We start from the raw sequence: 143,433 nt of genomic DNA, 5'->3' as shown, positions 1-143,433 counted from the left end.
GGTCTGCGCCTCGACGAGGGAATCGAGAGACGAGAGGAGCGGGGCGGCGATGGATTGGAGCTTGGAATTGGAATCGGAGAGAGAGGATTTGAGAGAGTCGACATCTGAGAGAAGAGACTTGAGATCGTCAACGGCGTGGATGAAGTCTTGGTAGTGAGCTTTGCAGACTTCTTCGATCTCTGATTCTTTGGATCGAGCGAACAACTTGAGATGGTGGAGGAGAGTCTCTGGTTTCCCCGTCCCGAACGTTTTCCGCACAAACGGTCCTAAATCCTCGCCGTTGCAGATCGCCGAGGATATCAGGAGTTCGTCCAGCTTCTCCCCCGAGTCCGCTCCCGCGGTTGTGGGACCCGGTTTGCGCCGTGGTGGTTTCGGTGAATGCATTATTGCGTGCGTACAGCGAAGGAGGAGGAGGAGGAGGAGGAGTTTTGGATTTGGACAACGAATTGATTTGGTGTGTGGAATGTGGTTTGACTAAAATGGCATCGCTCTAGAAGCGGCGCGACTCATGAACACGAGGGTTGTTTCGTCCTTTCAATCTCGGAGTGGTTTCTCTGACTTTCGGCTGAATATTTGTCTAAGAGTTTACGCGTCTTTTATGTGCGTGATATCACGCGGTCAAGATTGTAAACTATGTCATTAATAAATAACTAGATTTTGATCCGCGCACCCGCGCGGATGTATGTTTTCCGTAATTTTTTTTTTTTTTATTTGTTGTAAAATTAATGATGTTTTTTATAGGTTTGTAAGTTCTGACATTGGTGTTTGGTGTTCATTTTGTTTTGTGTTTATTTTTAGATTATAACGTTGTCTTGTGTTTTTTTTGTATGTGTTTTTGCAGTGAAATTGGTTTTAAAAATATTATATCTTAAAATATTAGAGTGTTTAGTGTAGATTTTGGCAGTTTAATAAAACTATACAAACATTTTTTTGATTACTAACTCAATATTTTTTAATTATTTTTAACATATTTCAAGAAAACAATATTGTCAGGAAAAAATAAAATTGGTAAAATAACCCAACCCACATTTTTTAGATTAGATAACTCTAGCAATTCTAATATTTAACCCAAATTAAAGTGGACTTTAAACAGTAATCAAAGCCCATTTATACTTTTTCCGGGGAAAAAGACATGTGTTTTTGACGTACAGTAATCAAAACCCAAATTAGAGTGTACTTTGTGTGTTAATCTTTTAACGTATTATGATCTTTAAAGAGCATATTATGGGCATATACCAAAATATAACAAATTGATAAACAATAAAAAATATTTGACTTTGCAAACCAAAATCTAAACCATAAAACAACCAAACCGTACCTTTATTATAAAATTAAATATACTAAATTTTAGTATGCAAAGTCATAAAGAATATTATTCTCTGTTTATATCATGCATATGTAGTAGAAAATATGAATATAATGGTGTAGTTACGTTTTGATAGGAACAGGTTTGCAACGGTTTAATCGAATGGTTTGCAACGGGTTAGCATATTTTGAAAAATTTCATTATTGATTTTCTGTGTTCAGTTGGTAAAGCAATATACTAACACATTTGTAAATATTGAAGAAAATATCAAATAAACCATAAGATAACATTGCTCTGGGCCATTTACGATTTGTAAGCCCAAAACAAAATGGGTGTGTAAAAAAGAAAGTAATATTAAGTGTAATGTATTATCAACGAAATTGAAAAAAAAAACAAAGTTAAACGACATAGTTAGATGACAGTGGCAAAGGGATGTAATTTTTGTGCAATTATAAGGAGTAATTACTATTTGTACTTCTGCCTTAATAGTTTAGATAACTAATTTACCAAAAAAAAAACAAAAATTCTGTAGGATAAAACTAAATTTTTTTTTTGTCACAAATGTAAACTTTGAAAATAAAAATGACCAAAAATAAACTTAAATGTTTTATCAAAAGAATTAAATATAAATTTATACTCCTAATGTTAATTAATCTAGACATTAGGGTTTAGAGTTAAAGAGTGAGTTTAGAATTGAAGAATATGGTTTAGGGTTTAGGGTTTAAGGTTTAGGGTTTAGGATTTAGGGTTTAGGGTTTATAACTAGGGTTTATGGTTTAGAGTTGAGGAGTGGGATTTCGGGGATAGGATGTCAAATTTAAAAAAATAAAATAAATTTAAAATTTTCAAAATAAAAAATGTTATTTTGGTCATTTTAATTTTTGAAAACTATTTTTGTGACAAAAACTTAAAAAAGACTATTTGAAAAAATTGCCAAAAAATGAAGATAAATTAACATACACTATAGCTTGACATTTACCTAATTTTCGCTAGTCAAACAATATCGAAGATAAATTGTTTGTCACGTGTTGATTAAGTAAGGTTTTTATTATATTATGTGGTAATTAAACTGTATTACATGGTAATTGAATGAGAAAAAAAATCATGTAGGTCAAACAATTTCTTTCTTGTGTACTTCATTAGTTAGATTTTCTCTTTAATTTTTTTCTTCAACTTTTTCGACAAAAAAAAACTAACATCGAGAAAACAAAAAAAGACAAAATTGAGCAGAGAGAAAAGAGAATGTCTTCGATAAGCTAAACATTCTCGTTTCTCTTTGCCAATTCTTACCTACTACGGTTTAATTATTACATAATACAATAAAAACTTTACTTAATCAACATGTGACAAACAATTTATTATCGGTATTATTTGACTAGTGAAAATTAGGTAAATCTATTTTATTAAATTTAAGTACTAAATAAAACTAACATTATTTTCAACAGATTTATTATATCTTTTCTTTTTTATTTTCACTCAACTTAACTACTTTATTAATTGCATTTTTTCAAATAATTTGACAGCATGTCTTATAGAAATATAAAACATAACATCCAGTGTTTTATTATATATTTTACATTCTTTTTTCATACTTTTTAACTACTTCATTAATTATATTTGTCATAATAATTCGACAACGTTTATTTTACGTGGTAACCATAATAATTCCATATGTTTGAATGAATTTTCTCCATCTGCGACAAGAATTCAAACCAGTTAACAAAAAAACTTTTTATTTCTTAACATAATCAGTTATATATATGGATATCAGGTATACGGTTGGGTATGGATTGGTTCTTTCGGACATCGAGTTTTTTTTTTGGGTTTTAAAATTATGCTTTGTGCGGATATTATAAATTTTCGGGTGGAATTTGAATATGATCTTTCCAGATTCGGGTGGGTTCGGTATGTGTAGGAACAAAAAAAATGAACAAAAAATTATATATTTAAAAATGTTATTAAATAATTTATAAAAAAATTAACAACAAATATCCACACAGACGCGCATGTCAAGCTTTAGTGTATGTTAAAACTATATTTCGAAAGTTCATGTATTGAATTTAAATTTTGTATTAGTTGATGTATGTTTTTGCACAGGTAAAGTGTTTATGTATTTGATCCAAACCAGTGGTCCATGTTGATGTACGAATTAGCCGATTTTCTGTTATTAGTTAACGATAACTCAATGTTTGACTAACGAAAATTAAGTCAACGTATGATAAAACCAAATTTTAGAAGTTCAAGTATGAAAATTAAATTTTGTATTAGTTGATGTATGTTTTCACAGAGACAACATGTTTATATACTGATCGAGACCGTTGGCCTTTGTTTATGTAAGAATTTGCCGATTTCCCGTAAAACGTCATATAGACTAATATATTGTGTTAAAAAAAATGACTTGTACCTATATTCTAGATAAATATTATTACTGTAGGTCCAGTGTGTGTATTTAATATTTTATATATCCAACTCGAAAAACAGAAACATCATAGCAAGTGAGATCATTAAAATATTATATATATATATATATCCATGTTATGGTCGATTGAATTTTCAAATTTAATCTAATAAGTCGAGACTCAGAGTATATGACAGTTAAAAAGATGATTAGTAATATTTTATAAGCATATTTGTTTTTCTATAATATGAATTTAATTTTGGGATAAAAGTTATAACTTTTACCATTTTTTTTAAAGGCTTTCATATTAACTTTTTTTTGGATTTTTTTTAAAACATACAACAGCTGGAAATTAAGAAAGCTAAAAAAAAAAAGCTAAAAAGAAAAATAGAACCAACCCAACGCAACAACCGGTTTACCAAAACCGGAACAGACCACGAAACCCTAAAATGCTGCGAGAAGAGCAAAAGAGATGACGGCCGCCACCGAATTGAATCCGCCGAAACCTTCCTCCGAAGAGGCGCCACGTCAACCGCGATTCATCGCCTAAAGCCGGAGCATCGGAGCCGAACAAGCCGAGAGATGAAGCACTTCCGTGAGTAAGGAAACCAGCAAAGCATAGGGTGATAGATATCACCGGACACAACAGAGAGACTCGTCTTTGGAGAGAACCTGAAAAGAAAACAGAGAGCACTAAAGGGAAAAGGAAACCACCGAAGCTGGAAGGTATCGCCGGTACGGAGCAGCCGCTTGAATTGGTCTAGACCGCACCCCGCAAACCACTCGCCTCCACCGCCTCCACCGCCTCCAGCTTTCCTCCTTCTCAGCAGAGCCTGCCGTCCTCATAGCAGGCAAACAAACTGATAGTTAGTCAACCGGAGTTCCAGATCCAGATAGACACCAGCCCTTACGCGTCAAGCCACCCCGAAACGAAGCCCTAACCGCCACGCCTCTTCACCGGAGAACACTCCACTGCCGTGGGAGAGGATGAGAGAACCAGGGAGAGCTTGGGGTCCACGCGCTTAATCCGACCCTCAGATCTACCGCATGAAGCTAGAGCCCCGGCCAAACCTCCCCACCACCGAGCAAACACACAACCGCCTTGAAAGCTCCACTCTCACAACGCTAGCTTAGATTTATTTTACCATTTGTTTTCTTCGTTATTCATCAATAATGGAAAAACGTTTTTAAGTTACAAGAAAATAATGGAAAAACTGTAACAGAGACGCAGGAAAAGGAGAATAAAAACATGAATCCAAAGTTTTCTTTTTGTTTGCTCTTTATAGACATCGTGTTTTGTTTTTGGAGGGTCATAGTGCATGTGAACTCATTACAGGAGCGCACATGGCAAGTGCGACATTCCCATCCTTCTCGTTACTATTCAGCGCTACTCTTCGTATTTTTTTTTTCTATCATCAGTTGGATTAATATTGAAATAATCATACCTTACACAGAGCCGGTAAAAGAACAAAGCTTTTCTGAAACTATAAGCCGACGAGGTAAAATAACGCCCCTCGGTGCCAAGAGTAAAACAATAGCAAAAAACATAACGTATGCTAAAACAAGGAAGGGATAGATCACTAAAACAGAAGAGAACACCACCTTGCACTCAAGGACGGGCATATCTAACGAGAACACATCCACAAATAACACCAGAGGAGAAGATCATCGAGGTAGACCGGACGCACATGAGCATCATTAACGCATAAACAGATTCGAGAAAGGTTAGAATTCTTAACCGTGCTGTACACACCTTTCAATCCCAACTAAGACTTGCCATTGGACTTTGATTGTGCTCTCCACGTGCTTCATACGCCCAACACCCTGTGGCGAAGCCTATAAAAGCTTCCCGAACACGTCTTATTCATACAGCCGGTAGCTGGATAAAAACACCACTACAAATCCAGGACAATCACGAACAAATCGGAGGCAAACGACCAACAATGGAGCATTGTCTCCTAAAAACATATATCTCCCTCAAATTCTCTTCAAAACTAAAATTGAGCTCGTAAAAGGCTCTGACCCTCAAAGATCAAGAACCACAAGAGTTGACTTCAAAGAACAGAGGCAGCACACCAAGCCCAACCTCTCCAAGCAGTCTAAAACCAACCAAGTTTCATAAACAGAACAAACGGAAAATTGGGATTCCAAACCCTAAGTCTAAAAGCCGACCCCCCACCTAACCTCCATAACTCCTATCGTCTTGCTGCTTCACCAGAGAGGAAGAACGAGGCCCAAAATAAAGATCTACTTGACCAGATCTGAGCGACACAGTCGTCTTCCATCACCAAGGTCGCGAGCTCATCGACGAAAGACAGAGGAGATGGCAGGAGGCAGAAAGAAACAGAGACGAACGGAGCCGAAGCAGGCGCACGCGCCGGAACAGATCTAGGGCGTCGATGTCTTCAAGAGTCGCCTTCTTTTGGATTTAAAACTCTCTTGACAGATCTAGGGCGTCATGCGCTACTCTTCGTACTTAGGGGTGTCAAAATGTATCGTTCATGAGCTACCTCAACCCAGTTCGTTTTTTCATGAACATGTTCACTATATTTTAGGTTCATTTAATAAATGAATTTAATGATCGAACTTAAATTAGATCACAAATTATATGGGTGATTTATAATGAACATAAACTGGCTTATGAGTTTGTTCATTTTTATACTTACAATTATATATATATTTGGATAACTTCTAATTTCTTATGTAAACAAAAAGATAATTTTTATATTTATTATATTTATCTTCTAAAACTTAAATGTAAAACCAAATCTTCTTAATTATTAATTTTTATATTAATCATATTTTCTATCTCAAATTATTTATTAATATTATACTTTAAGTATGTATAAATGCTTTATTTTACTTTTATGATTTGAACAGATGAAGACTTTGAAGATGTTGTCTCAAAACTATTAAGAGGAATAGGGATTTTGGATAATTGATTTAGCATTAATTTAATTTATTTAGGTGTTGGTTTCATTTAGTATTTAATATTAAGTGTTTTGGATTTTTTAATGTTTAATTTCGAATAATAATATAAAGTTATTTTAATATTTTATTTTATAATTATTATTTTTATAGTAGATGCAAGTTAGCTCATTTAACTCATGATCTACATGATATGAGTTTGAGTTTACATATTGAAGTTCATATAATAAATGAGTTGAGCTGAGCTAGCTCATGAAAAATCCGAGCTTGCTATGAGCTAAGCTGAGTTGAGCGAGCTAACTCATTTTGACACCCCTACTCGTACCTATATATAGCTTATTATACATTTAGATATATATATTTGATAATCCGCGTGCATGCGCGAAGTGAGTTTTTTATACTAATGTTTATTTATTAAAAGGTTTTAACATTTTGCAATGCTCCAATCTTTATCGATTGTAAAACGACGAATACAAATGTTGGTCTTTTAAATATATTATCTTTGTTAAAAAGTTAACGTATACATCTCATTTTAATTATTTTTAAGACTTCATATGCACAAAAGAAAATTAAATTTTGCGGCTGACACAAATCACCAAAACCAGATAGGCAAACATCGATTGTAAAATGACGAAAGTGGATTAGGTTTCTTGCTCTCGATTTGTTTGCTATTCACCTTCCATAAGTGATTTCATTTTATACATCTATAAAATTGTGCTTTCGTTCGCGTTTCTGTTTCACTGATATGATTTTTGTTTTCTTTTTTATTTAAAATTTTATGTGAATTATATAAGTGTCTATTTAAAAAGATGGACGTCTGTACAAAAATTAGTTTTACTCCACATACATATCTAAGAATAAAAAATTTGAAGAAAATCACCAGCAAACTCTATTCACAGGTTAATATTCAAATCTAATATATCAAACTGTTATAAAATATAAGTTTAAACCCAAAATATAAATGTATGTCTAGTATATATTCACCAGTTCTGTTTAAAAATCATCTAATTCTAGAAGAAAAAAAATATTATTTTATTAACCTATACTTTTGAGGTTTAGTTACTTAAAAGTATACCGATAAACAATATATATAATACTTTACCATTCTAGCATATGTATAAACTAAGAACTGTTTAATTTATTAAATGACAAACCAATTTTCTTTTATAATAAATAGTTCAAATCTCTTATTTTTACAATTATAATAGCTAGACATGGTATTATGGAGAAAACAAATATTAGAAGAATGATCAAATCATTCTTCGAACAAATTTAAAAAGAGGTGATTGGGATATTGTCATGATATTTCATTAAAAGCTTTTTAGAATAAAAAATCAAGACTATAATATTTAATCTTAATGAAATAATATATATAGTTCTTGCAATTTAAAAATTATTTCGATTTGAAGAAGTGTATTTATGAGATTGTGAGGATCAAATGACATATTAGAAACCACTTATTTAAAAACTAATTTGTATACATAAAAGTATCTATATTATTAAAACTCAAGTAGAAAATTGGAGTATTTGGAAACTTGAATAGGACTATTAAAAAAAATTGGAGTGTTTGGAAACATGGATTGTAGTCTTTTAAAAAAAAGTTAGAGTGTTTGGAAACATGGATTGTAGTCTTTAAAAAAAAACTAATTTTGTTTGGAAACAAGGATAGTAATATTAAGAAAAAAAGTAATGGACTTATGTTATTAAAAAAAAAATTGAAAGTCCATCATATTATAAGAAACTATCTATTTGGACCACTTTTAAAATATACGAAAATAAGTCAATCTAATTGCCTAAAACTTTTTTTTCTAAACTAAACATAAAACAAAATTTAAACTTTATATACATATTTCAAATCAAAATAATAATTCAAAGTTGATTTATATCAAAAATTGATTTAAAAATATACACATATTCAAAAATGGATTTTTACTAAACTATTTTTCAATAATCATTATAAAAAAATGTTGTCAATATATATAAGAAAAATACAATACAAAGCCCAATTTGAAATACCAACTCAAATTATGGTTTTTATATTTCATATTAAGTTTTTAAAATATAATATATTTAATTATTTATATGATGGTACGTATAAAATACTATTAATTATATGATTACTTATATGATTATATGTATAAAATATGATTAATTATATGATGACAATATACACTTTATAATAATGACTAGGGATGGGCTTTCGGGTACCCATACGGGTTTGGTTCTGATCGGTTTGTGTTTCGAGTTTTCGGGGTTAAAGATTTCAGTCCTATTAGGATGTTTCTAAATTTTGGTTTGAGTTCGATTTGCGGGTTTGGTTCGGGTTTGGATAACCCATTTAAATTATTTTAAAAGTTTTAAATCATTATATATTTTAATTTTCTCAAAATCTATAAATAAAATAATATATTACCTATAAATCTGATTAATATATATCACAATAACTAAGCTTAACATATCAATTGACTTGATTTAAAATTTTGGATACGGAATCAATAATTATTTAAAGTATTTTTGGTGATTTGAGTATACTTTAACTATTTTAGATATTTACTTTTGACTATCTATATATATTTTCAAGTATTTAAACCAATTTAAAAGTATCATTCTTGATGTTTTATATACGTTAAATCTAAAAGTAATTAATATATATAAGTACATAAATCTATTTTTAGATAAATTCGGGTACCCGAATACTTCAGTTCGGATCAGATTCGGTTCTCTAAATAACAAAATTTTGAATAATTCGAATATTTAATCAATTTATATTCGGGTTTGGTACTATATTTTCGGATCGGTATCGGTTCTGTTCCTCGGATTCATTTTGCGAAACCCTATAATTACATGAAAAACAAATATCAACATATTTTCAAAATATACACCCGCGCAGGCGCACGAGTCAAAGTCTAGTATACATTAGAGTAATCACATAAATCAAGATCAATACCTTTTGTTTATTTACAATTATTTTTTGGTAAATAAATTTAAAAAAAATTGTTTATTTACTTTATATGGTAAATAATTAAACTTTAGTGATATTGCCATATATATATATATAGCATATTTTAATATAAATATTTATTATTGACACTTCCTACTCATATGATTTATTAACATTTGTATATTTTATGTAACAAAAATTTTAACTGTTAATCAAAATTTTTTTAATGTGATATTTTCCAATAGAAATTTCAAAATTAAAATATCAAGATCGCAATAATTTTTCAATGCAAACTTTGAAATTACCATATTTATATATTTTATTTATATAGTAGATAATTTAACTTAAATGATGTATATATATAATGTGAATATCTATTAATGAAATTTCATGTTCATATGATTTATGATCATTTGTATCTTGCTTAAACAAAAAATAAATAAACCATTGATCACAATGTTTTTAATGTGAGATTTTTACTATTTTAGTAATTTATAGTCGTTTTAAAAAATTCAGATATAACATATAAAAAAATCTATTTTTATTATATGCTTAATGTAATTTTTTTAATTTCTTTTAATAATATAAAATTAAACAAAAAAGAGGATACCAAAATTGTTATCAAATATGTATTATTCTTAATCATTAATTGTTATATATATGTTAATTATATTAGGTAATTCCGTGGTTTTTATTTAAGAAAATAAATGAGAATATTCTTTTGTATACTACTAATAAATTTTATAGTTAGTTTAATAAAATAAACCATTGGAAAATATGTACTTTCATATTTTGATTTCTTTTTTAAAATGAATCTTACTATTAGAGATGCTATTATATAAAAAAAACACACTGCAAAAGTAAATACAATGAGTTATCTTTGAGTATCATCCCTAAAACCCTCTTAGTAAAATAGTTTATTCTGATTTTGGCCAAAAACTATTTCATAAAAGTCTTTTCTCTCTATTGTCTCAAGGGCTGGGCACAAAGCGATTACTCGCTATTTTGCGTGTACTTGTGACTTGACTTGTCTTATACGAGTATTAAAAAATTTGACTTGTTAAAAATGAGTACTTGCTATTTCGAGTACTTGATAAAAAATAAATTATTTGCAAGTTCCTTGCTCCGCTCTGTTATTTACTATTTACGAGTACTTATGAACTATTTACGAGTTTTTCTGAGTATTTAAGAACTACTCACTAAATAATCATCTATTAGAAATAGACATGAAAGTTTGTTTTATTTATTCTACTTAATAAGCATCTTAATTACTTAAAACGAAATATTTGTTCATATTATAAAAAAGACAAATAAAAAGTATATGAATATATTGATATATAAACATTGTATAATTTTTATGATGACAAAAATGTCTTCTCTAAACAAGTAACATGTAATAACAAGTCATATAGTTAAATTTTTAATACTTGTTACTATATAATACTTAACTAGATGACGACGAATATTTAAAAATCAAGACAAATACAAAAAAAGTAATAAGTATAAGAGGAGTAATGAGTATTTGTGTCCAATCCTAAATGCAAGAAAAAGTAAAGACAGATATTAACAAATATTTAATAGATCATGTAACAAATAGTAAGTAATGGGCAAGTAACGGGCGTAACGACTCAAGTACTAAAAATAATAATGATACTTGACTTGGTCTTGCAAATAATGAAAATTGTCGACTTGTTATTTGACAACACCACCGAATACTTGAATTTTCAAAATGGATACAAGTCACTTAACGAGTTTAAGGCGAGTACCACTAATGATGCCCTAATTGTTTCTACTACATTTTTTTTTCTTCTCACAATGCAAGACTTTCAGTTCTAATTTTTACCATATGGGAAACACAAAAAGAGTAGTCAAGAACTTTTTACTTTGCCACAGCAGAGAGGAGAGAGGAGAGAGACAGACATACCTTTCTTCCCCTATAAACAGCAGAGATACTTCCTCTGTTTCCCACAAAGCAGCTTCTGCAATCTGTTCGCCCATTGGTTCATAGAAACTCTTCTCTCTCTCAGAGAAAATGGCTTTCCTTGGCTTTTCATCTGCCTCATATACCTTCAGAGTCATCATTTTCCTCTCTCTCTTCTTCTTCCTCTGCAATGGCTTCTCTTACCCTGACTCTTCTCTTTTCTACACCCACCACCATCGTCACAACTTGGCCAAGCACAACTACAAAGACGCTCTCACCAAATCCATCCTCTTCTTTGAAGGCCAAAGGTCTGGGAAGCTACCTCCCAACCAGAGAATGACTTGGAGAAGAGACTCTGGTCTCTCTGATGGATCTGCTCTTCATGTAAATCACCTCAACTTTCCTCAAGGTTTTCAGTTTAGTATGGAAAAGTACGAACTGGGTTTGCTTGTTTACTGACAGATCTCAGCAATGTAGGTTAGATTTTGTACTAATATCATCAAAAGATTAAACCCTTCTTCATGAGTTTAGTGTGAACAGAACAGAGGATGATATTAGGGTTTTTTCTCTTTCCCTTTTCTATAAACCCTAAATTTTATTTACCTGGGTAGAGATAGATCTAGACAGTGTAAGTTAATTTCTGTTTTAATATCTTCAAATATCCAATACTTTTCATTTTTTTTTTATATTTCATATTTAGGTGGACTTGGTTGGAGGGTACTATGATGCAGGAGACAATATCAAGTTCGGATTCCCAATGGCATTCACAACAACAATGCTCTCATGGAGTGTGATTGAGTTCGGTGGTCTCATGAAATCTGAGTTAGGAAATGCTAAAGTAGCCATTCGTTGGGCCACAGATTATCTCCTCAAAGCAACTTCACGTCCTGACACCATTTATGTTCAAGTTGGTGATGCTAACAAAGACCATTCTTGTTGGGAAAGACCAGAAGACATGGATACACAAAGAAGTGTGTTTAAAGTAGACAAGAACACTCCTGGCTCTGATGTTGCCGCTGAAACAGCCGCCGCTCTTGCCGCTGCTGCTATTGTTTTCAGGAAATCTGATCCTTCTTACTCCAAGATCCTCCTCAGACGAGCCATTAGGGTAAGTAAAACTTTTTAAAAACCAAACTTTTTAAGACAGACCTGATTGATCTTTTTTTTTTCTTTTTTTTTTTTTGACCTGATTGATCTTTTGTTTTGTTGAATACAAGGTTTTTGCATTTGCGGACAGATACAGAGGAACATACAGTGCAGGATTGAAACCAGATGTTTGTCCATTTTATTGCTCTTTCTCTGGTTATCAGGTAAATGGGTTTCTTTAGTTTCTACACAAGTAAAGATTTTGGAGAAAATGAAATGAAATGAATGCATTTTGATTCTTGATTTTGTAGGATGAGTTGTTGTGGGGAGCTGCTTGGTTACAAAAAGCTACAAGGAGTCTAAAATATTTGAATTACATTAAAGTCAATGGACAAATCCTTGGAGCTGCTGAGTATGACAACACTTTTGGTTGGGATAACAAGCACGCTGGAGCCCGAATCCTTCTTTCAAAGGTTAAAAAAATATTTTATAGTTTAAAAATAAGAATTTGAGTATAGTCAAGTGTGTGATTTTTATTTGTTGTTGTTGTTGTTGTGAAGACGTTTCTGGTTCAGAAAATGAAGACACTTAGTGAATACAAAGGCCATGCTGATAATTTCATTTGCTCTGTTATTCCTGGTGCTCCTTTCTATATTTCTCAGTATACTCCAGGTTCTTACATCTTTACCCCTCACTTTTCACTAATTTACATCTTTGCCCCTCCACTTAAGAAAATTACAGATATTTATGGTAATTATTTTCTTATGTTACACGTTCTGGAAACAATATGATTTTTTCCGTTTTTCTGTAATCATTTTAAACTCTTATTTCTTTTCCATTTTGGGTTGACATTTTTGTTAATTTTTGTTGATAAATATGATATTTATAAAACAATGCTAAGCAGAATATAAGTAAAATGGTATGATATTATTTGACTGAATAAATATTAAACATTGTTACAACTTACACATATATCATGTAGGTGGATTGTTATTTAAAATGGCAGACGAGAACATGCAGTACGTGACGTCAACATCGTTCCTGCTCTTAACCTATGCCAAATACTTAACCTCCGCAAGAACTGTCGTCCATTGCGGTGGCTCCGTCTACACTCCTGGCCGCCTCCGCTCAATCGCCAAGAAACAGGTTTAGTTCATATAAAAAACTATTATTTTCTGAAAGCTAGTTACAAAAAAATACTATTATTTTCTCAAGTTTTGTTAGAAAATCTAGTATAGTTTCAATAATTCTCCCGTGAATAATTAATAGGTGGATTATCTACTTGGAGACAACCCATTAAGGATGTCTTACATGGTTGGTTACGGTCCGAAATTCCCACGGCGAATCCACCACCGTGGTTCCTCCTTACCTTGCGTTGCAAGTCATCCGGCCAAGATCCAATGTCACCAAGGCTTCTCCATTATGCACTCTCAATCTCCAAACCCTAATTTCCTAGTCGGTGCAGTCGTTGGTGGTCCGGACAAGCATGATCGCTTTCCGGACGTACGATCTGACTACGAGCAGTCAGAGCCAGCTACTTACATCAATGCACCACTCGTCGGAGCTCTTGCCTACTTCGCTCATTCTTTTGGTCAACTCTAGTTGTAACCGTTGACTTCAATCTAGTAACGAATGTATTAGTTAAGCTAAAAAGTAAAACTGAAGGAAGTTAAGCTTTATTTTTATTTTTGGCTTTTAGTACTAGTATATATATTGATCGAAAATAGGATCACATATTCACATGAAGACATTGGTCCAAGGGATGGATTTATTTTGTTCGTTGTTATATAACGTCAAAGTGTAATCTTATCGGTGATTATTAATGTTTATCCCTTATCCTTTTAAATTATTACATCCATGTTGTTATGTTTTGTATGTTTGTGTTTAATATTTTTGGGGGACTGGGTAGAATCTCCAGCTGTTTTGCGCTATACATATAATACTAGATGAGATTCTGATTTCTTGATTGGCTCCTAACTTCTTGGGGGCGTCGGATATACTTCTTTAGTTTCTGAATAAGTGTTACTATTACATTTTTCACAAAAGTTGCTAAAATATATGTAAGACAGATTAAAAAAATTGATAAAATATATATAAATTGTTATTAATTAAACATTTTTGATTAATACTTCCTCTGTTCTTTAATATTACATATTCTAGAAAAAAATTTGTTTTAAAAAGATCTATTTTTTATATTTTCAAGACATGTTTTATTAACTAATTGCAAATTTTAAAAAACTTAATTGTATTTACTGAATTTTTATTGGCTTAAAAGAACAAAGAAAAACACAAAAATATGCAAATTTAATGTGTTTTATTAAAATATGTGAAAAAGCTAGAATATGAACATTAAGAAACAGAGAGAGTAGTATTTAAGATAAATAAAATTATTTATATAATTAATACAATTTGCAATTAATTTTTAGCTGAAAATAAGTATAGTTTGAATTGGAATTGTCTTTTTTTTTTTTTTTTTTTTGTCATCGACTTTTACAGACTCATACTGACTCTGTAGAATTGGAATTGTCAAGTGACACTTTTTGTATAACAAAAAAATGTTAGAATGACATTTATTATGAAACGAGGGAATATAGAGAAAAAGAAAAAAAAAACAATCAAAAAAGAACGTAAAGGCATCTCCAATGGAACTCTATTTTTTCCTCTATAATTTACACAAAAATAGAGTAACTCTATTATAATGTAACTTTTGCCCCAATGGTGTTACTCTATAATAGAGTTTATAGAATGGAATATAGAGGAATGTCATATTTTACTCTATATTTGGAGTGAAAAAGTGACATTCCTCTATATTTCACTCTATAATAGAATAACTCTATTATAGAGTAACACCATTAGACAATTTCCAATGGCTTAGACCATCTCCAATGGTTCACTCTATTTTTTACTCTAAAATAGAGTAACTCTATAATAGAGTTTGAGTTTGCTCCAATGGTACTCTATTTTAGAATAGAAAATAGAGTGATGAACAAAAAAAAAACAAATTACTCTATATTTGGAGTAAACCTATTTTTTACTCTATTATAGAATGGGAAATATAGTACCATTGGAGCATTCTTTACTCTAAACTCTATTTTAGAGTGAAAAATAGAGTGAGGTTGGAGATGCTCTTACTCTATTTTACTCTAAAATAGAGTAACTCTATAATAGAGTTTGAGTTTACTCCAATGGTATTCTATTTTAGAGTAGAAAATAGAGTGATGAACAAAAAAAACAAATTATTCTATATTTGGAGTAAACCTATTTTTCACTGTATTATAGATGGAGAAATATAGTACCATTGGAATATTTTTTACTCTAAACTCTATTTTAGAGTGAAAAATAGAGTGGGGTTGGAGATGCTCTTAGAGCAAAAGTTACAATATAATAGAATTACTCTATTTTTGTGTAAATTACAAAGGAAAAAATAGAGTTCTCTTGGAGATGGTCTAAGAATCAGTAACATTACCTATAATTTTGTACAGTTTCATGATTAATTTAGTGTTTTTTGTTTTATGTTCGGTAATAATTAGTTAAAGCAAACGAAAAGTTGGACGATTCACATAAAAATTAGCAAAAATTTGCTTTTAGCGTGGAGGGACAGATTGGCAATAATTTAATTTAACAGCTCAACGAAATTTCGAGTTCCGGGATTTATTGGTCTTGTTAAACAATTTCACATGTACTAGTTGAGAGACCGAGATTCCAAAAATAAAAGTTAAAAAATGTGACTGTGTGAGTGAATAAAAAAGGTTTCAGCTAAACATATTTAAATAAAAAATAAAAAATATTTGTCTAAATAGGCATATGAGATTTTTATTTTCATATTTATTATTTTTCTCTAAATTAGTTTTCAATTAGACATTCGAAGTGTTACAAATGAATGGACGGACTAATAAAATGGTATCTAGAATTAAACACACATCAGACTATATCCAATAATACTAGGCCTAGCCTTTATCCCAAACCAGAATTCCAACGTTAACCCGAACCAAAATTAAAAACCCGCATCCAAACCAATATATAATAAAATATATGAAAATAACTTAAGAGCTTGATATTTTGGAGTTGGAGTACAACCCGAACCAAACCAAACCAAAATCTGAATTAGGATCCGAATATCTGAAATAAGTTAATATGTTAATATTTTATATATACTAGGTGGTTGCCTGCGATTTCACGGGTATAAATATTTCATGAAAATTATATATTATGCTTATAATTTTATACTTTTGAATAATAATCATAACTATTAAAAATAACCATTTTATTTAAAATAATTTATCAAAATTTTTGGTATTGTATAATCTTAGAAGATTATTGAAATTTTTTGTTAATTCTAATAATTTTATTATAAGTTTCGAAAAAGTCTTTTTTCTGACATATTTTTTGATTAATAAAAAAAATAGAGATTAATGAACAAAAGGTTATTTTATAGGTCAATTCTCATAAATAGACTATTTTTAATTTTTGGTCACAAAAATAGATCACAAAGAGGAAAATGACCAAAATGTTTTATTTAATAGGTAAAAGAACACTAATACCCTAGATATATAAAAAATAAAATTTAATAAAATAAAAATAAAAACATAATAAAAAAATAATTTTTTATAGTTTTAGATTATATGTTTTCGAATTTGAAGTTTTTTTATAAATATTTCTTTTTGAATCTTTTTTTTTCGAATTTTATTTTATTTTTTTCAGATTTTCTTTTTGTAATTCGAAAATACTTTTTGAAACTATTTTAAAATTTTATTTTCAAAATTTTAATATTTATTTACTATTTTGTGTCATGAATTAATATGGTTCAACCGAATTTAATATGGTTCGATTAAGTTTAAACTTAAAACAAGACCTATAAATAAATATATGCTTTATTATTTGTCTTCTGTAAATTTTATATGAACTTAGTTGAATTTAGTTATTGACATTTATAGTATAGATATCATGAAACAAAATTTAAATATATATACCAAACAAAAAATATAAACTAACCATCTTAACATTAAGGGTGTGACTGGTAGATTTTAGAGTAACTGGAAGATATGAAAATGGAGTAACTAACGTTTCGAATGTTTACAACCGCCCCGCCCCGTACCGCAGTTAACAGTACCAAAAATCTCTACATATACTATATATCTATATATTTTTATAACTGTTAAAATCACACCGCAGTTGAACCGCTTGTCCCGCACCGCTCAAACCGCAGTTACAGAGGAAAAGTAGGAGAGTAAAACAAAAATAAAATAAAATAAAATCAGGTACAAATTAATTTCCACTTCAGAAACTGTGAGGTAATAAAATATTATATATACCACCAGTTAAACAGTGGTGAGAGTAAGCGAGATGGAAATTAATTTTACCTGATTGGCTAACATAAAAATTGAACGGAGAGTAAAAATATTATCGCTAAAAATATTTGGCAGGAAGTGCTTTCCAGCTAGACACTAAAGATATGTAGTTATGAATTGTAAAGATTTCAAAAAATAAATATAATAAAAATGTCAAAATTTTATTTGTGGTATTGTTATTTTCTATTTTTTATTAGTATAATAGTTCCAAAGAAATTATGAAGAAGAAATAATTAACAAATTTGATTTATATGATTGATTACAAACAAATCTAGTTTAATTTGGTTTGACCGGTCCGGTCCGATCCGATTTTAAAAACAGTGGTATTGACTATAATTGTCTATGGTGATTTTCATATTCATCATATATATTATTATTTATCTGAAGATAATGTATTTTCTGTTAAGCATAAATGAGTGAAGTATATAAAAAAGAATGATGATTGATGTTTAATGCATAGGGAGAATCATTTTCCAGTACACGAGAAGCGAGTAATTGACCAGAGAGACAGTGTCCCCTTTCGTTGGTCATTAAAGCTGCTTTTGTCACTCTTTTCTTCTGTCAATTTGTTTTCTGTCTTCAATATCTTTTTTTTATTACTATATATACTCACGAATCAATTGTGTATCTCGATATGTACCAATAATTTTTTTTAATAATTGATGACCCATAGTGTACGAGCACCTTCGTAAATGAATTTAACAGAATATTTCAATATACATGTATATATATTAAATTATTAAAATCATATCATATTTAAATATTATTTTACTTTTATCAGTTATTAGATATTTTATTAAGATCTTTCAATCAAGAAAATATTTCTTTATATTTTCAATTTAATATTTAAAAGATTATAATTTATTTCTGTTAAAATATCTTCAATCCACTTCTATTTGTTTTACTCTACAAAAAAAAAGAAATTCGAAAATAGAAGATAGTTTTACGTACCAATTTGTTTTTCTATAATATAAAATGTTATATTCTCTTTTATTTATAAAGAAAGGATACTACATATTTTGTTGAAAATAGTGTTTCTTTATAATAAAGAAAAGTACCACATTTTCTATTGTAAAATATACCAGAGAAAAACTCATTTTATTTTAGAATTTCTAATTATAGAAGAAGAAGAAGAAGAAATAGATTAGAAATGCTCTAGGTTCAAGTTATCGAGTAACTTGCATTGATAAACATTCAGAAAAATAATAGAAATTTAGAGAAATCGAATTTTTAATTATCATCTAAAACGTCTACAATGGTTGAAATCGATCTAGTTATATTTTGAAACGACAAAGATGTGAAATGAAATTTTCCATCGAAGACTTATTTGTTCTAAGCTATAAACTTCACGTGACTTTGTTTTTCAACATGTCAGTCGCACACAAAAGTACCATGAACACTAATAAGTTTGTAATAACTCCATCCAACAAAGTCATCCTTTCTTACAACACTACATTTATTCGTCATTGTTTTAAGTTAAACCGGATCATCCTTTTTTTTGATCAAAAAAAGTTAAACCGGATCAATCAGTTTTCGGGAATCAAACGAAAAGTTTTCACCTGGAATTACAAAACCAAGTTAAAGAGAACAAATCATATATCTTGAACGAGAGTTTTTTTTTGCCAAAGCATAGCTTTCCTAGATATTACTGATGTAAAATCTGACTTTATCATTTTATGAATATTAACCATAGCAAAAAAAAGAAGAAGAAAAAAGAGCGATCAAACTTACTCCATCCGTTTCATAATGATCTATGATCTATGACAAATTACAAATTTTAAAGATATTAATTGTATTTACTGAACTTTGATTGGTTAAAAATCATAGGAAATAGCTAAACACAGAAAAAATGTATTTATTGTTAAAAGTTTATGTATTTTCTTAATAATTGTGAAAACTGTAGAATATATATTACTTTGAATCGGATGGAGTACATTAGAAGGAATCAAACCAAAACAAGCCACTTTCATATATAATCGATCATTAACAAGGCTAATAGCATTATACAGTAAAACCTCTATAAATTAATAATGTTGGGAGTTTGAAATTTTATTAATTTATAGAGATATTAATTTACAAAAAAAAATTTTTTTTTTAGATGTTTTATATTTTTAAATATTTTTATTTATAAAATAAAATATATTTGATTTTACCATATATGCATTAATATTTTTTAAAAAATTTGACTTTCATATTGTTTTATTATATTACTTGGTTTATATATTATTGTTTCATATAACTTCTATGTCGTTTTCGATATAATTTTTACTAAATATTATCAAAATAAATTGAAATGTCTAGAAAACCAACAATATAATGTTTAGTTTGTACTTATATGAAATGTATATATAGATATATTATTAATTTATGATTTTAGTGGGACTATATATTTACATAGGATTTTCTAAAAAAATATTATTTTATTATTTTATCAATTTGTGTCATATTTTGAATTAATCCAACTCAAAAACGAGAAAATTTATTAATTTATAAAGATTATTAATTTATCGTATTAATTTATTAAAGTTCTACTGTAGTTAATCCAACTCTAAATCAAACAAACTAAAACTGAATGCACATTACCTGTGCAAAAACAACTTTTGTGTCGGCCATGTAGCGGTACAGCTCACCATTTCGAGCGCCGTTTGTCATGAGTTGCTATCCAACGAAACTGTCCCTCAAGCTTTATAAGCCCATGCATCTTCTATATAGATCCCTGAGATTTCTTCTCTAGGCTTTGTGGAGTTTGCTCACATCAATGTTACAAAAAAATGTTACCAGCTGTTACAACCATATTCACCAGCTCTCTTAGCTTTGTGTTCTCACCGTACATGTCAGGTACCTATATAGATCCATGCATCTTCTATATAGATCCCTGAGATTTCTTCTCTAGACTTTGTGGAGTTGCTCACATCAATGTTACAAAAAAATGTTACCAGCTGTTACAACCAAATTCACCAGCTCCCTTAGCTTTGTGTTCTTACCGTACATGTCAGGTACCTAGGTGTTCTTCACTTTGTTCTTCCTCGCCATAGAGAAGAGTACTGGCTTTCAACCTATCGCTCACTTAATGTACGTACCCAGTGCTGTCCCAAATATTACTGAGGCTTAAATCATGTTACAATAATGGCCCTTACATTTATATCTAAGGGCTTATTGGCTTAATAGCCATATTTCAGAGGAAAATCAAGAGAATAAACATGATTTTGACATAATGTAATAACTGTCTTTTTGCCATCATTCCAGCCGGTTATACCTTTGTTGGTAACAGGTACCCGGTTCCTTCACATAAAGAAAACGACATGGTCATTTTGTGAACCATAGTAACACCTTTTATAATACTGGAGGTATGTATTTGTGGTTTTTTGAAAGAAGAAAAAGCCATCCACGTATAACTTTAATGATCACATACATAAACATCAAGATTTATATTCTATATCATCTAAGTTTTATTCCATATCAGATAAAAACTAAACCCTAAAATCTAATCACTAAACCCTAACCCAAATATAAACCCTAAACTCATATATCAAAATCTAAAAAATACATAATGGTATGTAATATTAAACTAAATTATGTTATATTAAATTATATTATGTAATATACCAATTCTATATCACCAAAATTAAAATACATGGTATGAAAGTTCAGAAGTGTTCTATTCCATATCCAAACATAATAGAAACAAGTAATGCTTTTCCAATGGTGAACCCATATTCCAGAAACTAAACCCTATCCAATCATCATGAAACTCTACACGAAAATATAAGCCCTAAATATAAACCCTTCTAAATACTAAACCCTAAACTCAAATCACTAAACCATAACCCAAATATAAACCCTAAACCCAAATATAAATATTAAACCCAAATAGAATAGAACAAAATAAATAACATAGTACATATTAGTGAAATTATGAAATGTATACGATTGCATGTAAGAAATGTCTATGATTTCATGGAAAAAGTTGATGTTGACCCCAACCATACCCCTTCATCTTCTAAATACTAAACCCTAAACCATATTCACTAAACCCTACACCCTATTCTCTAGACCCTAAACCCAAATATAAACTATAAACCCAAATAGAATGGAACAAAATAATAGTATGTTATATATTGGTGAAATTATGAAATATCTATGATTTCATGGAAGAAATTAAAGTTAATGCTTACCCCAACCAAAACCCCTCACCTTCTAAATACTAAACCCTAAATATGATTCACTAAACCCTAAACTCAAAAATAAACTCTAAACCCAAATAAAATGGAACAAAATAAATAGCATGGTATATTGGTGAAATAATGAAATGTCTATGATTTCATCGAAGAAGTTAATGCTGACCCCAACCATATCCCCTCACCTTCTAAATACTAAACCCTAAACTATATTCACTAAACCCTAAACCCAAATATAAACACTAAACCTAAATATAAACCCTAAACTCAAATATCAAAGTCTAAAAAATAACATATATTATGTAAATTAAATTATATTATGTAATATTAAACTACACAATCTAGATATAAGCCCTTCTAAATACTAAACCCTAAACTCTAATCACTAAACCATAACCCAAATATAAACTCTAAACCCAAATATAAATATTAAACCCAAATAGAATGGAACAAAATAAATAACATAGTACATATTAGTGAAATTATGAAATGTATACGATTGCATGTAAGAAATGTCTATGATTTCATGAAAAAAGTTGATGTTGACCCCAACCATACCCCTTCATCTTCTAAATACTAAACCCTAAACCATATTCACTAAACCCTACACCCTATTCACTAGACCCTAAACCCAAATATAAACTATAAACCCAAATATAATGGAACATAATAATAGTATGTTATATATTGGTGAAATTATGAAATATCTATGATTTCATGGAAGAAATTAAAGTTAATGCTTACCCCAACCAAAACCCCTCACCTTCTAAATACTAAACCCTAAATATGATTCACTAAACCCTAAACCCAAAAATAAACTCTAAACCCAAATGTAATGGAACAAAATAAATAGCATGGTATATATTGGTGAAATAATGAAATGTCTATGATTTCATCGAAGAAGTTAATGCTGACCCCAACAATATCCCCTCACCTTCTAAATACTAAACCCTAGACTATATTCACTAAACCCTAAACCCAAATATAAACACTAAACCTAAATATAAACCCTAAACTCAAATATCAAAGTCTAAAAAATAACATATATTATGTAAATTAAATTATATCATGTAATATTAAACTACCCAATCTAGATCATAGTACGATATTTACTTGTTCAAAAACTATATTTCTAAACAAAATAAAACACTCTTTAGTAATCATCAAATGGAATGGAACATAATAAAATAGAAAAGTAGCATAATATATTGCATTTCATAACAGGAATAGAACAAACATAATACATTTCTATTCCATATGCGAATAGAATAGAACAAAATAAACAGAAACTGTTCATCTTCTCCGATCAACTTAGGTCATCCACGGCGACAAAATATAAGTGTATCTTGCGACATTAGTGGATATAATACATATAACCACATCAAAGAGACGGATTTTGTTGTTGATACAGTAAATAGAAGAGAAGAACATACAGTGGTGACGCGATGATGGTGTCGTTCGTATAGATGGAGGTGATCACCACTACACAAATCTTTTAGGCAAGGGTCAGCGCAAATTGGGATGTGAATACGAATTGGGAGGGATTGTAATCAGAGAAAACGCGGTGGAGACAATCTGGAGTGAAACTATTTAAAAGAGTGTGAATCTGGAAGGGACACGACATATTTTTGCAAAATAGTAATTATAATTTCATTTTTTTTCCTAGCAGGTTTCTCCGGTTTCAAGCAGGGGCAATACAACAATATTATATAAAAAACAAGGGAAACAGTGAAAAATTAGGGTGATTGACTACTCAATTAATTATGCCTTTTTTCATGTATATAGGCTCCAATTTCCCTATATTTAATACTGCCCCAAAAGAATTATATGAAAGAGAGATTTGTAGCATAGCTCGAACCTAATCAAAGGAGGACACTAACTTCTCTTCTTTAACCATTTGAGTTATACTTAGGCTTTGAATGGTGACCAAGGAACGAAAGAGAACATTGAATTCTTTATCATTCCCAAAAAAAAATCACCATTCACAAAGAATAATTTTTCTTTCTTGTTCCTCTCCATTCCTTTATCTGTAGAGAAATATAGAACAAAAGCATTCCTTGTTAAATTTGATAAGGAACAAGCATTCATTTTCATTCCTACAATTTTATTCCTATACATTTCTTTCCTATTCGTTCCTCGTGTTTCCGAAAAAATCACTAGTCGGAATCTTAATATTATTAAATATGGTCCACATTTTGTTTTTATATTATGTGGTCTAAAGCTATCGCTTTACCTGCTTTAAAGCAGGGATACCACAAAGCAATCCATCTAAAATCAAATGGTTTTGACAAAAAAAAATTTATGATGAGTTCTCAAACTAAAATAAAACGAATTAATGTTAATACTTACACATGTTCATCAGTTTACTGATCAGGGCCTTTGAACATTCTTTATATGGAATCACGTAAAGCTGTAAGCCTCTTATAGGGAAATAATAGACTAAATTGAGACTAATGTAACATTCTGGTTTGTAGTATATGACAAAGACTTAAAAGAATTGATTTTGCTATCTATGTTACTAACGTGCACTTATTTTTTTCCGTCACATATCCGTTTAAAACTCTAGGGTTAAGCGTGCTTGAGCTCGAGTAATAAAATGATGAGTGACCTATTGGTAAGTGATTCACGATACCATGTGAGTAATGCCAAATCATGGAGAAATGTCATATCATGATTGCAGGATCAGTAAGAAAGTCTTTCGAGCCTTTCAAAAATTAACGCACCATCCGTCGCATGGAATGGATCCATGAACCGAGTGAGCGGGCATGGGAGGCCCATTAGACCATCTCCAATGTATTTCTCTATTTTTACCTCTAAAATAGAGGAACTCTGTAATAGAGGTGGGTTTTACTCCAATGTATTTCTCTAAAATAGAGATCTCTACATATAGAGTAAAAAATAGAGGAATGCTATTTCTTCCTCTATAAATAGAGGAAAATATAGAGATCTCTATTATAGATGAAGAAATAGAGATGAGTTAGAGCAATTTCACCTCTAAATGCTATTATAGAGGTGATAATAGCAATGGCTTGGAGATGCTCTTAGCCGTTGACGGTTGGGCCGTTACAAGTGGTATCAGAGACGAACCCAGACGAGTGTGGAGTCAGTGAGGTCTCACACTAACATGGATAACAATTTTGGGGCGCAACATGGATGTTGTGTTCTTTGAGAAAGGGTGAATTGTAATATTCCGGTTTGTGGTATAATGAGAAAGGCATAAGAGAATTAATTTGGCTACCTATTTCACTAAAGTACACTTACTTTTTCTGTCATACATCCGTTTAGAACTCCAGGGTTAAACATACTTGAGCTGGAGTAATGGATCATGAGTGATATAACGGGAAGTGATTCGTGATACCATATGAATGAGGCCAAAGCATGAAAAATGTCATATAATGATTGCAAGGTCAATAAACAAACTTTTCATCGAGCTTTTCAAAAATTAATGCATCTTCCGTCGCATGGAATGATATCCACACCGAAAGAGCGTGCATGGGAAACCCATTAACTGTAGGTGGGTGGAGCATTTTACTGGTCGGAGCATTTTACTGGTCAGAGCTTTTAAACATTCCTTATATAGAACCATTTCTTAAGAAAAAGGGAAATGAATAGTCATATGAGCTCTGGGTGAGACTCAGTTGAATATTGAATCAAACGTATCGGTCCATGAAATTCTCTCTCTTCTCCACTCGACTGGAATATCTGATCTTTGAAGATGAACTGACTGAGTATTCTATGTCACGGATCATATGTGCCATTGGTTTAGTTATTTGAATTCCAAGATTATATGTATATAAATTTCTTTCTTTCTATTATTGCAAAAACATAAAATTACTGATAAGGATGTAATGTAACAGACATATCCTTTATCTTGCTTAATAATGAACTAATTGTATTATTTAAATAAACTATTTTGCATTTTTTGTGAAAACACGATTTTACAGTTTTTAATAATTTTTTTTTTTGTGATTTTGACAAAAGCATAAAATTTACAGTTTTCGCGGAAAATAGTTTAACGGAAAACATGTTTTCTAGTTTGGCAGAAAAACGCATTTCCAATTTTGTTGGAAAAATGTAATTTTTCAGTTTTGGAGGGAAAATGTGTTTTTCAGTTTTGGCGGGAAAATGTGTTTTTCAGTTTTGGCGGAAAAATGCGATTTTCAATTTTTTCAGTTTTGGTGGAACGTGATTTTCTGGAATTGACGGAAAAACGCATTTTTCCGATTTTGGCAAGAAGACATGTTTTCCGGTTTTGAAAAAAAAAACAGGTTTTCTGGTTTTGGCAGAAAAAACATTTTTCTAACTTTATGAGAAAACACATTTTCGGTTTTGGCACGAAACACGCGTTTTTGAGTTTTTGCGGAAAAATACATTTTTGGGGGTTTGGCAAAAAATCAGTTTTTCGATACAGTTTTTGCGGTTCTGGCGGGAAATTGCAATTATAAGATTTTGGCGTTTTTCTGATTAAATTTACTATATAATAGTTATACAACTAATTTAATCAATTTTATATTTGTATTAAGGGTATTTAAGTCTTTCTAATTTTGAGATGCAAATGTTAGCATCCAAACTCTACTTTTTTTGCAACTCAAATATCTAGATACTAGGTAATAACGTTCGCGAAAGAAATACTTTTAAAATATTAATGTTATATAAATGATTTTTTTTTTATTTTTTTAGTTTTAAATTATGTATTTTCTGTTAATAAGTATAATTATTTTGGTTTATAACAAACTTTTATTGTATTGTAAACTAAATTAGTGGTTACACGTATATTGAAACTAGAATATTTATTGTTTTTGTATAGTATATAATTTTATTTAAAAATATTAAAAATATATATAATTTTCAATTTAATAATTATTAAATAAGACTTCTTATTCATATGATTTAATAGTCATTTGTATATTTTTATTAGAAAAATTTAAATCATTGGTCACAAAATTTTCTATATGAGATTTTAATAGTTTTAAAAATTTCAAAATATAACATATAGAGAAAAATCTAAAGTTTTTTTATTTAATTAAGGGGGTTTTTTTATTTAAATAAAATCGAAAGTTTTTATTTAATCTGAAGTTTTCCTTTGTAAATTTGCAATTGCAAAAATGACATAAACGGAAGACTTCCTAGAGGTCTTCTGCTGGAAGACTTTCGTGAAGTCTTCAAGTTGAAGACTTTCGTGAAGTCTTCAAGTTGAAGACTTTCGTGGAAGTCTTCTAGGTCAAAAATTAATAACCTTTCATTTTTTCTAAAATTGTAAAGACTTTTTCATATTTTTTTGCTAATTCTTATATATTTGTCAATATTGGGACTACTTAGTGAAACTGATAACTTATGGTGATAATTATAAGGTTACCGACATTCATGTTTATTATTGTTTCTAGCTATTGAGAGAAGTCTTCTATCATAATTATGAGGTTACTGACATTCATGTTTATTAGTGTTTCTAGCTAATGAGAGAAGTCTTCCTTCTTTGTATCTTTATTAAACTTGTATTTTCAACTTCAAATTATGGTTTTGAACTTTCAAAAGTGTTAAATAACTTTATGAATATCAAGTAATGTGGTTTGATTTGTCTTTTTAGATCATAAGATATACTTTTTAACTATTTTGAGATTTAGAATTTCAATTTTGATATAGTTTTCCCACTTAAATTTTTTGATTTATATTTAAGTTTTCCGCTTAAAATTTAAGTCTTACAAGAAGTCTTCCGAGAAGACTTCCTGTAAGTTTTCTGTAGACTTTCCAGAAGACTTCTAGTGAAAATGTTATATGTTTGTACTTATGTAATGTTTGATTTCTTGTGAATTTGACTAAGTTTTTTTAGAAGTCGTCTCCCTTATTTTTAGTAAATTTGACTAAATTTTTGTGTTATTGTGTTTTGCTATTGAATTTGTATCAATTACTTTATTAAACTCAAGTACTTTCACAAGATAATATTGTATACATGAACATATTTACTAAAAATGTTTTTATTAATAATTCTTAAAATTTACAAAAGAATTCACAACTAAAAGAGTACACATATAAATCATAAAACATATCATAAACAAAACTATTACACATGGAGTTAGAGATTATTAATCCATAAATATAAGGTTGGACTCTACTTGACATGAGAGAAAATTCTGTCAGAAGACTTCCGGAAAATTCTTGTAGGACATTATGTTCTTAGAAGACTTCGTCAGAAGTGGAAGTCTTCTAGGGCATTATATTTTAGAAGACTTCTAAAATATGACTCAGATCTAAAAAACATGCATAACCAAAAACATTCAAATGACTTCAAAACAGAAAAAAATAGTGGAAGATTAGATAGATATACCTATATGGAACACACAAAATAGATATCTAAAATTTATAAATCTATTTTCAAAGGAGTGGAAGATAAGAACCATGTGACAAAAAACCTACAAAAATAAGATAAATTAGTGAAAAAGACATGTGACAAAAAAATGAGAAATTGATATAAAGTTTGGTGTTTTCAAATTCAAAGAGATTAGAGAAAGGTTGGAGAGTTTTACTTTGGAAAAAGTAAGAATTTTATGCATCAAAAGCTTACCAATTGAAGAAAAATCAGTAATGGAAACTTGCTAAAACGCTCAGATTTGTTATGAAAGAGGTGACATGCTCACAAGATTTCCAGGAAGTATTCCATGAAGTCTTCTAACGCATTATATTTTAGAATATTTCCTAGAAGTCTTCTAAAGCCTGACCCAAATCTAAAAACCAAAGATATCCAAACTCAGATCTGAAAAACCTGCATATTCAAAAACGTTCAAATGACTTCAAAACAAAAAAAAATGAGTGAAAGATTAGATAGATCTACCTTTATAGAATACACAAAAATACACATCCAAATTTTATAGATCTACCTCTAAATGAGTGGAAGATGAGAACCATGTGATAAATAACGTGCAAAAACAAGATAAATTACTGAGAATGACATGAGATAAGAGATAGGTTGGATAGTTTTAGTTTGAGAAAAAAAATAAGAACTTTATGCAACAACAGCTTATCAAAATAAGAAAAATCAGACATGAAAACTTGCTAACGCTCAGATCTGTTATCAAAGAGGAGACATAAGAGAAAACTCCGTCAGAAGATTTCCAGAAAGTCTTCTTGCGCTTTATATATTATAAGACTTATGGGAAGTGACTTACGAGAAGACTTTCCAAAAGTCTTCCAGAATTGAATCTTAGCAATATCTGAAAAATCTGCATATACAAACCGAGATCTGGAAATCATTCATATCCAAAAACGTTCAAATGACTTCAAAACAGAGAAAATAAGTGGAAGTTTAGAAAGATTTACCTTTATAGAACACACTAAAATATAAATCTAAAATTTATAGATCTACCTTTAAAGGAGTGGAGTTGAGAACCATGCAATAAAAATTCTCAAAACAAGATAAATTTGTGAGAAATACATGAGCCAAAAAATGAGAAATTGATAGAAATTTTTGTATTTTCAATTTCAAAAACATTAGAGTGAGTTTGAAGAGTTTAAGAGTGAGAAACATAACATTTTTGTTGCAGCCATTTGAGAAGAAAAAAATGTGTAATTTTTTTTTTATGTATGGAAACAAAAATTTCTATTTAGGTTAAATATTTTCGATTCAGAAGTCTTCCATGGAAGTCTTCTTACTCCTAAATATACTACTTGGCCAGGAGACTTCTTCTAGCCCTTAAATATAAACTCTAAAGTCAAATAACTAACTAACTAAATAAAAACAAACACTTCATTAAACTTAAAATAAATTTTAAGTGTTTAATATACACAAAAGTAAGTACATATATGCCAAATTGTTTTTTTTTTTAATGTTAAGCTTCCAAAATCTAACCTTAAAAATACAAACAATACTACAATTTATTTTACCAAAACCTAATCCAAAGAATACAATGACACACTACATTCACTCATATGTGTTGAAAGATTTTCAATTTTACTATATCTTAATTTATATCAATTACAAATGTTTATAATTACATGGTTTCAATTTTTCCCCTATCGAAATATTTTTTTCTAAAATTTATAAATTATTTTTAAGATCTACAATATGAGGAAGTCTTCTCACATAAGACTTAAGAAATCCCTAGAAGACTTCGAGGGGTTATTTTCGTAAAAGTAAATTATGTTTTTTTGTTTGGTTATAAGGGGATACTTGTAATTTCACTAGCATTTTGGGTTAGTTTTGCATTTGATTCAAGTTGGGATATACCTTTGTGTTTAAAATCAAGTTATGGGTCATATTTTGCAATTTCCCGTTTAATTAATGTAATTGTTTAATTTATTTTAATAATATACAATTAAACAAAATGATAAATGATACACAAATTTTTATTAAATCTCTATTACTCAAAATTATTAATTTTCATATATACTTTAGTCATATTAAGTAATTATGTAGTTTTTATTTGTAGAAATAATGAAGAACTTTTAATAATTTATTTTATGGCTAGTTTAATAAAAAATAGTATATATTTAGATGGATTCACATATTTTTTTAGGAATTTTGAAAAATATTTTAGTGAATGTTACGTGTTATAGATAAAATATTGTAATGATTCTCACATAATAAATAAGATATTATAGATATTGTATGTTGATGTAATAGTGTCCAAACAAACAACATCTGAATACTACCATCCGGATGCAGCCTCTGGATACATAAACGAACATGTTTTAGTAGAGATGCTTAGTAGAGAAATGCATTACAACATATCTAATGGATTCTTGAGAAACACCCAAGGGACCGAACATGCATAACTTTAAGAAGAAATTTCAAAAACTGTAGCATAAAAGTCCATTATCATCATAATGATTTAGTCTTGTTTATATATTTATTTTGAGGTTGAATTTTTCCAGTGATGACATAATAAAAACCTTCTTAAGTTTACAACATTATATGATTCAAAAAAAAAGTATAGTTTTAGTTAACCAAGAGAAAAAAAACTACTTGTAGAAAACTTAAATAGATTTAAATGTTTTGACTGAAAACTTAAACAGATAATTTGTAATAACATATGATATCTCTATAATATTATTTGGGAAGTCTAATACGAAGTGTCAGAAAATAACCGTTTTTCGTCGTTCACGTGGATGCAAAGTTACCGATTTGGTTTATAGAGTCAGTATGAGTCAGTATACGTTGATGACAAAAACAATTACTTAAGAAGTCATTTTTATACGTAGCATGCTCACGTTAATTCTTATGATGGTTATTTACATAAGTACGTTAATGAATTAAAATATTTAATTTAAATACTATGATTTATTTTTTATTTTTTTCCTTTTATATTTTTCCAAATAACATATATAATAAAAAGGAAAGATTTATAAGTTTTAAAAACGAATTGAAAAACAAAAATATATTTTTATATAATATGATTTTATTAAAAAGAAAATTTCACAAAATAGCAATATTCCGTTTAAAACATATTCTTACTTAAAAAAATATTGTCAAAGTAATAAAAATACTTTCTTTATATCTATATTTTTATTAGATGAAAAAAAAATATATTTTTATATAATATGATTTCATAAAAAGGTTCACAAAGATAAACTTGATATTAAAAAATAAATATTATTCCTTTGAAACATACTTTATACAATATAAAATAATTATATTTTTAGAGTAATAGATATATTTTTCTATCTATTTTCTTAGATGATTACAAAAAGAATTAAATAATCTAAACCCCATTATGTTTAATTGACTAAAATAGTTTATAATTATTATTATTCATATGTTTTTTCATAATCTTTAGCTGACTATACTATTTTACAACTACAGCAAAAAATACCCATAAATTATATTCTAATTATATAGTATGATTTCACAAAAACAATCACAATTTTAGTGCTGATTTTGAGATATTAAAAATGGAACCTAAATTTTTTTTTTTATGATAAGCATATTTTGATCAAATAGCTACAAAATATTTTTATATAGCATATACATCTAATGAGGTATATATATTATATTTTATCATTAATAATTTTTTTTTAATATTTAGTTTCTTTTTAATTTTATATTTTCTTTATGTTTGTAGAACTTAATATACCCATAATCAAAATACCCAAAAAATCTGATCTCCTTTTTAAGATTATTTTTAGTTTACCTTTCAATAAATCTAAGGCGTACAATTATTTAGAAATTATAAAATATTTAATTATTTTAAATATTGATATTCGTTCATGAGCTTACAAAAATTTATCATACTGACTTTATGAACCACAACGGGATATCTCGATCCATGTGAACGACTAAAGACGGTTGCTTCCTGATACTTCATGTTAGACTATCATCCTTTGTATTTTGCGTCTTTGGTACATAGATGATCTCTGATCGGAAGAAACTTTCTTTCAGGATCTTAATATCTTCCAAATAACTTGCAAAGGCTGGCAATTCTTCTGTTCCGAAACCATCTTCACCAATTGAGAGCAATCCGTTTCAAACGTAACATGAAATTGACGTAAGTTTCTTATACATTCCATTGCCCATAGCAAAGCTTCCATCTCCGCATGAAGAGAAGATAGACTAGCCCGAACATTCTTCGCCCCTATCAGCCCATCAAATCCTTCTAAAATACTGAGCCAACCCTGACCAGAGAAAATATCATTGTCTTTCCAGGACCCATATGTGAAACACCATCTTGCTAGAATTGATGGTAGAGTCGTAACCTCAACGTGTGGTACCGTTCTCTGTTCGTTCAATATATGTGCCTCGGCCTAGAGTGTTGATTTTGTTTCTGCCAATTTATGCGCATCCCTATGATCAATATCCAGATTACTAAAAACTTAATTATTCCTTCTTTTCCAAATGTATCATAGTATCCATGCAAACTGATGATCCTCCATCTGCGGGAAAACTCTCCAGCAGATATGATCCATGTTTGTGAAGAGAGAGTTTGTTGAGAAAATAGCTGGATTTTGTGGTATCTTTGAGAGAGCTCAAAATTAACATTCAAAAAACACATGGTTGATCAATTCCTCATCGGCTCCGCATCTTGCACATCATATATCCCCTTGTATCCTTCGCACTTGCAAATTCTTCCTTACTGCTAAATATCTTGTCACCAATTGCCATAGAAAATGTTTATATTTGGTGAGCACCGTATTTTCCAACATAATGCCTTCAATACATCAATTGTAGGCCCAAACATTAATGATGGTCTTTCCCTATCTCGGTAAACTCTTTCGACATGATATTTTGATTTAATCGTATATTTTTCATTGTTTGTGAAATGTCATCCATCCCTATCTACCGTCTGGGTTCTGCTCAGTGATATGCTTTATATGATTTTCATATCCTGTTGGTCTACCAAAGCCCGGAGTGCCTACGAGTTCCAAATTCACGTAGTAGAATCAATGAGAGAATCCAGTGTGATCATCTTTATATATATATATATATATTAATTTCCCATTGATTATCTTTTGATTTTCTAATATTTTTAAAAATCAACATATAATTTTGATAAATATTACGAAAATACATGCACATTTAAGCGAGAGATAAACTAATTTGATTTGATTTAATTAGATTAAAAATAATTATACTTGAAATTGAATTTGTAAGAATATATGTAACTCAATATGCTCACAACATGAGTGATTCGACTAAGCCAACTTATATCCAAAATCAAGATCTAACTACAATAAGAAGCTATAATTTTATAATAAAAATCTATTTATTTTTATAAATTTGAATTGCATGTTGACTCAAAACATATTAATAATTAAAAATAAAATATTAACAAATTGTTACAATATAACTTTATATATATGCATGAGATTTCAGAATATTTACGTTATATTCATTTATGTAATTTTGAATCAAACACTTTTATTTTATATTTTTTAGTTCTAAACACAAAATATATTATATTATACATAATCTTACTAAAATATATTTACATATCAAAGAAAATAACCAACATAACTGCAAATAAAAATTAATCAAAATTAACTATATTTGGGAATTTGGAAAAATAGATGTCATCCAATATATATCCAAGTGATACACAAATCGATTGTTGACCCAAAAATAACTAAACCAACTAAAAATAACATATCCAAAATTATATGTCTAATTTAAATATTATAATATTATTAATATAAATTATACATATAAATTATATTATAAATTGATTTAAAACAATAAGTAAATATCAATTAATTATAATATATTAACTTTATAATGATTTATATCGGTACATGTGCAGTGGAGAATCACCTACTATTAAATATAAATACACATATACATATCCTATAAGTTATACATGTAACGAATGCTTACATATTTTATAACAGAAAACAATATAAAACTTCACCACATTTTATAATATTCCAAAGCCGGTTTCACGATACATTAAACCGTCTATGGAATTGGTAATCCCACACACTATTTTATGCTTATCACGTCGGAACAGTGACACTGTAAGTCGTGCATACACGTTCATATTCCAAGTTGCTCATTATGTTATTACTCAAACCATTAAATATATTTAGAAAAGTAACCTTCTTTGTCAACGCGATTAACCTATATAAACACATGAAACTAGTTTTCAAAACTTCACTTGCTTTTTCTGAAATCTAACACATAAGCAAAGCAAGCCAAAAGAAAATAAAATGGCTTTCTCACGCCTTTCCTTTGCTGCTTCTCTCGTTGTCTTCTCATCCTTAATCATATCCTCAGTTGCTAATTACGGCAACGAAGTCAACCCCGAGACCGGAAAATTTATTCCTGTCGCCGTTGAAGGTGTCATCATGTGCAAGTCCGGTGACAAATCATACCCAATTCAAGGTATATATATTAATTCTTTAATTTGTAACCAAGACGAATTGTTCTAGTGGTAGAAGACTACTGCGAGACGTCTTTTTATCATGTGCAAGTGAAGGTGGTCGAAGGTCCTAAATTCTTTTTTTCTAAACAGATATAAATTAGATTCTAAAACTTTAATTTTTAAATATTTCTAAGTTTAGGATTTATAATTTCAGAAATATATATATGAATGAAGCTATCTATCTTATTAAAAGTGAAGTACACAATAATATTTACCAAATTTAACTGTTTTTTTTTACAGATTTCCATTTTTTTTTACCTAATTCTAACCATCTTATTTATTGTCTTTTCTAATTAATTCGACTGCATCTTTTAACTTACCTATTTTAAATGTTTATTACATATTTACATTCATATTTCACTTTAAATAACTATTTCAATATTTTTCTTTCTCGTAATAATTTGTCAACATTTATTTTACATGTTAACCATAATAATTCGACATGTTTGAATGAAATTTTTTTATTTATGACAAAATTCAATATGGTTATCAAAGAATTTTTTTTTATTTGTTCACAAAGTTAGTTTGGCATGAGTATTCGGATACCCATTTGGGTACAAATCATTTCTTTCGATATTGTTTTTTAGGTTTTTAAATAAAGCTTTGTCTGAGTATTATAAAAATTTTGGATAGATTTCGAGTCGGATCCTTTCTGATCTAGATAAATTCGGTTCTCATATGTAGAAACCTAAAAATATCCAAATAATATATATGTTTACAAATATCATTAATTAATTTATTAAAAATGTAAAAACCAAAACCCACACGTCCGACGTGCAGGTGAACCTCTAGTTAACTTTTAAAACGATATCATCATTGTTTAAATATATGGTTAATATTTACATGAGTTTAAAATAATTTGAAACGGCACTGAATATTGTAACATCACAAAGTCATCATACCATTCACGTAGCTCTCTACCATAGGATTAGAGTTGTGAGGAAAATAAATAGTATAATAAATCGTCTGCTTACCACAGGTGCTACGGCAAGAATTGCATGTGTGAAGACAGACGCATATGGCAAAGAAATAGTTCCAATCTCAATAATGAGCAGCAAAACTGATGCTAAAGGTTACTTCTTCGCCACGTTATTCCCTTCACAGCTTCGTGCAGGAAGGACGGTGACCAAGTGCAAAGTTTTCCTTTACCAGTCTCCAATCGCTGATTGCGATTTCCCGACCGATGTGAACAAGGGTGTGAGAGGAATGTCATTGAACAAATACCGTGTTCTTGAAGACAAGAGCTTCAAGCTTTACTGGGCTGGTCCTTTCTTCTACACCTCTGAACCTACTTACTACTAAACAAAGCTTCTTTTGATTGACGTGAAATGTAACTTTGAGAGTCCTTTTGTTTGTTTGATTCGTTGTCTGAAAATGAGCCGAGACTTTTTATGTTTTTTATATTGTCTTTCTTGGAAACTTTTTAACATATATATAAACCGTGTTGTGAAGTACATCCATTTTTACTCTTATGTGCAAGTATAAGGTTTTACAGGAGCGTATCTACATATTACATGTGTTGTTCACATCCCACTCTATGGTCTTTATATACAATGACCTGGATTTATTGAACACAAAAACATCTAAAAAGAATTTGACTGGTTTTGTTTTCAAAACAAAATGATATATATAATTATATTTATAAGAGCTCTCTACCTCTACTTTGAGCAACCATTACCAGACTCTTTCTCTTGTCAAGTTTGATTATCTTTTCCAGAGAACATGACAAAACTTCATGGCCAAGAACATGAGTGCTTTAGCTTTAACACTCAAGAAATTGAGCATTACCTGTTGATCTTGGCCAGCTGCAGCCACTGGACCATCCCAGCACACCCAAGATAAGATCCACCTTTGCGCATACAGTAACCTAGAAGTTACAGATACATATAAAAACTGGTTGGGTTTACTGATCCAAAACCTAAAAAAGGACTGAAAAGAAAGTTTTAGAACGTTGGGACGTGTATATATTACCAAACTTTCAATGTTTGCTTCTATTTGAAACAACATAACTGCTAATCCTCTTCCTCTGTCAATCTCGGCCTGCAAAGAAAGCATGACATTTGTCAGTTGAGTCGTTAGACACTACAAAGTAAGATTTTACAGTTAAGCACGCACCACGCAAGAACATACTGCGATGCCTTCAGCTGCAAGGACTGTTGTAACCTCTGCTATTATGCCTGTGATAATATAACCAACAGTTTTGATTTGACTACTTCGACAAAGAGAGATAAAGAGAGGTGGTTTTGGATTCATAACCATAAAGCAAGTGAAGAAGATACCTTTACGATCCATGGATACAACACATAACCAGTCGATAGAGTGACCTTCGAGATGATGCCATGAGTCGATTTTACTGGCTCTCCAACTCTCTAAACCGGGCAACACTTCTTTATAAGGAGGGATGTTAGCAGGAAAAATCTTGGCAATTCCATCTCCAGGTAAAAAGAACTCTGGATTCTCCAAACTCGAGTTTTTGATGGCTTTGTTGTGTTTCCCATTCACCTTTGGGGCCCAAACGCTGCCGTTTTGAGAAACGGGTGTTAGGTTTCTGCTTTTGTCTTGCGACTGAAACTGCTTCACATTAACGAGAATCTTCTCCCACCACTGTAGGCTCTTTCTTGAATCTTCTGTGAGATCTTCCACGTCACTTTCAGAGTCCGCCACAAAGTCATTCACTCGATCTTGGGTTATTTCTGCAGCACACTGCGCAGCTTGCTCCCTTAGGAACTGGAAGAAGTTCAAGGAGGCATCAATCAGTAATAGTGAGCTAAATAAGCATAAAGTAAAAGCAAATAAAAATAAAAATAACATACCCTCATAATCTTGTGTCTTGCACTCCTTGTTTTCGCATGTTGCAACCACTGTTTATGTCTCTGGAAAGCAGATTTGCTTGAAAGGGCCTGTGATGTGCAAAAAAATAAAACATGAGAGAGCTCACAGAACCTACGTAGTAACTAGAGTATGATAAAGCCAATTAAAATTTCCCTAAGCAAGAACAAAGAAAATGAGAAATGACAAACACGTGCAAGATAGAAAAGCTACACACGTTATAGGTGAGTATCTCCACGACCTCGGCATTCTCCAGAACGTGCGTTGGAGAGACGAGATTACCATTCACCTACATTTTCAAGCAATGAATTATCCTTAACCTCTTATACAGTTGTTGTCCGTAATCAAAGATGATAGATAGATAGAGAATTCAAATGGAGCATGGAAAGAATGACAGGAAAGTGGAAAACACCTTCGCTGCTACCATCTTGTTTCCGATTTCCGTGTGAATCAGATAAGCGTAGTCAACAACAGTGGCCCCTTTAGGAAGGTTCTTTATCTGCAAGTAGAGAATACTTCAGCATCTAAGCAAAGACGTGAAAATTTAAAAATGGAAGTTTCAGGGCTTAAGTCGTTTTACCTCTCCTTTAGGTGTGAATACAAACACACGACTACCTAAAAGATCTCTCGTAATGGTATCCACAAATTCTCTAGAGCTCATGTTACCCACAAACTCCTCTTGCCATTCCCTAATTGCATTTAGCCACCCGATCTGGAAAATGAAACTGTCACGACATAAATATCACTGCCTACTACTGGAACGCATCTCTGCATTTTTTTTTTACTTGAATGTGTGGTAAGAAAATACCCTGAGTGCAAAATCTGCATTGTTCAGACAACCCGTCTTCCCCCTTGAATTTCTACCTACATGAATCTGACTTCCAGCTAATCCAGCAGAAAGAGCCCTTCCATTATAGTAAACAGCAATCCCCCTTTCAGCTATCAAGTCCATCTCCTCGGTTCTGATCTGCAGAGAGAAATGTAGTTTTAATACCCAATCAAACCAGCCTTTAAAAATTAAATCTAACCCAAAATGTTAATTGTATTTGGCGTTTTCCTAAGAACTGTGGTTAAACAATATCATCAAATACCTGAACCTCCAGCCGGAACATGCTCTCATACAAGAACGGAATCACAGTGGTATGGAGGCTCTGGTAGCCATTAGGCTTCGGTGTCGCAATGTAATCTTTTACCTGTAACAAAACGTAAGACATATGCTCTGATGTAATGTAGTGAAAATATATCCTGAACGAACAGAAAGTCAGATACATACAGTTCGGGGAATAGGTTTCCAGATCTCATGAACTAGCCCAAGAACATGATAGCATATCTGCGTTAATGACAGAGTGAGGAAGTTAAGTGGCAAACCAGAACGTATCGGAACAAAAGATACCCATACCCATATCCTTATCATTGGGGTTTCACCTGTTGTGGACTGCATAAAGGCCCGACCCCAACAGAAGGTTTTGGCTTTACAACAATCCTTAACTGCTAAAATAAACAATTTTAGAGAAGTAATATTAACAATCATGTTAGGATGGCAAATGGAAGTTCTGTATTCGAAACCTTTGATACAACTTGGAGATGAGTGTACAACACAAACCTGAGCAATCTGGTTGTAATCATTAATTGATCCTTTTGATTTGAGCGCAGCTTTATATATGCTGCATGCAAAAAATAAGAGTCTTCAGATGCTGAAGAAAATGGTATGTTACAGACTATAATAAAGAAGTAACTTGACGGATTTTCACCTGTAAGTTTCCTTGCAAACAGATCGAACATCAGTATTCACAGTAACAAGGTCCAAAAACTCATCATCTTCAATCTTTTTCACCAAAATTCTGTTTGCCTAAGATACACAGTAGACTCTGTGAACACATATGGATTAAATAGACGACCAGATGATTTCACAGTTCGAAAAGTCAAAGAGGTTGTAGGTTGATATGAACATCCTTCTCTAATTTTCTTTGCCGTTTCAATCAACGTTTTGGCAATTTAACCTAAGAGCCAATAATAAGTTGAAGTTACCTCACTTAGTTCTTTCTCATGCGCTTTGTAGAGGTTAGCGATCCTGCTTGTGACTCTCTCATAATCTTCAGCACTTACGTACATGAAAGATAGATTTTCCAGTTCAGACTGCAAGATTAGAACCACAAAACTCAGAACGCCGAGGGGCACAACAGTGAGATAACTAGCTTTCACACACACTAAAATGCATTTAAACCGAATTGACTCATGGCATAATATTTGTTTTAAGAATAAAAGGAAGCAAAAACAATAAGTAAGGGTTATACCTTTATTGAATACATTCCAAGCAATTTCGCTAAAGGAGCAAAGACCTGCAAAGTCTCCGCTGCAATGCTGGACTGAACAAAATTTCACAATATCAGTAGTTATCACAAATGAAACATAAGAGATGAGAGCGGTATGGGAACAAATCTCAACTACTTAATCACCTGCTTATGGGGAGGCATGTGGCAGAGAGTTCGCATATTATGCAACCGGTCAGCTAGCTTGACAATAATGACGCGGACCTGGAACGAAGCAGTTAGTCTGCTGATGAGTAACAAAACCACACTAGCTGAAACACAATCTTATAAAACTGAAACCTCGTCCGTCATCGCCAGAAACATCTGCCGCAAATCATCTGCTTTAACATCTTGTATTGATTCACTTTCGGTTTTACACTTCAATTTTCCCAGTTTTGACACCTAATAGAGAAACTTCTTTTTTATGAATATAGATGGAAGTTCATGTCAAAATATTGTAGCAAACACAACTATGCAGACCTTAGTCTCCCCTTCTACAATGTGGCGTACAGTTGAACCAAACTCTTCTTCTATCTTCTCAAAAGTAATAAAATTTGTATCCTCGACCGTGTCATGAAGTAATCCAGCAACAATAGACTCCCAATCCAATTCCTAAACAAGAACAAAAACAACTGAACAAGCTTTTTCCAACAAATTCTCAAGTGAAGCATATTAATAATGTATGACGCAACTCACAAGTTCCCCAAGGATACGAGCAACTGCAACTGGATGTATAATGAATGGCTCCCCACTACGTCTCTTTTGACCATGATGTGCCTCAAACGCTAACTGCGCAGACCTTTCTTAATGAATTAAGAGATGAATAACAGAAAACTGAAATATACTCCAATAAAATAACACGTCAAAGAGGCCTTTTGAATATTAAGAAACATATATCATTATACCTTGAGGCCCTTTCGAACATACTCTAATTCTTTACATGATAAGTAAGATATCGATGGGAAAAGGTCCTGCAGAGATAACCACCACCCCATCAACGTGATTTGAGTATTAATAAGTGCCATTAAAAAAGAAGAGGGCAGGGTCAACTACCTCCCATAATGAGTCCGCAGTAACATCCTCAGAAGCCCCAGAAGATTGAGATGAAGATAAGCAATACAGTTCACATCGTTTATGACCACCACAACTCAATATTCTATTCACGTTTCCAAAGTGTTGAACAGATAGGATTCTAGTGTTTGTGCGACAGAGATAGAGAGGTGGATGAGCAGTGGTAGCGAGAAAGGCAGTAAAGGCTCGAGGAGCTTTCCAAGCACTGCAATCACTTCTTTCATTCAGATTACATATGTTCACACATTCCACAGACACTGCAATTAATTCAACCCAAACGATTTTAGATTTAGTTGGGAGGCAGATGAAGAATCGAATTCACTAGTCTACAACCTAATCATTGCTTCAAGCTGAGAGAATCAACATTTGGCTAGACGGGAACTCAAATCAGAGAGGAAGCAAGCACGCACCGGACATGGAGGAAGAAGCCATTGCTAATGAAGCAAAGCAATCGTACTGAATCGATTCAACATTTGATCAAACAGTCATTCAATTCCCCAGATTCCGAAACCCCAGAGGCGGAGGAGATTGACAACTCTTAAGCGATTGAGATTTCGAAAGGATAGACGCGCACAGTGATGTGAAGAAGAGACAGATAATCAACTCGCTCAGAGGTAGACTCTGAGTCCTGAACCACACAAATGTCGTCCTTTTTAAATTATGACTAAATCTACAATACACAGATATTTTTTTCCCTTTCTAGTAAATGTTAAATATATTTTTTTGTCAACATTTTTTTGTGTTTATATATTTTATTGGAGAATTACCACTAATACCACTTTTCTAATAGAAAAAAAGATGGGGAAATTACAAGTAACATTCAAATTCAAAGCACCAAACCAAGTTTTTGTTTTCAAAGTAACATTCAAATTCAAAGTTCAAAGTCACAAAAATAGGTTTCATTAAAAAAATAAATATACAATTATATCAATTGGGTTAATTAATCCAACATTAGGGTTTAGAGTTAAGGGGGTGGGGTTTTGGAATTAGGGTTTAAAATTTTATAAAAAATAAATACTAAAATAAAAAATAAATATTTTAAAAACAGTTTCAAAAAGTATTTTTAAATTATAAAAAAAAAATTTGAAAAAAAAAATTTGAAAAAAAAATTTGAAAAAAAAAATTTCAAAAAAAAAATTTCAAAAAAAAAATTCAAAAAAAAATTATAAAAATCAACGATGCACTTAAGAGAATCCACCAGAAAAATCAACGATGCACTTAAATTATCATAAGTAGCAACGTTTAACAGATATATTGACTTAGGCCATGTTCGTGTGGTGGTCGCCAGCGTCAGCGACCAGAGTCGACGACTAGCGGCTGCGACTTGATGCCGCTGGTAGTTGTTCGTTTTCAGGTCGCGCGTTTGATCGCAGCGGTTGTCGCTGAGTTGTTCGTTTCCATGTCGCGCGGTTGATCGCAGCGGTTTACTAATATGTCTTGTGATAGTATATATAATATGCATCATGTGTCCATGCAACATGCATGGTCATAAATGCAATTGTGTAAGAAGAAAAACACACACTTTTTCATCTAGTAGAGAAAAAACTAAGAATAACTTTATTATTTCATTTAAGATTTTTTACTATCAAAAAAACAAATTATCCTACCTATCACCCTTTGCTAACAATGTTTCATTTGAACTCTTAAATTTTTATAAGCGTAACTACATACAATTTTTCTTCTTCACCATTTTAATAAAGCATGAAATATTACAATGTGATACTTATGACTATTTATAGTTTTCAAAGATCTATACGAATAATCACAACTTTTCTAATTGAGTTACTTATTTTTAGATAGTACATTTACAATATGAGAACATCTTTAAAACTGATATAACTTTTATAATGAAAAGACATGACTTTTTAAAATTAATATATTTAAAAAAAAATATGCATTATTAATCTTAAAATGATGAGAGTTAAATATTTTCAGTCTTTTAAAATTCATGATAACTTTAACATGAATTTTTTTAAGTCATTTAAAATTAATGCAATTTTAACATGAAAAACATTTTTTGGATGAAAGATAACATTTTAATGATGAAAAAGACACATCTTAACATTTTCACAATCTTTTCCAATAGTTACATGTTGAAAATACATATAATTAGGTAAAACTAATTTCATATCCTATATATTATAGAATCACACGTTATTTCATAATCTGATAACTTTTAAAACTAATTTTTTTATATAGTTAAGAAACACAATAGTTTATAATGAAAACATAGCTTTTGACATTATAAAAAAATACACAAAAGGATAGATATACACATCATTTTACAATTTGAAAACTTTTTAAAATTAAGCTCATTTTTATAATGAAAAGACACAATCTTTGACATTAATTGAGATTTTTATTATTAATAGATAAAGTTATATTAGATGGAAAAATGCACATCTATTGTATGTACTATATACTCCAGTATGCTCATTCAAAAAAATTCCAAAACAAGTATATCACATATCATTAGCTTACCTCGGACCAATTTATAGATTTTTTTTCTAAAAGCAGTTTATAGAAAATTATGACAAACAAATACAAAGTAATTAATTAGTCGTAACAATAAACTTATGGAGTTAAAATAGTGTTGATGAGAAGAGCGTCCTTGCAAAGCTTCAAGAAGTTAGTGTTCCTACGAGCAAGCTCAGCGTCATTACCAGCACGTTCACTCAAAGCGTCTTCACAAGCCTCTCCGTCGCTAATCGCCGTATTAAGCCAAATATCAACATCGATGTACGCATTTGCCAGCAAAGCGGCGAGAGAATCGTCTAGCTGCGCGACTGCGTCTAAATAATTCTTAGAACAATCATCTAACGTGTCTTCCAACGCGGGCTCGAGGTTCTTCTGTTTTAATTTTGATTTGATGTAGAGAGACGTGTCTGAAGCGTTTGTAGACGCTACACTTAACGCAATCACGCCTAGTTTTGGTGCGGTTGCGGTTTCTGCTTCGTGACGCGAGGTTAGGCTCGAAACGCAAAACGCTTTGTCTTCAGATTTTTCGCATAGTTTTTCTGCCAAGGCTTTGCCAGTCTCGGTGAATGTTGGTGGTGGAGCTTTTCCGGCGATGACAACCGTGACGACGATGGAGAGGAAAAGGAGAAAGATCCTTTCGACCATTTTCATCTTTTGTTGAGATGTTTTTCTTATTTTCTCTCTTTTCGTAAGTATTAACAAGAACAATCAAAACAGATTCTGGATATTTAAAGAGCTTGTAAAGGTATTTTGGATTATTCTATATTTAAGAGGTTTTTTGCTTCCTTTAGTCTATTTTTAGGTTTTTACCATGCAACCATCTAATCTATTAAAACTAAAGTACAAATAGAAATTGACCCTAACTTTTCCTAAAACATTACAATAGAATGTCATTAACATTTTAAACAATAGCAGTTCCTATATTTAAGCAAACACACTAATTACTACAATATCAATATTTAAAATAAAAAGAATCTGCATTTGCCTAATTTATAAAATATTATTTCTATATATACTATCAAATAAATGAGTAATGTGTCAATTTAATCATAATGTAAATTGCATTTAAAGCCAATATTTCTCATACCTATTTATACGGAACTAATCAATTTTCTGGAAACGAACTGTTTGCTTATCAAATTTGACTTACACTATTTATATTAATTATGTTGGCTAATGTTTGTTATTATTATATCATAATTACCTATTTAGATTACTTTTATGATCTGGTGGCTTTAGTACAATGGATTAATATAAACCCCCAAATTAAAATGTATATATAATTTAAAATATAAAGTAATTGACCTATTTTATCTAATATAGTTTAAAATATATCATATTGCACAAAGTACTTATTTTAAAGAATATATATAATAAATGTGTATAATTTTATAAAAAAAAATTATCATCTAATAAGACCTATATTTATCTAATCCATTAAGAACTAAAATGTATATTCAACATAAAAATGAATTATTATAATATTGGTAAGTGGTAAAAATAATAGAATCAATCATATATGAATTTTTTTGAAAAACCGCTTTAAAATATACCCGCACGGGCGTGCGGATCAGAATCTAGTGTTTCTTATTTTGGGTTCGGATACAAGAAAGAAGGTCAATGGACGTTTGAAATCAAATTTTGGAAAGGGATTAAAAATGTACAGTAGATTTACTTTTTATGTTCTTACTTCTTAAATTACTTTTGATCTTATTAGAGGATGTATTTGTAGAATTACTTAACTTTATTCATCAAAATACAGAGTATTTATACATAAGCCTTAACCGACTTCTTGGTTAGGATAATCTTACCAACTAATTACATCATTATCTCGTAACCTTATACATATCTCTAAATATTCACATCATTATCTCCAATATCCCTCCTCAAGTTGGGAATATGGAAGTTTCTTACTCACAACTTGAACAATAAAGTTTCAAATTGCACTTTCCAAGCGCCTTTGTCAAGACATCTACCAATTGCTCATTTGTTCGAACATGAACAGTTTCCAGCATTTTTTCTTGAATCACTTTCCGCACTTGATGACAATAAGATTCTATGTGCTTGGTCCATTCATGGAACACTAGATTAGCAGCTATGTGTATCGCAAACTTACTATCAAAGAACAACTCAACCAGTTTTGTTGTGGAGCTCCCAAGTTAAGTAACAGTCTTCGAAGCCACATTATCTCTCTTTCAGTTTGTGCCATGGACCTGTATTCAGACTCCGTTGACGAGTGAGATACAACTTTTTGCTTCTTGGTCTTCTAGGAAACCAGCGAATCACCAACAAGTGCCACATACACACTCAACGATCTTCTAGTAGTAGGACATGCTGGCCAGTTTGCGTCACAGGAGACTGATAAGCTCATATCAACTTGAGATCCCAACATCATACCTTGTCCAGTCGTTCCTTTCAGATATCTTACAGCCCTTAAAGCAGTTTTCCACTGCACCTCTCGTGGTATTTACATAAATTGTGATAAGATATGCACCAAATAAGATTTATTCTGTCGCGTAATTGACAAGTAAATCAAGCGACCAACCAATCTCCTGTATTTCACAGTGTCATGTAAAAACGGACTCAAATCTAAAGAGCACCTAATATCAAGTAAACCAACATCTGAAATAATATCCAATGTATACTTATGTTGCGTAAGCATGAAACCTTCCACTCTACGTCGAACCTCTATACCTAGGAAGTATTTTGGTTTTCCTATGTCTTTCATATGAAAGCATTTCCCCAGGTGCTCTTTAAATTTGGTCAAAACATTCATGGCATTCCCACATGAGAAAATCATCCACATATATGAGTACGATGAGTTCCACGTTTTCTTTTGAGAAGAGAAACAACAAGTAATCTGCATATGAATGCTGGAAACGAAAACGTTGAAGTGCATCTGTGAGCTTAACGAACCAGCACCTAGGTGCATGCCGTAACCTTATATACCCTTATGGAATCTACATACTTGTTCGGATCTGAGTGTTGAAAACCTTGTGGAAGCCTCATATAGACCTCTTCTCGAAGATGTTCATGCAAGAAGGTATTGTGTACATCCATCTTATGCACGGTCCAGCCTCTCCCTGCTATTTTCTCAATAAACAACGAATTTTGTCATTTTGGTGACATGATCAAAAATTTTCTTAAAATTCTGCCTTGAACATGTTTGTTAGCCAATGCCACAAGTTGTAATTTAGGTATTTCCATTGTCCCATCTGCGTTATACTTGATTTTGTAAACTCACATATTCCCAATGGCTTTCTTTCCAAGAGGCAAATCCACTATACTGAAAGTCTTGTTGATTTCAAACGCACTAATCTCCTTTTTCATTGAATTTCGCCACACCTCTAGATGTATACTTTAACATAAATCTACATCTTTCATCTAGTTCCAGTATGTAAGAACTGGTTTTTCTTAACCAATTTTGGTTTAATTAATATTATATAAAATTAATACCAAATCACTATTTTTCCTAACTTAAACGTGTGCACATATATAAAAATATTTATCTCCTTCTTAAACGTAAAAAATTAAGGCACCATCTGCATTTTCCATCTCTCATTTTCTCTCCCTAAGATCTTTTTTCCCAAAATATCGTTCTTCTCACAATCCATGTAAGGTTTCTCGAAGACATTAGTTGTTGCCTTCATCAGCGACAACTACCATAAACGTCTGCAACAACCAGAGCTATCTTGAACCATCTTGTTGTTCTTCATACGGAAGGGTATTTTTCATCCATAGAGCTTCCTTGTTATTCTCGATCGTGTTACGTCACAAAAACAAGAGAAGAAACAGTTTTGTTTTTTGCAAGAATTATGAGGTTTTAATTTTTTTATCAGTAGTTCAAAAAAAAAAAAATTTGGTTATATCTGAAATACCTGAATTTGAATTAAAAATACCTAAACCCGATCCGACCCAAAGTTTAGAAATATCCAAACATCTGAAATATCCGATTCAAACCCGAACGGGTATTCAAGCGTCTACCCCGACATCTTTCATATGTACAAACGAATAAGGGCTTAACTAATTGTGGAAGCACCGTAGCCTACTGGTTAAGGTTTAAAGGCTTCTACACCCAGGTCTGGGGCTCGAAGAATCCCAGACTATGCAATTTATTATAGATTATAGGAAATCCAGATTTCAAGTTTCGGAGAGCAATTTATTAAACAATTATGCCAGATTACGGAAGAAAGGCTTACAAGGGATCTTCAACATGGTGCAAGTAAATCTGGCCAGACGTGGATCTTCATAGGACGGTTCAGCTGATGCAGTCAGGCGTAGGCCTTCATAAGGCAGATAGTATTGTCGGTTGTCGAATCGTCTATGTAATCTTTCTCATATCATAATTGTAAGATCATAATAAATCAGCTTTAAAAAAAAATTAATTGCGGATGATGGAATAACCTTTATCCCCAAAAATACACATTGATAGAAACGAGTTCGTAACGTGTAGGCCCATCAGGCCCGTTTCTAAGGGTGTGCTGATGGAGCATTTGCACAGGGCCCAACAAAAATTTAAGAAATTTTAAGCATAATTTAGGGCCTTTTTTTAATAATCTAGGGCCCTTTTTCAGATAATTGTTTTTTTATTCATATGCAATATATGCACAGGGTCCATAAAACACTGAGACGGGCCTGAGGCCCATAATAGTATTTTGGAGTCAAATAAGCATATATTATATGAGAAAAGTGCCAATTTCGACCCCAACAATTTCAGTCGTGCCAAATACGACCCGAACAATTGATCAGTGCCAAATACGACCTCAACTCAATTATAATTTAAAAAAAACTACCTGAACTTCTTAAAACGTGCATAAATCTACATTGACTCTAACAGAAGTTAGTCAACCGTTAACGAGATAAAACGACATCGTTTTGATATACGAGGAAAGTGCCAATTTTGACCTCAACACTCTCAGCCGTGCCAAATAGGACCCGAACAAATGGCCAGTGCCAAAAACGACCTCAACTCAATTATAATTTAAGAAAAATTACCCAAATTTTTTAAAACGTGCCTAAATCTACATTGACTCTAACAGAAGTTAGTCAACCGTTAACAAGATAAGACAACATCGTTTTGATATATATATATATATATATATATATATTTTAAATATGTTCATATCGGGACTCAAACCCGTGCCGAGATATCATTTTAAAAGGGCACACTAACAACTAGACTAAAATAATATTTTGAAATATTATTACCAGTTGAAATTTCCCATTATATAAACTACTATTCTTCTTCATCTTATCCAATTTAAAATTTTAGTGATTGCTTTATATATTTTAGTTATTGTTTAATATGTCTAATATTTTGTACAATATATTTTAGTGAAAGAATGGTAAAATGTGTCTTGACATTTTTGAAAAAAATATCAAAATATATAATATTAACTTTGAAAAAAAAAATTCCACTTAAGTTTAAAAATTAAAAATAATTTATATAAGAAAATTGTATAAATAAATTCAAAGTTTTAAGCATATTTAAGATCGTATAATAATAAATATTATATTATTTATATTTTAGTAAGATATAAGTTTATTAAAGATATGATAAATAAAAAACATGTAAATGTTTTTATATAAATCAGAATTAATTGGCACCAAAATTATAAATTGGATAAGATGAAGAATAATAGTAGTTTATATAATTTCAAAATTGTAATAGTATTTAAAAATATTACTTTTATCTAGGTGTTGGTGTGCCCATTTAAAAGGGTGTCACAACACGGTTTGAGTTCCGGAATGAACATACTTAAAAAAAAAAAAATATATATATATATATATATATATATATAATATCAAAACGACGTCGACTTATCTTGTTAACGGTTGACTAACAGTCAACTTCTGTTAGAGTCAATGTAGATTTATGCACGTTTTAAGAAGTTCATGTAGTTTTTTTTAAATTATAATTAAGGTGAGGTCGGTTTTGGCACTGATCATTTGTGATCGGGTCCTATTTGGCACGACTGAGAGTGTTGGGGTCGAAATTAGCACTTTTCCTCATATATCAAAACGACGTCGTTTTATCTTGTTAACGATTGACTAACTTCTGTTAGAGTCAATGTAGATTTAAGCACGTTTTAAGAAGTTCAGGTAGTTTTTTTTTAATTATAATTTAGTTGAGGTCGTATTTGGCACTGATCAATTGTTCGGGTCGTATTTGGCACGACCTAAATTGTTGGGATCGAAATTGGCACTTTTTCCTATATTATATATATAAAAAGGGCAATAAAATGATATAAACCCATTAAGGTTTCTGAATTGGTTGCAGATAAAAGAATAACCTCAGCCACGAAGAGAACAATCCTCTGCCCGGATAACCTTATCCCTAAAAGCTCACCTATCTCTCTCTCTCTCTCCTCTGTAAGCGACGATCTCTGCTGTGTAGCTAAATCAAAATATCTCGATTACGCGTCTGCCAAGTTATTAAATTTTCGAATTTAATTTGTGATTCTCTTGGCACAGGCGCCGAAATGAGCACGCCTGGTGAAAGCGATAACGAGCGACTAAGAACGGTGTGGACGCCAGAGATGGATCAGTACTTCATCGAGCTTATGCTGGAGCAGGTGAAGAGAGGGAACCGATTCGACGATCACTTGTTCAGCAAACGCGCTTGGAAGCTCATGTCTTCTGCCTTCACCGCGAGGTTCAAGTTTCCTTACGGGAAAGACGTTTTGAAAAACAGGCACAAGACGTTGAGGAACTTGTTTAGATCTGTGAAGAGTCTCTTGAGAGAAGATGGGTTTAGCTGGGATGAAAGGACGCAGATGGTGGTTGCTGATCATTGCGTTTGGGATGTCTTTCTCAAGGTGCGTTTTGCGTTTGCTGATAATAGCGTTTGTTCTTTTCACACCCAACTTTGACAGGACTTGTTTTTTCTTCAAGGGTCATCCTCATTCAAGATCTTTTCGAATAAAGTCGATTCCTTTTTATAAAGATCTGTGTTTGATTTACTCTGATGGAATGTCTGAGCAGAAAGGTACAAACTTTAACTGTATATGCTTGAGGCCTGTTGGATTCTTAGTCTTCTATGTGTGTTTCAGCTCCAGAGAATATTACTGAGGGAGATGACAACAGACTATGTGAATCAGCAAAAGGAAGCGGCATCTCACGGTGCAGGACTACATGGCATCCTCCAATGGACCGCTATTTCATCGGTCTCATGTTGGAGCAAGCGAGAAGTGGAAACCAGATTGAAGGTGCTTTTAGGAAACAAGCCTGGACTGAGATGGTTAAACTCTTCAACGCCAAGTTCGACTCTAGCTTTACTGTGGATGTCTTGAAGAACCGGTACAAGACTCTGAGAAGGCAGTATAATGCGATCAAGAGTCTTCTTCGATCAGATGGGTTTGGTTGGGATGATGAGCGTCATATGGTTACAGCTGATGATAATGTCTGGCAAGACTATATAAAGGTGGTGCTCTTGATTGCTCTCATCTAAAACTTTACTGTTTTGTTTCTCTTTCTCAAAGTGTGTGTGTTCTTGTCTGAAAACAACTACAGGCTCATAGAGATGCAAGGCAATTCATGACTCGACCCATTCCATACTACAAAGATTTGTGTGTGGTCTGTGGAGATTCCGAGGAAAGTGACGACTGCTTTGTAGCTACGGACTGGTTTGATCCCGAAGCCGAGTTCCACGAGGGTACAACCGATTTGTCTAGTTCCGGTGAGGAACAAGACATCAACTCTCTTTTCTGTGAACCCAAGAACAAAAGAGATCATCAAAATGGTACAAGCCCTGTAAAGCTGAAGAAGCCTCGAGTTGATGAAACCAAAGCCATGGGAATAGAAAACGCGGTTGAGGCTATCCAAGCGTTACCAGACATGGATGAGGAGCTTATATTAGATGCTTGTGATCTGCTTGAAGATGACCTCAAGGCCAAGACTTTCTTGGCACTAAATGTGAAATTACGCAAGAAGTGGTTGTTAAGGAAACTCCGGCCTCATGTAACTTAAACACCATTATTAGCTGAAAAAAATGCAGAAGTTTTGAAAGATAAACAGAGCTTCATTTTCTTATATTATAATAGACTACTCTAGCGTACTTTCTATAGAGTTTCATAAATAAATACTCGACTGAGCAGTGAAGATTCAAAAAATGTATTACACTTTTCTTGTTCTAAGTCAAAAAATGTTGCTGTAGACAAGGTGACACAATCACGCAAGGCAAGAAGAATCAAGAGAACATGACAAGTTGCCTACTTTTCTGTGGAATCCTTGATAAGGCTATATTGCCTTGCGTGTTTGCTCTACTTGATAAATGAGGCAGAGGCAGTACAAGGTTGGGCTGGTTTGGTGAAGGTGGGGGTTGTAGACAAAAATGAAGAGTAATGAGTAACGAACATTTTTAGATGTATGACTAGTTGACAGTGGTCCATCGATTAGAGACTTGTAAATACTTCTTTGTCACTGGAGAAATGGCCGAATAAGAGTCATCCTTGTAAAGTCTTTTGTTCAAGGTAAGTGTAACGCTCCGACCGTTCACGGCTAATGGCCACTCACGTCTGCTCTTGCGGTCTATGGGGTCCATTCCGTTCTAACGGTCGGTCCATTAATTTTTCCGAAGACTCAAATCGTTGTCTACTGACTCTGCAATCACCACCCAATCTTTTCCCGTGTTTTGGTCTCACTCGCACGGTATCGCGAATCACTTCCCGATATATCATCCATCCTTTCACCACTTTAGTCCAAACACACTTAACTCTGGAGTTTTAAACGAATGTATGACGGAAAAAGTAAGTCAACTTTGGTGACATAGGTAATTAACAAGATCAATTTTCTTTAAGCTTTCTATATATCACAACTTGGGATGTTACAATTCACCCTCTCTCAAAGAACGCAACGTCCTTGTTGCCTCCCACGACAAGTCTCAAGACGTCTCTCGGATCAGAACCGATATGGCTAACCTGGCTCTGATACCACTTATAACGCTCTAGCCACCCACGGCTAATGGGCCATCCACGCCCGCTCTCTCGGCCTGTGGACCCCATCCCGTTCCAACCGTCGGTCCGTTAATTTTTCTGAAGGCTCGAAATCATTGTCTACTGATCCTGCAATCACCACCTGACATTTTTCCATGTTTTGGCCTTACTCGCACGGTATCGCGAATCACTTCCCGATAGGTCACCCATCCTTTCACTACTTCAGCCCAAGCACGCTTAACCCTGGAGTTCTAAACGGATCTGTGACGGAAAATGTAAATCAACTTTGGTGACATAGTTAGATAGCCAAATCATTTTCTTAAGCTTTCTATATATATTACAATTCGGGATGTTACAATAAGTTTTTGTCAAGGAACCCAAATGCCAATAAATTCATTTAACCATAGATTATCAGTTAAAAAGGATATCTTCAGGACAATCTCTATGTTGTGTTGTTATGTGATCAACCGTATGTATCTTCACTCGTCTACTACCTACATCACACAACCAAAGCTGACGTGATAAGGAATCATTACATTCATCCATCACCAAAAGACTAATTCCATTTAAATGTAGAAGGTATTCTATTAAATGTGTTTATTTCTCTTAATATAATATTTGCTTGAAATTTATTACTTTAGTTCTTTTCATGTGATACAATGGATATATATATATATATATATATATATATATATATATTAAAAAAATCGAAACTTAGAATTTAAATGGTTAAAACTATTTAAATTGTTTTCTTAGTAAATAAATTCATCACAAAACTATACTATATTGATAATAAACTTTTAATTAAGGATTTAAGAAGCTTCGTGCCCGACAGACGCTTACATAATTAGATTAAAACTAGGTAAATATCCCCGTTACAGTGTTTTTTTATATTGAATATTTATTAAGATGTGTTATGTTTGATCATTATTATTTGGTTAAATTTAATTTAATTAATATTTTATGCAACTATTTGGTCTTTGCATGTGTTTAGTTTGGTACACAGAGCCTATCTCAAACTAATGGTTGTTGGGGTCAAAAACGGTTACGACAAATTTAAACATTCAAAACGTTCGAAGAAGAAAATAAGAGTTTCTCCGAAGAGTACTTTTCGAAATAGATTCTTCCTTACGAAAAAGCTTGGCGGAAGAAAGAATCGAGACGTCCGACGAAAGCTCGAAACAGGTCGTTACGCAGCGACTGAACGTCCGTCCCGCTCGGTCATCCCGCTCGGTCGCTACGTAGCGACCGAGCTCGAGCCAAAGCTCGGTCGCTACGTAGCGACCGAGCGATCGTCCCGCTCGGTCGCTACGTAGCGACCGAGCTCAGCCAAGCTCGGTCGCTACGTAGCGACCGAGCGATCGTCCCGCTCGGTCGCTACGTAGCGACCGAGCTCAGCCAAGCTCGGTCGCTACGTAGCGACCGAGCGATCGTCCTGCTCGGTCGCTACGTAGCGACCGAGCTCGAGCCAAAGCTCGGTCGCTACGTAGCGACCGAGCGATCGTCCCGCTCGGTCGCTACGTAGCGACCGAGCTCAGCCAAGCTCGGTCGCTACGTAGCGACCGAGCGATCGTCCCGCTCGGTCGCTACGTAGCGACCGAGCTCAAGCCGAAGCTCGGTCGCTACGTAGCGACCGAGCACTCGTTTCGCTCGGTCGCTACATAGCGACCGGGCTCGAGCCAAAGTTCGGTCGCTGTGTAGCGATTGAACCTTTCCGAACATCGATACGACACCAGTCCTTGCATTCTCGTCAAACCTTCGAATGCTATCTCCCGAAGACCGTAGCAAGCTCAGTCTATGTTTCCCGCTATTCTAATTCATCGATCAAACTTCGCGGATTAGAAACCGCGGAAAACTCGTAGTAAACGTGTCGAGTCGGAAGACGGCCCAAAGGGACCTAAAACACGACTCGAGGCCCATCCTACGATTTTTCCTAACCAAAGCCCGTGAACCACAGCATGGTTCGCGCTTGGCCCGCGAAGAAGGATAAATGTCAAGTTTCCGCGGATAAATACGGAAGTTTTGAAGATAATTGTGAAGATCGGGAAAAATGGAATATCTCCGTTTTTATGCTATGACGGCTTAAGGGCAGAAGAGTAAAAGCGTAAACCGACCTTGGAGCTAGTATATAAGGAGTCCTAGGCGAGGAGCACAGAGAGAACTTTTTCAGAGCAAACTTAGCACTTAGAGCGATTTAGGCAACTTTCCGTTTTTGTTATTTCGAGCTGCGACTCAATTAGGTTTAGCCGTCTTAGGGTTGCTAGAACTAGGAATCTCGCCGACAGCTCTCGAGCCCAGGCTTATACCTTGTTGTAACGCTCATACGCAGATTCGGAATAAGATCTATTTTGCTCTCTTTTCGATTTCTTATTTTTATCGTTGTTATTCTCGTGTTCTGATTGCTTGACGTGTGGTAATTAACAGATATCCGGGTCCTCTGGGAAACTAGGGTTTTCTTAGTTTCCTTATTTAAACGGAAATCGACAGTGCGAATTTCGGTTCCCACAGTTTGGCGCTAGAAGGAGGGGGACTTACGGATCAATCTAACCCGCAAAAACCACTCAACGATCAGGACAGACATGCGAGGTTCGACGTGCGCGAATGTCATCTCATTCAGGGGGGGAGAAACGGTCGATCGAGCCAAACCTCGGAACGATCTCCTTGTTATCGAGTTGACAATTCGAGATATCGACGTCGCTAGAGTACTAATCGATACCGGAAGCTCGGCCGATATCATCTTCAAAGACACTCTTGAAAAGATGGGGATCAGTCAATCCGAGATCGCAAAATGCCCAAGCCCACTGCTAGGGCTTTCGGGGGAAACGACCATGGCCTACGGATCGATTAGACTCGCTGTCAAAGCCGGAACCGTGACAAACATCACAGAGTTTCTAGTCGTCGACCGCCCCGCATCTTACAACGTTATCATGGGGACGCCATGGCTGAACACCATGCGCGCAATCCCATCAACCTACCATCTTTGCCTCAAGTTCCCGACCCCTAACGGAGTCGAGGTAATCTGGGGAAATCCAAGAGTTTCTCAGGTCTGTTTCGCCGCGGAACTAAAACGAAAGAGACCGATCCTCGAAATTACTCCTAAGAAAGCGGAGAAAGAGACCTCCAGCAAAGATACGCGAAGTCAGGATTCAGCGGAATTCTTCTGGCAATCTCGTATCTTCGCAGCTCTAGATGAAAAACGCGAGCCAACTTGTGAACCCGTGGTAACGATCTGTCTCGACGAAGCCTTCCCAGAACGCTGCGTCGAGATCGGAGCCAATCTCCACGAGCCTTTAAAGACAGAACTCATAACCTGTCTAAAAAGAACCTTAATACTTTCGCGTGGGCTGCGGAAGATATGCCAGGAATCGACATTAACATAACATGTCACGAGCTGAACATCGACCCAACATTCAAACCCGTCAAACAGAAAAGACGGAAGCTGGGACCCGAACGTGCTACCGCAGTAAACGATGAGGTCGAAAAACTGCTTAAAGTTGGGTCGATAACGGAAGTAAGATACCCCGACTGGCTCGCCAACCCCGTAGTAGTCAAAAAGAAAAACGGGAAGTGGCGAGTTTGCGTAGATTTTACCGACCTAAACAAGGCATGTCCAAAGGATAGCTTCCCTCTACCACATATCGATCGATTGGTAGAAGCAACGGCGGGCAACGAACTCCTATCCTTCATGGACGCTTTCTCAGGCTATAATCAAATTAGGATGAATCCCGACGATCGTGAGAAGACTGCGTTCATTACCGATCGCGGAACCTATTGCTATGAGGTAATGCCCTTCGGCCTCAAAAACGCTGGAGCAACTTACCAACGACTCGTGAACCGAATGTTCTCCAAACAACTCGGAAAAACGATGGAAGTTTATATCGACGACATGCTTGTCAAATCCCTCAAAGCAAGGGATCACGTGTCACATCTCGAAGAATGCTTCGCACAACTAAACTCCCATAACATGAAGCTCAACCCGACGAAATGCAGATTCGCCGTGGCATCAGGAGAATTCCTCGGCTACTTGGTCACCAACCGCGGTATCGAAGCAAATCCAAAACAGATCAACGCTCTAATCGAGATGGCTTCGCCGAAGAATAAACGGGAAGTCCAAAGACTGACCGGCAGAATCGCAGCACTTAACCGATTTATCTCACGATCAACAGATAAGTGCCTGCCCTTCTACGACGTCCTGCGAGGAAATAAAAAATTCGAATGGACGGAAGAGTGCGAAAACGCCTTCCAACAGCTGAAGCGTTATTTAGCTACTCCTCCAGTCCTCGCAAAACCCGTGGAAGGAGAGCCTTTGTTCTTGTACATCGCGGTATCGGCAACAGCCGTAAGCGGAGTCCTGATCAGGGAAGAACGCGGGGAGCAGAAACCTATTTTTTACATAAGCAAAACCTTGCTGGATGCCGAATCTAGGTATCCGTTGATGGAAAAATTGGCATGCGCGGTCGTAACATCGGCCCGAAAACTACGACCATATTTCCAATCCCACACGATTGTTATCCTCACGACTTTTCCCTTACGGACAATTTTGCATAGCCCAAGTCAATCAGGCCGATTGGCGAAGTGGGCGGTCGATTGAGCGAGTATGACATCGAATACCGACCAAGGACGAGCGCAAAATCACAGGTGCTCGCGGACTTTTTGGTCGAACTTCCAACGGGAGCAATAACCAACGAGGAACCAAATTCCACCTGGCTCCTCCACGTCGACGGATCTTCATCCAAGCAAGGATCGGGTATCGGGATCCGTCTCACATCTCCAACAAGCGAGATCCTGGAACAATCGTTCAGACTGGAATTCCATGCCTCAAACAACGAGGCCGAATACGAAGCATTGATCGCAGGTCTACGTTTGGCTCGCGGCTTAAAAATACGCAATCTCCACGCTTACTGCGACTCCCATTAGTGGCCAGTCAATTCAGCGGAGAATATGAAGCCAGAGACGAACGGATGGACGCGTACCTCAAACTGGTCCAAGGTCTAGCTCAAGACTTCGACTGTTTCGCCCTTACCCGGATCCCCCGTTCCGAGAACGTCCAGGCGGACGCCCTCGCGGCCTTAGCATCAAGTTCCGATCCAGGACTCAAAAGGGTAATTCCGGTCGAGTTCATCGAACATCCGAGTATCGGACCCCCAGTCATTGTCAATCTCATAGAGGGTCAAGACGACGAGGAAGAAGAGATTACGATACCACCACCATCAGAGCAATCCGATTACGGTTGTGATACCCCATGGCTTCAGACGATTCGAGACTACATTATCGACGGGCAACTGCCCGCCGAAAAATGGTCAGCTCGCAAGATCCGAACACAGGCCGCACGCTACGTAACAGTAGACGGCGAAATCTACAAGTGGAGATTCTCCGGACCGCTCCTGACGTGCCTGGAAGGGGAAAAGGCGAGGAAAGTAATGGAGGAAATACATTCCGGCTCATGCGGCAACCATTCCGGCGGAAGATCACTAGCCGTGAAAATAAACGCCACGGGTACTATTGGCCAACAATGATCGGAGATTGCGAAAAATTCGCACGAAAATGCGAAAAATGCCAAAGGCATGCGCCAACTATCCGACAACCCGCCGAAGTTCTTTCCTCCATCACGTCGCCTTATCCCTTTATGCGCTGGGCCATGGATATTGTCGGACCTCTGCATAATTCAAAGCAAAAGCGTTTCCTTCTAGTCCTTACCGATTTCTTCTCAAAATGGGTAGAGGCGGACTCGTACGCAAGTATAAAAGACGTCCAAGTCGAGAATTTCGTATGGAAAAACATCATCTGTAGGCATGGAGTTCCTTACGAAATCGTAACCGATAACGGGTCTCAATTTATTTCCACCCGATTCGAGGCATTCTGCGAAAAGTGGAAGATACGACTCAACAAGTCAACTCCCAGATATCCGCAGTGCAACGGACAGGCTGAAACAATCAACAAGACCATTCTCGACGGACTGAAGAAACGCTTGGAGGCCAAAAAAGGTAGATGGGCCGACGAACTCGAGGGAGTCCTCTGGTCTCACCGTACCACCCCAAGGCGAGCAACGGGAGAAACTCCCTTCGCCTTGGTATACGGCGCGGAGTGCATGATTCCCGCAGAAGTAGAATTTCCCGGTGTTCGAAGAAGGTTCTTACCCGAACGAGAGGAACTCAACAATGCTATGCTCTTGGACGATCTCGACCTCATTAACGAACGCCGGGATCGAGCGCTCATCCGAATTCAAAACTACCAGCACGCCGCTGCGAGATACTATAACTCCAACGTACGGAACCGAAGGTTCAATCAGGGAGATCTGGTCCTTCGCAAAGTCTTCCAAAACACCGCTGAACGAAACGCGGGAAAACTCGGAGCAAACTGGGAAGGTCCCTATAAAATCGAAAAAGTCGTCCGACCAGGTTCTTACGAAATAGCCAACATGCAGGGCATAAAAATCCCTAGAACCTGGAATGCGATGCATCTCAAAAAATACTATCACTAAACGAACCAACTCGCAATCACTGAACTACGAGACGGCTTGATCTCCGCAAGGAGTACGTAGGCAGTTTGCCGAAAGGCAAATTCAGCTGTCCTCCCTTATTAAAAAGGGGGGAGTGGGTACGTATACTCGTATACTCCCAAAAAATCGAAAAACTTCTTACCGCACTTTTGGTGTTTTCGACTTATCAAAACATCCTCACCCGCGAAATCGCAACGAGGTCTTCGGAAATTGGTCGGCCGCTTGGGAGAATCGAACCTTTAGCATCGCGAGACGTCGCAAAAGATGCCTCAAAATTGATTTCTTCCGAGCAAACGAAATCTCCGCAAAAAGACACATATATGCACACATTAACATTTATTTTGCGCAAATTAATCAAAACAACGGCACACGCCACCAAGTCCGATGCTGATCACATCGAACTCACAAACGTCCTAAACAGACATAGCCATCTCATGGAGATGACTCTCTTACATCCGACACAAGGATAATAGCGCTATAAAAGAAATCCGAAATTTTGGTCTAGCACTTCCGGTCTCCGGAGAGATGCTCGATTCGTATCAAACAAGTCGTATAAGCCGAGAACTTTTCGCGGACTTTACATCGATACGAATCAGGAAGAAATCGCGACAGGAAAAACGATAGCCGGTTAGTCACCGCACAATCCTTAAACCGAAAGTAAACCTAGGTCTTGCCCTAAACCCAGCGCACTGGTCTCTAACATCTCAAAGGCATGATATCAAAAGATAAGAGATTCTTAAACCACGCCTCTATGTTTACGTTCGATACCTTCAGCGCCCCCGCAGAGTTCACATCTCGCGGAAGAACTCTCGAAACAGGTCTCGAATAAAACATTTCACAATCGAAGAAGGATATGAGACGACAACTCATCACCTTCCTCCCCACTATTCACAAATTCATAAAAAACGTTATCCGATTATCATACCATAAAGCCGCGGAGCGGCAGGGATTCAAAGCCACACACGGCCAGTCCCGAAATACAAACAAGGCCGTTCAAGGCCGAAGCATAAAAGACATAAAAAAAAAAAACAAATCTCTCGCAAGAGATCTAACCCAAGTCACCCTCAGAACTTACGCTCCCTCTTCACCCGCCGCCTCGTCCGAGCCTGGAGCCACGTCGCTTCCGTTCTCTCCGACCATCGGATCTTTCCCCTCTGGGTCTTCTGGACACGTCGGAAGGAAGCAAGCGGATTTTAGGTCGGCCAGGATGAGATCGAAATCGCCATCCTCGGCCGCCATATCTCCCTTGCAGCCGGACAGTCGGGCCTCTTCGGCCTCCAAGGTCGGGGGAGTCTCACTTTGGAGCGACCGAACCACGGCCATCCCGCCCTCAATCGTCGCCAAAGCGAAATCCCTGCACCGGATACGCTCGAGGGAACCCAGGGAAGCAGAAATCTTCGCCAAGCGAGCCTGAAACTCCGCACGAAGGGCATCCGTAGCCTCTTGGATCCCGCGGCGCGCTAGTCCAGCGTCACTCTCGATCTGACGCTGGAGTCGACGCACCTCCGAGGATTTGGCCTTCCTGGTTTTCTTTTCCTTAAGCAAGGAACTCGCCGTCTTCCCGAGGTCCCTCTCAAGCTCTCCTATCGCAACCTCGAGCTTCGACACTTTCGCAGAGTGAGAGTCCTCGACAGCCGTCAACATAGCCTCGGTTTCGGACCATCTGCCCTGAAGCTCCACCAACTCCCCGGAAAGACGACTGGTCTCAGAACCACATTCGCTGATCATCCCATCGATCAACGATATGAACTGCGAACAAAAAAAATTCTTAAGACTAAGTCCATGAAAAGAATGCACGACAGACGATCGAGAATTCAAACAAGAAACAAACCTTTCCGCGAAGTCCCGACGCTAGGCTCGACCCACCTCGCTGCGAAGTCTCCCCGTCACCGCTCTTGGCCAGTTTCCTCTTCCGACTCTTAGGCTGAGTAGCCTGGACAGCGCTAGGAGCACGCAATGCCAGAACGATTTCTTTTCTGGCTGGAGGCGGAGGCATAGAGTCAGCGGCCTTCTCTTTGTCCTCGACGAGGATCGGAGTCGTGGAAGATCCCGCAGGTAGGACTTGCGGGGAAAGAGCCGCGAAGCCGGTCCCGTGACACGGGGCAACGACCTGCGCGGAGGAAGACGGGAACTCGGAGCCAGTCTGAGCCAATTCTTTCTCGGCTTGGCGACGAACTAGTTTCTCTCGGAAAGAAAGATGACCGGCAACACAAGCCGGCACTTCCGCCGGAGAAGTTGGAACCGGAGCCAGAGAGGTGGCCTCACCCATCTCGACGTCGGAATCCTTCTTATCACCTTGGGAGGAAGACATGTTGAAAGGAAAGTTATGAAACTAGAGAGGTTTTGAAGAAAATGAAGGAGGAAAGGTGTGAAGAGAATGAATGACAAGAGCTCACTACTTATAGAAGTATGGGTTCGGAATGTCGCCTCGACAACTTTTTTCCGCGGAGTTTTAACTGTAAATTTCGTCCAATACACTTAACCTTGTCAAAGTCATCTATCCGCCCGCTAGAGTCACAACTCTAACGGGCTGGGGGGCTAACTGTTGGGGTCAAAAACGGTTACGACAAATTTAAACATTCAAAACGTTCGAAGAAGAAAATAAGAGTTTCTCCGAAGAGTACTTTTCGAAATAGATTCTTCCTTACGAAAAAGCTTGGCGGAAGAAAGAATCGAGACGTCCGACGAAAGCTCGAAACAGGTCGTTACGCAGCGACTGAACGTCCGTCCCGCTCGGTCGCTACGTAGCGACCGAGCGCTCGTCCCGCTCGGTCGCTACGTAGCGACCGAGCTCGAGCCAAAGCTCGGTCGCTACGTAGCGACCGAGCGATCGTCCCGCTCGGTCGCTACGTAGCGACCGAGCTCGAGCCAAAGCTCGGTCGCTACGTAGCGACCGAGCGATCGTCCCGCTCGGTCGCTACGTAGCGACCGAGCTCAGCCAAGCTCGGTCGCTACGTAGCGACCGAGCGATCGTCCCGCTCGGTCGCTACGTAGCGACCGAGCTCGAGCCAAAGCTCGGTCGCTACGTAGCGACCGAGCGATCGTCCCGCTCGGTCGCTACGTAGCGACCGAGCTCAGCCAAGCTCGGTCGCTACGTAGCGACCGAGCGATCGTCCCGCTCGGTCGCTACGTAGCGACCGAGCTCAGCCAAGCTCGTCGTACGTAGCGACCGAGCGATCGATCGTCCGCTCGGTCGCTACGTAGCGACCGAGCTCGAGCCAAAGCTCGGTCGCTACGTAGCGACCGAGCGATCGTCCCGCTCGGTCGCTACGTAGCGACCGAGCTCAGCCAAGCTCGGTCGCTACGTAGCGACCGAGCGATCGTCCCGCTCGGTCGCTACGTAGCGACCGAGCTCAAGCCGAAGCTCGGTCGCTACGTAGCGACCGAGCACTCGTTTCGCTCGGTCGCTACATAGCGACCGGGCTCGAGCCAAAGTTCGGTCGCTGTGTAGCGATTGAACCTTTCCGAACATCGATACGACACCAGTCCTTGCATTCTCGTCAAACCTTCGAATGCTATCTCCCGAAGACCGTAGCAAGCTCAGTCTATGTTTCCCGCTATTCTAATTCATCGATCAAACTTCGCGGATTAGAAACCGCGGAAAACTCGTAGTAAACGTGTCGAGTCGGAAGACGGCCCAAAGGGACCTAAAACACGACTCGAGGCCCATCCTACGATTTTTCCTAACCAGAAGCCCGTGAACCACAGCATGGTTCGCGCTTGGCCCGCGAAGAAGGATAAATGTCAAGTTTCCGCGGATAAATACGGAAGTTTTGAAGATAATTGTGAAGATCGGGAAAAATGGAATATCTCCGTTTTTATGCTATGACGGCTTAAGGGCAGAAGAGTAAAAGCGTAAACCGACCTTGGAGCTAGTATATAAGGAGTCCTAGGCGAGGAGCACAGAGAGAACTTTTTCAGAGCAAACTTAGCACTTAGAGCGATTTAGGCAACTTTCCGTTTTTGTTATTTCGAGCTGCGACTCAATTAGGTTTAGCCGTCTTAGGGTTGCTAGAACTAGGAATCTCGCCGACAGCTCTCGAGCCCAGGCTTATACCTTGTTGTAACGCTCATACGCAGATTCGGAATAAGATCTATTTTGCTCTCTTTTCGATTTCTTATTTTTATCGTTGTTATTCTCGTGTTCTGATTGCTTGACGTGTGGTAATTAACAGATATCCGGGTCCTCTGGGAAACTAGGGTTTTCTTAGTTTCCTTATTTAAACGGAAATCGACAGTGCGAATTTCGGTTCCCACAATGGTACTTTTTAAATCTTCTAGTACTAACCATTAGTTATGGGTTGAATTTGGTCCCTTGAATTAGCCTATAAATGAGGAGCCCCAAGCCATAAGCTTGGGAAATATTTGCTTGCTAGATGGATCTTGGACATCTTCTGCTAACTTTAGTGGATGCGGATGGGTGTGGATGGATGGGTCTGGGAATGTGCAGCTTATGGGGACAAGGAATTTCACTCGGCGGGAATCAGCTTTGCACTCGGAAGTAGAGGCACTGCGATGGGCGATGGAGAATATGCTGCAACATTCGAACTGCCAGAGCTTCGGGACAGATTGTAAGGAACTGATAGCAATGGTGAAGGAACCTCAGGCGTGGCCAAGCTTTGCGACGGAATTGGAGAGGATAGAGACGCTACAGATATGCTTTCCGGATTTTAAAATCGCTCACGTCCCACGGGCACGTAACCAGACGGCTGATTTTTTGGCTAAGACTGCTAGATCCTTCCATAGGGAGTTATGTTTTATTGGTTGTTCTATTCCGGTTTGGTTACCCAGACCACCTCAAGTTTGAGTAATAGAATAGCCTTTCGACGTAAAAAAAAAAAAAAGAATTAGCCTATAAATAAAAGAGGAGGTAATGCATGTAATTTTGTTTGATTTTCACTATCACATTGGTATAATCTACTATGACTTTTTTTAGTCAACCAGAATATTTTATTGAGACATCAAAGATACAAAGACAAATACATAGCCGGCGGAAAGAAGGTATATTCCCGGAATCAAAGCTGGCGTAAGACCGAATTTTCCTAGAGACTAAACTAAACTGTAACCAAACTTAAAGCCATAAAAGTTTTGTCCCAGTCATAAAACAACAATGGATCCATAGAGAAAGACTTGGCGCTTACAAACATAACAGGTTAAAGCTTTACACATAAAGAGCAAAATTTAACGAAGAGGCCCCTCCCCTGGTCAACCATCGTTAACAAGCTCCTCTTAAAACCTACCTTTTGATCCCAAGAATCGAAGCTTCACTTCTGGCAAGACAGAACCTCTAGGTCTCCGAAAAGCGGTGGAGCCCACAATCGCGACTAGAACACACCTAAAATGAAGCTTGCAAAGAGATCATGATCATAGCTGAGAGGTAGAGTCAAGGAGCAAGCAATCCAACCCGAATAGTTTCGAAAAGAAACTGAACTAAACTTCAGAGCAAAGAAAAAACTGGCATGCATGAAGTACAAGGCCCCAAGATCTAGCTTTAGATCTTGGATAATAGATCAAACCGAAGTCGTTAGCAGTATAACCGCACCGATGATCCACCTGAATCCGGTGACTCTGTCTTCTCTATACCAAAAGCCAACTAGATCTAGAGATAGAAGTGAATCCAATCAAAATCCAAACTTTATGGTGAAAAAGGACAAAACCAGACTAGAAACTCAAAATAATGACAAGAGCAATCCTACTCTGGCGCTTAAAGCTATCGGAGTCAGAAACTGAAGAAAACTGCAAAGCAAAACTGCGAAGCTTAGAGAAGAGACAACGCCTCTCTTACCCCTATCTCTTGAAGTCCAGTCTCTCCCTGCCGATGGTTTCTCTCTTCCTCTCTGCAACTTTTCTTTTTCTGGTTTCTTCTTCTTTCTTCTTCAACATCAAATCCGATAGTGAACTCTAAGATTAGATCCGGAAACCTGAAGAAGAAACAGATTTGCGGTGCCTCACAATTTAGGGTTTTTATTGTCCTCATGTTTTCGATTTAGGGTTGTAAATTAAGATTTTGGGTTTTGTATGATTAGGGTTCTTATTGTTCTCTATAGATCTGAGTTTTTTTTTTTTTTTTATGATTTAGGGATTTTATTGTTCTTGTTCCCCCTTTGCAAAATATGTTTTGTGTTTTTTATTTATTTTCTTCAGATCTGAATCCAGTATAACTCGGTATTACTAACTCAGTCGAATTTGATATAACTAACTCAGTAGTACTTAGTATTATGCAGTATAACCAGTAGAACTTAGTCGAACTCGGTATAACTAACTAAGTAGTAGTACTAGTAGTAGTAGTAGTAGTAGTACTTAGTAGTCCTTAGTAGTACACAATACAATCGGTATAACTCGGTATAACTACACTCGGTAGTACTCAGTATAACTAATTATAACCTAGTATAACTACACTCAGTAGTACTAAGTATAACTCAGTATAACTCGGTATAACTACATTCAGTAGTACTCAGTATAACTTAACATCAATATTACCCAGTAGAACGAAGTATAATCCAGTACAACTAAATAAAACTATACAGTATAATGTAGTATCCGAAATTTGAAAATTTAAAAATTTAAAAATTTGAAATTTGAATTTCGAATTTTTTTAATGATTTAAATTAATAATTTCAAAAATGCAAAAGGGCAAAATCGGATATTCATATTTCATTAAATCAATGAGGGTATAGGAGATTTGAGAGTTCCATAAGAGATTGTCTCTACCACAAGTGGGGGCGTGGGAGAAGTTGGCTCCTTAGAGAATAAGAGAGAAAGGGGGTGATTTAGAAAAGATGGGCCGTTAAACTATCTACTATGACTTTTTAATATTGTTTAATATTTTTTTAGTTTAATATACAAAGAATTAGTGTGCATAGAACAAAAGTATGAGTGGACAAGGTTTCTTGTTACAAAAATTAGTACATATACATTCATAGAAAGAGTGGGTGTTGTAATTTAGTTTTCTCGGAGTAGTTTAAATTTTCAATGTAATATAATCTTAATTAATATTTATATCATTTTAAATAAAAATCAAGAGAAATTCACTAAATTATTAATAATGAAAATGTATAATTGCAAAAAGAAAGAGGTAGATGTACGAGTGCATAAGCATAATATAGATATACAGTCAATTATTTATTTTATTTTAAATAAATATGAAAAGAAACCCATGAAATTATTAATAATGAAAATGTATAATTCGAAGAAAAAACTAAAGAAAGATGTAGAGAATGTGAATGACCATAATATATAATAAGTGTTTAGCGATGGTCATATGATCCATCTCTTCTTCTTGGTGTCTTTCTCATCAATAACTTCATCCACAGCACATCTTCTGTTTCATTTTTTCCTTTGTCATGTTTTACAACCAATACTTGAATACGACAACCTTCTCCTTCTCCGTATTTGATGTTATCTTCGATCTCTGATTTCTTTTGATTCCTTTTCTTTAGTTGTTATATCCAATAGTTTAAAATTATTAAATAAATATTACTGTCATCATATATAATATGAATGATGGGTTTATAATAAACATAACCTTTGTGGTGTACTAGTCGTTACATTATGACTAATTTACGACAAAATTTTATCGTAGCGTAATTACGTCTACATTATGAAGATTTCATATTTCGTCGTTAGTTAGTCTAAAGACGACGTCAAATTACGACGTCACATTTGTAGTTGTAATACGTGATCGTTATGACCAAGTTTTCTTGTAGTGTATTGTTACGAAAATCAATAATACAGTTAAAAGTGTAGAGTAATTTTTTGAAAATCGGACCGGATACCGATTCGGTATAGCTTTTACGGCAAATAACATACAACTACAACAACAAAAAATCAGACTAAATTTTACAACTAAACTTCTACATATACAGTCAAGGCAATCATCCCATATATGTTTTGTTTTGTTATGTAAGATTTATGGTTTAGGTTACAATTATCCCATTATCTGATAGTGCAATATTGAATATTGAGATATTTTATCTTCCGTAACAAAAGATGAAAATAATATCATATCTTATAGAATCATTAAGGTTGATTAATAGTAATGCTTGATGATATAAATATTTTATGATTTAGTAGTCCAATATATGAGTAAATATTCGTAAAAAATATTTTAATTCTTTGAAATCGTTAGTTATATTAAACATAGAATGTATGAAATACTGAAAAAGGAATGTATAGGTTTTTTGGTTTAAAATAATTTTCTTACCATAATCTAGGAGTGACATACTTGTAATAATGAAAGGAAATCAAGAAGATGTCAGAAATGTCTTTTGTTTTATTTATGTTGATTATTAATTTAATTTATATATTTTTAACTGACAAAAATAAATATATATGCAATACTGAACAAGGCAAATATTCATATTTTAGAGTTAAGGTTCCAGTACATGACTTTTTTATTAAATTAAACTAATAGTGATTTTATTTACTAGTTTTTATTTAACCCGTTAAATAAATTTTACTTCAAAAAACAAGGTTTATCTTGTCTTTAATTACACCATAGAATGCATAGAATCATAAAAAGACATTAGAGTACGATCCGCATAGATGTGCGGGTATTTTTTCATTTTACTAATGTATAACTTAAATATATTATAATGAATGTTTAAATATATAATTTACATTTTAGTTTTATTTATTTTTAACTCTATCATATTATTGTGTACGTTTTTAATTGATATTTTTAATATATAATAATATTTTATATGAAATTATGTACTACTATATTTTTGAATTATGCACAATGAATTGATTATCTAAAATAATCAAATAAAGCATCTCTTGCAAAATATGTTTATTTTTTTCAATTTCTACAGTTTGCATACAGTCCATTTTAAAATTTTATTAGTTTAGAATATTTTGTTTTGTGAAAATATGTTTTTAAAAGAGATATTTATTTAAGATGCTATAGAATATCGATTACGCAATTATTATAAATTATAATCATAAAGTTGTATTCTACATATATGGATATATATATATGTATATTATGGAGACATATTATTTTAGTAAAATTTATTGATATATGATATTTATCAGATGCTATGGTATTAAGTATTCTGATTTTTTGTTACTAAATTAAGGTTATAAAATATTGCATCATTTTTTTCTTTTAAAAACATTTTTTCATGTTGAATTTCAAAAAAGTTATACTTTTGCATCTATGATTTTATCTTATGCAAAATTTGGAATATTATTATTTTAAGTTTAAAATATTAATTTTCGAAATTATAAAATTGGTCAAGACCATTTTGAAAAATTACAAAACTATTTTGAGTGTGGAAGAATATAAGAATTTGGATTTTGTTTTAGTAAATCAATGAAATATTTTATAAAATATTGAAATCTAAGTTAAAATTTTAAAACAATTTCGAACTTTTTTGTTATAATTAAAAATAAACTTTAAATTATAGTTGAAATATTCATAATTAAAATTGTAATGAATTATTAAAATTTCAAAGTTTTCTAACAGCATATTTTGTAAATAACACAAGAACTAAATTTTAGTAATATATTATGATATTTTGTGTGTAATAATGTTTAGATAATATTTTATTGTGAGTTTAAAAATAAATAAAAGTTTAAAAATAATATATAGTCTGGATATAAGAGTTTAATATATGTTAACATTATTTTTTATTAAAATATTACATAGTTTATGAATTTTAATCCCTTTTAACGATGAATGATATTTTATTTATTTAGTTTTTTGAAAGCAGTTTTTAAAATAAAATAAAAGAAAATTTAGAAAGAATAGCATCTAATTTTTTGTTTTATAATAAAATTTACCTTAACAATAATTTATAATAATATTATTATATCATTAATTACGAATTTAATTAATGAGTTATTTTATAAAAAAACATTTCAAATTTTTAGTAATTGTTTTGAGATTTTTTTCAATAAATTTTTCTATTATAAAAATAAAACATAAATTTAAGTTAAAATACATTTATTATTATCCTTATAAATTATTAAGATTTTTAAAAATGTTATATATCTCATTGATTACTTTAAATAATCAAATGGGTTATAATATATAATTTATAACATATTTTTATAACATATGTTTCTATTTATAAATTTATATCATGTATTTTGTGATTTTGTTTAACAATTGTTTTATATGTTTTGGATGACCAATATATATACAAAATGTTTATATTGTGAAAATAATTATTTTGTTGATAAAAACTTCAGTAAGAAATTAAATTAAAAATGATTTAAAATATAATTTAAATTTAGAATGACTTGCAATATACTATCAATTAAAAATAACTTGCAATATAATTTAAATTAAGAATATATTCAAATATAATGTAAAATCATACTTTGTATGTTTATGTTTGTTAATTTGAATGCCTTTGCAGAAAAATATAATTAAATTATTGATCTAAATTATAATTTTTAGAATATATAGATTGTATCTTAATTATATACTAAATTAAATAATTATAGTTTTTAAAATTAAAGAAGAAAAAAGCACTGAGATTTTCTAATTTCAAAGCGAATGGGACGAACAAATGTTATACTCTCGTTTTTAGCCCCAACGAAACCAGAAAAGGAAAGAATAAGGGGTTTAAACAAAGACAGTGATAATTATTATACGATGGGCCTTAAGTTTGGTCAGTATTTCTGATTGGTTTAAAACGTCTTTTTCTCATTTTTTTTCTTTTAACATCTTTAACTTTATTAATATCAAATCAATGTAACAGATTACATGAAACATAAGATACATCAAACACGTTGTTGAAAAGAACTTTTAATAGAGATTGCTGTAATACGATACTTCCTAACACATTCGTAGGATAGACTGATTCGCTAGCTTTTCTCCACCTTGTTCTTGGTCTTGCAAGATCTTTTTTGTGGCTCTCAATCTTTGTGAGTAAATGCCTTTTTCTTCGAAGAAGATCATTGGATCCGATCCATCTGTTACATCGTAATCCATCCCAAACGTCTTTTTCTCATTAGATGAATTTACAGGTGGTGAAAATAATTAAAAATATTTTTAAAAAAGAAATGGCATACCACTGTTAATAATTCAAAAATCTGCTATTATATATGAGAGAGAGGGGACAACATTTTTTCCCCAAATCCGAAAAATAAAAATATTTGAAGAACGCTCAACCTTCGTAGGTGTTTTTCGACTCTTCCAAACATCGCAGAAACAGATCCAATTCATTAACATAGTAAGTGTTTGGATCTCTCTCTCTCTCTCTCTCTCTCTCTCTCTCTCTCTCTCTCTCTCTTCTCTCTCTCTCTCTCTCTCTCTCTCTCTCTCTCTCTCTCTCTCTCTCTGTAAATCATGAATGTCTTTGAGGATCTTCGATCGCAATTTTGATTTAGGGTTTCGTTCTCTTTAGATTCAGATCCCGATTGGTTTGGGGTTTCTCGCTCTATGTTAGGGTTTCTTATGAATCTTTCTTGTTCGATTGATTGTCTTGTTCCTTTATAGTTCGATCGCAATTTTGATTTAGGGTTTCGTTTTCTTTAGATTCTGATTCCGATTGGTTTGGGGTTTCTCGCTCTATGTTAGGGTTTCTTGTGAATCTTTCTTGTTCGATTGATTGTCTTGTTCCTTTATAGTTCGATCGCAATTTTGATTTAGGGTTTCGTTTTCTTTAGATTCTGATTCCGATTGGTTTGGGGTTTCTCGCTCTATGTTAGGGTTTCTTGTGAATCTTTCTTGTTCGATTGATTGTCTTGTTCCTTTATAGTTCAATCGCAATTTTGATTTAGGGTTTCGTTTTCTTTAGATTCTGATCCCGATTGGTTTGGGGTTTCTCGCTCTATGTTAGGGTTTCTTGTGAATCTTTCTTGTTCGATTGATCGTCTTGTTTTATACGGATTGGATCCTGATTTGTTTAGTTTTTGGTACTAAACTCTGTAAGAATCGATAGAAAAAAACCATGTTGTTTTCTCCTTGATGTACGAGTGTTGTTTGTTTAACCTCTCAAATTCTTATTCTTGTATTATTATGTCTCACAAGTCCTGTCGTTAGTTAGACAATAATGGTAAAGAGTTTATGCTATAGTTTCTAAGCTTGCATCATTATTCCTTTTGTAGTTATATTTTAGGGTTCATAATTTGTGGTTATGGTGTATCTTACTACTGTTTCAGTTATAGCCTCACACGAGAAGAAACGGTGTGACGAGAGTGATGGAAGAGCTGAAAGGCGAAACAACATACAATGGGTTTTTACAGCAGCATTCAGTGACTCCGTGTGAAACCTGTCATTAAGGTAAATTACTCTTTCTATGCTCTACAGATTCCCCATCAGTTTTGAGATGATTTTGAATTCAACAACAAGAATATTTCAAAAAGCCTTTTAATTTGTTTTTTTTTCAAAACCCTAAGATCGATTTATTCTGTTTTGTTTTGATGTTGTGGTTTTCCACTTCAAAACCCCCAAAAAGATCTTAGACAAACACTAATCTAATAGTGTTCTGTAAGATTCTTATCTTGGGAACATTGTCCCTTTGCTGCCCCTAAAGGAAACTTAGTACCCACGGCTTAAAAAGGTCTTTTAAGACAAGAAGAGGCTTTACTAACCCACGGCTTAAGAATTAAGGATCTGTTTTTGATTATTTGGATGGAATGGATTACAACAACCAATGTCTTTAAGACAAAGGACTAAAATCAAAAACAGATTCTTATTTTTTTTCTTACCTACGGCTTAAGAAGGATCTGATTTTGATTATTATACCGACCGATGGTTAAGAAAGTCTTTAAGACAAGAGACTTGAGAAATCAAAAACAGATCCTTATTTGACTTACACCCACGGCTTTATTGTCCCTTTGCTGCCCCTAGAGGAGACTTATTACCCACGGCTTAAAAAAGTCTTTTAAGACAAGAAGATACTTTACTAACCCACGGCTTAAAAAGGATCTGTTTTTGATTATTATACCGACCAATGGTTAAGAAAGTCTTTAAGACAAGAGACTTGAGAAATCAAAAACAGATCCTTGTTCGACTTACACCCACGGCTTGATTGTCCCTTAGCTGCCCCTAAAGGAAACTTTTTACCCACGGCTTAAAAAAGTCTTTTAAGACAAGAAGAGACTTTACTAACCCACGGCTTAAGAAGGATCTGTTTTTGATTATTATAACCACCAATGGTTAAGAAAGTCTTTAAGACAAGAGACTTGAGAAATCAAAAACAGATCATTGTTTGACTTACACCCACGGCTTGATTGTCCCTTTGCTGTCCCTAAAGTAAACTTATTACCCACGGCTTAAAAAGTCTTTTAAGACAAGAAGAGACTTTTTACTAACCCACGGCTTAAGAATTAAGGATCTGTTTTTGATTATTATACTGACCAATGGTTAAGAAAGTCTTTAAGATAAGAGACTTGAGAAATCAAAAACAGATCCTTGTTTGACTTACACCCACGGCTTGAATGTCCCTTAGCTGCCCCTAAAGGAAACTTATTACCCACGGCTTAAAAAGTCTTTTAAGACAAGAAGAGACTTCTTACTAACCCACGGCTTAAGAATTAAGGATCTGTTTTTGATTATTATACTGACCAATGGTTAAGAAAGTCTTTAAGACAAGAGACTTGAGAAATCAAAAACAGATCCTTGTTTGACTTACACCCACGGCTTGAATGTCCCTTAGCTGCCCCTAAAGGAAACTTATTACCCACGGCTTAAAAAGTCTTTTAAGACAAGAAGATACTTTACTAACCCACGGCTTAAGAATTAAGGATCTGTTTTTGATTATTATACTGACCAATGGTTAAGAAAGTCTTTAAGACAAGAGACTTGAGAAATAAAAAACAGATCCTTGTTTGACTTACACCCACGGCTTGATTGTCCCTTAGCTGCCCCTAAAGGAAACTTATTACCCACGGCTTAAAAAGTCCTTTAAGACAAGAAGAGACTTTACTAACCCACGGCTTAAAAATTAAGGATCTGTTTTTGATTATTATACTGACCAATGGTTAAGAAAGTGTTTAAGACAAGAGACTTGAGAAATCAAAAACAGATCCTTGTTTGACTTACACCCACGGCTTGATTGTCCCTTAGCTTCCCCTAAAGGAAACTTATTACCCACGGCTTAAAAAGTCTTTTAAGACAAGAAGATACTTTACTAACCCACGGCTTAAAAATTAAGGATCTGTTTTTGATTATTATACTGACCAATGGTTAAGAAAGTCTTTAAGACAAGAGACTTGAGAAATCAAAAACAGATCCTTGTTTGACTTACACCCACGGCTTGATTGTCCCTTAGCTGCCCCTAAAGGAAACTTATTACCCACGGCTTAAAAAGTCTTTTAAGACAAGAAGATACTTTACTAACCCACGGCTTAAGAATTAAGGATCTGTTTTTGATTATTATACTGACCAATGGTTAAGAAAGTCTTTAAGACAAGAGACTTGAGAAATCAAAAACAGATTCTTGTTTGACTTGCACCCACGGCTTGATTGTCCATTTGCTGCCCCTAAAGAAAACTTATTACCCACGGCTTAAAAAAGTCTTTTAAGACAAGAAGAGACTTTAATTACCCACGGGTTAAGAAGGATCTGTTTTTGATTATTTGGATGGAATGTATTACAACAACCAATGGTTAAGAAAGTCTTTAAGACAAAAGACTAAAATCAAAAACATATTCTTATTTTTTTACTTACCCACGGCTTAAGAAAGATCTGTTTGTGATTATTATAACGATCAATGGTTAAGAAAGTCTTTAAGACAAAAGACTAAAATCAAAAACAGATCCTTGTTTTACTTACCCACGGCTTGAGAAGATCATGTTTTTGATTATTTGAATGGAATGGATTACAATGACCAATGGTTAAGAAAGTCTTTAAGACAAAAGACTAAAATCAAAAACTGATCCTTAATTTACTTACCCACGGCTTAGAGAAATCTCTTTGGATGGAATGGGAGTATAACGATCAAGGGTTTAAGAAAGTCTTTGAGACAAAAGACTTGAGAAATCAAAAACAGATCCTTATTTTACTACTACCCATGGCTTACATAGACAAGACATTTCGGTTACCCACAGCTTACAAGTCTTTAGACAAAGACATAAGACATGTCATGTTAATAGACCCACGGCTTAAAAGTCTTTACTACCCATGACTTACAAGAGTCTAGACAAAGACTTCATATCAAAAACAACAGATCCTTATTTCACTGCCCACGGCTTACACATAAGTCTTTAGACAAAGACGTACAAGGCATGTCAGTTAAAAGAAGACCCACGGCTTAAAAGTCTTAGACAAAGATGTATAAGGCATGTCAGTTAAAAACACCCACGGCTTACATACAACTCTTTAGACAAAGACATATAAGACATGTCAGTTTACTTTGGATGGGAATAACAAACCACGAGTATAACAAACCAACAGTTTAAGAAAGTCTCAAGTCAAAGACTACACATGGGTTTCAAAGACTTGTAGAATGGTATAAAAACCTACCCATGAGTTGATTTTAGAATGCGGCTTAGATAAACAAAATGTGAACCGCGAGAACCATTTGGATGGGAATAACACGACCAAATGGTTAAAAATTCTTTAAATATCCAGTCTAAAAACTAATTAATTTGATTTTTTTTTCAGGTTTGTGCTTTAGGAGGTCTGAGGAGATTGCCAGTGTAGCAGACTTCTGTGACAGGTAGTACATCTCTTTGAATTAGTTGAGTCTCACGTAGAGATGTATTTTTGAAATTATGTGAAACTTATGTAGTTTATATGTCTGAGAAACTTTTTGTTTGTGTCATCCACTAACCCTTCGTGATCACATATGATCACATTCCTGTAATTTTATAATTTAATTTTGGTCGTTGTATGAGTATCCTACATTTTGCATTTTGCATCATGTCTTTACAGTTCTGGATTCTGCACTCTGCATTCTCATATTTGCATTATGCATCATGTCTTTACTGTTCTGCATTCTACACCATGTCTTTACAGTTCTGGATTATGCATTATGTCTTTACAGTTATGGATTCTGCACTCTGCATTCTGATATTTGCATTCTGCATCATGTATTTACAGTTCTGGATTCTATATCATTTCCTTACAGTTCTGCATTCTGCATCATGTCTTTACAATTCTGCATTCAGCATATGCATGTCCTCAAATTATGCATCATGTTTGCAATCTTATAGCTAAATGTGTATATCTAAGAAATTATGTCATTCTACATCATAATTTATATATACTTTTGATTATTGTTATATATTATCTAAGTGCTATTTACATGAGTTTTTAATGTACACTGAGCAAAAAATAGATTTGGTTGTGTTACTAGCTTTTATCTTTTAGTCGTATAGAGTTGATGGTTTTGGAAATCTTTTAAACCATTGGTGTATTTATTTAGCATGTGCAATAGATCTTTCTTGATTTCTCTATTATGTTCTTTTAATACTATATCTATGATTGATGTAAGAAAAGGGTAAGAATTAGCAGCTGAACTCCAATGTTGTCACATCTCTTTTGTAGGTATGCATCATATGTGCTCTAATCTTCTAGGTTTTTAGGTAGGCTATATTCTATGCCTAAAATTTTATTTGGTTACAAAAATCGTATATTTGCTATAATAGTGGTTGTTAAACTTAGAAGTTCTTGACTCTTAGGAGAGATATTTATGTATAAAATTCAGCTTCGTTTACTCTGAAGGCAAATGTTTCAAGAAACTGTATAAATGATTGTTAAATTAAGGGCCATTTTCCACTACATATTGTGCATTGTAGCTTGAGGTAATTTCAGTTGTAATCTCTTAATATTTTTCACCTGGTCTTGTCTATTATCTTACTCATATATAACCTTCCAAGAAGATAATATTTATTGCTGCTTTTTATGTTTAATATGGAAAATCTGAATTTAGGTGTTAGTTTTGTTGATTAAAAATGCTTTATATATCTTTTAAAGACTTCATAAGACTATAAAATTAGATATGGCATGTTCTCATTAGACACAGTTCTTGTAATTGGTTTGTTGCCTAAACCACTATTGGCCCTTTTTTGTTATGTCTGAATGTGATCTTTGATTTTTTTTTTGGTATGGTCGCGGATAATACCATCTATACTTCTGACTTTTTAAACTTTTTTGTAATAGTTAGTGTGGTGATTAATTATTTTGAAGGAATATATGTATGTCTTAAACTATACCCAATAAAAGGTTCACTAATGTTATATCTATAACTGGTATGTGTGTGGATAATACCTTTTCTAAAGTTACTTTGTAAATGTTTGGATTGTATGTAGTTTGAGAAGGCCATATAGTGTTTGTTTTAACCAACCTAAACAATGAATGATTTTAAAGTGAATTTTGTTCTATGCTACGTAATGATTTGAGTTTACTGGATAGGGGATGTTTTACGCTATCTTTGCTTTGAACCCATGGATTGTTTTACTATTGTTAGAGCATGGTTTATTATTCTTTCAAACTAGTATATAAATTTGTTTGATTCAAATTGACTCTCCAAATAATCTATTATCTGAATTTCATAATTTGACTTCAGTGGTTGCATCATAGACTGTTTTTAATTCACGATTTGATTAGTGGATATGTTCTATGTTTAAACTTGCATGCATGATTTTATTGATTTTGGCATCATTTGTGATTTTATTAAATCAAACACTTGAATCTATATATTCTTGAATGGAACCAACACGACTTACTTTTACTTATTTTTAGAGTGAGGTGAATAAGGACGGTGATGGATTTTTTTTAATGTCAAGAAACGGATAGATTCACCTCAAAGAAATTAGGAGCGGAATTAAAAATGTAGTTTTAATTGTTTATCTTCAATCATGCAACGTTAGATCACAAATCTAGAACGTTATAAACTCTATGACTACACATTTTACATGAGAGAGAACCCAGCCGATGACCTTAGCACAATATGGCATATAGAGAGTTCGTGGAGAGATCCAGAACTTCCAAGCTACTAAGCTTTAGCTCACCTGTGAGTATTTAAGTTGCAGTTTATGGTTTTAAATGTATTATGCCCTCTCTCTTTGTGAATTAAGCAGAGAACCTTGCTTGATTCATGGCTTCCAAGTTGTTTTATTTAAATGTTCAGTGTAGTAAATAAAATGGATATGTACATGAATGTGCATGCAGCTAAATTAAATGTCTGAAAGAATGTAATTTATTTTTTGTTGTTGCAAAACAAGGTAAAATTTTCCAACTATAAAAACAAAACTAATTATAATAGATTACGCATAGACTTGACAAAAAAAAAGATTACGCATAGACAAAAGATCTAGTAGTGGTTAAAAGATTAGTATCAGGAATCATGACAGCCGTTTAAGTCATAAATCATAATGATTTTTCGGTTTTTCCCTTTTTTACATCAAATTTTCAATTTTAATTTTACTAAAATACAAATATATTTTGGTAGTTCTTAATTTGGTTTAACAATTTCACTTAGATTTTATTTAAATTTCAGTAGTATAAAAGATTACATTTTATGAAAATAAAATTTTATATTATATTATATTTAATAATTATCTATTTTAAATATGTTTCTTATTAAAGTGATCCCACTAATGATACCTCATTCAATTAAACATTCTACGCTAAGGTGATTTCCGGCAAACAAAAAAATAAATCTCTTTGACGTGTTATGATTTTTGCTTGAAGTTCTATAATTGATGTTGTTCATATTGCTGTTTGTTTTATTTTGCTATATTTGGTTATTAATTTTTGCCCAACAGGAGGAATCATAGAAATTTTTGTGTTCATGGAGGAACTGTGTCTTTGGTGATGGCCCATTCGTGTTTCCAGCATAACCATTTAGTTTTCCTTACAATGATCTGAAATTAATTGATGTTGTTCATATTGCGCATTTGACTTCACATTAGCTTTCCTTACTATGATCTGAACTAAAGCCGGTTGGTAATGTTTGTTAGTCGGATCTTTGCTCCTTTTTGTCACATTTTGACTGAGATGGTAACTTCGTAGTTCTTCTTAGACACGTGGAGAGCAGTAGCCCAACCGCAATAACCATCTCCACCAATGACCAGAACACTTTGGTTTTAACGATGAGTTATTGGTAGATGTTTCATGTTGCTGTTGTTGGCTTATAGGTAAAGTTACTCAGAAGTGACAATAATATCTCTTATGTTTCTCTTGGAAGACAAGTACTTGGAGGGAAATTTTTGAAAAGACTTTAGGATTGAAGGTCTGCCTTAAACCAAACGGTTTAACCAAATACTTGCTATTGGTTGGTAAGATAACCGAAGAGCATGAAGTTGACATTAGATGCACCAGCGGTGGATCTAGCAACTTTTTTAACCGGTGCACATATTAAATTAATTATTTAATTTAAATATTTATTTAAAATAAAAATATTATTAAATTAGTGATTATATACAATATCAGATTTTCAGATTTCTTTTTCTTTTTTAAAAACACAAATAAAAACAATGACAATAACTAAATGTTTAAATTTGGGTTTAGAAAGACAAATTATTCAAATTTGGGTTTAGACACCCAAATAAAAACAATGACAATAACTAAATTACAATATGTCAAATCCAGAAAACATATAGATCCAAACAAAACAAAAAAAAATATGTTGGGCCTTTGGCCCGTAATAAAAAAAAACAAGGTGGAAAATGACACTCAAACCCGGGTCTGAAGTTTTATAAGGGTGTGTAAGAATAAATATTTCTACCAACGGAGCTATGGTTCTTTGTAGGCCTGGAACGGATCCGGATATCCGGAAAATTCAGGGTACCCGGATCCGGATATCTGGGAAATTCAGAGTATTCGGATCCGGATCCGTCGGATTCGTGAATTTAATATTCGGATCCGGATTCATGGTTTTCGGATATTCAGATTTCAGATATTCGTCCTGATATTCTATTACTCGCGGATATCTGGATCCAGATCAGTAAAAATAATTAAAAATAATATTTTTTAAAAAAATACTAATTTTTTTAATATAATACATAAATTAAATATTTATATATGTCTATAATATTGTAAAAACTAAAATATCATATTATAATATTAATTCATGTATAAATTTTAATGAAATTTTAAAATTTAATGTATTTTAAAAATACGGATCCGAATCCAGACCTAAAAATTAAGAAATCTGGATTCGGATCCGGGTATCCCGGATATCCTATTTTCAGAACGGATTCGGAGCGGATCTCGGATCAAATCCGTATCTCGGATAATAAATCTCAGGCCTAGTTCTTGGTTGTAAAATGCCTACCAAAACAATTTATAACATTTAAGCTGACAAGACTACTCTCCAAGGTTTTTTGTTGATTATGTGAAAGACAACTGCAAAACAAAAGCAGCCAAGATATAGGACAATTTGGTCAACGTTGATGGATGCGAAGACGAAACATATGAAACTTTTCTTTTAGATTCGTTAGATTTCTTTGTGATATGTACTATTTAGTGTAATAAAAAATAATTTTTTGAATAAATTTGTTAAAGACGAAGAGGAATTAGTCATCGAGTAAAAATGTAAAGTAGGTTTTTAAAAAAATACTTCTGTGAAGATATTTAAGGAGAACAATCATCTCAGTTAACAGAACTGAATTATATAAGAAACTAGGGTCGGCCCGCCCATAATATATTTAAGTTATTATTATTTGTATAATTTTGTGATTTGTGTTTTGAATTTGCATTTGCAAAAAATGTGTATGATAATGGTTTTGGCTTTTTAAAAAGTTTTAGGTGATAAGATATTATATGCGATAAGATATATTTTGCTTGAAATATTACATTAACGTTCTCGAAATTATAACAAAACTATTCATGAATTCACCATTTTCATCTTTTTTTTTATGAATCCTTCTTATTTATTCTTAAAATTAATATCTTATATTACATTGTATATTTTTGAATTACATTATGTGTATATATATTGTGTATCTCCGTAACATGCAACAATATTTTCACCTAAAATATTGTAGCAAAGTAATTAAACAACACAGTTTAACAAATGTAATTCATCTTAATTGGAAATTATATTTCATATTATCTATGCTTTTTTTTGAACGGTTATTATTATCTATGTTAACTTCTCAAATTTTTGATGGTTAATTTCAACTTTTACAAACAAAACCAAAATTACGAATGGAACACAAAACACTCATATATTGAAAGTCTTGAATATATTTGAAGTTAGTTGGTCGATCCAACATCAGGGCCATCATTTTTATATTTGTTTTTGTTTCTTTTTTGTTCTTATTTTTGGAGTACACTTGTCAATGAGTAACACTATCATATTCTCAGACAGTAAATAGCTTGAGCTGACCGTGGAGGGGAACTCATAGAAACAAAAGAAAGACAATACATACCAAACTATACACAGTAGTGTCTGGAAAATTAGAAATGTACACCTTAACTTGAGAGTATAATCATATGTTTTACATGTTAAGAGGATGACGACGTTTCTTCTTTATGTTTAGACAGTTCAAGAGATAAAGTAATTCAGAACTTAAAAAGATTAATTTGACAATTAAGTCTCAGTAACACTAACAATACAAAAGTAATCATTACATCTTCCTCAATAGCATTTTTTTTTTCAATGCCCCAAAACCATCCGCCGTATATGGTTTCTGGCTTGCTCTCCGAAGTAAAAGCCTCTCATTCCGACACCTACCTCTCAACTGCGCTTATCTCATTAATTGAGTATAGATCCATACTTTTATTATTTGCTCGCAGCCAAAAGAAAAAAATCTTCACTACAACTCAGGAAAACTTCTTTCTAGAATATTTTTCTTTCAACAAACACATGATTAAGAACATTTGAGATGCATATAAGAACATGCAAACCCATTAACAAATTAGCATATTTCTAACCACAGCCCATGCAAAGTAGTTGATTAATCAAACGGCGGTAAATATTACTGAAAATAGGAAATAAAATGCAAGATCAGAAAATTCTAACCTGTTGTATCAGCATCCCACGGAAAAATCATATTTTGCTGAATAACCGATTTGCAAAACATAACAGTGGAGAAAACAATTCACACCTTGAAGCAACCTTTATCATCGTCTCATACACCTCACAAATGGGAGCCATTGATCTCTCTCCCTGACAGAATGTCATCGGTGTATGTTGGTGTTGCGTTCAATGAGCAATCACGATGATTAAACGATCTCGAAGGAAGCGCAGGTATAGGTGGAAGGGGTGAAAAGTGTCACAGATAAGGTGGACACGTTCACTCAGTCATAATGACAGAAGCGGTGGCCATTGAAACTTTTGTTCAGAACCATCATCCATGTGTTCTTCTTATCTGAGCTACTACCAATTAGTTTACAAAAAAAAAGGCCTTTGATTCATAAAGTTCATAACTTTCTTATGTATGTAACCAAAAAGAGTAGAGAGGAGCAACATTACCAAAGTCATCGAGCGTAGAAGTAACAGCAAACTCTCCCAAGTTCTCTATTCAAGAACAAATGTTAAAGTTGAATATTTTGAAACGTTGAGCTACAAACATGAAACATCGCAGTCGAAACACAAATGAAAAAAAAGAAGCCAAGAAGGAATACAAATCGAGAGGAAGTGTAACAGTCAGTGATTGTCCCGATGACCTTGTTTTAGAAATTCATGGATCAAGTTAGATAGATTATTGCGGCAATTGAGGTGCCATTCACCAATCTGGCCTAATCGGAGTTTAGAAGATTGTTCCAACATGAACGCCAGTCATCATTGATTATCCGCTAAGGTTTGTCAAAACCGGACTTCGACGGACTGTGGTGTTACGACTTCATGCCTTCAAGTGGGCGAGCAGATGGGAAGAAATAGCCATTCCGGGATGACGAATTTGTGAAGATTACAATGACTAAGAAGAAAGTGATGATCTTCACAACTCCAAACTCGCTTTTTATAGACCGAGATCTACAAACATTGAGATAAGAGGTGCATTGAATGAAAAGTTGTGGGATGAGTGGATCAGTGATGTAAATGAAAACTTTAATATTGTTCACTGAATCCATACGTTAGCAGTACGCATCACTAACTACAAATTCAATGTCCAGAAGATCTAACGACCGAACGATCACGATGCTTGCGGAGAAGACGAAGCGAGTCAGTTGACCTAGAATGAAACAATAATGGGCTTAGTTAATAGATATTCTGTGAGATATAAACGATCAAGTCCATCACGTAAAAGAGCCTCAAACACACCCACATGTTAAACGACGAAGCCCATCACGTAAAAGATTAAATGAAACGGTGAGTTTAAGTCACTTGAACACGTGTCGCGCATATATGCTTTGAATTAGTGACCTGTCATCCTATGTGGACACTCTAGGAAAGAAACAAAGCCTCTTTTATATATAAAGACTAGGAGGGTGTCCGCGCTTCGCGCAGAATATTGATTTATTGTTCTTAAATATGATTTTTGGATGATGTGATTATGTGGTCAGTATTTATTGTAAAAAGAGTATTAAATTAATGATACTACTTATTAGTGGTGAAATGAGTTTCTGATGTAAAAAGTATTAAATTTTAATAACTTTATCTTTAAAAATTTGTTGATTCTAAGAGTAACAGCGTCAAAATTGTATTTTAGTTTTTCACATATTTGAATATTACTCTTTTTAGATGTTTTTTGCATTTTCCCCTATATTTTGACTTTGAGCCGTCACCATCTATGTATTTCGTTTACTTCTCCGGTGTGCAATGCTTCTCACCATCACTGGGAAAAGACTCACATCCGTGCTCTTGTTTTTCTCACCTTTTTTTCTCTGTGAGATTATCTGGTATTTGTTATACATCAGGCATATTAGTTCCAGGTTGTGTGGTAGTTTCTTACGGCGTTGTATGTTATTTCGGTCAATATTGATAGTTTTTTCTTTCGATTTTGGCTAAGGTTAGAAACTATATCTCGTTGGGTTGGGTCAGAGTTTAGTTGTCATTGATGTTGTTTTCTTCGTCGCTGGTTTGCCATCGATAGTCTCTGCTCGTCTTGGTTTTCAAGATCTGGTTTTTGGTGATCTGACTTCTATGTTCTTTTTTCATAGCTCGAGGTTGGCTCCACGGTTCATTGATTTCATTTTGTCTCTTATCTCTTTGTTCTCTCATCTCGTTACACCTTTCATCATTGATCACATCTCTGGTGGCTCTCCCTTTCGCCATATTTGCTACTCCAGTTTGGATAGTATTTTTCTTTGTGTATGTTTTGTGCGCTTGGAAGGTTGTTTATGGTCTCAAGCTTAAGCTTTGGTTTCTCGGTGGTTGGCTTCCGTTTTCCCACACTAAGGTTGTTTATATTCTTCTCATGCATCCCTTGGTGTAGGTGTGCGGAGCTAGTCTTTTGGAGCTTTGGTTTCTTCTATTCAGAGTTTTGTGGTTCTTCGCTGTCATGGATGCCTTGTATGTACTTGTTTAGTTTGTGAGGTGCTTCTATTAGCTGGTGGTTGTGCTTCTGGTGCTTTAGACATGCGTCTTTTTGTTTTGTGGTGACTTTGTTCTTCTGATGATCATTCTTTCTCTGACCCGTTTTTTTGGTTTTTTTGCGCTGGTGCTTGATCACGATCCTTTGTGTTCCGGGGATTGTTTTATCTTATATTCTATCTTTTTACCTTTTTCTGACCTCTGCTTATTCTAACCAACATATTTTATGGTAAGATGAGATATGTTAGTCTTCTTTGTTGATCTTTTTTCAGCTCTAAACTTTTATTGAGTTAGTATTAATATGGTATTTTGCTTTTTCTTTGTGATTGTGAAAGTTTTATGTTTAGATTATGTATTGCACTCTAATTTCTTTTTATTAGTCTTGTCATTTTAATTTTTTAATAGTTAAATAAATATATAATTGGTAAATTAAATAATAGAGAATTGTAAAAAATAATAAAATAACAAAAAAATATGTTATTTTTAGTTATGAATAAATTAAATATGTAAAATTTATTTCTATAATTTTATTTATTTATTTATTCATATTGAATTTTAGTAAACAATAAAATAGATTATCAAACTTCATAAGATAATAGTTATTGCGAAAAAGATTAGGTAGTGTACAATTAGAAAGTATTTGACCAAATTATAATAATCTAACAGAAGAAGAACCTAAAATGTAAAAAAAAAATATATGGATGACACGTGTCGCAAAAACCCTCCGCCACTTGTCAGAAGAAGGGAAAAAATCAACTTTATATATATACTTTTTAGAACTGAAACTGCAGTGGCAGAGCCAACCAAATCATTTAGAGGGGTCAATTTCCCTATAAATATATATTACTTGGGTCAATGAATTAAGTTAATGATAATTTTTCAGTTTTTTTTTCCAAAATACAAGTAAACTTTTTTGTTACTAAAATCCACATGGGTCAAGTGACCCCTATGCTAAAGCATTATCTCCACCATTGGCAGGGGCGAAGCTAGGTTAGATGACTAAAGGCGCATGTGCACCCAGTCTATTTAAGATATTTAATTTTTTACCTTAGACAAGTAGGAGATAGATGGCTAATTTGGTAATGATGTACCCATAGTTTCTTATGAACCTGAGTTCAATGCCCCCTATACTACTCTAATGTGTTATTTTGCACCCAGTCGTAATAAATTCTAGCTTTGCCCCTGACCACTGGCAGCCGCGTACTTCTATGTGTCCTCCAACAACTGGAAAATCACTTCTATAGGATCAAAGCTCAATACTTCCGCCTGTTATAAGCCATGAAGGCATAACCTAGTTAGCCCTTCACATTAACCAAGTTATAGACGCTAACAAAGAAGTGAACATTCATAATTCATAAGAAAAGTGAAATATATATGAGTGCAGACCACAAAAGTATTAGCTCTAACAACATCAATCACAGTGACTCCTATGAGTTTCTTTGGATCAAAAGTGACAGTTTTCTTGAAAACCTCAGTTGTTGTTGGCACCGTAGCCGATTACTGATAATATTCACAATCGCTTTCGAATAACATAGCCTGGAAAGTGATTAAAACAGTCAATGTACCGCTTCATTCAAAGTTGATAGCAACGAAAAGTGAGAGAACATTTTATATGTACCTCGACAACTATAGTGCCACCCTTGTGGATGCGGTCTGTGAGATATTGAGTGAAAGAGCAAGGAGGTTCCATCTGTAATAGACATTAAGATGAGAATATTTATGAACGATAATTCTACTATAAAGAACTTAAAACATTCATAAAAATAAAAAAGGGTTCTATTTAACGTAATTTAGTGAAGTTACCTTTCCATGAGAGGCCTCTTCTCTAACGTGAGACCATACTCGTATTCCCAAACGCACATGTACATTTGGAAGATTTTGGCATCAACGAAAACACAAACCATACACAAACAATTTATTTAATATAAATTTTCTTTTCTAAACATTTAATGAAAATATAACTATAAAAGATTATATTGAGCTTTTTCAAAAAAAAAAGAAGATTATATTGAGCTTGGTTTTTCAAAATTGCTAATTAACATGATTGTGACACATGGTAGTAATATATTTATAAAGGTGATATTTGTTAAACTATATCATAATCAAAATATATATACTAAAATAATAAAAACAATTTTTCTTAAAAATTAATTATAAATATTATTTCATAGTCTTATTATTATTAATTTTACTATTATTATTATTATTATTATTATTATTATAATAATAATAATTATTATTATTATTATTTTTATTATTATTATTATTGTTACTACTGTTATTTTTATATTTTATTATAATGTTTGTTTTAAAAGATACTAAAAATAGAGAATTATAAAAGATAAACATTAACTTTTAAGAAAAAAACGTTAAACAAAAATGAATTGTAATATGATTGTGATATGTGCCAACTAAAAAATAGATTGTGTATGTGTCAATAAAAACTTCCATTATATGAAAATAACTTCTTCTTTTTCTAAAATATTAAATAAAATAGATTTCTAAAAGAATTTTTTTTTCTAATCTTAACCAATTAAGATTTTTTTCCTTTTCTTTTGAATCGTGACTAGAGAGAATTGTAAACTTTTATTTAATAGTAGTTTTTACTTTAAAATTTTAATGATAAACACGATAGTAACAATTATTCGATTAACAAGAAAAATTGTAAAAACGAATTTTGAAAATTTCAACTTTTAAAAATATTTAATATTAACTGAAAATAGTTATTTGATAGAAATTTGTTTTTTAAATCCTAGAAAAAATATAATTGTAAAACATTATGTAATATTAATTTCCTTTTTAAAAATCCTACAAACTGTAAAAGAATATTTGATAGTTGTTTTCCTTTTTTTAATAAAAAAATCCTAAACAAAAGAAATTTGTATAATATTTTTAAGTCCTAACCAAAAGAGAATTGTAAAAATTTATTTGATATTATTTTTAAGAGAGTGTTTGATGATGAACATGATACTAAAAATTATATAATTAGAAAAAGAAGTGTAAAATAGTATTGATACGATTCATAAAAATAGCAATTTTGAAAATATTTATTTATAACTAAAAATAATTATTTGATAGCAATTTTTTTTTCTGAAATTATTAAGAGAAGAAAATTGTAATAGGTTATATGACAATAATTTACCTTTTCTAAAATCTTAAACAAAATTGTAAAAGAGTATTTAATATTATTTTTTTATTTTTTCATTGTAAATAAAATGAAGATTTATAAAATAGAATGTTTTCATTTTTTTTTAAATTCCAGCAAAATAAAAATTTAAAGACTTATTTAATAGAACATTAAATTAGTACATAAGAACATGTATAATGTTGTCAGTGATTCGATTAGTGTATTTAACTTTCATTTCTTTTTACTTTTCATTTCTTATTTCAGATTTTTTTCAGTTTAAATGTTTATATATAGTATTTTTTCTCATCTATGCACCATAACTATAAAATACAAATATTAACTTGAACTTATATGTGAAAATGAGTTTTAGTTATAAAATAAAACTCAAACAACATATGCAAAAAACAATCATAATACTATAATAAATTTTTTTTATTTTATCGTTTTTATCAAATTAAAACATCAAACAACAATGATTTAGAGAGCTTTATTTTCAGAGCAAAAAATTAGCGATTTAGAAAGCTACAATAATGAAAGCTACAGAAAATAAATATACATATTAAATTCTATAGCAAAAAATATAAAGGTACAGCCCTTACCAATCATTCCCTTAAAAAAGTTAATTAGGTTTTGTTTTGATTCAGAAAGTTTTTTTTTTTTTGGTTTAAAAAGTTTAGAATGTTTGGTTGAGGGTAAACCAATTAAAACTATCGTGTATATGATATTATATAACAGTTTTCGTGGAGAAATAGAGAAAAGTTGCATCAGAGTAGGATCGGACCCCATATCTCTTGACGCAAAAATGCCTCATGTACCACTGGCCTATGTTGTTTAATCGTTTAAGTTTCACATATATTAATATATTTATAATTAAAAATATATAAAAACTAGATTCTGCGTATTTCTCACTTAATCTTTGATTTTCAATAACTAGTTAGGTCCAGAATCGCGGTCCGACTAGCACTTAACCTTTCATACACTATCCCCCCCCCCCATCAAGTGGCAATGGGACATTTCGAATCATGGTTTTTTCCTGTGATACAATGAATATATATATATATATAAATCATAATTTAAATGGTTAAAATATTTAAACTACTTTTTTGATACAGAAAATTCATCATAAAATTATTGATAATATAAAAATCTAATTATATAAAAAGATGTTGGTATCCCTCCTGTTGCGCCACCTCAGCGCCAGGTCAGAAAGTCAAGCTCTATAGCAGTGACACGTGTCCGATTTTTTTAAAAAAAATGTTTCTTTCACTTAGATTATTTTGGGCTCTTACGGTTTGTTAAGTGGGCTGATAAAACTCATTATCCAATACGAAGAATACTTACAGTCTTCGTCTTAAAATATGGTGACGTTTGCTTTCTGGGATTCGTCGTGTTCTTCAGTAGCTGCTCTGATAAATTGACCATGGAGATTTGGGGAGGTGATGGAAAATGAATATTCATCGCCAATCTCAGGGGCGAGCTACTGTTCGTGCCAAATCTTCTAGATTTAATCTTGCCGGAAAAGGGAATCATGAACCGTTATGGGCTGCATTCAATCGTTCTCATTAACGACCCTATTAACTCCTTCTCTGCACTCCTTCCACAATTCCTCATTCAATGCATCTCCCCTTTCTTCAAGTCGGTGAATCTCAACTATATAAAGTGAGTCTTGATCCCGTGAATATCATCCTTTCACATATCACAACCGAAAAATCTTTCTATGAGCACATTAACACCAGCGGCGTCGCTCACATGGTTACAACACCAGAGAAGTCGATTAGCCAATTTCCGGCGAATTCGACCTTCAAAGTCCCAGTGTGGTCGATATGGGTTCCATCTACGCTTCGATAAGAGTTTCGAGCTCAGAGAGCGCGTGCATTAGCGGTTCGGGAACATACTGGCCACCGAACTTCTCGAACCGACCAGACGAATCGGGTCGTTGCCACAGGGTTGGGTCAGATCGGGAGGTCATTAGAACAGGCGGGTCCTTGGCGATGGTGCAGGAGACGGAGAATGACGACCTTGAGCAGGACGTAAAGTTGAGAACTTTGGAGGGTGATGATCTCAAATGGGTCAATTGGGAAGAGGAAGATGATGATGAAGAAGATGGAGAAGCGGAGGTTTCGAAACGGAGGTTCTGATCTCTCACAGTCAATGTCCTTCAAAGTACGACTTTTTATAAATTATTTAGGACAAAAGAATAGACAGATTGGTCAGAATTCTAACCACAGAAACAGATAATGAATACATATACATATATACAGTATATATATAATAGGTTGTTTGGTAGGATGATGAACATAGAATTAGATTTTTAGCACATGGTTTCGAAAAACATATTCAAATGAACCATCACCTACCCTTATCTTTTACTTCAGCATACTTTTTTTTTTCTTTTTGCTAATTTTTCCCCATCCTTCAGATTGAATTTCAGCGATCAAGTTCAGCAGACATCAGCAGCATAAATGATGGTGGGAGGTGGTACTGAACACATAGACTGTCATGGACCAAGTTTAAGCGTTAGTAGGGATCAAAGCTGAAGATAGGTTGCTTGACCGATTGAAATCTACTAAAACGACTTGATTTTAGTGCAAGTAATTCTGTCTCTGGTTTTTCTGGCTAAACAGTACCTTCAGTTTCTGTTTTTACTGGTTTTGGATGACACTAACTTTGTTTTATCTGCTTTGTCTCTGGTGTTGCTTCTCAGTTGGATTGATACCACCATGGATACGCATCTCTCTGATCCAATGGGAAAACATCTCTGGTATGCAATGTATCCCCAAGATTTTAGTCCGCCTTTTAGTAAGCTCACTTGCCTTAAGAATTCCCAGGTCTCTCTTAAACTTTTCTTCAGCAAGTGATGATAAGAGAACTCTTCTTCCCAATGTTCTTGGGAAATAAAACTCCTAGCCCTTCTTGTTCAGATTACATCTCCCTTTGATGCCTTCCCTAGATGCAGCTTATGATTATCAGTGTTTCCATAGACTTTTATCTAGATGAATCTGATTTAAGAGTTCTCAAATCTCTGGATACTTCTATAATCCCAATGCTCCCTTGAAGTTTTGGTTTTGTACAGGTAAAGAGAGTTCTTCACATTGTGGAGTTGGTGGTAAAAGGAAGCATAGGCATTTAAGTTGGAGGAAGGACCTGAATGGAGAGAAGGAAAATCAAAGATTATCTTTAATGGCTGGACTGGTAATGGAAAGAACAAGCGAGATGGTGATTCAGAGCCCTCATCTGGTTCAGCTTCCTGTTAGAATGTGGGAAAGTCACTAGGCATAGATTCACAGAGTTGTCAAGGTACCTTACGAAAATGCAACTAATTATGCAGTATACTTGGAAGGGTATGTGAAAGATATCTATAAATGTTATTTAGCGATCCTGAAAATGCCAAAGCATTATAGAAATAAAGCGATCCAAGATTGAATTAAAAATTTGCCTTACATGTAACTAACCTAGAAAAAACTATAAATTGAATGTTGTCGCATGTTTAACAAGAAATTGCGAAAGACGGAAGAAGTGATAAATAATTATAAATTAATTTTCTATCTTTTCGTTATAAAGAAAAAGGAATTTCCAGTCAAGTAATTCAGTCATTATATTCTAAAATCAATAAGACCTTTTTCTTATCAAACAACTTCCAAAATAAAATATAAAACAGTCGACATCATCAAATAAACATAATAAGAATATATGGAAAACTAAAACCAAATCAATAAAAACAAAGGAAATACTCCTACAACTCATGCATTTATTTAGTTAGAATATTTGGTATTAACTTATATATCGAAATATGTATTTTACACTATATGTGATTTTAGATATACATATATATATGTGATTTTAGATATAATTTGAATAAAAAATAAAATATTAAAATAATAATAAAAGTTATAAATGAATTTTACTTTGAATAAAAATAAATAATACAATGTTTTTATTCTTCTGTAAATGAGTTATATATAATAGTTATTAATTTATAATTTTAGTAGAACCATTTACATAAGAATTTTCTAAATCTTTATAAATCACGGGTTGGCCAAAACCACAGATTTAATAAATTTATGAAGCTATGAAATTTAATAATTATCTGATAATAAATTATAAATTTAAAAATGTATTCTTAAATCTGTATTCTCACATATATACAAATATTTGTTAATATACCTATTAGGCTTCACTAATACTCCATCCGTTTAAAAAAATTAGACATGTTTTAAAATTTTCACATTTTATAATAAACCATATTAAAATTTAGTTATAAATGCATAGTTTTTGTACTTTTATATTTCCTATATTTTTAAACCAATAAGATTTTGAAAAATGCAATTAATTTTTTTGAACTTCACATTTTTTTATTATTAGTTGACAAAAATTGCATTGGAAATATAAAAAAAATTATCTTTTTGAAACAATTTTTTTTCTCTAGACCATGCATCTTTTTGAAATAGAGGGAGTATGGGTTAAGAATATAACCTTTTTTTTACCATAAAATTTTCCTAGGCCTATTAAACAGATGCATTAATACTTAATATTTTAAATGAAATATAAAAAGTTAAAGATTAAGTGAGAGAGTATATGCAATTTATTTTTAATAACTATGTTCTAACCTGATTGGTATTTTTGAAAACATAGTAATTGTAACATAAATAATATTTAATAATGAAAAATTAAATAAATTGTTCATATTTATTGAGAATATTTTTATTATAATTTTACACCGAGTTGTAATCCAGAATTATATTTTAACTATAGTTAGCTTTGTAATATATTGTTTTATGGTAATAGTTTAATAAATAACATATTACACAGTGATATTCTTTATAGAAGTTTTAGTGTATTTAACTCCTATACAACGTTCGTTATCAAAAAATAAAATAAAAAAGCTCCTATACAGTGTTTTAGAAAGTTTTTTTATTTGGTATGAAATATATTTTTTAAATAAGAGATAATTTAGTTTTACTAAAAACAGTGAATATTTGGTATTAGCTGTACCTATTATAATTTTAATAAAATATATTATAAAACATTAAATAAAATATAAGAAAGAAAAATTCTCTACGATAGTTATTTTTAAGTTTTTGTCATAAAAACAGTACTCAACGAAAAAAATAACCAAAATATTTTATTAAAATGCAAAAATACATTTATACCCTAAGGTTAACTAATCTATACTTAGTTTTAGAGTTAATGGGTTGAGTTTTGAGGATAGAGTTTCAAATTTTAAAAAATAAAAAATAAATATAAAACTTTTCAAAATAGAAAAGGCTATTTTGATAATTTTTTTTATTAAACGTTATTTTGTGACAAAAACTTAAAAAATGTTATTTGAAATAATTGCCCTATAAAAAATGTAATAAACAAAAACATGATATAAATGACATATCATATAAACAACAATCGTAAACAAGCAAAATATATCTTATCACATATAATCTCTTCTCACATAAAACTTTCTAAAAGACAAAAAATCATTATTATATACAGTTTTTGCAAATGCAAACCTTAAACACAAATCATAAAATCGTACAAAACTTAATAACCATAGATCACAATTAAAGTATATCCCGCCCGTAGGGCGGGCCGGCCCTAGTTTAATATATTGATAATATAAAAATTTAATTAAGGATTTAAGAAACTTGGTGCCTAACTGAAGCTTACATAGTTACATTAAAATTGTTAATAACATTACAAATAAATTAAAATAAAATATTTCTTTAGTCCTCGTTCCCTTGGGCTAAATCTGAGCCCAGATGGGGCTACGTATCAATATACTTGGGCTTCAGAAGCCATTTGAACTAAAATATTCGCTTGGCGAAGAAAAAGGGAAAAAATATAGGCGAATCCATAAAATACTAAACAAATCGGTGTAATACCTAGGAGAGCAGAGAGAGACGTTACGATTCAAAATTCAAAAACAGAAAACAAAAGAGCGTGGCGGTTTGGTAATTAAGAGTAAAACTTAGGGGCAGTATTGGGAGAACAAGAAATCGTGGCTCCTGAGTGTAGGCGCTGGTGTATATATACAGTCGCATCAAAACTCCAAAACCCTCAACACACTCATCATCTCTTCCGTCTTCCTATTTTCAAATCGAACCATGTCTCTGAGGCCTAGCGCGAAGACTGAGGTCCGACGTAACCGGTACAAAGTGGCCGTCGATGCGGAGGAGGGACGGCGGAGGCGAGAGGATCACATGGTTGAGATCAGGAAGAACAAGAGGGAAGAGAATCTCCAGAAGAAGCGACGCGAGGGGATCTCCGCCGCTCCTCAATCCGGACAGGTTGATCTTCCTTCTGCCAAGAAGGTATCAATCAGATCATATTAATATCTAATTTGAGATCCGATTTCGTTATTAGATTCAAAGTTTCTTGCGATGTTTTATGTGTTGTTAGAGTGAAATAGTATGATTAGATCATAACCGGAGTAAACCGGAGATAGATTAGATTAGATGAGATGTGGAATAGAAAGTATAAGGTGTGATTTGTGAATGCAGTTGATAGAGAATCTACCGGAGATGGTTGCTGGGATATGGTCAGAGGATGCCAACTTACAACTCGAGACGACTACTCTCCTCAGGAAACTGCTTTCTCTTGGTTTGTGGTTTTCATCTTTATTAACCATAACTAATCAGTGTTTTGGTTAAAGAGACTTATTTGTAGTTTTTCTTTTTTTTTTTTTGTAGAGCAAAACCCTCCTATCAATGATGTTGTAGGATCTGGTGTTGTTCCTCGCGTTGTGACGTTTCTTTCGAGGGATGATTTTCCCAAACTTCAGGTGAAGAGACGCACTTGCATTGATTATTATTCATCTTTTTGTTAACTTTTTTGTTTTTTTGCTGTTTTAGTTTGAGGCGGCTTGGGCCCTCACCAACATTGCTTCAGGGACATCAGAGAACACTAATGTCATCATTCAGAGCGGTGCTATCCCCATATTCATCCATCTTCTCACCTCCCCTAATGAGGAAGTCCGCGAACAGGTTCCAAAGTTGAACTCTTTTAGACCTTAGGACGAGGTGAGATTTTACCATTCTAACTTGTCTTTTGAAAATGAGTATAGGCTGTTTGGGCGCTGGGAAATGTTGCTGGAGACTCTCCAAAATGCCGTGATCTTGTCTTGAGTCTAGGTGCCATGTTGCCTCTTCTGTCTCAGTTCACTGAGCAGACAAAGCTCTCAATGCTTAGGAATGCTACTTGGACTTTGTCAAACTTCTGCCGAGGGAAGCCTCAGCCTTCTTTTGAACAGGTTCCCCATTCAAGACTACGATTTTTTGGAGTCCCCAGTAAAGATATTCTAACATTTTTTTGTTTTGTTTGAGCAGACAAGCCCAGCTTTACCAGTTCTTAAGAAGCTTGTGCAATCAACAGATGAAGAAATTCTCACAGATGCTTGCTGGGCTCTGTCCTACCTCTCGGACAGCTCAAACGACAAGATACAGGCTGTTATCGATGCTGGCGTTATCCCTCGCCTCATCGACCTCTTAGCGTGAGTATATAATGATTGTGATAAATTAAACATTAATGGTTACGTTATTATCTGAATGCTTAACTCTTACACTTATTTTTGTTAGTCATTCGGCGCCGGCAGTGCTGATTCCTGCTCTTCGCACCATCGGAAACATTGTTACTGGCGATGATACACAGACTCAGGTGTTCCATATATATATACATTTCACAGTTTAGTTTTCAGGGGAAAAAAAGAATGTCTTTAACTTACTCTATCATAACAGACGGTTCTCGACCATCAAGTGCTTCCTCGTCTATTGCACCTTCTTACAAACCCTTACAAGAAGAGTATCAAGAAGGAAGCTTGCTGGACCATCTCCAACATTACAGCTGGGTGTTCTCAACAGATACAAGTGAGTTTTGTTTATATAATAACAACATGTGGCTTTAAATGCGTGTCTGGTTACCCGAATGTGCGTGCGTGCAGGGAGTGATTGAAGCTGGTATCATTCAGTCTCTTGTTGGGGTGCTCCATAACGCAGAGTTCGAAGTGAAAAAAGAAGCTGCTTGGGGGATCTCAAATGCTACTTCTGGTGGCACTCATGATCAAATCAAGTAAACTATAAAGCCTAATGTTTCCTTAACAACAACCAAAGATAATTTTCTAAAAAACATGTCTTTTCTTCTCTCTCTCAGGTTTCTGGTGAGCCAAGGCTGTATCAAACCGCTGTGCGATCTTCTAACCTGCCCGGATCCAAGAATCTTGACGGTTTGTTTAGAAGCGTTGGAGAACATTCTGGTGGTTGGAGAAGCAGTGAAGAGCCTAGGTCATACCGGAGAGGATAACCCTTATGCTTCAATGATAGATGAAGCTGAAGGGCTCGAGAAGATTGAGAATCTTCAGAGCCACGACAACAACGATATATACCAAAAGGCGGTGAAAATTCTCGAAACGTTTTGGACTGAAGACGATGATGAAGAAGGATGTAACGATGAAAACCACGCTCCTCAAGCCGGTTTCCAGTTCGGAAGCGCTAACGTTGCTGCTGCTCCTGGTCAGTTCAACTTTATGTGAACGGTGATAACGTGAAGTAAAAGAAGTTCTCTTTGTCTTTTCTCTGCATCATGCACACTCCTCACAACTCGTGGATATGAAGAAACACTGTACGGGTAGTATCTTTTTTGTCTTTTGAAGTTTGTGAAACAATTATGTTTGGTGTGTTTTTCAATAACGGATCTGATCTCTATATCAGAGTGGAAATTAAAGTTCATTTGTTTGCTTCTGTTTATCAGTCTTATATTAGGATGTTTGCACCGAAACCATGAACATGATTTTAGTAAACCGTAATCATGGTCGTAGTTTCTTTGCTTTTTTGGAATCAAAGAAAATTATTACCATATGTGTTAGTAGTTTAGTTAGTGTCTTCGACTTTAGAGTTTATCCACAATAGATTTGATTGATAAGAGACAGTTTTCACATGGTCTAAGAAAAGAGTTTCAATTTGGTTCTTCACCAAGATTCCTTGTGTGTTTATCATCATTCCCCACAAGCTGTAAATTTAAAGAGAATCACATTCCAAAGTTGATATTGATGATGAGGTCTTAAAAGAAAAATAGGAAGACATCTTTTTGGGACCAACATAGGAAATGAAAGAAAAGCTTTTTATATATGATGACTTTTTCTTGGGTTCAATTCCTAGGATAAATCTAAAGGTTCACCAACCAGTTGTCATTTTAGATCTACTATCTTTTAATTAAAGAAACAAAATAACTTGTCAAATTATATTATGCTTTTAAAATAAAAAATAAAAGATTAAATAAATAAAAATATGTTAGAAATATGAGAAGTGTTGCTGTGAAAGTTATGTCTTTCTCATTAGCTCTCACTATCAATATATAGTGGAGGTTCATACAAGGGTTTACAGCAAAAGAGAGAATCTACACATTTAATACATATTGACTACATTCATTACAAAGATACAGACTTGGTCAAAGCTCATAAATGTTCCGGTTGAATGAGTCTTCATCTTGACTAGTCTTGGACGAATGTAGACGGACCGGAGACGGGTGTAGATAGACCGGATAGTCGGGTCGGATGTAAACCTCCTTGATGGTTAATGGCAATCCACATATCCATACAATGGATTTATAACACTCCCCCTTGGATGCCATAACCATATCGGGCTTGTAATGTGCTAATGTTGCCTCATTAAAACCTCTCCCAGAAGACCCAAAACCCAATGTGGTAAAAAGGAAAACCAAGGAAAGAAAAAAGAGTACAACACACATTACTCCCCCTGATTTGGACATTACTGAAGGTCCTTGAGTCTTCGCATGCCAATCTGCTGCGTGAGCTTCCTGAATGTGCTGGTGGGAAGTGACTTGGTGAAGAGGTCAGCTGAGTTCTCACTTGACCGGATTTGAGTGACGCTGACCTCCTTGGCTTTCTGCAACTCATGTGTGAAGAAGAACTTGGGTAGTATATATTTGGTTCGGTCACCTTTGATATATCCATCTTTGAGTTGAGCAATGCAGGCTGCATTATCCTCATATATGATGGTCGGACCATTGTCCTCGACCATTCCACTATCTGATCGGATGTGTTGAGTCATAGACCTCAACCATACACACTCACGACTTGCCTCATGCATGGCTAAGATTTCTGAGTGATTAGATGATGTGGCTGCTATAGTTTGTTTCATGGAACGTCATGATATTGCAGTACCACCATAAGTAAACACATAACCGGTTTGGGACCGACCATGGTGTGGATCAGATAAGTAGCCTGCATCTGCAAAGCCTACCAAACCATCTTTAGTTTCATTGGTATAAAATAGACCCAAATCCTTAGTTCCTTGAAGGTAACATAGGATATGTTTAATTCCATTCCAGTGCCTTTGGGTCAGACATGAACTAAAACGGGCTTGGAGGTTCACGGCAAAACATATATCTGGTCTAGTGTGGCTAGCTAAATACAGTAACGCTCCTATGGCACTGAGGTAAGGCACTTCAGGACCCAGGACATTCTCATCATCCTCCTTATGACGGAATGGGTCAGTGTCCACTCCAAGGGACCTCACGACCATTGGGCTGGTCAATGGGTGAGCCTGGTCCATGTTAAATCTCTTGAGTACCTTTTCTGTATATGCCTTTTGATGCACAAGGATTCCTCCTTTTATGTACTCAAGTTGTAACCCCAAACAGACTTTGGTTTTACCTAGGTCTTTCATTTTAAACTCTTTTTTGAGATATTCAACTGTTTGGGCGATTTCCCCAGGGGTTCCAATGATGTTCAAATCATCAACATACACTGCTATGATAACAAATCCTTTGTTTGCAAACTTCTTTATAACGATACATGGACTGATAGGGTCGTTCTTATAGCCAACTTTGGCAAGGTATTCGCTTAAGCGGTTATACCACATTCGACCACTTTGCTTAAGTCCATATAAGGATTTGTTCAGCCTTATGCAGTGTTCTTCTCGAGAACCTTTATTAGCTTTAAGCTTAATACCCTCTGGTAATCTCATATATATTTCGTTATCCAGTGGACCATAAAGTTATGCGGTTACAACATCCATTAACCGCATATCTAAATTTTCTTTGATGGCCAGACTTATTAAAAATCGAAATGTAGTTGCATCCACCACAGGGGAGTATGTCTCCTCATAATCAATGCCTGGTATTTGTGAGAATCCTTGTGCTACAAGCTGTGCTTTGTATCTTACAATTTCACCATGTTCATTTCTCTTCCTCACAAATACCCACTTACATCCCACTAGTTTAACATTATAAGGTGTCCGGATAATCGATCCAAAGATATTCCTTTTCTTAAATGATTCTAACTCCACGTTTATGGCTTCTTTCCATTTGAGCCAATCTGATCTTTGAGTGCACTCTAGTATAGACGTTATCAGCACGATTGTGCTCTCCACCTGAGAAAGCTCTCTCCGCCGGCGTTCCCCTTTCCAGCCAGCTCCTCCGGTGCTCAGCCTTTGCTCCACCGGCGCTCAGCCTTCTCTCCACCAGGCCACCTCTCTCTCTCCGCCGGAAAACTCCTCTCTCTCTCAAATTCCGGCTAACTCTCAGCCTCTCTCTCACGGTGGTCCTCTCAGATTCTTGTGGTGAAAAAGGTAAACAAATCAAAACCTTGAAATCTAAAGAACACCATTATATCTGAGAGAAATCTAGGATCTATATGAATCCATAACTTATAAACAATCTATGGATTTAAAATATTAATCTTGTTTCTATGATCCATATGATCCATATGAAACTTGATTCTAAAATTATTTTGAATCCATAAAACTTAAAATTCTCTAAAGGTTCTATGTTTCTCTAAAAACTTATAAACTTATTAAAATACCTAAAGATCTATATAAATCTTGTTTATAAAAACTTATGAATCATAAAATTATTAGAGAAAGCTTAAACCTTTTGATTCAATCCTTTTGTTTGGCCATTTTACCAGATGTGATAAACATAAGTGTATAATCTGGCCAAAACAAAACTCCATCAAATCCTTGCTGTGCCATTTTCGGCCAGATCCCCTAAAAATCATTCAACCCATCAATAAATCGAAATTAAATTCATTCATTGCTTATCCTTGACTGTTAATATTTGTTTTGTAACTGTCAAAGTTTTAAAAACCTTTTATGATTTTTATAAATGCATAATCGATTTTATAAATGCTTGTTTGATTTTATTAAATGCATATCTTTGACTGAAAATTATTTCTAAAGTTTTATAAACCATAGTCTTATTTTAAAATTGATATGTCATAAGGTAGAATAAAATCTGTTTGAAATCATTTGATCATATTGTTGTTAATTAAACCAACCATGAACCGATTTTATCTCATACTGAATTTTGATCACATAGTTTGCTAGTTAAAATAAAACTTGATCTAGTTTCATCCTTGAACCTGATTCTGTGATTAAATTATGTATTGATCATTTGCATACCTGATAGCATCATTTATTAAATCATTAGATCGAACTTGAATCATCCATGAACCGACCTTTGCATGCATCCAACTATCATATTGTTAAAACTGGACATAGGTATCACATAATTGAAACCAAACATACATGTTCGCATAGCTTTAGCAATGATGATACTAGTGCGTCTGAAGTGGTTCATGTTGTTTGCATCTAAATGATTTACACTGTTTGCATATAGTTAGACAAAATCGGTTTCCATTTAAAATTTAGTACATTTGCTTTATTCGAAATTATAAACCAAGTTTTAACCGATTTTGAAAATCTACTTTGGTTTACAAATATCTTGAACATTATAAAATTTATTTGTCTTGTCCATGATGCATTTTAATCCATCCATATTGATTGACAAATTTTTTATCTTAATGTATATAAAATATTTTCTGAAAATAAAATGCATAATAAACCATCATTAAATAAATCACCAATCTCCTTGGCATATAAATTCAAATTCTGAATTATATCATGAATCTCATAATTGTCTAAATCCATTGCTTAGATCTAAACATACATTCAGCTATTTCTTGATCCATGCATCTCATTTAAACAAAATGATGATTGATCCATATTCAAATTCTAAAGGGCTTTAACCAACTCAAAATTGAATTATAAGGATCAATAGATGCAATGACCAATTGATTATACTCATACCAGAAATGCTTAAAGCAAATAGATTATGTGATTCGGGGAAAGTTTTATTAAAATCACAAATCATATGCATCAAAGCTTCTATTGCTTGCAATAAATTTCTGAAAGCTTGAACTTGCTTGTTAAATAATCAGATGTTGAGAGGAATGTTTGAACCATCAGATTACCCTGCCTTAAATCTCGCTGGAGATAATTACCTAGAATGGATAAAGAACACTCGTGTTGCTCTAAGTTCCAGAGGACTTGGAAATTGCCTCAATGAGTGCCTTAATATTGGTATCCTTGAAAGTGAAATGCATAGAGCTATAACGATTATTCGTTATCATCTCACTGAGGAGCTAAGAGACCTATACCTCCATGTTGAGGACCCTTGTGCCCTTTGGCTACAGTTAAGGCAAAGGTTCAAACCGGTATTACTGCAAAAGGCTAACGATCAATGGGAAACTATCAGATTCACGGATTTTAAATCTGTGGATGAGTATAATTCTGCCCTGATGGATATAGTTGACGGTCTTATACTATGTGATGAAATAATAACAAATGAAGACTTAATATATAAGACCTACTCCACCTTCCATCCAGAGGATGTGCAGCTGATTAACAAGGCTAAGAAATTCACCATCTATGAGGACCTCTTGTCATATCTTTTGGCTTCCGAACAGAGAAAACAGAAAATCATTCTTGTCACTATCGACAAAGCTGATAAGCTTCTGAAAGAATCCGTGAGCTAAGAGAACGAGTTTATAAATGCTTGTGCCATCTGGTCTTTAACCAGATTATTTGGCTTTATGCCATCTGGTCTCTTAGCTCACGGATTCTTTTCAGAAGCTTATCAGCTTTGTCGATGGTGACAAGAATGATTTTCTGTTTTCTCTGTTCGGAAGCCAAAAGATATGACAAGAGGTCCTAATAGATGGTGAATTTCTTAGCCTTGTTAATCAGCTGCACATCCTCTGGATGGAAGGTGGAGTAGGTCTTATATATTAAGTCCTCATTTTTTATTATTTCATCACATAGTATAAGACCGTCAACTATATCCATCAGGGCAGAATTATACTCATCCACAGATTTAAAATCCGTGAATCTGATAGTTTCCCATTGATCGTTAGCCTTTTGCAGTAATACCGGTTTGAACCATTGCCTTAACTGTAGCCAAAGGGCACAAGGGTCCTCAACATGGAGGTATAGGTCTCTTAGCTCCTCAGTGAGATGATAACGAATAATCGTTATAGCTCTATGCATTTCACTTTCAAGGATACCAATATTAAGGCACTCATTAAGGCAATTTCCAAGTCCTCTGGAACTTAGGGCAACACAAGTGTTCTTTATCCATTCTAGGTAATTATCTCCAGCGAGATTTAAGGCAGGGTAATCTGATGGTTCAAACATTCCTCTCAACATCTGATTATTTAACAAGCAAGTTCAAGCTTTCAGAAATTTTATGCAAGCAATAGAAGCTTTGATGCATATGATTTGTGATTTTAATAAGACTTTCCCCGAATCACATAATCTATTTGCTTTAAGCATTTCTGGTATGAGTATAATCAATTGGTCATTGCATCTATTGATTCTTATAATTCAATTTTGGGTTGGTTAAAGCCCTTTAGAATTTGAATAAGGATCAATCATCATTTTGTTTAAATGAGATGCATGGATCAAGAAATAGCTGAATGTATGTTTAGATCTAAGCAATGGATTTAGACAATCTTTATGAGATTCATGATATAATTCAGAATTTGAATTTATATGCCAAGGAGATTGGTGATTTATTTAATGATGGTTTATTATGCATTTTATTTTCAGAAAATATTTTATATGCATTAAGATAAAAAATTTGTCAATCAATATGGATGGATTAAAATGCATCATGGACAAGACAAATAAATTTTATAATGTTCAAGATATTTGTAAACCAAAGTAGATTTTCAAAATCGGTTAAAACTTGGTTTATAATTTCGAATAAAGCAAATGTACTAAATTTTAAATGGAAACTGATTTTGTCTAACTATATGCAAACAGTGTGAATCATTTAGATGCAAACAACATGAACCACTTCAGACGCACTAGTATCATCATTGCTAAAGCTATGCGAACATGTATGTTTGGTTTCAATTATGTGATACCTATGTTCAGTTTTAACAATATGATAGTTGGATGCATGCAAAGGTCGGTTCATGGATGATTCAAGTTCGATCTAATGATTTACTAAATGATGCTATCAGGTATGCAAATGATCAGTACATAATTTAATCACAGAATCAGGTTCAAGGATGAAACTAGATCAAGTTTTATTTTAACTAGCAAACTATGTGATCAAAATTCAGTATGAGATAAAATCGGTTCATGGTTGGTTTAATTAACAACAATATGATCAAATGATTTCAAATAGATTTTATTCTACCTTATGACATATCAATTTTAAAACAAGACTATGGTTTATAAAACTTTAGAAATAATTTTCAGTCAAAGATATGCATTTAATAAAATCAAACAAGCATTTATAAAATCGATTATGCATTTATAAAAATCATAAAAGGTTTTTAAAACTTTGACAGTTACAAAACAAATATTAACAGCCAAGGATATGCAATGAATGAATTTAATTTCGATTTATTGATGGGTTGACTGATTTTTCGGGGATCTGGCCGAAAATGGCACAAGGATTTGATGGAGTTTTTTTTTGGCCAGATTATACACTTATGTTATATCTCATCTGGTAAAATGGCCAAACAAAAGGATTGAATGAAAAGGTTTAAGCTTTCTCTAATAATTTTATGATTCATAAGTTCTTATAAACAAGATTCATATAGATGTTTAGGTATTTTAATAAGTTTATAAGTTTTTAGAGAAACATAGAACCTTTAGAGAATTTTAAGTTTTGTGGATTCAAAATAATTTTAGAATCAAGTTTCATATGGATCATATGGATCAGAGAAACAAGATTAATATTTTAAATCCATAGATTGTTTATAAGTTATGGATTCATATAGATCCTAGATTTCTTTCAGATATAATGGTGTTCTTTAGATTTCAAGGTTTTGATTTGTTTACCTTTTTCACCACAAGAATCTGAGAGGACCACCGTGAGAGAGAGGCTGAGAGTTGGCCGGAATTTGAGAGAGAGAGGAGTTTTCCGGCGGAGAGAGAGAGGTGGCCTGGTGGAGAGAAGGCTGAGCGCCGGTGGAGCAAAGGCTGAGCACCGGAGGAGCTGGCTGGAAAGGGGAACGCCGGCGGAGAGGCTTTCTTAGGTGGAGAGCACAATCGTGCTGATAACGTGTTAGAAATATGAGAAGTGTTGCTGTGAAAGTTATGTCTTTCTCATTAGCTCTCACTATCAATATATAGTGGAGGTTCATACAAGGGTTTACAGCAAAGGAGAGAATCTACACATTTAATACATATTGACTACATTCATTACAAAGATACAGACTTGGTCAAAGCTCATAAATGTTCCGGTTGAATGAGTCTTCATCTTGACTAGTCTTGGACGAATGTAGACGGACCGGAGACGGGTGTAGACGGACCGGATAGACGGGTCGGATGTAAACCTCTTTGATGGTTAATGGTAATCCACATATCCATACAATGGATTTATAAAAAAATAGCAATAGTTCTAAAAAAAGATTATTTAAAAAAATATATTTGTTTTTAAGATTTAGAGTTTAGTGTTTAAGATTTATAATTTAGAATTTATCCAAATGTTTAGTGTTTTTCCAAAGGTTTACGGTTTACCCAAGGGTTTAGGATTTTCCCAAGGGTTTAGGGTTTAGGATTAGAGTTTAGGGTTTAGTGTTTTGTAACATGTTTAGTGTTTTCCAAGGGTTTAGGGTTTACCCAAGGATTTAGGGTTTACCCAAGGGTTCAGGGTTTAGGATTTGAGTTTAGGGTTTAGTATTAGAGTTTAGGGTTTAATGTTTTGTTGACAACATTATTTTTTTTTTTAATTCGTTTTTTATATATTATTTTTATTTATTTTTAAATTTTATTTTGAAAAGATAATATAATTTGCCAAGTTATTTAGTTTCCTTAATTAAAAGATACTGGATCTAAAATGACAATTTTCTATTGGTTGGTGAACCTAAAGGTTCATTCTATGGCACATGCGGACCTACGTTAGGGAATAGTGTGTCAGATGCAACATGTTAAATATATAGTGTTGGCTTTTTAGCCCATAAACCAAATTGATTTGGCAGCTCGGTTGGTTATTTTCTTTCTCTAATGACCCATCTTTTCTCAGGTTCGAATCTCCTTGTCACAATTTTATGACTATTTTTTTTCAATATACTTTAGATATGGGCCAAAACCGAATTTTTGACCCCCCTAAAATTTGAAGCTGGGTCCACCACTGTGCTGGGGTGAACCCAAGAATAATACTTTATATAGTTATAAATCACCAGATTTTTTTTTCTTTTTTTTGTATTCTCTAGATCCACCTTTGATAGGTGATGAAATAATTCACGAGTTATGTTTGATCTCAGGAAAAATGATGATGCGTTAAGTTAAGGGCATCTCCAACCCTACTCTATTTTCAACTCCAAACATCATTATGGAGTAAAATCTTCTCCAACCCCACTCCATTTTGGAGTTGAAAATGGAGTAATGGCTAGGGTTACTCCATTTATGGAGTAATCTTACCCATTACTCCATTTTGGAGTTGAACTTTTTTTATTTATAAAATGGTCCTTTAAATCTTTTATTGTCAAAGGACCTGTTCGTTTTTGGAAAAAAAAATGTGTTACATGACATTATGACTACATGTATAATTTTACATAAGATGATAATTGAAGATAAGCGTGAACTTGATGCACCAATTGAACTTGGAAGAGAAGCTCCACCTCCAGATATCGAAATTGCAGAAGATGAAAATGTCTGATTTCAAAATTTTATTGCTCGATTTAGGAATATCAAAGATAAAGAAGCTCATTTTTCATTACGAAATGCATTAGTTGATCATTTGTGGGAAAAATATTCTAATGCTCATTGTTGAACCTATATATATGTTGTCTTTTTTAATGATTTCTTGTACTATTTAATAATAAATATTTAATTCAAATAATTTATATTTTAATTATTATCGTAAACATAAAATAATTAGGGTTAATTGGTAAATTTTTATAAGTATAAGATTTTATTTGCAATTATTAATAAAATAAAAATGAAATTATTTAAGAAATATTATTTTTGGAGTAGAAAATGGAGTAATACATTGGAGTAAAACCTTACTCCATTTTGGTGTTGCACCATTTTAAAGTAAAAAATGGGGTAATACATTGGAGATGCTCTAAGTGAGAGCTCTTGTCTGTTTTTATTGTGCTCAACGACAACAATTACCAACAACGAGACGAATAGTCCCACCGTCAAAAACTGAATAAACTTAATTATCTACCAAAACTCGTGAAATATTCACACGTGAGTTATGGAAAGGAAGGGAAGGGGTGGGGGGTTGATTATTACTTTAGTTTATGATATCATTTTTGTATAAGTTTACGCACTAAAAAGCTAACATTGATATTATTTTCCCGTTGCATAAAAGAACTGGTCTGAAGCTTTCATGATTTCATCATAACAATAGCACTTGAATAGTTCTTCTGGATATGGATCAAAATTTCATATTCATATATCTCCATTTTAATCTCATTCTTGAGTGAAATGAAAATGAGTCGGGTCCGGGTTTCCGTTTTCGGGACCCACGAGGACAGAAACTGGGTGAGAATCCGAGTCAGGACCCGAGTGAATCGTGATGGTCGTGGAAGCCAGCTTGGTTTGAATTGTAATGGGCCTAAGCGTAGACCGTACGTAGTGATGGCATTTGGGCTCTCCCGCGTCCAATTGTCCCGCCCCGCTGCGGTTTTGTTTTCAATCGGGTCTTTGCGGGTCGTACCGCGGCGGGATGCGGTCCCTAAACCATATGACCAATCCCGACCCGCACTATAGGAGCGGGTATGCGGGTCGTCCCGCGGGCCAGCAATGTTCATCAACCTGGACATGTCACCTGCATGAAAAAGAGACGAACATTAGTCATACTATTAAACATAATGATGCTCAGACGCTCTTAGAACTGATCCTAAAGTTATTACTCATGACTGAAGATTAGAATTAATTTAAGTAATGTAAATGAACACCAAAACAATTTCCAACTAATGTAATGTGGCCTCGGTAAAAACCTTATCGGGAAAACCCATTGGGACAAAACCCGACAAGGGAAAAAGAGCGCCACGAAATCCATAATATAAATAAAATAAAAACACCAGAGCAAAATAAAAATCAAGTTTCTTCTTCTTCAACTTCATCATCAGACCATGGTACTGTCTCTTCTTCACCAACTATTTCACCTTCTGAAATATTAAAAAAAAATCGAAGTTAATTAGATTTAAAGAACATGGCACCCTAAAATATATAATAATGTAAATAATTTACCATGTTCATAAGCTTCGAATCCTTTTAGCCAATTCCTGCTACATATCAGAGCTTGCACATTTTTGGGAAGTAGACGGCTCCTGTATTTGTTCAGAACTCTCGAACCGATGCTAAAAGAGGATTCTGAAGCCACTGTTGTGATCGGAATGCTAAGTAGATCACAAGCCATTGCTGGCAAATCACCAAACCTGTGAGTATTATCTTTCCACCAGTCAAGAATATCCAAACTTTCAAAGCTATCCATATCTAGCGCAGGTTCATCCAAATAAGCTTGGAGAGCTGTCTTTCCACTCGCAGCAACACTACTTTTGCGAAACGCAAAAAAATCCTGTAGTGTTTAAAAAATCCTGAGCGCCGGTGGAGCAAAGGCTGAGCAACGTGTCCGTTGTGAAATATTTTTTTAAACACTACAGGATTTTTTTGCGTTTCGCAAAAGTAGTGTTGCTGCGAGTGGAAAGACAGCTCTCCAAGCTTATTTGGATGAACCTGCGCTAGATATGGATAGCTTTGAAAGTTTGGATATTCTTGACTGGTGGAAAGATAATACTCACAGGTTTGGTGATTTGCCAGCAATGGCTTGTGATCTACTTAGCATTCCGATCACAACAGTGGCTTCAGAATCCTCTTTTAGCATCGGTTCGAGAGTTCTGAACAAATACAGGAGCCGTCTACTTCCCAAAAATGTGCAAGCTCTGATATGTAGCAGGAATTGGCTAAAAGGATTCGAAGCTTATGAACATGGTAAATTATTTACATTATTATATATTTTAGGGTGCCATGTTCTTTAAATCTAATTAACTTCGATTTTTTTTTAATATTTCAGAAGGTGAAATAGTTGGTGAAGAAGAGACAGTACCATGGTCTGATGATGAAGTTGAAGAAGAAGAAACTTGATTTTTATTTTGCTCTGGTGTTTTTATTTTATTTATATTATGGATTTCGTGGCGCTCTTTTTCCCTTGTCGGGTTTTGTCCCAATGGGTTTTCCCGATAAGGTTTTTACCGAGGCCACATTACATTAGTTGGATATTGTTTTGGTGTTCATTTACATTACTTAAATTAATTCTAATCTTCAGTCATGAGTAATAACTTTAGGATCAGTTCTAAGAGCGTCTGAGCATCATTATGTTTAATAGTATGACTAATGTTCGTCTCTTTTTCATGCAGGTGACATGTCCAGGTTGATGAACATTGCTGGCCCGCGGGACGACCCGCATACCCGCTCCTATAGTGCGGGTCGGGATTGGTCATATGGTTTAGGGACCGCATCCCGCCGCGGTACGACCCGCAAAGACCCGATTGAAAACAAAACCGCAGCGGGGCGGGACAATTGGACGCGGGAGAGCCCAAATGCCATCACTAAGGGTACGTTAACGTACGTGTTAGATTTTACATAGCAAAGGTAAAACTTTAAGATTCGCATTGGTCGTGTCCGTTCTGACAGACTAAACGACAACGTATTTATATGAGTATTAAATTGTTTTCGAACGGCAAAAAATAAATAAGGTATTTTACTTTTATTACGAACGGCAAATCTACATAGAAGACATTAAGCTTTTGAAAAAAATTTCACCGACTCAGATATGAACTGTATGTACCTAAGACAGAAAACATTAAAACGGATAGTTTGACACACAATGTTAAAAAACAAACGTCTTTTATCGTAAATATCGATGCAGAGTTGCTATCTTAGTTTACAAAATTTACATGAGTCTGTGAATGTTTACCATAAAATAAATAAATAATTAAAGTTGTTTTCAAGAACAATTATGAGATTACTGAATAATATAAGTTGCAAATTCTGATATATGTTCTTCTTCGTTTGATACCAAATGTCATGGTAAAATAATTTTTTTTGTTATAGAATAAATATTATTTTATTTTAATGCAAAATTTATGAATTTTTTTTTATTAATTTTTCTTTTGTTGTTTGAAATACTGTTATGCAATATGATGCTTTTATTTAAAAATATACTACAAATCAAATATTTTTTAAAATTTGTGTACATAAATGTAAAATGATTTATGGAATCGTAAGTGATTTTGTGTTTTTGTCAAGATGTTTTGATTATACTTTTCCATCCTTCTCTTTGGTTGGTAAATTTACCTCTTTTTTTTTTTTGTAAACTGGTAAATTTACCTTTTGCTCTAATGTAGTATTGCTTCTTTAAATTCCATTTACAGTATATGAATAACTAGAAAAATAGCATTGAACATAGCCGGTATATTTAAGGAGTACATTCCTGTAGAATCACCCAAAAAATTTAAATACTATATCTGCACTAATTAATAACATAACCCTTGGTCAAAAAAAAACATCAATAACTTCTGAATATTTTATTATGAACATTTCAGTCGATTAATCTTGTTATAGTTTTTTTTTTTTTTTTGATATTAGTAGCATGCAAAAGCAAAACAAAACCATGTGTAATCTCTAAACCAAAAACCTAACTACCATTAGTAACTGGTAAGGTTTATAATTGGGATTACATTTACATCGTTAGATGTTTTTCATAATATAATACAGGAAAAAAACATTTATCAGATTGTTGTAATAATTGCAAAAACAGACAATGACAGCTGTGTCTTTAATCGTTACACTAAACACAAATTTATTTTGTTTTTTCTTCTTCTTCTTACTATTAAGAAATATCCCACTTGACATAAATAATCAAAAACGAGTAATTACAAATACTGATGCAATAAATACAAATAATTAAATATGTAAAAAATGCATTCACTTCTCACACTCTCTCGTTTATATAGAAGAAATTTAAAAATTAAATAATTAAATCAACGATTCATTCTCTCTCTCTCTCTTTCATCTTCTCTTCTTCTGCCTGCAGAGCTCCGAGCAGGGAGAGAAAGAAAGGTTTAGAGTGCACTGTGCGTCGCAGGGTGCTTCTCTAATTTCTTATCCTGCGCCTCTCCACCTTCTTCTCCGAGGAACAAAGCTCTTTCACACTATAAATTACCGCATTGAAGAATTGAATTTGCGTTTCGGATCTTAATAAGCGTTTCTTGAAATGCTTTGGATCACGAGATTCTCTGCATTTTTCTCCGCCGCGATGGCAGTGATCATCTTATCTCCCTCGCTTCAGTCGTTTCCTCCCGCGGCGGCGATCCGGTCGTCGCATCCGGATCGGAGTTTAATCTCATCCTTCAGAAAATCCCCGGCCTTCCGCAACGCCGAGGAATGTCTCTCCTCCGCGGTAGATTCCAACGTCTGCAACCCTTCATTAGTCCACGTGGCGATCACACTCGACGTCGTATACCTACGCGGCTCAATCGCAGCCGTCAATTCCATCCTCCAGCACTCGCTGTGCCCCGAGAACGTCTTCTTCCACTTCATCGTCTCAGAGACGAACCTAGAGTCGCTGGTGAGATCGACTTTTCAAGAACTGAGATTCAAAGTTTACTACTTTGCCCCTGAGACGGTTCGTGGTTTGATCTCTTCCTCCGTGAGACAAGCCCTCGAGCAGCCGTTGAATTACGCTAGAAACTACCTCGCGGAGCTTCTCGAGGACTGCGTTAACCGGGTCATATACTTGGATTCGGATCTCATCGTCGTCGACGACATCGCCAAGCTCTGGAAAACGGGTCTGGGTCCGAGGATAATCGGAGCTCCGGAGTACTGCCACGCGAATTTCACTAAGTACTTCACCGGAGGGTTCTGGTCGGAGGAGAGGTTCTCCGGGACGTTTCGAGGGAGGAGCCCTTGTTACTTCAACACAGGAGTGATGGTGATAGATCTGAAGAGGTGGAGAGGAGGTGGGTACACGAGACGTATCGAGAAGTGGATGGAGATTCAGAGAACAGAGAGGATCTACGACCTCGGCTCCCTCCCACCGTTTCTGCTTGTTTTCGCCGGTCACGTGGCTCCCATTCCGCATAGGTGGAACCAGCATGGGCTCGGTGGGGACAATGTTAGAGGTAGCTGTCGTGATTTGCATCCTGGTCCCGTGAGCTTGCTTCATTGGTCCGGTAGTGGCAAGCCGTGGTTAAGGCTCGACTCCAAACGTCCTTGTCCGTTAGATGCTCTATGGACGCCTTACGACCTGTATCGACACTCGCATTGACGAGCTACACAACATGGTAATATTCTCAGCACAAACTCTGTTTTTATTTAAAGAAAAATCAGTTTAGTTTGTTACTTGCTTTTATGTTTTGTTTGTTCATCAGTAGTTGAACGAGTAGTCACTGACTTTAAGTTAGTTCTTAAAGCTACTAACTTTTTCTCTGTTGATTTTGAACACTTGTGAAGCTTAACCCTTTTGTGGGTATGGCATCATCATCATATATTCTTGCATGGAAGCTCTAGATTGTTTGCAAGATTAGAATTTTTCTTGTTTTGTCTAGGTGATAAACTACTGTTCTTCTGTCGGTGGATATATGATATTCACACTGTGCCACTAGGTATGTTGTTTTCATCACATGGAAAATGAGTGGCTCCTACTAGGGTCTGGTGATAAGACCAACACAGAACCACAGTTATATTGACCATTATTGTTCAAACTTGTCTTTTTTTTCTTAGTATCATATGATGCATTTAGCTCAGAGATAAGTCATCTTTAGTTTAGTCTCATCCTGGTTTTAGTTTACTGGTTCTGGTATTAAGAGAAATCTTGTGCTTTATTAGTGTCATATCTTTGTTTCAAGAGGGGTGTGTTTAGCTACTAATTAGATAAACCATGCTAAGTTTAAGAGAAGAGAGTAAATAGAGAGACGTGTGAAGAACTTTCTCTTGGCCATCGCTGTTAATGCAGCTAATTAGAGTTCCAAGAGTTGGTTTATTTGTTCTTGTGTTGGTATCTACAAAAATGTGTGTGACCCCACGTTCTCTTTTGTTCTTTATAAAAATGTCGAAGAAAGCAGAGGGGACCGATTCTTTTAGGACCCCAGTGTAGGTGACAGCGGCTTTTAGAATCTAACCATTGATTGGCTTGAGCCAGCTGGTTATGTTCTAATCACATGTGGGTCTGATTCATTTCGCTTGATAGTTTTTTATTTCTCAAAGTATCTGGTCATTAAATATTTATTTTGTAATGTCTTAAAAAGAAAATTGAAATTTACTTTTTGATAGTTTTAAAGCAGCCATTTGGTGTTATATGAAGAGACTGGGGAATAGAGGAAGGTTTCATCGGATATTTACCGGTTCGGTAGAAAATCAGACGGTAGCTTTTGTTTGTAGAAGATGAAAACCCTTAACCGGGTAAAATGGGGTTTGGTTTAGCCAAACCGGAGACAATTGAGATTTGGGGGTGGGATCATTTTTTGTTGGGGGAAAAAGAAAAAAACAGAATTAGGTTATTCATGTGGATGAGACTGTTGTTCTTATCATTAATTTGTTTTCCTTATATATTTTTTTGGTATTTTGTGCAGATACTTGTATTAGTGTCCCCTCATTAAAAAAAATCATGTATGTCTTGGTTAATGGCCTATGTTCCTCTTGTAGCCTCAGTTACAACTTACAACAATGCCATGTTCCTCTCCTAATGTCGGTCCAAAAAAGAATAAAATAGAAAAAAATATTATTATTATTCTTTCAAAATAAAATGAGAATTTGCATTTAAAATAACATTGTTGTCAGCTTGCATTTTTTAGTTTAGAGATTAACCAAAGGTCAATTATATTCCTACATCACAAAGTCTGATCTGATGTTCGAATTTCACAAAATAAGATTTACTAGGTTAAGACCCGCGTCCTGCGCGGGATGAACATTATATATATAAATTATTTTATATATTATATGTTTATAGCATATTATGAAATAATAAATATATATTGAATAATTAAAAAGTCATTATCTACTACTTATATAATTAAATTGGTGCAAACATATAAATAAATTTTATGAATCGAAAAAATAGTTTTTCTATTTGATATGATATATAATTAAATTTAAATGATAGTAACATATATATCGTATATTTAAATATTAATATTATTAGATGATGCTTTTTGCTCATATTTTTTTTATCATTTGTATATGTTATAGAAAAAAGTCTAAATTAGTGATAACAAAATTTTCACTGTAGGATTAATGGGTTAAGTAATTTATAATATTTTAAAAAATTAAGTTGTCATTATTTTTTCAAATTTTTTTATCAAAAAAATGTTCAAAGTAAATTTCAAAACTAAGATATTTATGTATTTTTATAGGGCTTATAATTTAATTTAAAATGATACATATATTTATATATCTTTTATTTTTGATATTTATTAAATGAGATTTTCAACTTATATTATTTTTTAATTATTTGTATCATGTCATAACGAAGGTTTTAAATCATAGATCACAAAATTTGAATGTAAAACTTTTAACAGTTTTAGTAGTTTATACTCGTTTTTAAAAATTCAAATTATAATATATAAATAAAAAAATTTATTTTTTATTTGTTATTATATGGTTACTATGATCGTTTAATTTATTTTAATAGCTTAAAATTAAACAAATATAATTATAATACACACTTACTTTTATCAAATCTTTATTATTCAAAATCATTAATTGTCATATATATTTTAGCCACATTAGGCAATTCCGTAATCTTATTTAAGGAAATAATGAAGCACATTAACAATGTATTTATTGTGGTTTAATAAAAAACTTATTATATATTTAGATGGACCAACTTATTTCTTTAAAGATTCTAAAAATCATTCTAGTGATGACATGTGGCTACAAAAAAATATTGCAATGTTTCTCAAATAATATATAGGAGATATCATTAATGTAATTAATGAAAAATAAACTTACAAAATCTTTAACATGATGTTGAACAATATTGCATAAATATTTATAAGGTTGATAAAATGATGTGTAGAACAGTAGAATCTTCATTGTAACAATTCTCATAAATGTTAACATAATAATAAATCAATGAAACTTTTTTTCTTATTATTCTTCTTTCAAAATAAAAACGAGAATTTGCACATAAATAAAATTGTTATCACCTTGTCAGTGAACAATTCTTGCCTTTAATTTCATAAGAGGCTTATTGTAATGACAGAAGAACCAAATGACAACTTATTTTACTTACAAAACGTATCATGACGATGAAGAAGAGAGGTTGTTGGATCAACTGCTTAAATGGGTCTGAAGAAGTGTCCTCGCAGCCAATATAAACCCTGTAAACATTGACAATGAGTTTTTAGAGATAAAATGCGTGTCTGAGATTCGAGACAAAGTGTCAATTTTGAAAAGAGAACAAAGATTTGCCTAGAAACAGAGGAGAAGGTCTAGTGGGTCTGGACTTAAACTCTGGATGAAACTGAACTCCAACATAGAATGGATGATCATGAAGCTCAATCACCTGTTCAAACAAAAAAACATATTTTACAGAGATAGAGCGACCACACAAGACAAGAGATTAGGCAAAAAAAAAGGAAGGATTATGATGCATTATTGATCTTCTTTTTATATTTTTCTGCACCTCAATTCGTTTCCCTGTATCATCTTTGCCCACAAGTCTTAAACCAGCTTCTTCAAGTACTTGAGATACTTCTGGATTCACCTAAACACCAACAATACAAAACACCTCATCATCATTGTGATCAATAGTGCATTAAAAGGATCCACCTTTAACGAAAAGACCAACCTCGTAACGGTGCCTATGCCTTTCGTCTACATAACAAACATCTCCATATCTGGTAAATGGCAGGAGTAAAACAAGATGTTGTCTATGAACGGAAAACTACAAGGAAGATGAATGCAGTTATGCCTTACAGTTTAGAAGTGAGAGAGTCTCGACTTTCTAAATGGGTTCTTCGGGATCCTAGTCTCATTGTACTTCCCATATGCGTTCTTGAGCCCTGTGGTAATGTAAAAAATGAATTGAGAGAATGAACTGAGCGCGTTGATAGGTTGTCTTGTTTAGGAACAATACATACTTCTGGCATGAATATAACAACAGGGTCAGGTGTCTGAGCATCAAACTCCGTGCTATTTGCTCTTTCCAAGCCCAAAACCTGAAACCAATGTCAAGAGAGACTAAGAAGAAGGGAGCTAAAATTGGTTTTAGGCAGGGAAATGAAACATATCAAGTTTCTTACAGATCTGGCAAACTCAATTACAGCAATTTGCATCCCCAAGCAGATCCCAAGATAAGGAACTTTGTTCTCTCTAGCGTATTTTGCTGCTAAAACCATTCCGCTCACGCCACGATCTCCAAAACCACCAGGAACAAGAACGCATTCTGCACTCTGCATTGTAAGAAAAAACAAAGACTATATTGTAAGAAAAGGATGTCTCATTGTACTAGACAAGTGACAAAAAAAAAGGTTTCACCTTCAAGATCTTCCAAGCAGCAGCATGTGCTTCCGGAGTCTGCAAAGGAGACAAGTGATGCTTAGAAGGAAAACAATGGTAGTATAGGCATATAAAAACTCTTGATCCAAAAGATTGAAGAAGAATGAAATATATACAGATTTTTCACTTTCGTCTTCAAGGTCTGAAGCTGCAATCCATTCAATCTGAGGCTTCAATGAACATGCAATGCATGCATGTAGAAGGGCCTGCGCCAAAGAGGAAAATATAAAAGAAAAGAAGGCTAACCAAATTCAGTTCTGTAGAAGAAGACCAAAGTCAAGTTTACCTTAACAACAGACAAATAAGAATCCGTTAGACCAATGTACTTTCCAACCATAGCAATCTTAACCTGACAGATAGTCTCTTTGAATAAGAAAAGGCAAAGGCTCTAAAAGCAAAAGGCAGATAGTACTCACATGATCTGTCAAGTTATCAAAAGTCTCAGCCATCTTAGTCCAGCTATCAAGATCAGGTGCTGTTGCAACGCTGAAATAGATGTGTTTTGTGGGTTACAGCAGAAAGTTTTCCCTTGTGATATCGAAGCAATAAAAGAAATGTGACTATAACCTGGTTAAATTCAGTTGTTTGAGAATCGAGTGATGAGCGTTTTGGTTCTGCAGCAGCAGCAGCAGCACAAATTAAAAATTTACTCAACAACAAAACACACATTACTCTTGTCTTTGGAAGAGCCAAAAAAAGAAAAAAAATGCATCCAACTTACTCGGAGAAGGAGAGGAACATGCCAAATGTTTGGAACATCATGGATATTGAGAATATTAGCAGCCTGCAAATAACAACAACAAGTGATATAAAATCTTAACTGCATCAGTTGAGTAAATCCACAAGGTAGATTTTGGACCAAGTTGTACCGGCACATGACAAAACTGAGACAGTTTTGCCTTTGTAGCTTCCAGTAGTGGCTGCAGAAAAGGAAAAATAAAAATCAAAGGCATGTCAAAGACTCTGCAGTAAGAGTGAGAGGAAGTCTCATAGTTTTCCAAAATATGCAAATTACAACTGATTTTGTTTTTAGTAAGTGATACCTGAGCAGAGCGACATGCCAAAAAGTGAGGAGTCAATCCCAAAGCTCTTAGTTCTCGGACACTGTGTTGTGTTGGCTTTGTTTTCTACATGGACACAAACAAAGTTCAGCACGACTAATCATATCATTTAAAGCACTAATCTAAGTAAGGAAATAGTATACCTGCTCCCCAACAACACCCAGAACAGGAATCAAGCTCACATGGATAAGGCAGAAATTTTCTTGTCCTAGCAAGCGAAATAAGAAGAAATTAAATAGAGAACCACTGAACTAAAGAAAGCCAAGAGGAGGAGGAGGATTCACAGGCTTACCAACCGAGAATGACAATTGTCTCAAGGCCTCGATAAAAGGCATCGACTCTATGTCACCTATCCAATATATCCAGGTAAGGAGGATCTTTAGAAACCGTATAAGTAAAATGGAATCGCAAGTAGCTCTTACCAACAGTGCCTCCCAACTCAATAACACAAACATCGGCTTGGCCTTCTTTTCCATCCACTGGAATAAGAGAGACTGACTCAATCCAGTCCTTGATTGCATCTGTAATGTGTGGAACAACCTTTAAGAAAAAAAAAGAGAAAAAAAGAAGAAGGTAAGCCAATTACAAAAATTTAAAACATGATTTCACTTTTTACCTGAACAGTCTTCCCTAAGTAGTCTCCTTTTCGTTCCTTGTCAAGAACAGACTAGTGAAAGAGAGAAAAGGTTAATCAGGTAAACCCAAAATAAACAGCAACCACATCAAAATCAGTACCTACCTGATATATCTTGCCAGTGGTAATGTTGTTGTCTTTGGTTAGTGTCACATCAAGAAATCTTTCATAGTTCCCCAAATCAAGATCGACCTTGAAAGAGATACGGAGCCATTCTTTAGCAACAACAAAAAATAAAAAATATTTAAAGAAGAGAAGAAAACCTCTCCACCATCGTCGAGTACAAAAACCTCTCCATGCTCAAAAGGGGACATAGTACCAGCATCAGTGTTCAAATACGGATCTGTATGTATGATTCAAATGTAAACAGAGACTAAAGATTCCCAATAAGATCAATACAAAAAAAAAGGATCAAACTTTAACCAATTTTGATGGAGGTAACACGAAGGCCACAAGCTTCAAGGACGACGCCGATACTACTGGCTGTAACGCCTTTGCCAAGCCCACTCACCACTCCTCCAGTCACCAACACGTACTTCATCCCCCTCCCTCCAAAAGAAAAGATGCTCTCTGATGGTCTTGGATTTGGGATTCTCTCATACAAATCTCTTGCACATGTTTATTCTCCCAGGAACAACCAATAGTGAGTTCCCACGTCTACCATACCCTTTTGTTTTTTTTGTTTGTTATATACTTTGATAAATCGCATGCTTGACCTGTATTTTATTTTTCTTTAACAAATCACTCGACTTTGATAAAAAAATATGCATGAATCTACAATTTTTTTTATTATAAACCAATTAATTTTAATTTCTTTTATTATAATGTTTGAGTTCCAAACAATGTTTTCATATCCGACTCAAACACATGGTCAAACAAAAAGACTCGACGATCCCTCCATAATTCGTCTATAGTATATGTTAGCATATATAATTTGCTAATATTATTATTTTCTTAAAGTATCTACAGTTCTAAATAAATATACATATATGAGAATCAAAATAGTATAATTTGTCTATTTAGCTTCGTTCTCCATTATTTTCAAATATTTTTTAATGTTTTCAAATTATATATAATTTTAATGATAAAAATATATATTTGAAAATATTTTTCTGAGATAATTTTGTTCTAACAAATTATCAAAAAAATTATTGATATGCTAAGGTTAAAGGATTTTATACACATAAATAGATGGTTTGTTAAGATAATTTTTATACTATGGTATTTCTCACATATTTATAATATCAATTTTATGTACTGAATATTCATTTTAAAACATTTTAAATTTAATTAAAAAAATTCAATATTATTTTAATAAAATTATTGATAGTGTGTAATTTATTGTTTATCAAATGACTCTAAACTGCAAAACAATTATTTCCTCATAAATTATTATATAAAAAGTTATAGTAGGTAATTTTTAGGAAATTGCTTTAAATAAATTTTTAGAATAATAAAATTTGTGGTATGTTTTGAAAAGGAAATGATAAAAGAGAGAGATTATACATGATTTAATTAGTTTTTAGTTTTGAAATATTTTCTAAATTAATTGTTTGGTTGATATTAATTAATTATGTTATCCCGAAATATAGGTGGCATGGCACTGTACTTAATAGTGTAGATATAAAAATGTTTTAAAGAGTGGATTTAGAAAAACTATTGTATTTAAAATTATGGAATGCATACAACTTTCATTTTATTTTATTTTGTCAACTGAGTTATTAACTTATCAAACTATTAATTGAAAACACGTCTAAGTTAAAACTTTATAATGAAAATATTACACTATAAGACAGTTTTTGACTTTTAATAACACTCTAGGGCAGTTTATGCTCCTCACACACTTTCTCTTCCCCCAATACACGTTTCACTTCTTCCAACCCATGAAACAATTGAAATCTAACTAAAACTTAACTAAATAATAAAATAATAAAATAATATTTCTGCAGTAAATAAAAATAATAATTTATGGTTCATTTCTCTCTCTTTATTTCTCTTTCCAACATCAGATACAAATATGGCTTCATGTCTTTGAGAATTGTAAAGTCATCGTTTACTTAACTCAATCATGAAAAGATTTCATATTTATTCTCTTCACTCTTGTTCCCGACCGGCGGTCTCATTGAGGTCACAAATGAGACGGATTGCGAATTTTTAATGACTAGTAAGATGTCACAAAGACCTCTTCTTATTGACTTCTCTTTTTATATATATATTTATAACCTTGTCTTGTTGACCTCTTCTTGTTGTTCATCGAGTTATGTAGTTGAGGAAGTTGGAAGCTACCAGAGATTAGGAAGATGAACTCAAGTAAGTTTCAAGGGTTTATTGATATGTATATCCGTATATTTGAAGAAAGACAAGACTTTGGAGGTTTTACTGATAATATCTTTGAATTATGTGTATTTAGTATTTTTTAGAATCTGTGAAGTTTTACTGGTAATGTCTCTGAACTAAATTTATTTAACTTGTGTAGATGAGATGAAGGTGAACCAGCAGAGATGAGTTCTCATCTTAAGATGCTATGTTTGCTGCACACGATTTCACTCAACTATACAAGTTAAGGAGGCAAGAGAATATGAATTTCCAAGCTGAGAGTTTTATAAAACTTATTTGGTGTACAAGTGAACTAATGTACAGTTTTATAAAACTTATTTGGTGTATATGTGAACTATTGTACATGTAAGCTTTTGGAAATTTATGTACACGTGGACATTGAAAATTATGTGTACATGTTTGATAATTATGTGTACAAGTCTGCAAGTTTATGTGTACACATTTCTATAATTAGTATCTACACGATTTTTTAAGTTTTATAGATGTGGGTTTCAGATGTGTATAAGCAAATGTATTTATACAAAGAAAAAAGTTATACAAACACCATTTAAATGTACATCGTTTTAATAATACACTAGATTCTGACCCGCCCTCTCAGAGGGCGGGTATATTTTTTGTTTTACATATTTTTGTAGAAATGTAATTTTTATATTTGTGTCTTTCTTTGTAACCATATTTGGATTTTTTTATAAGCATATTTGTGCTTTTCTATGTAATCATATTTGTGCGAATTTTATTTTTAAATTATTACTAAGAATTTTGATAATTGTATTGAATTAGTGATGTTACATAACTATACACTTGTGCCGTAGCTATTTCACACATTAATTTTTTTATTTTATTCGTAAATAAATAGATATTATTTTTTTAAAAAAATAACAAATTATAGTACAATTTTTTATTAATAAAATAGTAATTAAATAAATGAAAATTATATGTTTTTCATTTGAAGTTTCATGATTTGATTTCATATATAAACATAATAACATTATTATTACACATAATAGTACAAATAATATTACATCAAACAAAAAATATTACACATTATAATATGTCATGCAGTTTAAAATGGATATTATAAATCAAGGCCCGTGACCCAAATTTGTCTGACTATTATAAAAAAACATATAATTTCGATTTGAAATGCAACAAACATGTATGTTATTTAAACTGCATGGCCCAAAATTTTCTTTAAATACATGTTATAAATCAAGGCTCATGGCGATTATTAGGCAATTTAAGGGGTGGTTACATCAATTTATTAGATTTCGATGCAGTTATACTAAAGCGTATGTATCATTGAAATTTTAAGTTGGACATAACCTTTATTAACTGGTCATGTTGTTGTTTTAGTATAATATATTTTTATAAATACATATATAATGGTTTGTAAAACCATAAAGCCATAATATTTTGTGTTGTCTAATGTCAAATAACTTTATATTCATGATCTTGATATTAAAGAAAAAGAAAAACTTATATACATGATCTCATGATGCTAAAACATATACAAACCTGTTTTCTCGTATATATATTTTATTAAAAAATTTAAATGCAAACTCTTAGCAGTAGAAGCATTTAGACATTTTAACGAAGCTCTTATATCATCAAATACATCTTGAAAGATTAAAGCCCAAACCTAATTTGTCATCCAATAACAAAAACAAAACTTTTTTTGTGCAAAAAAAAAAAAAAAAAGACGCAAGCGGTGCGCTTCTTCTCACGAACCGTCGCAGCGCCACCACCGAACTTCAGCAAAGCAATCCTGCAATCCTGCAATGAAACCTTCTGACTTTCAATAGATAATATCTATGAGGGCAATGAATAGAAAATGTGAAATTGTGGTTCAACTCGATATTTGTTATAAAGAAAAAAAAACAGTTTTGCACGCAGGTTATGGAGATATCTGAAATTGAGGCTGTTTTTCATAATATGGGTTTAATAGGATGAGTTGAGGAGAAATCAATCACGATCCTTTGATACACGAAAAAAGGCAAATACATAAACCCAACTGTTTTTAATTAAGAGAAACGTAACTGCTTGTAGTTAGATAGAAGATCGTGGTTTATATTAAATAGATTATATATAACTATATAAAAGTTGAATTTTTTTTTTAATAAAATCCAATGGACACTACTTTTATCAATTGGTCACACTGCTGTTTTAATAGTATTTATATGTACACATGTAAAGTGTACACATGTACATAAGTAATTTTTGTACATATACACATATGTACACATGACATATTATCTAACATATTATCTAATTTTTGTGAATATGTATTCATATTAAGTGTCATCATTAGTAATTTTTGACTATTATGATTATCTAACTATTTTAAGAAGTAAAATAATCTATTTGGCGATTTTTATTCGAGCCGGTGGTTTTATTGATAAAACACCTTGAATTCTTGAAAAATAAATCTAAACCGTATCATATTATTTACAAAACGTGATAACTATGAATACTCAGAAATTCGTTTTGAATACTTTTATTCATATTTATATGAAATTGTATTAATTAACTCATCTGACTCAAACTAATAAGATAACCATGGTCCAGTAGTGAAGGATATGTGTACATTCAACATCCTCTCCACTAATGTCCAAAACTTCATTTTTGTCATTTTTTTATATTTTTTCATTAATAGCAAAACCGTAATTTACTCATCTTCCACCTCACAAATTTTTTTAGGGTTTCTGTAAAATTTTCATGGCCGCCAACAATGGTTTCATCTAAAAGCATCAACTGTTGTGTGCCTTCATGTTGTTTTGACAGCGAATCTGTATATATGTTTGCTAGTAATCGATTTCAAACTTTCAACTTTCCAAAACAGAGATATTTCCAAAACTGGGGTTCATTACCAATCCTTCACTGTAATGGTTCGGCTTGTATTCAGACTGGAACTTCTCTGATAACGGAAACAGTCGTGTCTTTTGCATCAATTTCATTTCACCATTTCAAGTTTGAAGCTCATATGTCTCCAGCTATTTGTTTGGTATGGATAAAAAAGAAAGTGACGAACTCCAAAAATGTGGGACCACTTTAGTTCAATAAATGAGTTTAGTTTATAATTGTTCGGTTAAGTTTGGTTTCTAGTTTGGTTTATAGGCACAGAAACTATTTCAGTAGCAAGAAGTGACTCAGAATGTAATAAAAAGATGAAAACTGTCTCTGAATGTAAATCACTCCGTTATAATTTAATGGTGACACCTCATTTAAGCCTCTCTAAACTTGCTGACATAGCCGTCGAGAGAAAAAAAAGAGAGATTTTTTATAGTTTCAAGCCGATGGCAGGAGGCTTCTATAGCTCCGTTATCGGCTTGTTTGATTCGTTCTGCTTCTCTTTCTTTGATTTGATTTACTTCTCGTTACTTGGTTTGTTTGATTGCCAATTTGTTTTAAATCTGGCAAAGTTTTTTATTATTCTTTTGTATGCTTCTTCCAATGTATTTGGAAAGATAAAATTTTCGGTTTAATTGAACCGTTTAGAAAAGGTAATTGACAGATCTACTGCGGATGGTGGCGATGGATCTTACCGGCTTCAATCGTTGATGGTTCTTCATGTGACAGTGATGGAGTTCTTGCTGCAAACTATGGTTACTTCACAAAACAGCATCAAATTATATGGAACGGTAATCTCTTTGACTCTATTATTATCAATAGAGCAATATAAAGAGTTGTCTTATCTCAGTGGCTCCTACTGGAGTATTAAAAATAGAGTGATAATTGTTCTCAATTCATTCTGAAGCATGGTGTTTTTGGATTAATACGAAGATTATCTCCCTTGAGATTCAGCTTCTCCAAAAGCAATATGGAGTTTTTATATGAAAATCTTTAGTCATCCATACGCAAGATTTGTTGTTAGTTTACTTTGGATCCCTACTGGTGTATCCTTTTTTACTTTTTGTTTTGATAATTCTCATTGTTTAGAACTTTTTGATTATAAAACTTAATAATACAATCCAGCGTTAAAAAAAAAACTCGCTGACATAGCTAATGATTAGACAAAATCTTGGATTTAAATAAAATAAAACATTACTATCTTATTCATTTCGTAAACAACCCAATAAGTTAGTCAAATACTATAGAGTAGTTATATCACTAGGCTATTATTATATACAAGTCTAATAACTACTATTATAAAATTATGGGTTTTTAGTAATTAAACCCCTCAACTAAAGATGAATCGTAAAAAAAACCCTCAACTAAAAATCCTGTGAAATAAACCCTCAACTTTAGTTCCGTTAACATATGTTACCCTCCGTCTAAAAAACCGTGACGGAGGGTGACATATATTAACGGTTTATAAGTTGAGGGTTTATTTCACTAGATTTTTAGTTGAGGGTTTTTTTTACGATTCATCTTTAGTTGAGGGGTTTTATCACTAAAAGTCATTAAATGTTATTCAATTATTTATTATCATTTATACATTGTTTTAAGATTTATAAGCCTTTAAAACTAATTTATAAATTTTAATACATTAATATATTTGTATATTAATTTATACATCTTAAATTAATAATTTTTAACACTACTTACAACTTATTATAACTTTGAAATATTAAATTATTTGATATTTGGCAATAGTGATATAAAAGAATTTGTGTGTTTATATCGTCATTGTCAAATATGAAATAATTTATAGTTTCTAAGTTATATTAAGTTTTAAGTAGTGTCGAGATAATTCATCCATGAAGTCAATCTTTCTATTTAGAGTACGACGCATTTTTTTCTATTTTCATGATTTCTGTCATCCGGTTCATACTTTTCCCCCCTCCAAAATAATGCATGATTATTTTTATTCTCATTGATTTCTGAATAACTACATTATATTTTTATTTTCTTGATCAATAATATATTTGAAACATAAAGTAATACAATAAATCAAGAACAATATAGGAAAGTATGAGCCTGATGATAAAAATCATGAAAATAAGAAAAAGTACGTCATACTCCAAATAGAAAGATTGACTTCATAGATGAATTATTCTCAACACTATTTAAGACTTAATATAACTTAGAAACTTTCAATTATTTGATATTTGAAAATGACGATATAAACACACAATTTTTTTTATATCACTATTGTCAAATATCAAATAATTTAATATTTTGAAGTTATAATAAATTGTAAATCGTGTTGAAAATTATTAATTTAAGAAGTATAAATTAATTTTATAATATATTAATGTATTAAAAATATAAATTAGGTTTAAAGGCTTACAAATCAATCTAAAACAATGTATAAATGGATAATAAATAACTTAAAAACTCTTTAATGACTTTTAGTGATAAAACCCCTCAACTATTTTTGAATCGTAAAAAAAACCCTCAACTAAGTTTTCAACATTATAAACCCTCAACTTATAAACCGTTAACATATTTCACCCTCCGTCACGGTTTTTTAGACGGAGGGTAACATATGTTAACGGAACTAAAGTTGAGGGTTTATTTCACAGGATTTAAAGTTGAGGGTTTTTTTTACGATTCATCTTTAGTTGAGGGGTTTAATTACTAAAAATTAACAAACAATATTATGTCAATACAAACTGTAAAATGAGATAGGTGAAACTGTAAAGCCTAATATATAAAATTATTAAAAAACTATATATTATAAATTTCACATATATAAGAACTATATAGCTTTAGGTGAAACTGTAAAGCTTAATATTACCATTTTATAAATATTTATTCTAAATTTTATATACGAGATATATATTGTATTTATAGGTTATAGTTTTTTATAATTTTTTGAATATACATATGGTATTTGTAACATGTTTTATATGATCTATATCTTATTAATGTAGAATATGATATTTATAACATGGTTCATATGATTATTTTGTTAGTTCAAAAAGTTGTTGCAATATATTTTCTATATACTTCCTAATTTCATGTATTTAATATATAAATACTAAAAATGAGATAGGTAGTCAACTAGAGATATTCTCCTTTAGCTTTACTAAAAAAAGATTCTTGCCTTATAAGCACAAGATATTTTTGAAAATTTATTAAACAATATTTTATTTCTTAACTTATCATGTAGGCTAAATCATTTAAAAAAATCTAACAATTTACTATATATAAGGACCTGCGAGGCCTGCAATATTACGGAACATGATATGCCCGACCCAATACTGCCCCACTACAACCCTTAGAGTACCAGGTCCGCAGTTCATGTTGTACATCGCCATCTATATTCATAACAGAAAAATAAAGTCAACTTTTTATGCTGAACTTTTTATGTTGATAATGTTCGTAATATTAACATTTTTAGAAATACCAATTAAAAAACGATTTGGTATATTTTTGGTGCTTTAAAATAATATCAACTTATATATAGTATATGTTATTTTCAATATTTTTAATAGTATATAACCTAAACTTTGAAAATCATGAGTTTAAATTTAGATTTATATAGTTATACTTGCTTCAAATTCTTGTATTTTTAAATTAATTATTTTTTTTTGTTATTTATTTTTTAATTTTCAAAAAATATTAAACATTATGTTAACTTAATATAGTATTTATATTTTTGTAAATTGACCTTATTTGATATTTATTTATATTTTAGTTTGAAATAATTTTTTTTTGGTAATATTAACATTTTTAAAAATAGTAAACTTAAATAATGATTTGTAATACTACGATTGGAGGTTTTAAATCATACTTGGACGCTCTCAATGGCTTATAGCATCAAATTTTATATAGTATACATTAGTTGGTTCATAATATTTTTACTAGGACCGTACTATAAAGTAAAAGAAATAACTAAAACAAAATAAAACTAAACTTTATGACTTACTGAACGCTTTTTATATCTTTTTAACCGAAAATCTAAAAAATTGATTAACAAATCTGAAATCAAACTGATAACCAAATGAGCAGATATGTCTGGCAGTCACCATACTCCGTAACTGCTACATAAACGTGAAACGGCCCACGGTCTATTTAGATGAAAGGACAATGTCTACTTTTGTAAAGGTTATCAATTTGATCACTTAAGTCAACAAAAGTCACATTTAATTCATCCATTTTTGATTCAATGACTTTTTTCCTTTCTTCTTCTTTCCTATCTCTTCCATACACCATATACAATGGGCCTTTTGAATAGAAATTTCAACAGTTGAACACATACAATGAAGTTGTTGAAAACCCAAAAAATCTGATGTGGATTACTCCTTGTTGAAGTTTTTCAACTTGTTGAAGTTTTTCAAATTGTTGAAGTTTTTCAACATGTTGAAACTGCATAGTATGAGACGCATCATAGTGATTTTTTTCAATTTAAACAACATATAAAAAAATCTGATCGAAAGTGGACAATTTTTTTTTTTTAAGAAACCAAAGGGATTGTATTGGCACATGTGCACCAATATCATTGGTTTATAGAATTTTATACATTTTTATTAAATCCTAATTATTTGAGATCAATTATTATGTATCAAATAATATTTTTTTATTAAAAAACAATATATCAAAATTTATAATTTTTTGTGGTCTATAAATAGAGATTTGGATCATCTGATTTTGATATCAAAATGGTAACCAAATGAGCAGATACATCAGGCAGTCACAATACTCCTTAACATCTAAGACTACTTACAATAAGGTAGTTGTATACAAATTTGAGAATTTGTACTCCCTACACACCAAATATCCCCTATTTGCACTACATACCTTATATCCCTTCAATTTTCTTCTCATATCATTACCATTTTCTCCCATTTGTGTGGTATCCCACCCTTTTATGTATATTGAGCTAATTTTCTCTACAAATTTTAACTGTTGAATTGCTACACTGGAGCTGTTGAAAAACAAAAGAAAATGACGTGGCTTCAACTCAGTTGAACTAATTGAACCTGTTGAAAGAACAAAAATTGGAACCCACCAACTTCTCTTGCACAATTGTGAACCACACAAATTGGAAAAGGTTTATGGAAATGTTTTTTTTTTGTTGAAAAACAAAATGATTGGATTGACTCATCTGTCATCACATCATTAGTTATGTAGATTTTATAGATTTTTATTTCATCTTCGTTTTTAAGAGCAATTATCCGATACGAAATAACTTTTTTAAAGAAAAATATATATGAAAATTCATAATTTTTGATGCTCTATAAATAGAGACTTGGTTCATTTGATTTGTTTGATTTGAACACGGAAAAAAATTTGTTTGAACTATAAAATTGCTATTATTCTCTCTTTTGTGTCAAATGGATAAAAACAATAATACTTTTAATACTCAAAACTCTACAAATCATCCTTCCAATTATAATAATCCCAACAATTATCAATTTCAAAGTCAATCTTTCAACCAACCCTAAAATATACTAAATTTTGGTTTTCTACTAAATGTTCCTATGGCTTCATCTGTTCCAATTGTCGCTCATACTATGGATCAATGATGCCATATGCCATGTTCCATGATTAAAAATCTTTAAAATTTTATGTGTGTGATTTAAGAGCTTTACTGTTTGTAAATTGATTCTATTGTATCATTTAAGTTATGTGTTTTTATTTGTTGTTTTGTGTGGGTGTATCATGTGTATTTGAAGTTTCATAATTTTATCTGTTTTAATAATATTAATTTTATTTTATTTATTTAAATGTTAGTTAAAATATGAAAAATTTATTAAATTTTATTAAGAATATAAATTATTAAGTTAATTACAATCAAAATTATTATTAATATGTAGTTATTAAATTTAAAGGATAAAAATATGAATTAAAATAGTGGAGTATGGTGTTGAATTTTATTAAACAAAATTATTGGAAGGATTGAAAATGAAGTGGGTGTTGAATAATTAGTTTGAAGGGAGAGAAGATGATGTGGAGTGTTAAAAAGAAAAATAAAAGTGTTGAATTATTCACCATCGTAGATAGCCTAAGTAACCGACGAAAACGATACAATTAGACTTTTAGTGTTATTTATTTTACTAAAGGTTAATAAGAAAATATAAGAACAATTCTTTCAAAAGAACCTAACAAAAATAATAAAATAATAAAAAATTAGAAAAATAAATTTTATTTTTATTATTTTCGAATAATACATATTTGAATTTGAAATTTTTTATTTTCTATTTTTTCCAAAAAAGATTTTATTTTGAAATCTGAAAATTCTTTTTGAAACTATTTTCAAAATTTTTATTTTAATTTTTTTATTAATTGGTTATTTAGGTAGGGTCATCTTTGATAATGTTTTCAAAATATAATTACTATTTTAAAGTTAAGTAAATGATGTAATTTGTGTTAATGAAATGATTAATTTCGTATTAAAAAGAGGTATATTTGAACAAATTTATAGATCCAAAGTACAAGAAAAAAATTCATTCCTAAATATGGTCTAATTTGGGAAAAATGGGTATTCTATTCCCCAACTATTTGAAAACAGCACATTTAATACAGTATTGCTCGCGCAAAATTATTCCCAAACTAATTATTGACTATACAAAATTGGACTTGAAATAGTCAACCATTAAAGTTTAAACAGAAAACTAACGCTTTATGTCCAATGTTTAACGGTTGATTATTTCACGTCTAATTTTGCATAGTCAACAATTAGTTCATGAATAATTTTGCGCAAGCAATACTTGAATATTAAATGTGCTGTTTTCAAATAGTTGAGGAGCAAAACACTATATTTTTATTATGATCCATATGAATTTACAAATAGAATATCAATCAATTTCTTAAAATTTGAGTTAAGAAAATTTATCAAATTGGATGAAACTAAATATACCCTTCTAAGATTCCTTTTTGGAAACATCTTTGTAATGTTTATCTGAGAAATCTAGATTAAAAATCCATTAACAAATATATATGTATCGTGTAGCTTATGTTCAACATATATTGATCTAAAACAGATATCCAAAACCATCTATCGATGATCTTTATATCTAGCGCAGGTAATATTAGATATTTTTGAAGTACTTATATATAACATAAATGTGTATAAGCTTTCACATATTTAAATATTATATGTCCTTAAAATTAACAAAGAATATAGTAAAATCACTTATATATATTGTTATGAATCTGTGCATTTTTATTCTCCGAAAATTTGAACAAACCAGCACATTTAATACTCAAGTATTGCTTGCACAAATTTATTCCCGAACTAATTATTGACTACACAAAATTGGGTTTGAAATAGTCAATCGTTAAAAACTGAACGAAAATCGTTAAGTTTTTGTTTACATTTTAACAGTTGACTATTTCAATCTAATTTTGCAAGTGAACAATTAATTCGGAAATAATTTTGCGCAAGCAAGTATTTCAAAGTTAAGTAAATTATGTTAAATTATGTTATTCGTTTAATGAAAGGGTTAATTTCGTATTAAAAAAGAGGTATTTTTGAACAAATTTATAGACCCAAAAATACAAGTGAAAAAATTCATTCCTAAATATGGCCCAATTAGCCAATTTTCCTCAACAACCATTATTGTTTTGCATCTCATAAACATATATATACACTCTATAAATGTTGAACACGGCGAGGCAATAGTTTAATCAGATCTTAAATATTTCCCAGAGACTGAGAACAACGACAACCAATAAAACATGTAATCAACAACAACCAGAAACGACACTTTGTCTTTTTTTTTCTTCATCTTGGTGATGCTTCACTTCCATCTTGCTTTATCACAGAACACAAAACTTGTCTTGAGATGTAACTTTCAAGCTCCTTAGATACTTCAGTTAGCTTCAAGTCAAAGTTACTCCTGTATTTTTGTTTGGGGGATGGTACAGTGGTAGAAGAAGAGCCTGAGAACCTTCTTCGTGGGCTAGAGAACTTCGCTGGTGAGACATGAAGTTTAACTGCTTCAGGTATTGATGGTTGTAACACACTGTTGTTATTGTCTGGATCTAACAAAAGTCCAAACTTCGTCTCTAGTGGAAGTGGCTTAAGTGAATCTTCTCCGGACTCGGAAACCGGTTTAGTCTTCCTCAGTCTCTCCCTTGCTTTCTCAGCTGCTTGTAGCGCCTTTTCACTGCTTAGAGTGATCAGTTTCCATGGGTTTATGGTTACATGAAAGCCCGGTTTCTTGTTGATCAGCGTGGAAGAAGGTGAACGCCCATCTCCTTCTACTTTTATGGATAGTCTCTTCTGATGATTCTGCCAATTAAAAAAAAAACACAGAATATAATCTTTGAAAATGTGCCAACAAAAGAAGCACAAAAGAGTTATGATCTCTTCGGTTATATTCACCTCATTAGTTTTACTGCACATGAACTTGGAGATTAATGTTTGTCTTGGTCTTTCAGGTGAATCAAAATCTGAGCTTTCATCTGAAGATGAATCCAATTCATCAAAAGGGTCCACTTCTGTAAACTGATTCTCCTCCCTCATTGCTAATATATAGTCATATGTTCTCATCCCCTGGCAAGTATTTGAGCACTAAAATGTCAAAAGAAAGAAAACTACAAACAGAATCATTCTGCTAGCTAGGAAACTGTAAGAGTTAACCTTTCTTATGAGAACCACATGGAAGAGGAAAAGCTGTCCCATAGCTGCCGAGCCATAGGCCGTTAACAAAACCAACATAACCTGTTAAAAAAATATAAACTTGATAAGCATAAAGAAGCTGAATTAGCTTTAATGAGAGAGAAGCACATGTATAAAGAAAGAAACTATACAGATATTGTAGCAAGAACCCATCTAGGGAACTCTACATGTAGCCTTCTCTTCAATTCGGTTTCGACCCCTTTCTTGTCCACAAAACATCTGACAAATACGGCAACAGCTGTTCCCCCTTCAATCATTAGCTGTTGCAACAACAAAAAAGCCAGTCAATATCATAAACGTCAAGTAGTTGAAAAGAGAGAGAGGCAATACACACACACCATGAGCAAGACGAAAACCATCAGGAGTATGAAAGTGGTGTAATTCCTTTTCCCAACGCAGTTGTTAAGCCACTAATTTACACAAAAGAGAACTTTTATATATATCAGTGGTGACAAGAGTATTATCAAGAAAAAAAAGAAAAGAAACATACACTGCAATGGTGATCAAACCCTTCAACACACCGGTTACATGTCCTGCAGTGCTTACTGCTGCGTTTAACCTAGAAGAACAATCAATATAAAGCATTAGCCCCTCTCACATACATAACGTCAATATACACACACATTACGTTACCTCTAAATCACAAAGTGAGCAATAAGAGATATCATCTTCCTCCTCTTTAGGGTCAGGTGTAACAGCGTCATCTTTCATGACAAGTGGAAACGGAAGAAGCGGTTCAAGCTGCACGCTGCTTTTCCACGGATCCAAATACGTCCGTCTTATAAAGTTCCTCAAGATCTTCCTCTCTAGCCTCCTGAAGAACCTCACAACGACTTGGCTCAAAACTACCTTCACTCTCAGCTTCATCAGCACTCCTTTCGATTTCGCCCTTCTCCTCTTCTTAGCACTAGTCTTATCCGTAGGATCAATCGCCGTGCACCTAACGAACAGAGCTATAACCGAACCCGCCTTCAAAACAACAAAAACCCTCAATCACTTTCGAGATTCTATTACAACAAAACAACTTTCTTTTTTTAACTTACCACAAAAGAGAAGAGCGAGAGAAGCGTGATGATAGCTATTCGATTCCCGAGGAAGAAGCCGAGGAAGACATAGAAAGATGCGACCAGAGCACTAAAGATAACAGCTCCTACGATCTGCACCAAAGCTCAAAAAAGATATTCAGCTCGATAGATCAAGAAGAAAGAGATTGATTGATCTCTAAACCTGTAATGTGTGAAAGGGTCTTTGCCAGCCATGGCGCCGTCTCGTCATGGTAGATCTTAGCCGCAAGCTAATAGATCTTACTACTCCACACCTTCACGAGCTTATAGATATGAACAAGACAAAAAGACTTTTGTAATAATTAATTAAATTTAATAGTTTTTGTCTTCTCAGGATGATCATGATGATACCACCCAACGGTCGGGTTTTCGAAATTTGAAGTAACGCTCGGATCTTTACTTTTAGCGATTGGACGGCTGTTGTTAATTGGGCCTTTTAACATGACTGTTTCAGTTTGGCCCATTTATGTTTTGAAACGATATTAGGCTTCTGTAGAATCCAAATAATCCAAGTGCAATAGCGGATAGGGGCAGACACGATATCCGAAATCTCATTCGAACCCGATCCGAAAAATCCGAAAGGAAATCCAAACCGAAGTAACAGAATATCCGAATATGTATTTAGGAAAGATTGGATATCCGAACCCGAACGGGTAATATCCGAACCCGAATGAATATCCGAAAATAACCTATAACTAACCTTATATTTCTAGTTTACATCTCTCATTTTATATAAAATATTTATATTTATACTACACATATTTTAAGTTCATATGATATACATACAATTACGGAAAACATGATTTGCTGTTCACCTAAAATACATGTCAATTTTTTTATTTCAAGAATTAACAAAAAGTTACATCCAAATTTAAAAACAATAACTAAATTAATATCTTTGTAGTTTCAAAAAGTTATGTCCAAATCTATTAACCATTTAATATATTAAAAATAAAAAATTAGTTAAGTGAAAGTTATATTTTTAAATACAAGAAATTTGAGAAATAAAAATTTAATTTTGTTTTTTTTTCAAAATCTAAATATCCAAACCCTATCCGAAATAACCGAACCAGAACTAAAAATATCCGAACCCGGCTCGAAATACAAAAATAGCCGAATGGATTCTACACCTCTATACCGAAATACCCGACCGAACCCGAACCCAAACGTGTTTGTTTTCGTCAAAGAGACGTCTCTGTTTGATTCTGTTTTGGTGTGTGGGATCCGGACTTTGCCAAATGTTAGTAAGGATTATGAAGTTTGTGTCTACGGGTTCTCGAATTTTGGTTGAGTCCTTTTGGCTCTTTCGGGATTACATGATGCAGTTGTGGTGTGTGAATGATACATGGTCACGATTACGGCGGCAAATTATATTCGCGACTCTAGTTCCACTATTGCTGCAATGGTTTTTGGGTCAAACTGAGATGTACTCGACATGTAGTACCATTACTCAGGCCATCCACTTATTCAACAAAAGAAAGGATGGTGATGATAGATTATGGAGTGCAATGATCCCAGGATATGCACATTACGGAAACACTGACAGAGAAAATGAAACATTTGATAAAATGCAGAGAGCCAAGGTGACACTTAATGAAGTCACTTTCCTTGGTCTTTTATCTGCTTTTTCACATGTTGCCTTGTGGCACCGAGGCAGAAGACGGTGCGTTATTCTGGCTTATCAAGGCTCTTTATTATTCTTTGATGAAGATTTCAAGACTGGAATGTAGAATCAAGGCTGTTGTTATGAAGAATAATATGTTATTGATGGATTGTATCAGAGTTATGGAAAGGTCGACACTGGTAGAGACTAATTGATATCATATAGTCATTCTTTCAGGACTAGTATTAGACCCAATGGGTTTTACTAGTACGATCAAGGAACCGCCTCACGATACAGAAAGGCTGAAGTATAGTATTGGAGAAAAATGGTATTTGAAGATATACAACTACGAATACACATACTCGTTAGCGAATAAAACGTTCTGGTCAAGAACGCATCGTGAATGTTATTTCTTTGTACATTTTCAGCATATGGCTCACATATCTGCTTGTGTAATAATTTACGTTCTATAGTTCTGTATGACTTCAACTTTGTAATTTTGATACGGGGATGATTGGTTGGGGCTGTAGATGCTCTGGACAGCCAAAATTTAGTCTACAGCTATATATCTCAACCAATCAAGCTTTGCTTTCCTTAAAAAAATCACAGCAAAAAATTCTCTGCAAAATCAAAATATGGCTGTAAAGAGCTTTATTTCCAGAGCAAAAAATTAGTGCTTTAGAAATCTACAGCAAGAAAAGCTACAGCAAATAAATCTACAGATTAAATTCTACAGCAAAAAATATAAAGCTACAGCACTTACCAATCATCCCCATAAAATATAATTCAATAAAATTTCAGTCGAAAAAAATAAAATAAAGGTGATTATTAACCATTTTAATTAATCGCCAAAATAGAAAGCATTACAAGAGTAAAGGGACTATAGTGCAATCCGTAGTAAAATATAATTCTTAAATTAACTAAAAAAGATAAACGGAACCCCTGAATTGTTTCTTCTCCCAGCCGCCGCTGTGCCGAATAGCCGTCGCGTTGTACCGCCACAATAGCTCGTAGATGGCTTACAGAGGAGGACGAGGAAGAGGAAGAGGTGGGTTTGGTGGGTTTGGCGTTGAGTATGCAAAGGCAGAACCTTTTGTTATTTTCCCTGTAAGTTCAAAACCTTATGCTTTGATTCATCTCCTCTCCTCTCCTTTCATCTTATGATTCAAGGGCTGAACCTTCTGTTGCAGGACATTACCTTACCTGACCGTAAATCAATCTCAGACGATACCCAATTACTTAAGAACTTCAATTTTTTTGAGAGGTTCTGGAAAAGTTCGCCTTACCACTTAGGCGATGGTGTTTCAAAGAAAGGTATCTTCTTACTACAAAACAAAAAAAAAACAACTCTCTTAGATTAGATAGCAGTTTGTAATCTTAAGAGGTTTGGTCTTTTTTTTTTTTTTGGTTATTCAGAGAGTGAGAGTTTAGACATTGAGAGGTTCTCAGACACGTTGAAGCCAAAGAAGAAGAAGTCTAATGAGCGGGGATCTTTCTATGACTATCTTGTTCTTAGACCTGATAACTTCCCAAAAGAACTTCTTGGAGGTTTGAAACTAATCTTCTTCTTTTTTAGTTTAGATTCTTCTTGTAAGTTTACTGTTTGATCATTTGCAATCTTTTCAGATACTAGGAGAGAACGGCCTGTGAAGAGAGCAAGATGGACTCAGGACGCAGGTAACTTTGTTGTCTTTATTAGCTTCAACAATGTTTTACACATAAAGAAAGAAACTCAAAGTTTATGTCTGTTTTTGTAGATCTGCAGAAGTTGGAGGCCTTGGAGAAGCTTGAAGCAAAGCTTAAGGTATAACAAACACAGTTTACAGTTCAACAAGTCCTTGATTGTTCGTTTTTTTTGGTTTATAGGCTGAAGGCAAGGAAGAGAATGAAGAAGGAGAAGGTGATGAAGAAGTTGAGGAATCTGAGGGAGAAGATTCTGAAAATGGAGATTATGATCAGGTTCTTCTTATTCTTTTGCAACTAATTGGTGAAATGATGTCAACTCTTCTGGCTCTGAAGTTTAGTTAAAGTTTCTTCTTCTTTTATGTTTTCTTTTTGTAGAATAAAGACTTTGATGATGATGACGACGATTATAACGAGCCGGAGGATAACGATAGTAAGCATATATCTCATCTTTACACTCTGAAGATCATACACTTGCAAACTTAGAGAAATGATTCTAACTAACTTTGTGTCTCTCTTTTCTTGTCAACAGATGAAGACGTATATATTTAAAGCTTCTTCTTATTTGTCTTCCCAAAAAAGGATCAAGTTTTGAGAACAAGAGATAGTTAAAACTCAATTATTGCTTCATACAAATCACCTTCAAACCCTCTTAGAATAATACTACTCCTTCCGTTTTTTAATATAAGTCGTTTTAAGGTTATGCACGTAGATTAAGAAAATCATTTATTTCTTACATTTTCGAAACAAAAACATCATTAATTATTTATTTAACCATAATTCAACCAATAGAAAAATAGAAGATATATTATCATTAGTCAGACAACATTAATTATTAATAAATGTTACATAGAAAACCAAAAACGACATATAATTTGGAACAAAAAAATTTTTCTAAAACGACTTATATTGAAAAACAGAGGAAGTATAATCTACCAATTGTTCCTTTCCTTCAGTTTTTTTTGTTGCTTTTTAATATATCGTCAGCCTCAATAAAAATTGTTGAAGGATTAGTTTTGTTTCCACTTCAAATCACAACAGAAACTAAAATAGTCGTTAAAAAAACCAGAAAAATTACAGACTCTAGGTAGGTCCTAATAAAAGAGCTCTACTGCTTTGGACCTTTGTTTTCGTCAAACAACTCTGCCTTTCACCTTAGTCGAATAAAACAATTGGTTTGGTTTGGTTTTGTATAGTACATCAACCAATCCGCAACAGTACAAAACGCGTTAGGTTAGGTGTCTTTTGGTGCAGATTCTTCGGAATTGTCAAGTCTCTCACTTCTCATTACTCTGATCTTAATAATCAAAGGAGAAACAAATGATCAGAATCCGAACCTACAAACCAAATGACATCGTATATGTTAAATTCAGTTATTTTCCTTTGATATTTTGGATGGGTTCACAAGGTAAAAGATGACCACAAAATATGTTATTAATTATGAACTTTAATGCTGTTCTTTTAGACTTACCTAGTTGTTGATTTGTCTTTTCATGTTTCGTGCGTTCCTTACAACATGAAATGGAAACAAGCAGCATGAGGTTCTTCTTACGAATGTTGCTATATTGGAGTCAACAAGCAGCGATGTCGGGCTTGCGAATCAACATAGCAAAGTCCAGAGTCTTTGCAGCGGGACGAGGGAAGTCGGTCCTTGAGGGTGCAACAAAAGGCTCAGGTCTCTCCATCTCTGCTCTACCTATTAAGTACCTTGGTCTCCCTTTCACCACTAAAATAATGGCTAGAACCGACTACGAACCTCTCATAACAAAGATTAGGAACCGGCTCCTGTCTTGGACGAGTAAGGCCCTATCTTATGCGAGACGTTTAATTTTCATAAAGTCAGTCATCGCAAGCACTACAAACTTCTGGTACACAGCTTTCTGTCTTCCGCAGAGCTGCATTGATGAGATTGAAAGCATGTGTTCTGCTTTTCTTTGGAATGGATCACCAAACATAACGTCAAAGGCCGAAATTGCGTGGGATGATGTGTGTACTCCTTATGAAGAGGGAGGATTGGGAATTCGTCGTATCCAGGAGGTGAGTACAGTTTTCTCGCTGGAACTTATTTGGCGCTTATTTGCGCAAACAAAGTCTTTTTGGGTCATCTGGGTAAAGAGGAACTTACTGCATGATGAGACGCTATGGGATGCAAAGGACACATGGCTTGGTTCTTGGGCATGGCTGAAGTTTCTGAGGTTTCAGTCCTTGGCAAAAGAGTTCTTACGGATGGACGTTAAAGATGGTTGTACTATGCGGTTCTGGTCAGATATGTGGTTCCCTGAGGGCAGGCTGATTGAGATCACTGGTGAATTTGGCACACAGATGCTGGGCATCAAAAAGGATTTGAGAATCTGCGAAGTTCTTAGGGATGATGAATGGAAGTTCTGCAGTTGTCGTGATAGACTGATCCAAAGCTTGGTGGCTGAGATACATGCGTTCCAGTTAAAGCTTACTGATGGAAGAGATGAAGTGTTATGGAAGCGGGGTAATGGAGAGTATGGTACCAAATTTGTTTCATCTAAAACTTGGCATCAAATCAGGCAGCGCAAGGAGAAGGTTCAGTGGAGTAAGATTTTTTGGTTCCCTCAAGGGGTTCCTCGCTATGCATTCATCACTTGGCTTGCGATCAGAGATAGACTCTCTACGGGTCATCGATCAAGCAAATGGGGCAGCCGCAACACTGTCTCTACTGTGGTGAGCCGGATGAGACTAGAGACCATCTCATTTTTGCATGTCCTTATACATTCACACTTTGGCTGAAGATGGTAGGTAGCCTGTTTGAGGCTGATCCAGACCCAGGCTGGAACACCACACAGTCTCACGTGATGACGAGATCCTACGATCGCCTCACTTTTATCCTCCTGCGACTAGTTTTGCAAGTTACAGTATACTATATCTGGCGCGAGCGCAATGAAAGAAAGCACCATACAAGTAGTAAAACATTCGACCAGCTTGCAAAGGTGATCAACAAGACAGTACGAGATCAGATCACTTCTACCAAGTATCCCACCAACCCGAGACTACATGGACTGATGAATAGATGGTTTGCTGCTCATATTTAATAGTCTAAAAGTTCCATTAGATTTCAGTTTATGAACTCTTTATAGCTGTACATATATTCTTTGAGTTGATCAATAAATTTAATATTTCATTAAAAAAAATTGTTCTAGGTTCAGTCGTGTTTAAAACCTTCACATTTCGTTTTGCATATTTCAAAAATATAGGTCCTCCTGTTTGATTATAGTGTAGCTTTTACAATTGTTGTAAATAGATGGTTGACCATCTCTGTAATGACCCAATTTCTGGCCCAACGAATTTAGCCTGCCAAGGCCCAAGTGAGACCGACGAGAATAAATGATTGTATCGAACTGGTTTTGTTTTTGGACAATTCTCTTTATTTTCTATTTCATACTTTCGATTTTATGTTATTAACGATAATTGCGAATAAGACTTTATTGTATTATAGTTGACTTTATAATGATGTGGAAATTTGTTAAATATATATAAGCCATCTTTTATAATATCAGTGGAGATTTCTGGAGACTATTATTTATTATATTATTTTGGAAAAACGCGGGAACTCGGTTTAATTTGATATTTTACTGTAACTAACACGCCATTCTCGAGAGTCAAAATACTGGGATGGTAATTTGTTGGGACTCAGTTTTAATCGGTTTTAGATGATTTTCAAAATATTTATGGGGATTTGGGTATTTAAAAATAAAAATAAATAACACCTTTGTTTTCGGTATTACTCCTTTAAGCGTTGGTATCCGGGGTTCGGCAGAAGTTAACCTATTTGCTTTCCTTTCAGATGCCGTCAAAGAGAAGAGCCACCGTATTCAGACCGCCAGAGATGCTAGAGAGGCTGTAGATGAGCATGTGCAGCACGTGGTTTCGCAGCCCGCAGCTCCAATGATTGATCAGGATGCCTTGAGGCAGATGGTACATGATGCAGCTAGACATGCCGTGCATGAGGCGGTCCAACAGATTGCCCAGGAGGCAGCTAGGCAAGCTACCCAGGAGGGCATCCGATAGATGGCTGCAGTTCAACAAGGTCAACAGTATCCGCAAGTTCCCATTAAGTCGGTTCCATGAGTTTTTCAGTCTCCCCCACCGCCACCAGTTTTCCCAATGCAATCGCCAGAGTGTGATGAGCATTTGGGGGGGGGGGGGGGGGGTACAGTGGATGCTACAGTTGCTCATGATTGAAAGGATACACTGATTCAATGCCTGAAAACTATCAAGTGCTTTGATGTTATTCTGGATAGCACAAAGGAATGGAATCATCAACATGATCATGGAGAGCTTGTAGCTGTTGAAGAACCTACAACTGAAGAGTGTTTGAGCCGAAATAAAGTGGCTATCATCATAGACACTTTGATCTACAAGCAAGCTACTCTACATTCAAGCTGATCATCATCTAGGTAAGTAGCTTGTGTGTACTCTTTTTTTCCTTGATTGGTTTTGTCCCACTGGGTTTTCAAATCAAGGTTTTTAATGAGGCCACAAGTTGCTTCTCTTACCTCCTAGATGATTGATCTCGGTCTGTCCACATGGAGACCTTATGTTATGTAATATTTCTAAGTTTTATGTTATGTTTTTATTTTCGAAAAATCTAGTCAAGTGTGTGTGTTTCCAAGAGGAGCTTATGTCTTTATTCCTCTTGTATTTACGAGATGATGTGCATGTATATAGGCTTCTCTCTATTTATATGTTTCGAAATCTAGAAAAGAAAGTAACCCATGTTTTATTCAAAACCATTGTTTTCTCTCTTCTTGCCTTGTCGAGATTGTGATGTCTAGTGTGTAATATCCAGTCTGCTGGTGCGTAATATCCATCATCTAAGCGCTTTAGTTTGGTGTGTAATATCCGATCTATTGCCTAGGAGTATCAAGAGACCTTTCCGCAGCCTCTTGTGTCACCATTCGATCCACTGCTTTTGTGAAACTTGAGTCTTTTGATTCGTTTCTGCAAAGGATTATCCCATACTATCCAAAGAGCATCCTAGGAGCGCGTCATGCTCACTATGGCTCTGCCTTAATATCATTAAACTATATATGCATGGAGATGCAACATTATGGTGGGATGGAGTACGATCGATTCATCATGGGCGGCAAGCTGATATATGAAGATTTTCTCCATACGTTCGACAAGAAGTATTTTCCCAGGGAAGCTTTGCATCAGATGAAGAATGCTTTTGAGCATTTGAGGCAGGGTACTAGGACAGTAAGGAAGTACGGGCTGGAGTTTAGCTTACTCTGCAGGTTTTCCGGTAGTGCTATAGATGAGGAGGATTTGATCATGAAGTTCTTAGATGGGATGCATGCGGAACTTTGCGGCAGATGCAGCATGGTCTCTTACGCAAGCTTAGAGGATCTGGTGGAGAAGGTCGTTAAGGATACATGTATGGCCGAGGAGCTAAGTTCCTCAAGGTAATTCAGCCTAAGACATGATGGACTTCAGGGTCAGAGAGGAGGACTTGGTATCAATCAAACGTCAAGTGTAATACTTGTGTAAGGATGCGGCATAAAAGTAGGAGTTTTTGGAGTAGGCCATTAGGTGCCCAGGTTGCAGCACCAGTCGCGGCAGAAGCACCAGTATAGGCAGCTAGGAACTGCTATGGTTGTAACTAGTCGGGTCATATCTTCAGAGATTTCCCAAGGAGGGCAACATGGCACTTCCATCACCACTCAAGCGTCTAGCCACCGCTACACGTGTGTTTGCGGTAGGAGATCCTCAGAGAGCTAAGCCGTTAGTGGGTATGCATTTTTATCATACTCATTAGTGTTTGAGTATTTCGGTTTCATGGTTATCATGTCTGGTTAGTAAAACTCGTGTATGATTGGTTTTGGTTAGGGTGAGTCAGCTCACAATTATTTGACACATGAGCTTCTCACAACTTTTTGAGTCCGCATTTGGCCAAGTCTTGGTCCTTTCAGGGTGTTTTCGAACCAAAGGTTAAGCAGATTCAGACTGGTGGCACAAAGAGATTGGGAGAATATGAGATTCATCTCGATCTACCAGTTATGTGATCTCACTCAAATTACCCTAAGGAGTGAATTACTCTCTCAAATAAGAGGTTCAGTTGTAGTACTTAGGGATCGAATCCACGAGGATCTAGAAAATATAATAAATCTAATCAGAGTGATTAAGCTAGGTTGATTATGATTAAATGTAAAAAGCAGGTTTGTGAGCAAGGCAGTTGCTCGATTGATTTGATTGGGTTTTTGGTGCTTTAGATGAAATAGCTAGACTTAAGGTTTCTATTCAGGTAATCAGGATTATAATCCTACAGATGTCTAACAAGTTATATGCATGATATTATAGAGCTCAAACACTTATAAACAAACCGATCGGCGTTCGCTTTCTAGGTTTGTCTATTGACCATATATAAGTGTCGACCGATGATTCTAGAGGAATATCAATCGATTCATTTGTTGTACCGTCGATCAATTATTCTATAGGAATATTGATCGATGCGTTCTTAGTCAAGCTTTACGTGCCGGTTGAATTATGCTCACTAGACTTCCTAGATCACCTTTCGCCTTACTCTAGCAATCCTAGCTCAATTATGACGGATTCAAGGTGAAATGCAAGTGATGACTTGAGTCTAAAACTCCTAGGGCAAGTTCTAGCTAGCTAAACTAGAAACATGCATTAATGACAATCCTAATGATGAATATCACAACTTAGCAATATATAGTTGGGGCTATCCCTCATATTTAAACCCTAAACCTAACAATAGAATTACTCAAACATGGCTAAGCAATTTATAACATCAATTAGGTATAAAAATTATATAGATAAATAGATAGATATTAATGGAGTTCCAATCAAAAATATCTTTGGATCTTCTCTCCAACTCTACTAAAATCCTAGAAAACCTTTGCTGTGAAAATAATAAAACTAGAAAACACACTTTTCCTCTAACATGTTGACAAGCTATAAATATTAGGTTAAAACTTCTCCGGGGTAATCTTGTAAATTGGTGAAGTCTTGTGCTCTTAGTCGGCTTGGACCAAAACGGGCTTCTGTGCGTTTCGACGTTGATCGATGTCACAGGATGTGCGTCGATCGATTATTGTCTCTGAATGTCTACTATTGGTCTTGCTCGATGGTCAGATCGAATGTTTTCTCCAATTATCTCCAAAATGCTCCAAAATCATCACTTTCTTCCAAATCACTCATGATCCTATAAATATACTAAATAGACTCTAAAACATAATAATTAGTTATTAAAACACTTATAAGCAATGGCTAAAATGGATAGGAGATAGGCAAGAAGCAAGAGAAAAGAGAAGAGAATGAAAGAGCATCTACAGAAGGTTGAGGAGAAGCAAAGGGAGATCCGATCAAGAATCTCAGACGATTTCTTCTTCTTTGGACTATGGGTTTCATCTCTTATACACACAGGTTCATTAAGCTTAAGTCTTTAGCTTATTGTTACGTTGTCTCTAGGTGAATAGAGAAACGCAAATATTGTTGTGTAGGAAGCTCTTATATACACTTGATACTAGTGAATCGTTGAGAGTGCCGTCCTCTCCCCAGATCTACCGACAGAGAACTGGGTAACCAAATATTGTGTGTCTTTAACATCTCAGACAAAACTAGAAGTGTGCTAAGGTTAATTAGTCAAGTGAGATAAACTGATTAATTGGTTAAGAATTTCTCAACAAGTGGTATCAGAGCATCAGGTTCAACATAGAAAGATTACAGTTTCAGTTTCTGATCTGCTAGTGGTGCTTGGCTGCCCAGGTTCGGGGTTTCAGGTTCAGAATTTGGAGTTGTTTAAGGAGGTTGGGGTTTATTGGTCTGGGTGTTCAGCTTTAGCAGCGGATAGTCTTGAGTCATGGAACCAGCTCAAGGTAAATTTGAGGTGGAGAAGTTTGACGGTCAAGTAGACTTTGGATTATGAAAGTTTAAAATACTTATGCGGCTTGAGTTTCAGGGTTTGGATTTAGTTCTTAAAGAAGAAGAATCCAGTAGTTCTATTAAAGGAAAAGAAAAGGAAGGTGAGGTCATAGAAGCTAGGAATTCTCCGGTTGATCCGCTGAAAAAGGAGAAGGATAAGAGAGCAAAAAATCTTATATTCTCTTCTCCTAGCAACATGATCTTACGGAAGGTTATGAAGGAGACAACAGCTCTAGGAGTTTGGAAGGCTTTGGAAAGGGATTATTAAACTAAACCCTTACCTAACCGGATTTACCTGAAGCAGAAGTTTGCCAGCTTTAAGATTGAAGAGCACAAAAGCATAGAGGAGAATCTTGATGTGTTTCAGAAACTGGTAGACGATTTGGTAAGTTTGAACATTTATGTGAGTGATGAAGACCAAGCCATTCAGGTCCTCTCTAGTGTCCTAAGTTAGTTTGACTCACTGGTTCACACACTTAAATATGGTAGTGGGAAGGAAACACTGATTCTGAATGAAGAAACCAGTTTTGCATATGCCAAGGAAGTCAAGCTAAAGAAAAATAGGCTCATTGGTAAAGATAAGTCTAGCGCAGAAGGTTTGGTTGTGGCCAGGGGTAGACCTGAGAAAAAGAGTTTTGGTCAGTGGAGTGGAAGATCAAAGAGTAGAGATTCAAGGTCTAAATCTAGACTGCAAATGTTGCTTAGGAAAAGGAGTTTCCTATGATCTTGACAACAAGTGAAAAAGACCACAAGAGTGAGTGGGTCATGGATTCTGGTTGTAAATTCTACATTACACTAGATAGAGATGCTTTATTTGATTTCAAGGAGTTTGAAGGTGGAAAAGTATTGATGAGAAACAATACCTTCAGTGAAGTGAAAGGTATGGGCAAGCTGAAGATCATAAACTCAGAAGGAGCTACGGTGATCTTGACCGATGTGAGATACATGCCAACCATGAGCAGGAATCTCATCTCTTATGGCCAGTTAGAAAAGAGTGGTTGCAAGTATGAAGGAGAAAGACTTCATAGGTACTTTCTACAAGAATGGTCAGAAGGTGATTTCTGGGAAATATCAAAATGGGTTGTATTATTTACAGGGATCGGTGGTGAAGGGAGAAACATCTGTAGTCAGAGCTGATGTGAACTTGACAAACATATGGCACTCAAGGTTAAGACACATGAGTCTTAAGAACATGAATCTTCTGGTCAAAGAAGGTTATCTAGATTCAAAGAAAGTCCACACACTAGATTTCTGTGAGGAATGTGTATTTGGAAAGTCCCA

General features: G+C 33.7%; 11 protein-coding genes and 4 long non-coding RNA genes across 27 annotated transcripts in view; 8 read left to right on the top strand and 7 right to left on the bottom strand.

Annotated features, from left to right (window-relative positions):
* LOC103868220 (exocyst complex component SEC15B) overlaps window positions 1–837 on the bottom strand; it is a 3,079-nt gene extending 2,242 nt beyond the window's left edge. Inside the window, exon 1 of the mRNA XM_009146330.3 lies at window positions 1–837. This exon is cut by the window's left edge and continues 2,242 nt beyond it. Within this exon, the coding sequence (XP_009144578.1) occupies window positions 1–384 (384 nt within the window). The 5' untranslated portion in view covers window positions 385–837.
* Window positions 838–11,403: 10,566 nt separating this feature from the next.
* On the top strand, window positions 11,404–14,438 carry LOC103868221 (endoglucanase 17). Its single transcript, XM_009146331.3, has 7 exons — window positions 11,404–11,878; window positions 12,195–12,602; window positions 12,712–12,804; window positions 12,892–13,053; window positions 13,141–13,252; window positions 13,563–13,726; window positions 13,850–14,438. Exons 1-7 carry the CDS (start codon window positions 11,606–11,608, stop codon window positions 14,180–14,182), a joined length of 1,545 nt encoding a protein of 514 aa, XP_009144579.1. The 5' UTR covers window positions 11,404–11,605; the 3' UTR covers window positions 14,183–14,438.
* Window positions 14,439–15,697: 1,259 nt separating this feature from the next.
* On the top strand, window positions 15,698–36,405 carry LOC103868223 (proline-rich protein 3). Of its 5 annotated transcripts, none has more exons than XM_033284261.1 (3): window positions 15,698–17,642; window positions 17,793–34,911; window positions 35,931–36,405. In XM_033284261.1, the coding sequence occupies exons 2-3, from the start codon at window positions 34,737–34,739 to the stop codon at window positions 36,251–36,253; spliced, it is 498 nt and encodes a 165-aa protein (XP_033140152.1). In that variant the 5' UTR covers window positions 15,698–17,642; window positions 17,793–34,736; the 3' UTR covers window positions 36,254–36,405. The 5 variants fall into 5 exon arrangements, with proteins under 5 accessions (XP_033140152.1, XP_033140155.1, XP_033140154.1 ...); XM_033284264.1 differs by having other exon boundaries at window positions 15,698–20,766; window positions 20,925–34,911; XM_033284263.1 differs by having other exon boundaries at window positions 15,698–21,000; window positions 23,518–34,911.
* Window positions 36,383–41,831, bottom strand: LOC103868222 (putative GTP diphosphokinase RSH1, chloroplastic). 3 transcript variants are annotated; one of them, XM_009146332.3, is made up of 23 exons: window positions 41,571–41,831; window positions 41,143–41,417; window positions 40,995–41,060; window positions 40,786–40,878; window positions 40,570–40,701; window positions 40,390–40,491; window positions 40,237–40,314; window positions 40,075–40,146; window positions 39,809–39,916; window positions 39,532–39,629; window positions 39,384–39,444; window positions 39,206–39,271; window positions 39,054–39,110; window positions 38,872–38,973; window positions 38,589–38,747; window positions 38,361–38,492; window positions 38,193–38,279; window positions 37,998–38,069; window positions 37,765–37,851; window positions 37,231–37,678; window positions 37,067–37,128; window positions 36,923–36,991; window positions 36,383–36,818 (listed from the first exon to the last, which is right to left on the bottom strand). In XM_009146332.3, exons 1-23 carry the CDS (start codon window positions 41,590–41,592, stop codon window positions 36,714–36,716), a joined length of 2,553 nt encoding a protein of 850 aa, XP_009144580.1. In that variant the 5' UTR covers window positions 41,593–41,831; the 3' UTR covers window positions 36,383–36,713. The 3 variants fall into 3 exon arrangements, with proteins under 3 accessions (XP_009144580.1, XP_009144581.1, XP_009144583.1); XM_009146333.3 differs by having other exon boundaries at window positions 39,206–39,268; XM_009146335.3 differs by lacking the exon at window positions 41,571–41,831 and having other exon boundaries at window positions 40,786–40,888; window positions 41,143–41,402.
* A 1,059-nt stretch (window positions 41,832–42,890) lies between these two features.
* LOC103868225 (putative pectinesterase/pectinesterase inhibitor 26) lies at window positions 42,891–45,112 on the bottom strand. Its single transcript, XM_033284260.1, has one exon. It carries the CDS (start codon window positions 44,287–44,289, stop codon window positions 43,735–43,737), a length of 555 nt encoding a protein of 184 aa, XP_033140151.1. The 5' UTR covers window positions 44,290–45,112; the 3' UTR covers window positions 42,891–43,734.
* Window positions 45,113–49,879: 4,767 nt separating this feature from the next.
* On the top strand, window positions 49,880–51,701 carry LOC103868226 (L10-interacting MYB domain-containing protein). 3 transcript variants are annotated; one of them, XM_009146338.3, is made up of 5 exons: window positions 49,880–50,010; window positions 50,113–50,456; window positions 50,533–50,626; window positions 50,691–51,061; window positions 51,151–51,701. In XM_009146338.3, exons 2-5 carry the CDS (start codon window positions 50,121–50,123, stop codon window positions 51,604–51,606), a joined length of 1,257 nt encoding a protein of 418 aa, XP_009144586.1. In that variant the 5' UTR covers window positions 49,880–50,010; window positions 50,113–50,120; the 3' UTR covers window positions 51,607–51,701. The 3 variants fall into 3 exon arrangements, with proteins under 3 accessions (XP_009144586.1, XP_033140149.1, XP_033140150.1); XM_033284258.1 differs by having other exon boundaries at window positions 49,902–50,010; window positions 50,108–50,456; XM_033284259.1 differs by having other exon boundaries at window positions 49,910–50,026; window positions 50,111–50,456.
* Window positions 51,702–63,153: 11,452 nt separating this feature from the next.
* LOC117131778 lies at window positions 63,154–74,864 on the top strand. Its single transcript, XR_004455119.1, has 2 exons — window positions 63,154–73,637; window positions 73,756–74,864. It is a non-coding gene; the product is annotated as an uncharacterized LOC117131778 (long non-coding RNA).
* Window positions 74,865–75,246: 382 nt separating this feature from the next.
* Window positions 75,247–86,271, bottom strand: LOC117131780. The gene is made up of 2 exons (XR_004455121.1): window positions 81,031–86,271; window positions 75,247–80,623 (listed from the first exon to the last, which is right to left on the bottom strand). It is a non-coding gene; the product is annotated as an uncharacterized LOC117131780 (long non-coding RNA).
* A 6,292-nt stretch (window positions 86,272–92,563) lies between these two features.
* On the top strand, window positions 92,564–95,249 carry LOC103853350 (importin subunit alpha-3). The gene is made up of 10 exons (XM_009130278.3): window positions 92,564–92,828; window positions 93,018–93,117; window positions 93,207–93,298; window positions 93,369–93,500; window positions 93,581–93,766; window positions 93,843–94,006; window positions 94,092–94,170; window positions 94,251–94,379; window positions 94,454–94,581; window positions 94,663–95,249. The coding sequence occupies exons 1-10, from the start codon at window positions 92,622–92,624 to the stop codon at window positions 95,039–95,041; spliced, it is 1,596 nt and encodes a 531-aa protein (XP_009128526.1). The 5' UTR covers window positions 92,564–92,621; the 3' UTR covers window positions 95,042–95,249.
* Window positions 95,039–108,389, bottom strand: LOC117131779. The gene is made up of 2 exons (XR_004455120.1): window positions 105,779–108,389; window positions 95,039–96,182 (listed from the first exon to the last, which is right to left on the bottom strand). It is a non-coding gene; the product is annotated as an uncharacterized LOC117131779 (long non-coding RNA).
* Window positions 108,390–108,805: 416 nt separating this feature from the next.
* LOC103853348 (probable galacturonosyltransferase-like 6) lies at window positions 108,806–111,572 on the top strand. 4 transcript variants are annotated; one of them, XM_033284301.1, is made up of 2 exons: window positions 108,806–110,125; window positions 111,413–111,572. In XM_033284301.1, exon 1 carries the CDS (start codon window positions 109,057–109,059, stop codon window positions 110,107–110,109), a length of 1,053 nt encoding a protein of 350 aa, XP_033140192.1. In that variant the 5' UTR covers window positions 108,806–109,056; the 3' UTR covers window positions 110,110–110,125; window positions 111,413–111,572. The 4 variants fall into 4 exon arrangements, with proteins under 4 accessions (XP_033140192.1, XP_033140191.1, XP_033140189.1 ...); XM_033284300.1 differs by having other exon boundaries at window positions 108,808–110,125; window positions 111,125–111,471; XM_033284298.1 differs by having other exon boundaries at window positions 108,808–110,125; window positions 111,114–111,471.
* A 1,334-nt stretch (window positions 111,573–112,906) lies between these two features.
* On the bottom strand, window positions 112,907–116,718 carry LOC103853347 (CTP synthase). Its single transcript, XM_009130275.3, has 22 exons — window positions 116,460–116,718; window positions 116,300–116,379; window positions 116,142–116,228; window positions 116,019–116,069; window positions 115,825–115,942; window positions 115,695–115,751; window positions 115,546–115,610; window positions 115,385–115,468; window positions 115,211–115,261; window positions 115,063–115,125; window positions 114,909–114,955; window positions 114,758–114,827; window positions 114,628–114,690; window positions 114,458–114,547; window positions 114,321–114,359; window positions 114,086–114,235; window positions 113,924–114,001; window positions 113,760–113,845; window positions 113,632–113,680; window positions 113,467–113,547; window positions 113,253–113,346; window positions 112,907–113,161 (listed from the first exon to the last, which is right to left on the bottom strand). Exons 1-22 carry the CDS (start codon window positions 116,575–116,577, stop codon window positions 113,112–113,114), a joined length of 1,671 nt encoding a protein of 556 aa, XP_009128523.1. The 5' UTR covers window positions 116,578–116,718; the 3' UTR covers window positions 112,907–113,111.
* On the top strand, window positions 116,528–121,568 carry LOC117132057. Its single transcript, XR_004455500.1, has 3 exons — window positions 116,528–116,679; window positions 118,303–118,346; window positions 118,513–121,568. It is a non-coding gene; the product is annotated as an uncharacterized LOC117132057 (long non-coding RNA).
* A 7,166-nt stretch (window positions 121,569–128,734) lies between these two features.
* On the bottom strand, window positions 128,735–131,976 carry LOC103853346 (protein S-acyltransferase 18). Its single transcript, XM_009130274.3, has 9 exons — window positions 131,116–131,976; window positions 130,932–131,045; window positions 130,522–130,857; window positions 130,379–130,447; window positions 130,227–130,298; window positions 130,020–130,148; window positions 129,850–129,930; window positions 129,592–129,762; window positions 128,735–129,498 (listed from the first exon to the last, which is right to left on the bottom strand). Exons 1-9 carry the CDS (start codon window positions 131,161–131,163, stop codon window positions 128,989–128,991), a joined length of 1,530 nt encoding a protein of 509 aa, XP_009128522.1. The 5' UTR covers window positions 131,164–131,976; the 3' UTR covers window positions 128,735–128,988.
* A 1,421-nt stretch (window positions 131,977–133,397) lies between these two features.
* Window positions 133,398–135,251, top strand: LOC103853345 (DNA-directed RNA polymerase III subunit rpc31). Of its 2 annotated transcripts, XR_004455410.1 has the most exons (9): window positions 133,398–133,662; window positions 133,746–133,869; window positions 133,972–134,103; window positions 134,182–134,232; window positions 134,313–134,359; window positions 134,422–134,514; window positions 134,617–134,671; window positions 134,771–134,899; window positions 135,165–135,251. XR_004455410.1 is itself a non-coding variant. In XM_009130273.2 (8 exons), exons 1-8 carry the CDS (start codon window positions 133,570–133,572, stop codon window positions 134,788–134,790), a joined length of 615 nt encoding a protein of 204 aa, XP_009128521.1. In that variant the 5' UTR covers window positions 133,398–133,569; the 3' UTR covers window positions 134,791–134,941. The 2 variants fall into 2 exon arrangements, 1 of the variants encoding a protein (XP_009128521.1); XM_009130273.2 differs by lacking the exon at window positions 135,165–135,251 and having other exon boundaries at window positions 134,771–134,941.
* Window positions 135,252–143,433: the final 8,182 nt, after the last annotated feature.

Source organism: Brassica rapa, chromosome A02, assembly GCF_000309985.2.
Source record: "Brassica rapa cultivar Chiifu-401-42 chromosome A02, CAAS_Brap_v3.01, whole genome shotgun sequence".
In the NCBI taxonomy this organism is placed as follows: domain Eukaryota; kingdom Viridiplantae; phylum Streptophyta; class Magnoliopsida; order Brassicales; family Brassicaceae; genus Brassica; species Brassica rapa.
The sequence above is the reverse complement of the archived record's forward strand: the minus strand, read 5'-3'. Positions and strand labels throughout refer to the sequence as shown.

What these genes read in the sequence shown, in the direction of transcription:
- LOC103868221 (XM_009146331.3), top strand. Translation starts at nt 11,606, where the DNA reads ATGGCTTTCCTTGGCTTTTCATCTGCCTCATATACCTTCAGAGTCATC. An exon ending in TCCTCAGACGAGCCATTAGG is followed by an intron (nt 12,603 to 12,711) that starts GTAAGTAAAACT and finishes GTTGAATACAAG; the next exon opens with GTTTTTGCATTTGCGGACAG. An exon ending in GCTCAATCGCCAAGAAACAG is followed by an intron (nt 13,727 to 13,849) that starts GTTTAGTTCATA and finishes AATAATTAATAG; the next exon opens with GTGGATTATCTACTTGGAGA.
- LOC103868223 (XM_033284261.1), top strand. Translation starts at nt 34,737, where the DNA reads ATGGCTTTCTCACGCCTTTCCTTTGCTGCTTCTCTCGTTGTCTTCTCA. An exon ending in CAAATCATACCCAATTCAAG is followed by an intron (nt 34,912 to 35,930) that starts GTATATATATTA and finishes TGCTTACCACAG; the next exon opens with GTGCTACGGCAAGAATTGCA.
- LOC103868222 (XM_009146332.3), bottom strand. Translation starts at nt 41,592, where the DNA reads ATGGCTTCTTCCTCCATGTCCG. An exon ending in ATTACAACCAGATTGCTCAG is followed by an intron (nt 39,272 to 39,383) that starts GTTTGTGTTGTA and finishes TGTTTATTTTAG; the next exon opens with CAGTTAAGGATTGTTGTAAA. An exon ending in TGTTCCGGCTGGAGGTTCAG is followed by an intron (nt 38,748 to 38,871) that starts GTATTTGATGAT and finishes TTCTCTCTGCAG; the next exon opens with ATCAGAACCGAGGAGATGGA.
- LOC103868225 (XM_033284260.1), bottom strand. Translation starts at nt 44,289, where the DNA reads ATGAAAATGGTCGAAAGGATCTTTCTCCTTTTCCTCTCCATCGTCGTC.
- LOC103868226 (XM_009146338.3), top strand. Translation starts at nt 50,121, where the DNA reads ATGAGCACGCCTGGTGAAAGCGATAACGAGCGACTAAGAACGGTGTGG. An exon ending in TTTGGGATGTCTTTCTCAAG is followed by an intron (nt 50,457 to 50,532) that starts GTGCGTTTTGCG and finishes TTTTTCTTCAAG; the next exon opens with GGTCATCCTCATTCAAGATC. An exon ending in TGGAATGTCTGAGCAGAAAG is followed by an intron (nt 50,627 to 50,690) that starts GTACAAACTTTA and finishes TGTGTGTTTCAG; the next exon opens with CTCCAGAGAATATTACTGAG.
- LOC103853350 (XM_009130278.3), top strand. Translation starts at nt 92,622, where the DNA reads ATGTCTCTGAGGCCTAGCGCGAAGACTGAGGTCCGACGTAACCGGTAC. An exon ending in CGCCTCATCGACCTCTTAGC is followed by an intron (nt 94,007 to 94,091) that starts GTGAGTATATAA and finishes TATTTTTGTTAG; the next exon opens with TCATTCGGCGCCGGCAGTGC. An exon ending in GGTGTTCTCAACAGATACAA is followed by an intron (nt 94,380 to 94,453) that starts GTGAGTTTTGTT and finishes GCGTGCGTGCAG; the next exon opens with GGAGTGATTGAAGCTGGTAT.
- LOC103853348 (XM_033284301.1), top strand. Translation starts at nt 109,057, where the DNA reads ATGCTTTGGATCACGAGATTCTCTGCATTTTTCTCCGCCGCGATGGCA.
- LOC103853347 (XM_009130275.3), bottom strand. Translation starts at nt 116,577, where the DNA reads ATGAAGTACGTGTTGGTGACTGGAGGAGTGGTGAGTGGGCTTGGCAAA. An exon ending in AAACAACTGAATTTAACCAG is followed by an intron (nt 114,828 to 114,908) that starts GTTATAGTCACA and finishes CATCTATTTCAG; the next exon opens with CGTTGCAACAGCACCTGATC. An exon ending in CTGCTTGGAAGATCTTGAAG is followed by an intron (nt 114,236 to 114,320) that starts GTGAAACCTTTT and finishes CTTACAATGCAG; the next exon opens with AGTGCAGAATGCGTTCTTGT.
- LOC103853346 (XM_009130274.3), bottom strand. Translation starts at nt 131,163, where the DNA reads ATGACGAGACGGCGCCATGGCTGGCAAAGACCCTTTCACACATTACAG. An exon ending in GACCCTTTCACACATTACAG is followed by an intron (nt 131,046 to 131,115) that starts GTTTAGAGATCA and finishes GCTTTGGTGCAG; the next exon opens with ATCGTAGGAGCTGTTATCTT. An exon ending in TGTGCAGTAAAACTAATGAG is followed by an intron (nt 129,499 to 129,591) that starts GTGAATATAACC and finishes TTTAATTGGCAG; the next exon opens with AATCATCAGAAGAGACTATC.
- LOC103853345 (XM_009130273.2), top strand. Translation starts at nt 133,570, where the DNA reads ATGGCTTACAGAGGAGGACGAGGAAGAGGAAGAGGTGGGTTTGGTGGG. An exon ending in CGATGGTGTTTCAAAGAAAG is followed by an intron (nt 133,870 to 133,971) that starts GTATCTTCTTAC and finishes TTGGTTATTCAG; the next exon opens with AGAGTGAGAGTTTAGACATT. An exon ending in CGAGCCGGAGGATAACGATA is followed by an intron (nt 134,672 to 134,770) that starts GTAAGCATATAT and finishes TCTTGTCAACAG; the next exon opens with ATGAAGACGTATATATTTAA.